Genomic DNA, 143399 nt, shown 5'->3' with positions numbered 1-143399 from the left:
AGAAAGGTAGGATGATACAATTACCGGATACGCCTCATCCTCACCAAGGAAGGCGTATTTCAAGTGTTCGGGGAGAGGTTTTAACTCCAAGCTGGGAGTCTTCTTCTCCACTCCTTCATCTTTCGGCTCTCCATTTCTCAAGTCCAAGAAACATGCCTCTCCTTGTGAAATTTTCTGCACAAAGTTCATTTCATTAGCCTCAATAAATAAGTTAGAAGCATTAAACTCATCATTATCAACAAAAGAGAATAGATGGTTTAGGAGGCAAGTGTCCATTGGATTGTTGTAGATGTGGTACTCCTCCATGTTGATGCAAGACTCTATCACTTGCATCATCTTGCATTCACCAACCCTCTTTTCTTCTTCCTCCTTGTACTTGAGAGCCTTGTGGATTGAAAATGTGAAGCTCTCTTCATTCACTCTAAGGGTGAGTTCGCCCTTAGCAACATCAATGAGGGCTCTCCCCGTTGCCAAGAAAGGGCGCCCCAGAATCAAAGGCACATCTTTGTCTTCCACCATGTCCAAAACAACAAAGTCCACCGGGAAAATGAAATTGTTGACTTTCACTAGGACATCTTCTACTATCCCCTTTGGATAAGAAACGGAACGATCTGCCATTTGAAGGGCAATTGTGGTTGGCTTGATGGTGCCAATCTCTAGCTTGTTGAAGATTGAGAGCGGCATCAAATTTATACTTGCTCCCAAATCACACAAAGCTTTCCCAAAACGATCATTCCCAATATCACAAGGGATTGTGAAGCTCCCGGGGTCCTTGATCTTGGTGGGGATTTTTCTTTGGAGAACGGCACTACATTCTTCGGTTAGATTGACCGTCTCATTCTCTCCCATCTTCCTCTTGTTTGATATGACCTCCTTTAGGAACTTTGCATAGGAGGGCATTTGTTTCAAAGCTTCAATAAGTGGAATGTTGATGTGCACCTTTCGAAAAATCTCAAGAAACTTGGAGAATTCATTCTCCACATTCTTCTTTTGATGTCTTTGAGGAAAAGGGATTGGTGGGCAATAAGGTGGTGGAGCCACGTACACCTCCTTCTTCTTTCCTCTATCTCCTTGTTCCTTTGAAGGGTTGCCATCTCCAACTTCAACCACAACACCACTTCTATCTTCTTCGTCGGGCATCTTGGGCTCTTCATATGTTGTCCCACTCCTTAGAGCAATGGCCTTGCAATGCTCCTTGGGATTCACGATTGTGTTGCTTGGGAATTGCCCTTGTTGGCGTTGATTGTTTATAGACTCGGCAATTTGTCCCACTTGTATCTCAAGCATTTTCAATTGCTTGGCTTGAGCCTCTAACTTCTCATCCGTTCTTGTCATGTGAGCTTGAGTCGTGGTCATGAACTTCATCAATATTTCTTCAAGGTTGAGCTTCTTCTCTTCCTTGATCATGCCATGGCTCACCGCAAATCCGGGCGGTGGTTGCAAGAAATTGTTTGGATTGCTATAGGAGAGGTTAGGGTGGCGGTTAGGTTGGAATCCTTGAGTGTATTGCCCTTGCCCTTGGTAGCCACCTTGTTGTTGGGGCCGGAAGTTCGCATAGCCTCGGTTGTTGTTGTTGTTGATGTAGTTCACATCCTCGAAGCTAGTTTGTTCTTCAACCACGGGCTCTACCCTTGACATTGATATAGCATCAATCTTGCTATTCATGGTGGTCAATTGAGCCGTCAAAAGAGCTATCGGATCCGAGCTTGTTGTAGCCGCCACCTTCTTCAAGATGATCCTCTCCGTTGGGAATTGATGGCAATTGGTGGCCAAGTTCTCTATGATGTGAGCGGCCTCCGCGTGGCTTTTCTCCAACAATGCTCCATTGGCCGATGCATTCATGTCTCTTTGCATCTCACCACTACACCCGGTGTAGAATACACAAATGATTGTGTTTTGATCTAAACCATGGTTAGGGCACTTCCTTAGCATCTCTTTGAATCTCTCCCAAGCTTCGTAGAAGGATTCTCCATCAAATTGGTGAAATTGGACTATGTCCTTCTTCATCTTCATGGTTCTACCCAGAGGGTAGAACTTGTTGAGAAACTTTTGAGCCATGTTCTCCCATGTAGTGATAGAACCACCCTCTAAAGATTGGTACCATGTCTTGGCCATGCCCCTTAGCGAAAAGGGGAAGAGTCGAAGTCGAATGGCATCCTCCGGGACTCCATTTATCTTGATGGTGCCGCATATCTCCAAGAAGTTTTCAAGATGTCCATTCGGGTCATCTTGGGAAAGACCGGTGAATTGGTTTTGTTGTACCATATTTATGAGGGCCGGCTTGAGCTCAAAATTGGTGGCGTTGATTCTCGGGGCATGCACTCCTCCTTGTTGGACAATGGGTTGGAACATATTGCTAATAGGTGGTGGTGGAGGTGCATTTCTTAGAGCTTCTTGCTCATTGATTTTCCCTTGCATGGCTTCTAATTGCATTTGAAGTTGACGGATTAAGTCGTGATTTTCCGCCATAGCTTCCTCCAACTCTCTATCTCTTCTTGTTCTTGCTTTGTTGTGTCGACAAAAAGCTTCAACCTCAAGGTTTATAGGTATAAGAGGTGCACCCTTAGATCTTGTGTTCATACACTACCTATCAACCAACAAGAACAAGAAGTCAAAACACAATCTTAAAATAGAAAACAAAAATTAAAGCAAGTAAAATGTCTAAAGTAGTTAAGCACAATGAAGCAAAATATCACAAGCAAAGAAACTAAACTAATCCCCGGCAACGGCGCCAAAAACTTGTTCGCTAATATTTTCACCACGCCGCAAGTATACGGGTAGTTGTAATATATGGAAGCAAGGTCGTATCCCACAAGGATTAGTAGTTCAATCTAGTGATTATCCTAAGTCATTATGCTATAGCTATTTAGACTAAACGATGGAGTGATTGGTTTGATTATCTACTAATTACTTAACAAGTGCAAAGACAAATAAAACCAAATAAGCAAGTGGATTAATAAGATGATTAAGGCGATTTAGGGACTAGGCATCGATGATTAAGTAAAAGACTTCAATTATAGCTCAATATTAATCTTGACAATCCTAATTATCTAGAGTGATCTCCCAACTAGTTCTAGCCCCCTCCCGGACGACTAGAGCGGTAGATTACGGGTCATAGTTGCCGTCCCCGGTCAACTTCTAACCTATAACTCCCAAAAGCACACAAAGATCGACATACTCTCACCCAACTCTCAACCTCCCGGTTATCGAATTGATATGTTTCAAACACCTTATCTATTGCAATTATCCTCTCCCGATTCAAAGTGCAAATTAGAAATGCATAGAATGTGGCCAACAATCCATACAAGAAATAAATCAAGGGTTTGAAAAGATAATGTGCAAATGAACAAACAAGATTTATATTGAGCATAAATAATCAATCCATTACAATAATCATCTAGCCTAATCCCCAAATCAAAGAGAAATTTAGCCTAACATGTTCAAACACAATAAATCAAAGTTAAAGGTGTACATAATGAAAGAGAGAGTAAGAAATGACAAATCCTATTTATGAGCTTCTTCTTCCTTCTCTTCTCTTCAATGGTCTTCAATGGTAGATGGGTGTGTTAAAGGAGGCTAGGGTTTAGTGTGTGGAGTGTTGGGGAAGATGAGTGATGGAGAAGAAGAATAATGAGAGAAAAAGGGGGAAAATGGGGTTTAAGGGCTGAAAAACGCGACTCCGCTCTTTTCCCGCGGTCATGGCCCGCGCCCGTGGTGCTCAAACGTGGGCAAAACTCAGGGAACCCGCGGTCCCGCCCCGCGGCCGCGGGTGGTGACCGTGGGGGGGACCCGCGGTCCCAGCCCGCGGCCGCGGGTGGTGACCGCGGTACACCCCTGGACTTGAGCACTTAGCCCGCGGTCCCACCCCGCGGCCGCGGGTGGTGACCGCGGGCGATACCTTCCCCACGACGCGTGACCGCGGCCGCGGCCTCTGTGCGCGGCTGACTTTGTCGGCCCCGTTCTCCCTCGTCCGAGCTCCGATTCGGGCGCCGTTCACGCTCATGGATTCCTCTCGAGACGTACTTCAATCCTATGCTCTCACAATTCTCCAATCAACTCTTGATTTGCCCTGAAAATACTCAAAAACTATACCAAGCAATCAAAACTTCATAAATACTCAAAATTGGGATACAAACACATATATGCAATCAATTCATGGGGAAAAATGACAACAATTCGTGTGATATTGAGGTATGAAATCCATGTTTGTCAACTGTAAGTGTTTGTTTTGCTATGACAATAAATAAAAGTTAGGGACAATCTCTTTCAAATGTAGGATTATACCTAACAAAACCAGTTTATAGTCATGGATAACTCTACGTGGCAATCTCAAGAGTCACTAGAAAAAGAGGTCTAAAGATTTTAGTATGTGATGAGAGTGGTCATACGCAAGACGCAATAACTAACTTGGTGTATGATGAAATTTTCGATAGATTATAAGGTAATTGTAAATTTAATAATTTATTCAATCTTTACAAGTTTAAGTCATTGATGATATTATTTTAATTATTATTATTATTATTATTATTATTATTATTTTTTAGTTACTGGTTCCAGCTACAGGCATCTAATATAGGTACGTTTCAAATAATTGTTGTAATTTCTAAGACATTTAATTTAGGTCGATTTCTTATAAATATTACATCTTTTTTACTTTAAAACAATTTCATTAAATGCTCTATTTTAGTTAAAAGAAATTCATGAAATATAAAATGTATTGAATAATTAGAAAAATTAAAATTATAATAGATTCCCGTCGAATTTAAATACAAATATATAAACGAAGTTTATAATCCACATATTGTATAATTGTCAAATCTATATTTAAAATTATTAATAAAATTTATATATTGATGAGGAGTGATATGTGCAGAGTAGAGAAATGATACAAATCAGAGGGATCATCTTCATCAGAGGAATCACACTGGTCAGAAGAATCATTCTTACCGGAGGGATTTTCATATATCAGAGACAACTCATCCGCCAGAGGAATGGCTCTTGCCAGAGGAATCGTATTCGTCAGAGAAGTCACCCTTACCAGAGGAGCCATCTTCGCCAGAGGAGTCATCCTCGCCAGAGAAGTCACCTTCGCCAGAGAGGTCACCTTCGCCAGAGAAGTCACCTTCGCCAGAGGAGCCACTTGCGTCAGAGAAGTCATCATCACCAGAGGAATCACCTCCTGCCAGAGAAATGCTAGAAGGCGCGGGAGGATCTCCCGCGTAAAGGCGAAGTTACTATTCTACCTTCCGACCACGCAAGGAGCATGCATGGGCAATGATTTTACCATTTTACCCTTCCTTGTACTCTATAAATAGACCTCAGCTCATGTATTACAATTACGCTATCATTTGTTTTTGAATACAACAGTTAGTTTGCTCTCGTGCTCAATTCTCCGATCGCTTTATTTCATTCGTTCCGATCATCTCTACTAGGTATAGTCCACACTTTACATCTAATAGTTTAAGTGTTGGTTCTTAATTCACCAACTGGCGCCGTCTGTGGGAATGCTACTGAATTAAGACGTGAGGTTACGGTCGCCGGCGTACGCAGATCTGTAAATCCAATCGGATTTGCGGGCGTCGGCACCGGTGGAGCCAATAATCCGGGCACCCAACTGTTTTTGATCGGTTAATTGTGTTTTTTAAGTTAATATGTTGCTAATCCTCCATGATCTGCGTTGATTTATGTTTTGGGTGCATGGGGAAAGGTGGTGACGGGCATAAATCATGAATCAGGGGAAATTTACATCTGTTTACTGTTTGTTCGGGTTGGTTGTCCGTGGATAAGGGGTTTCCTTATAAAATTGACGTTTTCGTCACCGATCTAATGTTTTGCATGAGGAAATTGTAATTTGGTGCTCTGTTTTGATTATGTCAGTCGTTTTCTTACGGATCCCCGATATCTTGGGTTTGTGCTGTTTGCGTATGAGTGTTTTACATGTCAACGTGATAATTGCGGAGTATCTTCGTATTTTCTACGATAATCTTAGAATCATACTAGTGATTTGTCGGATACTATCCTGTTTTTGGTAGGCGTGGGGTTTTTATTGTTAATTCATGGTTTTGCACCGATAGTACGTCGATTAGCATTTTGTTTCTGTTATGATTGGGCTTGTGTTGTGGATCTGTGGGTGTTCTTCGCTTGAAGATGATAATTACCGTTACTTCCCATGTCTTGGCAATTAATCCTCGTTCTGTATTGTTGAATCGGAGGGTGATAGTCTGTTGCAGGTGTTTTTCGTTTAAGGGAGGGTATTTATCAATGTTTGCCACATTTCTGTGGCTAATTTCCGATTTCGATCGGTGAATTGGGGAGTTATGCTTTGTTCCTGTTATATTGGGGTTTTTTGTTGCGGATCTATGGGTTTTGCATCGATAATGTGTTGATTATTACATTGTCACTGGTTATCCTGGTTTGTTGTCGTTGATGCAGGGGTTTTACCTCGATAGTATGATGATTAACACTTTGTCTCTGTTGTGGTGGGGTTCATGCTGTCGATCTGCGAATGATCTTCACTTGAGGGAAATAATTATTGATGTTCTTCATGTTTTCTTAAACTAATCTTCGTTTTGTGCTCTAATTGATGCATCATGTTGCTAATCTGGCTGATTGCCATGATAATTCTAATTGCTTGTAGGTTTTGCTATTGTTATAATGCGTGACCGCGTTAATTGTAGGTTATGATGTTCCTTTCCTTACGTGTCTCTTATTTATCTATCATTTCTAACGTATTACGCTAATAAGTTTGTTGGTGGTTACCCTGTTTTTGCCTATCTTTGGTTTTCCTATTTTAGTTCTCTGGGTACTCTGTTTTCTCTGCCGGACATTGGTGTGGGTTCACGGGGAAAACCGCCGTTATGCGGGCTCTGTTTTCTCAATCTATGCCCTGGGTTTATTTCCCGGTGTATAGAGTTACTGCGTGGGGAATTTTTTAACGGTCTCTGTACCGGTAGCCGGGATTTCTTATTGGATTTCTTATATCGGGACTCCAATCGGTAACGGAGGGTTTATTCTTTCGTCGTTGGGACTGTTTCTCACTTTGTTTATGTGTAGGTACCATGGGATCCTCTGATGCACACCGCAACCTAGAAAAGGAGTTCGACTCCGCTGCGCTCACCACTGAGGTGCCTACCTCATTGTTCAACAACTTGTAGGGCAACACAACCTTCGCTACGCCACCAGGATTCCCCGCTGTCTCGGCTACTCCGCTGGTGGGATTGAATGGTAACTTCCAGAGGTCTGCTCTGATGACACCAGGATCAGAGGTGCCGAGCTTGGCCCCCACATCTGGTGGGGGATCGATTAACTTTATGCTGGCAGAGCAGATGATGGCCTTGCTCAGTTACGCTAACATGCGCCAGGCAATGGGAACTCCGATGCTGTCTATCATTCCTACTGTAGCTCCCCCGGTTGGAGCAGCAAACCCACAGGGCATTGAGGCCCCACCTCCCGCTGCCCAAGAGGCAAACACTCTGGCAATCAACAAACAGGCGGCGATGCCTCTGGAAATGCAAGGGGACCCTGCTGACAGGGAAGTGGAAAGAAGACTAGAAGGAAGCCGTATCAGACTCAACAGTGTTGTTAGAAAGGAGAGGGTTGACGAGTCTGATAGTCAATCTGTCTCCCTTGTGTTCGAGGAAGAGAGACCAAAGGAAAAGGCACGGTTGAAAAACCAAGTGTCCCAGCTGAAACACCAACTCCAGGATATGGAGGAATCACTGAGGGAGAAATCCCGGGGGGAGGACAGGGAACAAAGGTCAGGAAAATCGCACCGGGTAGAGAAGTCCCATCGATCAGAAAAATCGCGCTACACAGAGAGATCAGAGGAACGGGAACCGGAGTATTCATCTGGCAGACCTGAGTATAGAATTCACAAACGCCATGCTCGTGACGCACCCAGGGACAGAAGGGAGCAGGGGAGGCATAAGGGGGACAAGAGGGCTAAGACTTCACGATTTCACCTCGTCAGCAACCGTAGTCCTTTCTCTGATGATATTCTGGCAGATACCCTACCCAGAAGCTACAAGCCCATCTCGCTGGATTATGATGGCACTACCGATCCGGAGGTGCACCTCAATCGGTTTGAAGGGTTGGTCACGTTGCATATGTATACCGAGGGCATTAAGTGCCGTATTTTCTCCACTACTCTCACAGGACCGGCTCAGTTATGGTTCGGGATGCTTCCCCCAAACTCTATTCATTCCTTTGAGGATCTACAAACTCGTTTTTTACGTCAGTTCGCGAGTTCACGGAGGGTAGGAAAGTCAGCTCTTTCGCTGATGGATATTAAGCAGGAGCAGGGGGAAACGCTGCGGGAATACACAGCGAGGTTTAATCTTGCTGCTCTGGAGGTGCCAGAGGCAGAATCGCAAATCAAAAATTGTGCTTACGTCAAAGGACTCAGGCCAGGGATCTTCTTTGATGAATTGCAAATCCGACCAGCAAAGGATTTTGATGACATTATGGCAAGGCTGCCAGGATACTTACAGTTAGAGGATGCCAAGATGGCAAGAAAAGTGGAAAATGACAAACATAAGGTCAAAAAAGCCGAGGAAGCACCCGAGAGACAGAGACATCAGGAAAGGGCCCCGTTCAGAGGGTTGCCTCCCAGGGTACTGCCACCACAGGGAGGAATGCCGTCCCATCAGCAGCGCACAGTGAATGAAGTTACGCGGTTTACCGAGTACACGCCCTTGAATAAACCACAAGAGGAAATTTTCCATTTGATAAAGGATCAGCCGTTCTTTCGGGCACCGGGAACCTACCGGACTGGGCCGCCACAGGAAGGGTCTAATAACAAGTTGTGTGAGTATCATAATTCTTTCGGACATTACACGAAATATTGTGGACATCTTAAGCACCAATTGGAGCTGCTGGTGCGTCAGGGATACCTCGACCAGTTCATCGACAGAGGAAATGAGGGCCAGAGGCGGAATGAGCAGAGAGATCAGAGGGATCAACGAGATCAGAGGGATCAGAGAAATAACCGTGATCAGCGACAAGAGCAGGGGAATAACAGAGATCGTAGACCCGATGACAATCGAGATAACCGTAGAGAAGGACCGGAAAGACAAGCTCCCCCCTTCCCATTTCAGAGGGAAGTTCATATGATTTGTGGAGAGAATGGGATGCCCACATCGAACAGGGCTAAGAAACAGGTGGTACGGGCAGTCAAATCGGGATATTATCCTAAGCGGGTCATGGAGATTACAAGCGCGGCGGAGGACCCAGCCATCACATTCGGGGCAGAGGATCTGCGCACGTTAATGTACCCGCACGATGATGCGCTGGTAATCACGGCAGACATTGCCGGCTGCATTATTCACCGTATCTTTGTAGACTCGGGCAGTGCTGTAAACATCTTGTACAAGGAATGCCTTCAAAACATGGGAATCGAAGTTCGTATTGAGCCAACAAATGCCCCTTTGTTTGGGTTCGGGGGAGAGATGGTCATGCCGTTAGATTATGTGGAGTTGCCAATAATTCTGGGTGCTAATGCTGCTAGCAGCAAGACAAGGATGGTACGGTTCTTAGTTGTGGACATGCCCAAACCTTCATACAATGTCATACTCGGTCGGCCTGCTTTAACGGCGTTCAATGCGATAATTTCTATGTTTCACTTGAAAATGAAGTTCCCCATTGGAGGGGGAAAAGTGGGAGAAGTTTGTGGGGATCAAACAGCGTCGAAAGCATGCCACGTACAAATGCTTACACAATCAACGGGCCAAAAGAGGGAAAGAATGTCAGAGAGATCAGATACACGGAAAAAAGGAAAGGTGGGCGAGGTGCATGCCCCAGCAGAGGAGCGCCAAGAGTTGGCGGATTTAATGAAAGACAAAGATTGTACAGAGAAAACTGCGCTAGTGTCCACTAGTGACGTCTGCAACATGATTGAATTATTCCCAGGGAAAGAGGGTTTCCAGACTAAAATCGGGTCTGCCATGAGTGATCAGGTCAGAGAAGAGCTCATTGGTTGTCTTCAGCGAAATGCGGATGTGTTCGCATTCAGCACCGCAGATCTAAAGGGAATTGATAGAGGGCTGGCGGAGCATTGTCTCAACGTGGATCCTAAGGTCAAGCCGGTGAAACAGCGGACAAGGAATTTTGGGGCTGAAAAGGACGCTGCAATCAGAGAGCAGGTCTATGAATTACTGAAAGCCGGGCATATTGTGGAGGTGCAATATCCAGAGTGGATCTCAAACGCGGTGATGGTACCCAAGAAAACAAACACTCGGAGGATGTGTGTGGATTTCAGAGATTTAAATGCTGCTTGCCCAAAAGACCACTATCCTCTGCCAAGGATTGACCAATTGGTGGACTCTACTTCGGGGTGTGCTTTGTTATCCATGATGGATGCATACCAGGGATATCATCAGGTAAAGATGAACAGGGGAGACATCGCCAAAACGGCCTTTGCCGTCTGTTGTGGGGTATATGGATGGAAAAGTATGCCGTTTGGTCTGAAGAATGCGGGAGCCACGTATCAGCGAATGATGGAAAAAATTTTCAAAGACCAACTTGCTAAAAATATCTCAGTATACGTGGATGACATGCTTGTTCGGAGTGTGAGGGCAGAGGATCATGTTTCTGATCTAGAGGAGATATTCACGGTGGTCAGAGACCATCGACTTATGTTGAATCCAGCAAAATGTACCTTTGGGGTCACAACAGGGAAGTTTTTGGGATATAAGGTCACACCTGCAGGGATTGAGGTTAATGCCGAAAAGGTCAGGGCTATCATGGAAATGACACCACCCAGAGGAATCAAGGAGGTGCAGACTCTGAACGGACGCATCACTGCTCTGAGCAGATTTATATCACGATCGGCAGAACGTTGTATGCCGTTTTTCAAAGTATTGCGGAAGGGAACTAAGTTTTTATGGACAGAGGAATGTCGAGCAGCATTTGAAGATCTTAAGGTATATCTGGCAAAGCTCCCGACTCTGACCAAGCCGGTCCCGGGAGAAACGTTGTATCTGTATATAGCGGTAGGGGAGGATGCGATCAGCTCTGTGCTTATCAGGGAGGAGGGGAGTCACCAGAAGCCCATCTATTTCGTCAGCCGAATTATTCAAGGTTCTGAATCAAATTATACAGAGATTGAGAAGGCTGCTCTGGCAGTCATGATCACGGCAAGAAAGTTGAGGCCTTATTTCCTTTCACACCGAGTGGTCGTGCCATCCGGGCCTTCCATGCTCCGCGCAGAGGTGGCACTTAATCGTAAGCCGCGAAAGTTGGTTACACCCCCCGGGTCTTCCATGCTCCGCGCAGAGGTTGTCCTTAACCGTAAGCCATGGAAGTTGGTCGCACCCCCCGGGTTTTCCATGCTCCGTGCAGGGTGTTCTTTCAATCGTAAGCCGCGAAAGTTGGTCGTGCCATCCGGGCCTTCCATGCTCCGCGCAGAGGTGGCACTTAATCGTAAGCCGCGAAAGTTGGTTACACCCCCCGGGTCTTCCATGCTCCGCGCAGAGGTTGTCCTTAGCCGTAAGCCACGAAAGTTGGTCGCACCCCCCGGGTTTTCCATGCTCCGTGCAGGGTGTTCTTTCAATCGTAAGCCGCGAAAGTTGGTCGTGCCATCCGGGCCTTCCATGCTCCGCGCAGAGGTTGCACATAATCGTAAGCCACGAAAGTTGGTTGCACCCCCCTGGGTCCTCCATGCTCCGTGCAGAGGTTGCACTTAACCGTAAGCCACGGAAGTTGGTCGCACCCCCCGGGGTTTTCCATGCTCCGTGCAGGGGGTTACTATTTAATCGTAAGCCGTAAAAGTTGGTCGTGCCACCCGGGCCTTCCATGCTCCACGCAGAGGGTTACTATTTAATCGTAAGCCGTGAAAGTTGGTCGTGCCACCCGGGCCTTCCATGCTCCACGCAGAGGGTTACTATTTAATCGTAAGCCGTGAAAGTTGGTCGTGCCACCCGGGCCTTCCATGCTCCACGCAGAGGGTTACTATTTAATCGTAAGCCGCGAAAGTTGGTTGCACCCCCCGGGTCCTCCATGCTCCGCGCAGAGGGTTACTATTTAATCGTAAGCCGCGAAAGTTAGTCGCACCCCCCCGGGTCCTCCATGCTCCGCGCAGAGTGCTCAAGCTTGGATGGGAAGCAGCTTGGATGGGAAGCGCGAAATCATTGACAAAGAAATTAACCAAGTCCTCGGAAGAGGGGGCGGTGAAATCCCTATCATAAAGGTTAACCAAATCCTCGTAAGAGGAGGCGGTGAAGCTTTTACCAAAAGTGTCAACAAAATCCTCGCCAGAGGATCCACCAAGATCCTTGCCAGAGAAGTCATCAGAATCCTCGTCAGAGGAGGCGGTAAAATCCTTTCCAGAGGAATCAACCAAATCCTCGTCAGAGGAGGCGGTAAAATCCTTTCCAGAGGAATAAACCAAATCCTCATCAGAGGAGGCGGTGAAATCCTTTCCAGAGGAATCAACCGAATCCTCGTCAGAGGAGGTGGTGAAATCCTTTCCAGAAGAGTCAACCGAAGCTCTTGTCAGAGGAGTCAACAGAACCCCCACAACAGAAATCAGAGAAATCTCGAAGGAGAAAATCAAAGAAACACCGACAACAAGCATGATGAGCTAAACCAAGCCAAGCACAGATTCAACATGAACGTGAAAGCAACAAAAAACACAAGTAATGAAAGGGAAAAAGTAGTGCAAGCAGGGAAGAAATTTCATATAAACACGCCGAGAAGGCAGAGTTGCACATCAAAAACGGGAAGTAAGTATTAAGTTTATACAGACCAAAAAATTACAAAAATTTTATTAACTCAGGCAGGAGGAGCGGAAGCATCTTGAGCAATAGCAGAAGGGGCAGGAGCAGAGGCAGATGAAACCGGGGGAGGAACACCACTCGCAGAGACTTGGCCAGAAACGGCTCCCTCTGTGAATACCGGCAGCATGCCTATTTCCTTCACCTCGGGGAGACGGACTCCCAAGTCCAGCAATTTCACAGCTTCTTGTACAAACGTTTTCTCATCTCGATACAGGGTAAAAAGCTGATCCATCGCAGAGGAGGAGGAAGCGGAATCTTCAGAAACGGAGGCCGCCAAATCAGAGGGCAGAGGAGGCACCACACCATATTGAGAAAATCTTCGAGTGCTTTTGTTGGTGGGATCCCGCAGCCGGTTTACAAAGCCCGCCAGGGAAGCAGAGAAAGCAGGCGCATACAATGGAGCGGAGGGCACTGAAGCAGACCCAACCCCAAAGGCGAAATAGGGAATGGCCCTCTCCAGCACTGGGTACCACCATTCTGGTTTCTTCGGAGAATTCGCAGGGATCCCCATCAGCTTATTTATTTCCTCATCTTTGAGGTTATCCATTAAGGCATGCAAGTCCAGGGTAGCAAGCTGTTCCGAGGTCGCCCCAGCCATCTCTAATGCCTTGGAAGCAGACTGCTGTATCACATAAGCGAAGAGGGGCCCGAAGTCCTCCAGGTACTCTTGAGTCCGCTTGTAGGCCGCCAAGGTGCCCTCCAGCATCAACCCTAGAAAGTGTTGACCCTGTGGAGACAAGAAATACTCCAGGCGTTGATCTCGCGCCCCCAAGACATAGGCACGATTCTGCGCTTCCACAAGCGTTTTCTTCCAACCCCGCCGGGTCTCCTTGTAGGCTTCTTCATATCCCGCCTTGAACCTGGCCAGGTTCTCATGGCTTTCCTTGGTTGTCCTGGTCAATTCAGAAACCAGGGAGGACTTCTCCACATCTGACTGGGCCAGCTGAGCCTTCAACTCAGCGATCTCCGCCTCAGCCTTGCTTAAACGCTCCACAACCCCAGCGACATCATCATCACGCTTGGCGATGTCCGCCTGCTCCTTCTCCCTTTCTTTCTCTGACATGTCATAGTCATGAATACACTTAACAGCTCCCCACATCCGAGCCTCTACCTGCAAGGAAGCAGAACAGGTTCCAACAATGCGATCAAGAGTTTAATAATTTTATTCTTCCTCTAATAAAGGTATAAGATGCAGGGTACCTGAAGAGCCAATTGGCACAGCTGAGTAGCTAAAGCCCCCCGCGTCAGCTGCTCCACTTTCTCCTGGTCCTTTGAGTGGACATGAGCTATCAAGGCATCAATCAACCCCTGCCCCGACAAACTCGAAATCGGTCCAGGAACGAGATCCTCTGATGCATCAGCAGGAGGTACAACAGCTTTCCCCTTGCCCTTTTCCCCCGGCGGAAGCGGGAACCTTAGAACCACCAGCAGACTTCTCAGAGAGGGCAATATCCGGGACCGAGTCGGGCGAGGGAATTTCATCAGTAATGTCCACAATCTGGACACCCTCCTCACCCACACCGGATACATCACCAGTGCTGGGACGCCTGCGCCTGTGAACAAGGCTGCTTGCATCAACCTCCTCTGCGTCAAATGTGTGGGAGGCCCCTATGTTTCCCTCTGGGACCTCGACTACTGGGAGAGAAGTGATCATTTCAAGCACGGCGGGTTGTTCAGAGGGGCCTGTTCTAGAGGTGGGGCCCCCCGAGTCATGTTGCCCACTGACAGCAGGAGAAGCAATAATGGGCAGATTGTCCCCGCACTTCTTTCTCCAAGACATGTCTGCAAATCAAAATTCTACATCTTTAAAATCAGGGTAACAAAAGTTAATGTATTTTCCAATTCATATGCTTTACCTATTGATTTCTTTGGATATAGGGGAAATAAGCCATTGTATGCCAGAGCCGAATTGTTCTCAGCAAGGTATCTACATTCTAAAGGCTTGGCTGCGTTCATAGCATTCAGATGGGCTATAACTCCCAGGTCAAAGTTCGAGGGAGGTTCTAAGGAGGCTGGCCTATAGGCAGTCCGGGAACTATGCCATTCTAGTTCTAAAACTTTGTAATCACGCCAATTGCCGACAAGGGTGCGCACATAGCAATACTTGTATAAAAAATCCTTATCAAAAGAATTTAGGGAGGAAAGAAAAGTGGTGGGATGTTTCGGATGAGCAGCAAAACTATACAGGGGACTGCCCTGCATACGGAGAGTCTGGGTTTGACAAAATAATTGACCGGTGTCACCAACGCCGTGAGCACGGCAGAGAATGTGGAAGGCATATAATCTCCGGATGGCGGAAGGGGTAACTTGGTAAAAGGGGATACGATAGTGGTTACAGACACTGACTAAGAGGGCAGGAGGAGGAAGCCTTAAACCAGCATTTATCTGAGCTTGCCAGATGGCCACGGTTTTATGATTACGAAGATTTTCAGGGGGCGTTGAATCTTTGGAAAAAGCAATGAATTTCAAACCTTCGGGACAACGACATTGGCGTTGCATCTTTTCCATCTCCGCAACACTCAGGCGGGATGGAGGAACACACTTAGGGGCTTGGGGTGTCTTCTTACCTTTTCTCTTCGGCGGAGAAGAACTGGGGACGGTCTGAGGATCGTAAGAGGCAGAGGGGGAAGGAAATTTCTCGAGATCCTGGAGTTGGGGTGAGAAAGATTAAGAGGCTCGGGAAGAAGGGGAAGACGACGGCGAGGGCTGAGGAGCGGAAGTAGAGGCCATTGTCAAAACACCTAAAACCTAGGGTTTCTAAGCACGCTCAATCAGAGCACCAACAAATTTCAAAACTACTTGTACCAAGCACAAAAACTGCAGGAGAAGAAGATGCGCGAATTACCTAGGCCAGAGAAAGATTGATGGTAAAACCTGGAGCGGAAGGGTCGCAGGAGAATACGCCGGAACAGGAAGAGAATCGCCGGAAAATGCAGGAAAAGGAGTTCGGAAACTTGGAGAAGAAGAATAGTGAAAAATGGAAGTTCGAATCGACTAAGTAAAAATGTACGCGGGCAACTACGAGCACGCGGGATGAATGACACGTGGCATATGGGAAATAATCAACGGATGAGAATTTCTACGGAAAGACGAAAGGACGCAAAGGCTAAAAAGTAACCTCGGGGTACGGGGAAAGCACTGTACATCGGGCAGGCATTTAATGTAGGTCACGTCACCTACGCGGGCGAGTCCTCTGCCTAGTTGCACTATTCCAGAGTGAACTAGCCATACCAGGGGGTGGGAGTAACAAAAACACCAGAGAGCAACTTACCGGGCTTACCTTTGTTTCCATATAATATTAGAAGTGTTTATATCTTCATGATTTGCAGGGATCGAGGAAAGCAACATAATTTCGATCTTCACAATACCCCACTGGTTGAACACGAAGAATACCCGGTTCAACCAGACTAGAGGGGGGAGTGGTTGATGAGGAGTGATATGTGCAGAGTAGAGAAAGGATACAAATCAGAGGGATCATCTTCATCAGAGGAATCACACTGGTCAGAAGAATCATTCTTACCGGAGGGATTTTCATATATCAGAGACAACTCATCCGCCAGAGGAATGGCTCTTGCCAGAGGAATCGTATTCGTCAGAGAAGTCACCCTTACCAGAGGAGCCATCTTCGCCAGAGGAGTCATCCTCGCCAGAGAAGTCACCTTCGCCAGAGAGGTCACCTTCGCCAGAGAAGTCACCTTCGCCAGAGGAGCCACTTGCGCCAGAGAAGTCATCATCACCAGAGGAATCACCTCCTGCCAGAGAAATGCTAGAAGGCACGGGAGGATCTCCCGCGTAAAGGCGAAGTTACTATTCTACCCTCCGACCACGCAAGGAGCATGCATGGGCAATGATTTTACCATTTTACCCTTCCTTGTACTCTATAAATAGACCTCAGCTCATGTATTACAATTACGTTATCATTTGTTTTTTAATACAACAGTTAGTTTGCTCTCGTGCTCAATTCTCCGATCGCTTTATTTCATTCGTTCCGATCATCTCTACTAGGTATAGTCCACACTTTACATCTAATAGTTTAAGTGTTGGTTCTTAATTCACCATATATAATAATTGATTTCGTCAAAATTCGACAGGTTACAATCTAGTTAATAATGAATCACAATAAACTATGGGACTCATCTGGCGCTAGCGGTGCAAACGATTCTATATCCACCTTATCATGATATTAAAGGGCAATAGAATGTTCCTTTCAAAAGAAAAATAAAGGGCAATAGAATGTTGTTCACAATATATCATGCCCCAATCACCACCATGGTTTTTAGTACTTGAGATTCTCTATCAACTTTAATGTACCACTATATATGTGTTTCACTATCGATTTTTAATTACTTTTTTTTAATCAATTTAAATATATTGCAATTTAGTTTAAATTTACAATTATTATCTAAGATTCGTCCATTCAATTAGAGCTTATAATTATTTTTTATATTTAATTTTTATTTTTATAGCTTAAAGATGATTATTTAGATTGATTATTCCAAAATTAGGGTATATATTAATTTTTTAAATTCTATTTTTTTGTAATAAATGTTAGTTAAGAATTCATAATATAATAATAACTATTAAAATAGTTAAATTAATAGTGAGACACGAATAATTGGATAGAGGATCTTATCGGAGTTTTTAGTAGTAAAGATCTGAAAAGTGAGATGAGAAAGACATAATAGATGAACGCGGTCGACACAAGGCCTGGAGGGGCTTAGCCTTGGACAAAGTTAGGCCTGAACCATGTTCCATATCGACAAATTCAGAGGCTTCCCTTTCCCAGTGGAAGCATTGTATCAAAGTGGCCAATGCCAAGCCCATGAGCCTCATAGCCATCGCGGCACCGGGGCACGCCCTTCTCCCCGCCCCAAACGGGACGAATCCAAAGCCGTCGCACCCCTCTTTGAACCTCTCAGGGCTAAACTTGTCTGCATTTTCCCACACATCGGGGTCCCTCTGGATAGCCCACGCGTTCACTAACAAGACTGTCCCTGCGGGAATGTGGAACCCTCCCACGTTGCAATCTTGTGACGAACAATGTGGGACGAGGAGCGGGCCCACAGGGTACAGCCTCATCGTCTCATTGATTATGCAGCGCAGGTAGGGCAGATTTTGAAGGTCCAAATCCTGGAGCTGCTTCCCGGGCGCCACCTGCTCGTCTATCTCCCTCCTCGCCTTCTCCAACTCGTCCGGGTGGTTCAGCAGCAGCGACATCGCCCACTCCATCGTTAGAGCTACGGTGTGTGTTCCAGCAGTCAACATTGGCTACAACGGATCATCAAACACCTCATTGTTTCATTGCTTTTTATGTAAATTTAAATAAATGCTTTAAGGGGATGTTTACTTTGGTGGATAAGCCTTGATTGATAAAAGTAGTAAGCTTAATCTTTTGTTTACTTTGATGGATTGCAATTTTGGGATATTCCAAGGCCCCTTGATTATTTTTATCCTCCAAGCTAGTTTTGCTTAATTCTTATCCCATCAAAAGGGTGGAATTGGAATAATCCTCCTCTTGAGGATAAAAATACTCAATCATCCATTTTATCAATCATGCAAAGTAAACGCCCCTAATTATATAAAATAACTTACCAGAATGAGTCCCTTGACGATTTCATCAGTGTAGTATTCTGGTTGGGATTGCTGCAACGACAACAATGCTTCAATATAACTCCCTTTAGCTTCAACAGAAACAGAATCTTGAGTCCTGCAACGAACTTCATCGATCAACCCCTGTAAAAATCTATCCCTTTTCCTATTCAAAGCTTCCATCTTCCTCTGAATTCCCAACAAATCAATCCATCTCAATAACGGAATATAATCACAGACATCAAGAATCTTGCTCGGCCCGAAAATGTCGTCCATCACGGGCCCCCGCTTCCCGGCGATCACCACCATAGCTACATTGTACACCAATTCAAAGAAGAGGCTCTTCATTTCCACTTTCCTCCATTCTTGATCATCAAATCCCTGCAACATTTTCCCAACCATGAACCGGATTTCTCCGCCACGCACCGCTGATGTCTGCTGGAGGCTGGCGAAGGAGAAGATTTGGGTGGCGGTGAGGCGGCGGAGATTCCTCCAGTGATCACCATAAGGAGCGAATCCGATGGTGGTGTTGTTGTATCCGAGGATTCTGCTGGCGGCGGAATCGGGCCGGTTGGCGAAGACGGCATCGTTTCTGGCGAGGCACTCCTCGGCTGCGGAGGGGGAGGAGACGACGACGACGGGGAGCCGGCCGAAGTAGAGCTGCATCACGGCGCCGTGCTTCTTGGAGAGAGCATGCAGAGCGCGGTGCGCCGCCGGTTTGAGGAGGTGGAGGTGGCCGCATATCGGCAGCGCCGCGGGGCCTGGCGGCGGTTTCCTGCGCTTGCGTGGGTTGAAATGCTTTGGAATCAAGAAAATGCAAATGCACGTAAACACGCAGCATAAGAAAATGAACATTTTTTTTCAAATGGAATGAGTTACTCCATTTCTGAACAGACAAATATAACAGACTCAATTATCCGAAATAACCCCAACAATGCTAAAAAAAACAAATGGTCATTTTTACAATTTTAATTTTATTATTATAATAATTCAAAATCTTGAATCTCCATTGTCATGAATTAAACTTATTTTTTCTATAATTTATAATCACGAGCTTCTTAATGCTTGAATTAACCATATTTTGTCTTTAATTCATAATTCCAGAGCTTTTTAATAGTCCTTTTTGCCTGCAATTAACAACCACAAAGTTTGGTAGTCATAATTTACCATATTTTGCCCACAAATCACTTAACATTTTAGTTTTAAGTTAAAGCTAATTCACCGTAATTAAGGGCAAAACAATAGTTTAACCCAAAAATGACTATTTTTTACCGAGTGTATTTTCTTATCTTAACAATAGCACAATAATCTAACCTATGTGACTAAGGTATCGTTTATTTTGCATGATTAATAAGATGCATGAGGATTTCTTTAATTTCACCCTTTTAATGGAATAAGAATAAAGTTAAATTAAATTAAATGATTTAAATAAGAGTAATTGGTGTATGATTACATGAACTTTACTCACTTTTTAGTATTTAACATAAACTTTAAATCCTAATTATAAATACATGAATTTAATCATTTTTTAGCATTTAACATAAAGTTTAAAACTTAGTTATAAATACATGAACTTTAAACTTATTCAATTTTTGACTCAATTTTTATTTTTCCTAAATTAAAGCTGACTTGAAATGCCTGAATCTTGATGTGGACAATTCGGCGACGAGATACGACGTCTTCATTTTTGGTTAAGAGAAAAATAATCCAAAATTAAAATATGAAAGTGAACGATAAAAATTTATCTACAAATTTCAAAAATTCATTCGTTTTTTTAGATTTGAAGATTTTAGAAAACCAAATTCAGAATTTCGTTCATTAAGATTTGGGGATTTCACAGCTAGGGGTGGAGCAAAATACCGAAAAATCGGTATACCGCACTTACCGTATCGAAAAAATATCGAAAATACCGAAATTTCGGTATACCGAAAATTTCGGTACGGTATTGTACCGTACCGAAAATTTTCGGTATGGCAACGGTATCATTTTCCTCATACCGCGGTATACCGATATATACCGATACCGTGGTATATGCCGAAAAATCGGTATATACCGTTGTTTCGGTATATACCATGCTACGATATATACCGTGATATCGGTATATACCGAAAAAACCCGTATACCGTCAGAATGAATTATATATATATATATATATATATATATATATATTTAATTAGTGGTAAATTATTAAAAAGTTTTTTTCATAATTACTAAAAAATTAATGACAACTTATAAAATATATATTTATTAATAATTACAAACATGTAAATAAATTGAATAAATATAAAATAAATTGCATCTATGTTATTTAACTAAAGGACTTTGAAAAATATACAAGTATATTATATAACTATACAAGTATGAGCTACATATATATCTATATTTATATGTCTACATACTATAATTCTAATTCTAGAATAACTATATCTCTAGAATAAGTTACATTCATGTTATATATTAAATTAACTAATAGATAATAATAAGTCATAAGTAAATTTTGAAAAGTAAATAAATTGAGTAAATATAAAACTCAAGCAATAATTACAAGATCTACTAGGTTATTGATTAAACTAGAATGTCAATATATAGTCAATTATAATATATAACTATATAAGTGTGAGCTATATAGTTATATTATATATGTAGACTATAACTATAATTTTAGAATAAGTTAATTTTATGGATGTAAAGTAAACAAATCGAATTGAAGCGAATATTATTGAATTTGATTCACATTCGTAAAAATAATTTCATATTCCAATGGTTACTCGAATATCTTTCAAATTTTATTTGCTATTCATATTCTATTCGTACACTGATTCGCGAATATTCGAATCGAATCAAATATCCGTTTCAATTGTTTACAAGTATATTTTAAACATTATAAATCGAAATAGTACTTCCTACTATTTCATTTGACTTCTTACTATTTAATTCAAAATATGAAATACTTTCGTATGAATTGAATTTGAAATCAATGTTTTTAATGCTTTGATTAATATTAATTTTTATTTAAGTAAATATTATTTTTTTTCTTTATTTTTCTTCATATCTATTTTATTCTTTATTTTTAAATACTTAATCGAGCATTATGATTTTTGAATCATATTTGATAACTAATCAAATCAAACAAAATATTCATATTTGTATTCGAGTTAATAACAAAATTTCGTATTTGAATATCAAAAATTTGAATTGAATACCAAACTGAACCAAAAATATTTGATTCATTTAATTAAGGGGAAAAATATAATTATGTCATTTTTCTAATATAAATAAAAGCAATTAATATCAAACAATGAAATACTTACTATATTTTCATTAAATTATTATTCAATACTCATTAAATCCTTGAATATAAATAAAAACAATATAATGCATTATTTAACAATATATCTCATAAAAAGATAAATAATAATATAACTATTTATTAAGTATTAGATACATAATATATATAATTTCATTGTTATCTAAGTTGATAATTTAACTTAATTATAGTGTACTAAAATAATTTTAAAAGTTATAGGGTTACGTATATATTATGTTATATATAATAAAAAACTATATATGTATTATATATTACATATATTGATATTAATACACCAATAATTTCGATATACCGTAAGGTACGGTATACCGACTTTCGGTATGGTATACCGCACTATCGGTACGACAACGGTATGGAAATTCTCATACCAAAATTTTCGGTATGCCGATCTTCGGTATACCGAAAAGTACGGTACGACAACGGTATGAAAATTCTCATACCGCAATTTACGGTATGGTATACGGTATGACGGAAAAATTTTGGCATACCGTACCGATCCACCCCTATTCACAGCCAACATTGATAAGTTCCTCATTGGGCGCTTCTGCAGGCTCGTCCCAATTGTTCACGTTAAGATTCAAACATTTCAAGTAAGCTTTAATTTGAGAAAAAAAAATGAAAAATGAGTCAAAAATTGAATAAATTTAAAATTCATGTATTTATAACTAGAATTTAAAGTTCATGTTTAATACAAAAAAGTGAGTAAAGTTCATGTATTTATATACTCTCGTCCACAAAGAGTGTGTGGTGGAGTGGAGGGCACGTGTTTTAATAAACAAGTTAAAAAATGTGATTTTAGTGTTAATGGTAGTATTGAACCCACCAAATTATAAAAGTAAATGGTAAGTATTTTGTAAATATTGAGTGTGAATGAGGTTTAAAGTATAAATGAAGTTTCTAAAAAAAGAAAACACACAATTTTTGTGGAATGAAGAAAATAGTAATACACACACAATTTTTGTGGACAGATACCCTTTAAATAATCAAGGGCCTTGAATATCCTAAATTTTAATCCATCAAAATAAACAATTGATTAGTATCATTATTTTTATCTATCAAGACTAATACTTCAACTCCCTAAAGAAACTATTTGTTGACATAAAAAGTCTCGTGCAAAAGTCTGACGCCATTGCTCAACTTATATTCCATCGCGCTCTTTGCACGATTAACATAAATTAATGCTTTTATTAGTGAAAAAGAGACCAACATAAATTAGGAAAAAAAGAAAGAAAGTATGAATGTTATTTGAGATATTATTAATTGTATGGGATATTTTTTAAGTTAAGTAGATAACTTGGGTTATTTTGATCAATAATTTAGCCAATTTAGAGTATCTAATATTATCGTTAACTGTGAGGTAAGCCCGCACGTAACTAACGTGATTTTTGTTTTTCTTGCTGGGATGAGTCTGAAAACTATGATACGCATCTTGTCAAAAAATATCACATTGGGCGGCGCAATGTTCTCTGCAAATTTATTTAGCTTTTTTCTTCTTCTTTTTTTATGATTTTATCAGAGTTCGAGCAAAAATTGGAATGGTTTTCCAGTGGAATCAAGGCTGGAATTTATGATTTGTGGATCTTGGCAGTGTACTGTGGCAGTCACAGAATCAAGGTAAAGATCTTAACTTGGGAAAACAGCAAACCGGAAAGGCTTACTTGAATTTCACATGGGCATTTTGTCGAACAGGTGGAGCGCAGACATATCAAATTAAGTGAAGAGGAAGGTAAAGCCCACCGCTGTCTGAAAATGGATCGAGGGTGACTCTCTACATTGGGTTTCCCTAAATTTATTAAAATCTCAAAAATCACAATCCCTCCATCCTTGAAATTGTGATCGTAACTATTACAAGTAATGGATCCGGGATTTTGAATTTGTAGTGAGATAAATAATTACATAATCATAAACGTAAAAAATATTTAATGTTATAAATAATATATCCCAAAACATTGTTAAATACACTTCAAAATAAAAAAGAGAAATATATAAATTTATAATTTATTTTTTGACGAGTCTTATATATTTGAAAGCGATTAACAACTTCGTCATTAAAAACTTGTAAAAATATACTCCCTCCGTCCCGCCCAAGATGCTACATATTCCTTTTTGGGCCGTCCCAACGAAGATGCTACATTTCTATATTTGGCAAAAATAAGGAATTTTAAACACTTAATTAACACTAATTAAGTATTTCTTTATTACATTCTCTCTCCTACTTTATCATTTTATTATCTTCTCTTTCTTACTTTATCACTTTCTCTCTCCTACTTTATCACTTTATTACATTCTCTTTCTTACTTTATCACTTTCTCTCTCCTATTTTATCACTTTATTATTACACACTTAAAACATTAATCTACAACTCCTTAAATCCCGTGCCGAAAGGTAAATGTAGCGTCTTGGCCGGGACGGAGGGAGTATCTTTCTCGACGAAAGTGACATACTTTATTTATTTTTTTTCAAGGTTGAAGGTTGGAAGTTGTTGTCTACTTTGTTTATTTTCTTATTCATTTGGTGATAGATTGTTTCTTTGAGTTGGAGTTTATGACTTTTTTCAAAGTTAGACTTATATTTTGCATTGGACTTATAATTCTATTGGGTACAAATAGTAAATATAAAATAATTTATATATAATTATTAATGTTTTTTTTTGGTTGCACATAGCTGGATCCGCCCGTGCTTATTAATATAGAATTTAATAAATAAATATAAGAATATTTTACTTAAAAAAACCAAAAAAAACCTTATTATGTTAAAAAAAATAAAAATGATTAATATTTTTATTTGAAATTGTAAAAAATGGATTATCATTTAAATAAAAATGATTAATATTTATTAATCATTTAAATATTTAGCAACTAGTATGAATTTATTTGTTATAAATAAAAAAATAAGAAGGACTAATATTGTATAATGATTTTTATTCAAACGTTATTTAAATAATATAAGTAAGATAAATTTTGTAATTTTTTTTATATGAGAAGTAATTTATAATAGATATTAGTATTATTTTTATTTAAAATTATTTAAATATTAAAAAATTATATTGCATATAAATATATAAAACCATTAAGAACTTTTTTTAAAACTTATGATAGTAATGAGAATTAAACACATAACCAATAAAAATATAGATGTAAACTATCATTATATATTTACATTACATTTTCATTGGTTAATTTTATATTTGTAGTGTTCCTAACCACACTTAGTAAAATTTCATTCAGGTGGTCTCCTGTAAAATCTATTTCATGGTGAAATCGGTTTCACAATGACACTACTTCAATATACAAATGACATTTTAAAATATTTCAATCAGGTGGTCTCCTGTAAAACCGGTTTCATGGTGAAACCGACTTCACAATATATGCTTCAACATACAAATGATACTTTAATATTTTAAAGTGTCATTTGTATGTTGATGTAGTGTCATTGTGAAACCAGTTTCACCATGAAATCGGTTTCACATGAGTTTTTGTGAATTTCAATTTAGAATTACTCATGCACACCTCGAACTCTAATTGCCCTATCCCTCATACCCACTCTCTCTTAGGCGTTGTCACCTTGCTGCCGATGCCTCCCTCTCGACGGACGGACAAATGAGAAGGACGAACCATCCTCTCAATCTTCACCCCTCTGCTCGATTACTTCGTCTCCTGTCCTCTGCCTCACCATTTAGTCGAAAATCGCGGCGCCGCCTGCTTTTGCTCGACTATTTCTCAGCCACTGTGCGCCCAACCGCCGCACCACCGCCACCGATCGTACGTCGCGGCTATTACAGCAGCCTTCAACCGGGCTCTCCCTTGGACCTGCTCTAACCCTAGCCGCCCTCTCCCTTGGACTTGCTCTAACCCTAGTCGATGTGGATGTGGGTCAAGGGTCAGAATGCGGGTCAAAATTTTGATACGGGTGCAACCACTACAAGAAAAATGCTAATAGACAACATGCGAAGCATGTCATCTATTTGAAAATCGCATGTCATCTATGTAGGTGTAGTCTATTAGGGGCGCTAATAGACAACGCGCATGCGCATGTCGTCTATCAGCTGATAGACAACACGCATGCGCATGTCGTCTATCAGTTAATAGACAACGCGAACATGCATGTTGTCTATTCGTTGAATTTTTTAATTTTTTATTTTAATTCTGCAGTTATACTTAAATTTCCTATTTTTTCAAATAAATATTTTATTAAATCCAAAAATTCATAATAAATAATTTAAAATATATACACGAATAATAAAAAGGTCATTCATTAATTTCAAATATTATTTATCATCCTACATTGAAAAAGTATCTATCATACAATCATCCTACATCAAATCCAATAAAATATTGTTGATCATAAAAATGCCTCTTCTCGTTTCCTTTTGGTTTCAGTCACTTTAGCTGCTTGTTTCTCTTGCTTCTCCTGCCACTTCTTTGTTTGATTCGTCTGATCACTTAAGAAATATTCTCCACTTTCCAGTAGCAAATCAACCTGACATTACTCAAATGGCAAAATTAATGAATGAAATCAATCTTGCAAACTTCCATGTGCCAAAAAAAAAAAAGGAATGCACATATACATATACATATACACGTGCAAGATCAAAAGACAAAATAATGATCATATCTCACAAACAATAATATTGCTGCAGTCCTAGCCTTAGAAGTCCAATCAACAGACATGTTAACATCATGACAACACATGATATATACTGAGATATATATCTCAATAGTTTAAGAGATGAAGTCAACAAAGGAATTGCTCAAAACAAGATAGAAAAATCCATTAACTCACCTGTATGTTCACAATAAAAAAGAACTCGGGACCCCCCTTAGCAGCATATTTCTGCACGGTAAAAATAGTTTCATTTTCATCTACACAAACCAATAGCAATAGTGATTCGAGGCAAATTCTGAAGAGGTGACTGAATGTCTATAATTTATATTTTATAAAAGGCAAAGTGCAAAAAGTAACACTGACCATTTCCATCAATGTGCCTTTTGCTTTAATCTGGGTAGACAAAACATATCAATGAATCGTACACAGATGGACAATTTCACCACTGCGGTATTCACAAATCAAAAAAGAAAAGCCAAAGCAAAAACAAAACATTTGGGCCTTGTTAGCACTAATAGTTTCAACATCAGCAACTGCAACTGCATTGTATCATGATTCATATTGCAATAATCCAATATGTCTCTAAAAAGAAAGGATAAAACTAAGCAATCACCATCAACCATCAAAATACAAAGAAAACAAAAAAGATGTAAACATCTACATCTTAACGCAATATTCCACCAATCATTATGATTTGCCATGTATAAGCAACTATTAATTATTGTCTGAGATATTAAAGTAATTTTATAAATTAAAATACCACTTACTGGAGCTAAAGTAAGGTAGTTATACTGTAAATTCAAATGCTAGAAAGGGAAACTACCTTTTTTCTGTCATCCAAATAAGTCTTTCCACGAATAAGATATGTTGATGGATCTGTTGCTGTCCAACTACATAGCAAATTACAGGTTGGATCCTTCGGAAGAGTGTATCCATATTTGCACGATAGACTGTCTTCCCTTGCCATAGACTGTCTTCCCTTTCATCACTCAGAAAATCAAGTGGTATTCTCTGTTCAGTATGAGTTCAGAAACAAAAGTACAGCATCAGAGGGTGGCTGCTTGTCGCGTAGTTAATATACACGACATGTGCTGTAGAGTTTGCTGTCGCAGATGATCCGCCTGTACGTCGAAAATCCACCACATTGGTATTCATTATACACTCTGCATTCGAAATTATAAAACAAAAAACACACCTGGTTTATGAAGCTCTCGAGAGACTCCAAGTTCTCGAGGGCAAAGGCGGTCTGGGAGCAGTAGTTTCCTGCTCCCGGAGGCAGGAAGGTGACGCTCTGCGCGAGGGTCTGCTGGAGCTTCTCCATCCCTTGCGACAGGGCGTCCTTAGCCTGCATACACGAGTGCTTCAAGTTATCAACATCGGCGGTTTGCTGGTCGGTGAGTGGCTGCAGCTGAGGCATAACCACCTGCCACCAAAAACATGTATTATTAAAAGTGCAAGAGGTTGGGTGTAAAGCATGTGTTAGAAACAAAAGTACAGTACTACGTTTAACACAATTCGCTTAATAACATCAATTGTCTGCCCTTGCATCGCCGCCATAAACCATCTTCTATCCTCCTCACTAAATCCAAAATTATACCAATTAAAGCACACATTTTGAATCAACCAACTAAGCATATGAATTCAACTGACAAACATTTGCTCACAACAAAATGAGAACCAAACTTTTTTTTTTTTTTTTTTTTTTTTTTTTTTTTTTTTTTTTTTTTTTTTTTGATCGGGCAAAGTCATGTTAGATGTTAGTAGTTAGTTCCCCATCCACTCCAAGAACCACCTTATCTCTCCCATTCACCAAATCCACCTTATATCTCCAATCTCCAATTCGCTCCCAAGAGGGATCGAACCCGGGTCACTTCACTTAAGTGAGGACCTGGTGGCCAGTGGGCTAAGCCCCCTGGTTAAATGAGAACCAAACTAAAATGGAAAAAATGAGCAATTGGATTAAGAAATTGGGGAAATAATAGCGAATGGCTGCCGAATCGGCAGTTGGGACCAACCTTTGTCGATGAGACAATCGGAAACAATAGCGAATGGCTGCCGAAACGGCAGGAGAAGAGGCGGCGTCGCGGCGGTTTGTGATGGGAGGACTGGGCACGACCCTTGCCTCCGTCGGGTGCGCGTGAGTGAGGATGTGAGATGTGGAGCAGGGGACGGCGCTGGCGTCGCCAATTTCAGAGACGGCGACAGCCGGCCTCGCCGGAGCTATTCGCAGCGGAGATCCACGGGGAAAGAGAGAAGGGCGAGCTCCATTCGCCAGCAGACGAGCTCTGTTGTGAACGGGAATTGAGAGAGAAAGACACTCCGGTGCACGGCGTCGACTTTGCCGGAGTTTCAGAGCCGCGTAGGGCGGCGATGCCGCCGGAAGTTGTAGCAGGGCGGCGACGATTTGGGCAGAGGAAGAGCTAGGGCACGATTCAGATGAAGGAGAAAAATTGGGGCTTTTCATCTTCGCCTTTTCCAGAGGATTTGAGGAAGAGCTAGGGCACGATTCAGATGAAAGAGATGGTCGACGGCTGCGGCGCCGGATTCCTCGCCGGAAACATATCGAGAGAGATGAGGAGCTCTCAGCGTAAGGAGAGAGAGATGTGTTTGGGGGTTTCAGCCGAGGAGTGAGAACGAGAGATGGGGAATTCTCTCTTATTTTTAATTAAAAGACACGACAAGCATAACCCACGTCGTCTATCACATTAAAGACGACATGCGAAGTATTATGTCGTGTATGAACATAATAGACGACGTGTTTGAAGCATGTTGTCTAAGACCGCAGTAAATAGACGACATACTTTAGCTATACGTCATCTATTTACATAATAGACTACGCGTTTCGAAGCATGTCGTCTATATTGTGTAGTCTATGACCATAATTCTTGTAGTGAACCCGATTGCACCCAAATTTTTGTGATATAATTGTTTATTGTTCAACTAATAGTTGGAGGCAAAAAAATCGGGCAACTAAGACCGAGGATGTGGTTAAATTATGTATTTTTATACTTTTGATCCAATATTTGGCTGAAACTTTTAACTTGTGTTAAAAATAATACATTAAAAATAAGTGTAAATTATATATATCATAATTATTATAAATTCGATCTAAAAAGTTAAGGAATAATCAAATTTCAAAAGTAACCTCAAAAACAAATAGGGAAAGGGGCCAAGAAAACAACAAGAAAGGATATAATATAAGTTTGGCTTATCGATGAGAAGAGAGGCATCATTACCGGCACGAACTGGTTAGTATGTGAAAGCAAGGAAGCTAAATAAGCCAATGGAATCAAACAGGGAATCTATAATCTGCCGGAGAGAGGGAGAGAGTTCCGTACTCGCCGCTTTAAATTTGTAGTCAAACGAAGAAAAGAGAAAAGCAGCTTTCAGCTTCTCGATGAAAAGCTCGAAATAATTTGTAACTCCTAAAGCTGATTAGGAGCAGCTTAATTGTTAATTAACATGCCCTCTCAAAAAAAAACATGCTTGTTTTTGCTGCCTGCCCACGCTAAATACGTGACAAATGGAGTGCCCAACCCAATCATTAGTAGTTCGTTAATCACTTTAACAAGATCATGATTTATTCACGCTAATTTATTTTATTCTCTTTCATTTAAATTTTGAATTTCTTTGGATTTAAGCTCAAATTTAAGTATTGTTTCTATAGAACAATTGAACGGAACATTTTTCACTTTGATGTGACATTCAATCTCATTTAATAACTAATTAGTCATATATACTTTGTACCTTAGACATCTTCTTTAATGTTTAAGATTCGAATCCTGGTATCTACAATTTACGTGTATCACATTCAATTAGAATTAGAATTAGAATTTTGTGTATATTATAATGTTAAAGTATTGAATATGTTAAGAAACGGTATTGATTTAAGTAAATATATACTATATGTTGTAAAATTTATCTATAGACAACGATTTAGTGTTGAATAGTTATTATCAATTATGTCGATCGTAAGTCAAAATGTATGGCCTCTTTCACTATTTATGTCGTAAGTCATAAAATGGGAGTACCGGTACCTTATAACACAATATTTTCACATTTAACAGCTGAAATAAATTAAAATGTTTCAAAATACTGAAGATTAAATTAGGAATGCAGAAGTCTCCAGCGTCACCATTGACCGCGCATGCACTTGTTTAAAGGAATAAAAATGTATTCTTATTCCTTTTAGTCTTTACACTTTACAAAATTTTCAAAAATTTAGGCAATAATGATGATAAATAGAAAGAAAAGTACTGTAAAAGTGGAAAGTTAGGGAGAAGAAGAAAGAATAGAAGAGACAAAAAGACAAAACTCAAAAAGACAAGAAACATGGAGCCAAGACACAAGATCGAGAAAAAGGCCATTAACTCTCTCCATTTTCTTCTCATTTATCCACATTTTAAGTACTCTTGTCCAATAAATTGTCTTCTATGTAATGTTATACACTTATACTAATCAAAAGTGGTAGATAAAATTTAAACAAATGAAAACTCATCAATAATCAACATCCAAGACGCTAGATATCAAGTTCTCTTGAGATATGTAGTGTGGTGGTGGAGCTAGTGAGTATTTTTTGGATTAATGGCACCAATTTAGAATCTCACAACATGTTATAGGTCGAGCATTTCACGTTTAATTTCTCATTTTATATGATTTGCGAACTTTCATTAAACGTGAAACTCATAAATAATGGCTAGTTGGCTACGTACAGATAGTCAGATACCTTCGTCGTTTGAAAAAAAATGCATGGAAATTTTTCTTCCCCTTTTTCCTATTTTTTGTCCAAATATGACCTCATTCACTTGGTCTTGCCACTCCAAAGTGACTGCATTTTTGGGTAAAAATTATAAAAAGTGATGGTGTAGATTTTCTTATTATATAAAGGAGGTTTGGCAAACAAAAAAAAATCTTAGGGGTTTCACACAACATTGTAATATGAATTTATGATACTACCATCAGTAGATTATAATCGAGAGCTGAGAGTTGGTTTTTACTACCCAAAAAAAAAAAACTAAAATTTGGGAAGAAAAAACAAAATAAAGAACACAATTTTCTGATAAATGTAAGGAAACAGCATCTTTATCACTTTCACACCGAAATTCTTAAAAGAAATTCACCCACTTCAAATGTGTAAGAAACAAACAAGAAATTGATAAAAGATAGAGAAAGCAAGACCAAAAAAGAAACAGAAAAAAAGGGCCAAAAATAAAGAAGTGACTTCAACACTCCTCAAAAAAAAGCATCACAATTTAATATTTTCTGAAATAGGAGTAGTATACATGAAAATGGAGAAACATTCATATACAAGGGTACACACACACACTATTCTTAATTCTCACACAAACATTTAAGAAGAAAAGGCAGTGATGATCTTCAGCGATTGTGAAGGGGATCCGATTCATTCGGAACTCGTCTTTTGCTGGAGAAAAACGCATCGACGCTTCGCGGCGGGCGGCTTTCAACCTGCAACTGTTGTGGCGGAGTTTCTGAGGAGGAAATGTCTCTGCTGCGGACAACCATTGTGTGTGTGGAAGAAGAGAGCAATAACGTTAGCAGAAACAAAATCTCCAAATTTTGAACTCTAAAATAGTGCATGGTGTTAGGAAAGGAGGATTTTGTCTGAGTGGAGGAACAAAAGGGGCTGTCTTTTTTAGTACAAGTGGTGTGTTTATATACATGTAAAAGGAAGAAGAAAGATTCAGATCTTGAGGGCCCTGTGTGTGAGAATAGGAGGGGGCTCTGCCTCTTTCTTTTTGAAATATATATCGTGGGTGTTAATCGATTGATTTTCAGAGGAGATGGGTTTCACCTAATTTATGTTAATGAGTTGAAGTGCAACACACACTCGCACCTATATATAGACTACCAATATGTCTGTTACCAACTTTCGTAAGCATGGCTCGCATCACCATTTTTCTTTTTAAGATGTTTTTATTTTGATATTTTATAATTATTATTGTGGTCACTAAATTAACAAATCATCATATTTTCATTTATCATTTTTAAATTTAGTGATTTAGATAACAATTTGATTATGAGGTATTGTTAAAACAAAAATATTTATTGTGGACCAAGTATCGATTGTGCTCACAAATAGTGACAACATTTCAATTATATGCTTGTCACATTAATAGTGAGCACATTATGCTTGTCTACGATGGATAGATAATCGATTCTAATATATATATATATAATAAAAGATGAATCTTGCATGTAATTTGGTGGGTATTATTTCACCTATATAGTAAGGTTAAAAATTCTATTTTCTATCTTCTTTTCGTTTAAATTTCATTTTAATTTTTGTATTGGGAATTGAAAATAAAAATATATAAACATTAGAAATTAGTTCAACTCGACTTGATTAATTTTATAAAAAAAATACTTTTATTACATACAATTACGAACGCATGTAATAATTAAACATATCAAGGATACAATTGTTAAATTATCATCAAGAGTTGGTCTCCGAGTGTATAAATGAGACCGGTTCTAACCCGACCCAATCAAGGGTGTGGGCGCGTAATTGAGAGCACGGGAGTTGGGGAAGGCGCGAGCGCGGCCAAGGCAGAGCGGGGGCACAGGTGCAAACGCGGGTGGTTGGCAAAGCTGCGAAGGTGCAAGCGTGGAGCAAAGAGCGTGACGGCAGTGTACTTATTTTGATCAAGTAATTATTGATATAAATAAATTTAATGTTTCAAAACCATTACTTTTTAACACAATAATAATTGCGTTGAATAATTCATACTCCCTCCGTATCTGAAATAACTTCCTATTTGGGGACGGCACGAGTTTTAAGGAAAAATTGTAAAGTGTATAGATAGTGGATAAAAAGTGTTATAATTATTATTGGAAGTTGTGAAAATGTGTTATAATTAGTATTGAGAGTAGTGAAAAGTGAAAAGTAAGAATAAATTAAGTATTATTAATGGTGAGGTAGTTGTTCAAAAATGGAAAGAAAGAAATAGGAAGTTATTTGGGGACGTCCCAAAAAGGAAAAAGATGAAGTTATTTATAGGACAGAGGGAGTATTTTCCAACCAGTAATGACTGACAGAGCAGCGAAGGGCGCGACAGTGGTATACTTATTTTAATTAAATAATAATTATTATTATAACAAAAAATAATTATTGATATAAATAAATGTAATGTTTCAAAATATTAGTATTTATTTTTCATTATAACAATAATTACTTTGAATTATTCGGCCCAAATTCATTCAGACGCGCGCCTGAACACAATCATATCCGTTTCATCCGTACAATCAAATATGACATGAGAATTTGTGAGTTATCAAAGGCAAGGCTGGGTAAATTTGAGTTCTATGTTAATTAATCCTAAATTACCTGAGTCTTTCAAGTTGATCGTTTTGAGTTATTCCGGCTTCAATCCAATATTCCAATTATACACGAGAACAATTAAAAAAATGATAATTTATTTTATTTCATGTACACGCCCCGCAAACATGGGACACGCTACACGATGGGGTTCTCAGCTTTAGCTTTATTGTTATATATTTATGTATATTATTTTTTGAGTGCATCACGAAAACTTTATATATAGCTTTAGATATATTTGTCAAGTTGTTAAAGAAAGAATTATGCGTGCATCTCTACAAATTTTTAAAGTGTTCACGATATCGTTTTTAATTTATGAACGATATTTTCATTTTGTAAATAATACAAGTTTTAAAAAAAATAGAGGATAGTAGTTGGTATTAGTTGGTATTGTTATGAGTGGAGTTTGGGTCTCATTATTGTTGTGAGTGAAGTTTGTGGCCCCTAATGCTATAAATAGAATTGAAGTGGAAATAATATTATGGATGAGACATATCAAAAATGGAAAAGTGAAAATATATCGTGGACAGAGGGAGTACAAATTCGTCGTAATAATTTTAGCTAAATATTTAATTTTTGGTAAAATTTAAATTGACATGACATTTTGAATGACAAAAATTAAATGAATTATCAACAATATGAAAAAAAAAATGAATGGCAAAATTGTACGGTATTCTTCTTTGGGACATTTAAGCGGACATATAAGCGTCCAACAATTTCATGTGTTTTGCTTGACGAACACTGAACTCAATTTCATAAAAAGTCCAGAAATTTAGCAATTTTCTTCTTAGTGGTAAAAGTTAATTTTTGCTTCTTTTTGTCTCCTTAAGCTTACATCTACTATAGACAAATTATTATCGTTAGTTTTATCTAGCTCTACATATTAATTCAAAATCAATCAAACTCTTAATTAGATACTAATTTGAGTGATATCGTATTATATTGTCAACACATATTGATCCCAGATGCCCCACACAAATCGTAGTGGATTCTTCACTCAAACTTCAATTCTACAGATTAAGGTCGGGATGAACAACAAGATTAAGGACACTAGATGAACCTCTCTTTTTGATGAGATGAACACTAAAATAAAGAACATTGTGTTTTAATTTTAAAAAATATGATTTATTTTATTTACCCTAATGAAAAGATGATGTTTTAATGCGCAAGTGTACGACGTCGTTTGTTAAATTGATCATTTGGGCCAGGTCGAATTTTCAAGATACCATATCAGTTTTAATTTGGACTCAATTTAAAATCGTGGTTAACTTGTTAGAATCATAATATTTGTATATTTTTTTACCATTTTTAAAATTAGTGGAAAAATTCATGAACTAAAAGTTCATATATTTATATAACAATAACCCTAAAAAAAACATGTATTGTTTGAGCATCGCTTTCATTCCCTAAAATATGGGTTTCATTTCTAGTTTCCATATATAGGAAATGATGCAAAAGAGATTGTAGGTTTGTAGCGTTTTTTATCTTTATGTATCTTGGAAACTAGTCCAACTTGTGTGACAGTGTGAAACAGAACTACTGTTGCACTCGTTTGTGACTACAAATATTTGCTCAGACAAATTAATCTGTCTCACCATTTCTCATGCATCTTTTATTTTGGAATGTTTCTTTTGCTTTTCATTCTCGCGTTCTTGATTTTATTCATTGAAATGGCAAACCTAGTTCATGATATACTATGTTCAATTCGATTCCATCTTACTTTGTCTAATTAAGATAGTAATATATGAATGGGAAGGGCTATCGTGAAAACACTTTTTAAAATAAAAATAAAAATATTTTTTAATGTACAAATTTTATGTAGAACACGTATGACTTCATCCAACAGGATTACGAATTGTGAAAAATAAAATTTTGCTACATTTGGAATTCGAACTCAGTGCCACAAATTCATCCAACAGGGTTACGAATCAACCGTAGATCTTGATGATCTAAGGGCTGAAAATTGTTTATATTTTATATTTTAAGAAGTGTTTTTATTTTAGCCCTCCCTTATGAATAATGAGTGCGTGTACTTTATATAAGTATATATATATATATATATATATATATATATATATATAGGTATGAATAATGAGTGCGTGTACTTTATATAAGTACATATAGGGTGTGGTTCTAGAGAGAACTATATTATTTGTGAGAATGGGAGAACCATCAAATCTAATGCATCCACTGTAAAAATTAATGTATTCGCTGTTAAAATTAATGCACTAAAAAAATAAAAAAAAAAATGCTCCCTTCAGGATTCGAACCCAGGATCTGCATTCATCCAATAAGATGATGCATCCACCGTAGATCTTGATGATCGAATGGCTGAAAATGGTTCTCCGGTCTTTTTTTATTTATGGTTCTTTCTTGAACCTCTCCCAGTATATATATATATATAGGGTTGGGTTCCGGTGGATCCCTATGCTTATAATAGATCCGTAGATCCAAATCTAGACCACACATTTATGACATGTGGCGCATCAAGATGGTGACACGTGGCAAGGCATTTCAAGGCAAAATCTGGAGAGGGGTAAAATTGGAATGTAATTTTCGAAATTCAAAAAAAAAAAAAATTATATTTTCTCAAAATAGGTATATTTTAGACGCATAAAGTTTCATACGAGAATGCATGAACTTTCATATAAAAATGCATAAAGTTTCATATAAATATGCATAAGATTTCACCCCACCCCAACCCCACCCCCCACACCCCAGAACCCCACCCCCACCCACCCCCTACCCCCCCACCCACCCCCCCCAAAAAAAAAAAAAATTATTTTTTTAAAAACTGATTTTCTGACCACTGACCCACCCCTACCCCCACCCCCACCCCCCACCCACCCACCCCCCATCCCAAAAAAAAAATTTTTTTTAATTTTTTTATTTTCTCAAAAACTGATTTTCTGACCACTGACCCCCCCACCCACCCACACCCCACCCCCCCCCCCAAAAAAATTTTTTTTTTTGAAAATCAGTTTTTAAAAAAATAAAAAAATAAAAAAAAAATTTGGGGGGGTGGGGGGGGTGGGGGTGGGTCGGTGGGGGGTGGGGGTGGGCCAGCAATTAGAAAATCAGTTTTTGAAAAAAAAAAATTTTTTTGGGGGGGGGGGGGGTGGGGGGTGGGGGGGTGGGTCGGTGGGGGTGGGGGTGGGGGTGGGCCAGCAATTAGAAAATCAGTTTTTGAAAAAAAAAAAAAAAAAATTTTGGGGGGGGGGGGGGGGGGTGGGGGGGGGGGGGGGGGGTGGGGAGGGAGGGGGCAGGGGCTGGGGGGGGGTGGCGAAACTACCAGATTTATTAAAATGAAATGCATTTTTTGTATAGTTTAATGCATTTTATGTGAAAACTTTATGCATTTTTGTTTGATTTTATATGCATGTGAAACATGCCTATTTTTGGGGGGTGGTAATGGGGAGGGTTGGGGGGTGGTGTGGGCTGGATTGGGGGGTGGTATGGGGTGGGGTGGTGAAAATACCAAAACTGGAAAAATTAAATGCATTTTTCTGTTCAAAGTTATGCATTTCATGTGAAAACTTTATGCATCTTTGTGTGAAACTATATGCATCTAAAATATATTTATTTTGAGGAAATCTAAAAAAATATATATATTTTTTAATTATTAAATCCGAAAATTACATTCCAATTTTACCCCTCCAGATTTTGCCTTGGAATCCTTGCCACGTGTCACCATCTTGATGCGCCACATGTCATAAATGTGTGGTCAAGATTTGGATCTAGGGATCTATTATAAGCATTGGGATCTATATGATCCCATTCCTATATATATATATAGGGAAGGGCTAAAATAAGAGCATTTCTTAAGATATAAAATAAGAATCATTTTTAGCCGTTAGATCATCAAGATCTACGGTTGATTCATAATTTTGTTGGATGGATTTATGGTCCTGAGTTCGAATCCCAAAGGTAGCAAAAATTTATTTTTCATAATTCATACTTTTATACAGCGAATTCATACGTGTTCTACATAAAATTCATACATTAAAAATTGCTCTTATTTCTTATTTTAAGATGTGCTCTCACAGTAGTCCACCCCTATATATATATATATATATATATATATATATATATATATATATATATAGGGGAGGGCTAAAATAAAAACACTTCTTAAAATATAAACTATAAATAATTTTCAGCCCTTAGATCATCAAGATCTACAGTTGATTCGCAACCATGTTGGATGAATTCATACGTGTTCTACATAAAATTCATACATTGAAAAAACGTTTTTATTTTTATTTTAAAAAGTATTTTCACGGTATATATATATATATATATATATATATATATATATATATATAATTTTATTTTTTTTTACTTCAAAGAGAGGGAGCGGTGGGATTTGAACCCTAAGTCTCATTATTCACGGACAGAAGTTCGCACCGTTTGGTGTCCTTTGTAGACATATATATTTGCTCTTTATAATTTTAATCATGGATTTGTCTAATTTGTTTATCCTAACCATGGGATCAACCTAATTGCTGGGAATACTAAATTTACTTTGGATTAATAGTATTGCGTTATTCACATGTATTGAAATAGTAGCTGATTTTGCCTAAAAAAAAAAGGGTTAATAAGCAAAAATACCCCTAACGTTACCACCCCAACTTCACTTAAGCCCCTAACCTAACGTTGATAGCAACTAACACCCCAAAGTTCATTAAGTACTACAATTAAACCCATAAACAAACAATTTTTTTCACAAAATTAAGAAATTCATTTTTTTAATTTATATAATATATAAAACGGGAGTTTTCTCCCTCCATTTTTTCCCACATTTTTTTCTCTCTCTTCTCCATCAATTTTTTTATATAAATAAATATTTTCATATAGAGACATAAATAAAAGAATTGTAAAATTTTAGCAAAGAGAAAGAAAATAGAATATTTTAAAATTTTAATAACTTATTTGTTTTAAATTTATTTTTAATAATTTTTATACCATATTAAATATTTTGTTACAAACTTAACCATAAGATGCTTATTAAATATTTCTTCATAAATTAAATTTGATATTATTTAGAAAAGTATTAAAATTGTAAAAGAAAAAAGAGATGAAAAATAATGAAAAAATTGATGGGATAAGAGAGAGAAAAAATGGTGGAAAAAAAAGGAGGGAGAAAACTCCTCTTTTATATATTATATAGATTAAAAAAATGAATTTCTTAATTTTGTGAAAGAAATTGTTTGTTTATGGGTATAATTGTAGTACTTAATGAACTTTGGGGTGTTAGTTGCTATCAACGTTAGGTTAGGGGCTTAAGTGTAGTTGGAGTGGTAACGTTATGGGTGTTTTTGCATATTAACCCAAAAAAAAAAAGTAGCTGATTTGATTAGTGCGTTGTTGGATTGTGTTAACGCATAAACTATACTTAAATTTAGACACTCTTTTTAATTTATTGATTTTAATTTATAATTTAGTTTTAATTACATTGAAGATATGGCCGATTTTGTTGATAATTAAATCTTGTTGAAGTGATAGATGGTGATTGATCTGTGCACAAAAAAGAAATGACTGGTGACACTAAACGGCTTAAACATTGCTTGCTTTTCTATGGAAGTCCTCCAGTTTTTTTGAAGTCCCCAAATACTACCTCCTTTCATGAAAATTTAGATCGACACGGATTTTAAAAAAAAGTGTGATAGTTGTGTTTACGTAGAATGAGTCTCACACCTTTTTATAAATAGCGGGAGAAAAAATTTGTGGAGTCATTTTCAAATAAGGAAATACCACAATTTTTAGGGATGCCCCAATATAGTAATAAAAGCATAATTTTTAGGAACGGGAGAATAATTAAATTCTAAAGCATATATTCAATTTTGTACCACCGTTTTAACAAAAATATCTCATTTTAAAGATAAGTGCATCTATGGGCTCCAACAGGGTAATGGGTCCAGCCACATCTAAGTTTGTATCTTTCTGCCTCCATGAAATTGCCAAACCTGACTGTGGCTATACGTGGACGAACAAGCGGAAGGATGAACCTATTTTTGAACGACTTGATAGGTTTCTTGGAAATGCAACATGGAATACAACTTACACCAATTCCGCTTATCAGGCCTTGGACTTTTTTGGGTCCGACCATCGCCCAATTATTTGCCGTTTTGAGTCGACAGATCGTAATATCACCAACTTTGGCAAAGGGCGTTTTCATTTCGAGGATAAATGGTTCTTTGATAAAAAATTTACCCCAGATTTTCTTTGTGAATGGTCCTCTAACCATTATATTTCAGACCTTCCTGGCAGACTTAACAAATGTAAAGAATTCTTGGAACAATGGGCGAAGGAGAGATTTCAGAAGATGGATAAGAAAGTTGCGAAATTGCGTAAAGAGAGGCAGTTGCTCATGCGAAATCTGGGAGGAAAGTCCACACCCCAGCAGATTTTGGAGATCTCAAATCAAATTGAAAAGTTGGTGGAAGCTCAAACATGCCATTGGAAACAACGTGCATGGGTTAATTGGCTTGCTTATGGGGACAGAAACTCGGGTGCCTTCCATTCCCAAGCATCGAAGAGGAGGAAGAAAAACGCCATTGAGAGGCTGCATGATGAGCATGGGCAGGTCAAGGAAGAAGAGAAAGATAAGGCGTTGATCATCACAGATTACTTCCAGAAACTTTCAGTTCAAGCAGGCCTAATATGGAGGATATTTTTGAAGTTGTTAGCAAGATTGAGGAAAGACTCACTTGCGATGAAGTGGCTGCACTCGAGAAGCCTTATGAGAGGGACGAAATTAGACGGGCCGTTTTTGATATGCATCCTACAAAAGCGACGGGACCGGATGAATTTAATGCCCGTTTCTTCCAACGTTTTTGGCCGGCGGTGGGCGACCATGTGACTCAAAGTGTCATGGCTGTTCTTAATGGGCGAGATGATGTGGAGGAATGGAACCATACACTTATTTGCCTTATCCCGAAGATTGACAAACCGGAGAAGGTGGCTGACTTCCGACCATTGAGTTTGTGCAAGACTACGTACAAGATTGTGTCTAAGGTGTTGGTGAATCGCATGCGGCCTATTTTGGGAAGGGTGATTGATGAAGCTCAAAGTGCGTTTATTAAAGGGAGACTGATAACGGATAATATTTTGATTAGCTTCGAGTGTCAACATTGGATACGAAGCAAAAAGAAAGGTAGGAAGGGGTATGCTGCGCTCAAGCTCGACATGAGTAAGGCGTACGACAGAATTGAATGGGACTACCTTGAAGCGATTCTGAGGAAGCTGGGATTTCCAGACAGACTTTGCACACTTATCATGAGGTGTGTACGAACTGTTTCGTTTTCTTTCCTGCTGAACCGTACTGTTTATGGGGTTTTCAAACCATCGAGAGGTTTGAGGCAGGGTGATCCGCTCTCACCTTTCCTCTTCGTGATCTGTGCTCAAGGCTTTTCCTCACTCCTCAAGCACTATGAGAGGAGAAACATGATTAGCGGAGTTCCGATCATCCCAAGGCAACTTAACATTACTCACCTTTTCTTTGCGGACGATAGTCTGTTATTTTTTCGAGCAGTTCGTGGGGAGGCTGAAACGGTTAAGAAGATCTTTTATAGCTATCAAAGGGCATCAGGTCAACTTATCAATCTTCAAAAATCATCTCTATCTTTCAGCCCGAACACCTCAGCTGGCTTTAAGAGAGAGGTTATGGATGTATTGGCGGTGAAATCAGGAGAGGGTATCCAACGCTACCTTGGGTTGCCTTCGTTTTCTCTAAGGAATAAACGCCTCCAATTTGGCTACTTGCTTGACCGTGTTGAGAATAAGCTTGCCGGATGGAGCCAACGGGATTTCTCAGCTGGGGGAAATGAGGTTCTGATTAAAGCCGTTGTTCAAGCGGTTCCGACATATGCGATGCAATATTTTCGAATACCTGATGCAATTTGTGACGGAATTCATAGGCTTTGTGCGGGTTTCTGGTGGGGTGATAAGGAGGATAAAAGAAGGATGCATTGGGCTCGATGGGAAAGACTCTGCCGACCCAAAGACAAAGGCGGAATGGGGTTTAGAAACCTTAAAAACTTCAACAAGGCGTTGTTGGCAAAACAAATCTGGCGTATGATTAATAATCCTTCTTCGCTTATCGCGAGGGTTTTTAAGGCTAGATATTTCAGTGATCGAACAATCATGCAGGTTAAGGTTCCTTCCAACTCTTCCTTTATCTGGCGGTCGCTTGCGTGGAGCCGGTCTGTTGTGGACGCAGGTTGTATCTGGAAGGTCGGGAATGGCATGAATATTAGTGTGATGAATGATATTTGGGTGAAGGACCTTCATGGTGCTAGAATCAAAGGCAGAGATGAAGATAGCTTGAATGGAATGATGGTTGCTGATTTCATTAATGATGAGAATGACTGGAAGGTGGAAATGCTGGAAAAACACTTACAGCCGAATGAGATTGAAGGTGTCTTGCGAACCCCAATTCTGGAACATGGAGAAGATGATCGGATCAGCTGGAAGTTTGACCATCATGGGAGGTTTTCTGTCAAGTCGGCATATTTGCTTGATATGGATTACTATACCCCTCACCCTTACTCAAGTGGGGAAGATAAGAACATATGGAGTAGACTTATTTGGAGCAACTCCTTACCACCGAAGGTTAAGGTTTTTATTTGGAGAGCCTTCTCGAACTTGATACCTACAGAAGCAAATCTTCGAGCACACCATGTGCCTTCTGATGGCATTTGCTGCATTTGTGTGGATAGATGGGGATCCACTGAGCATGCTTTGATTTTCTGCCTGATGGTGCGGGAAAGCTGGAAACACTCTCGATTCTGGAATACTCTTTGCCGAGCGAAAGGGCTGACTTTGCTTGATGTCGCGGAGGCAATCTGGGGAGAGTTGGAAAAAGATGACTACGAATTATGGTGTGTCATGCTTTGGAGTTTTTGGACCTTTATTTGTAAAACCAGACATGGCAATGGAGAGAAAACTGAGAAGCCAACGGAGCATTCTTGTGTGGCGTTGCTGGAGGCTTTCAAAGATGCTCAACCTTCCTATATTGTTGATAGATTCGTGGGAGTTAAGATTGGGAAAAAGAAATGGGAAAGACCGCAGAGAGGTCGGTTTCGAGTTGATGTTGATGCGCTTTTTGATAGCCATTGTAATGTTTATGGAGCTGGAGTTATTGTCCGAAATGCTGATGGAAAAATTGTTGTTGCTGCTATGAAGAAGTTGAGGGTGATGTCTTCGGTTATGATGGGGGAATTGATGGCAGTTGTCCAAGGAATTATTGTTTGTGTGGAGCAGGATTTAACACCCTTTGAGATTTACACGGATTCAATTCTTGCAGCGAGGGTGATGGCGAACGAAGGAGAAGAGAAGCAATTTCTTCCCGATGACCTTTGTGAAATTTTGCAGGTTGCAAGGGAGAATAGTTTGATTAGTGTGTGAATCATGTGTATAGAGAAGCTAATATGGCTGCTCATAGACTCGCTCAATTGGCTCGTGAATGTCCGTCCTCTTTTTGTTGGACATCGGGGTTTCCTGCTTGGCTCAGGGAGTGTGTTTCGTTTGATGTCTCTTGATATATAACACGTCTTCTTTCTCAAAAAAAAGTTTGTATCTTTCTTTTTGTTTTTGGGTAAAAAGTTTGTATCTAATATATGAGCTTTGTAACATTTGTTCTTCCAATTTATGATTATGAGTTACGTTGTCAGAAATTACGCATCTTTGTATCCAATAAATTAATTCCCAACAGCACACAAAGAATAGCATTCTATAGCTTCACCTATCGCATTCAAGACTCAAACTGAACAACTAGACATGCAAACTATTTTTTTTTTGATCAGTGAAAGAGAAATTTTATTGACAATGAAAAGAGAGAACCCAAGGTACCAGGGATACCAAGAGTATTACAAAAAAAAAAGTTTGTGTTCACAAGAACACCAAAAGGAGAAGGGAACATTGACATCCACAAATTGGTAAATCTTGTTCTAACTCCAAACTCTACCCTTAAACTCCAAAACAAGCTTCTTAGCATCCCACACCCTACCCTCAAACCTGCTCTCGTTTCTATATTTCCAAATCAACCACACAATCCCAACCCAAAGAGCAAGAAGCAGTTTTCTCCCTTTCTTCCTTCTAGCACCAAAGACAAAGGACTTAAAGTGTTGAAGAATACCTTTAGGCTTTGCTGTTTTAATGTCCAAACTATTGTCCAGATAATTCACAAGAGATCAAACACCGGGAATCATGAATCACAAGCTGGAGGGAATATTGATATCAATAAATTAAGCACACATATTCAATCAATTATGTACAAACCCTAGGTTCAAATTAAGGAACTAGCCAGACATAGCAAAAGAAATCATAAACATAATAAATAAGAACACAATAATAAAAACTGAATTATATAAAATTCGGAATGAATGTTGAATGACAGCTTGAATCTTGCAGGAAAATAAAGTTAATCTATGAAAACAATAAAATTCTAAGTCTAAAACTGAAAAGATGGAAAAAAGAGGTGAAGAGATGTATCTAATAGGTCAAATAAAGGACCTATATATAGGCACAGGGGAAAAATATAGTTCAGAGCTCGAAAAACACTGAAAAACGCATAAAAAAAAGGTTTCCCGGACGCGCGGTGGCCTCCCTGGCGATCGCCGCGCTCCAACATTCCGACAACCTTCCAGGCGGTCGCCGCCCACCGTGCAAAATTCCTTCTTCACCCGGCACTCGCCGCCGGGTCGCCACTACTGCGCGCGACTTTCTTGTTTCAATCATATCTCTCTCGTCTAAACTCTAATTTGCAATCTGTTTGTGCTCACGAACTCGTATCGAGACGAACTATAACTTCTATTTCAGACCGTTTTTCCAAATTCGAACTCAATATTCCTGTAAATTCCTTCAAAGTACGAGCAAGGAATATATTTCACAATATAAAGCAATATAAGCACAAAACAACTATCCAACACTCAATTTCCTATAAAATTGACATCATATGAACACTAAAAACCATGAAAACATGAGTGTTATCAACCCGCAAGTCCAACTCTTCCCCTCACGCCCTCGTTCAATCCCCCAAGCTCGGCAACATTAAGTGGCTCACTGGTGCGCGGCTCGAGCTCGCCCAACGAGCCCAATTGGAGATGCTCTTTTTTAAGGTTAATTATGTTCAAAGATTTTATATCCAGAAATGATACCTTGGAAGAATCGGTTGGGTCTTCCAATATCAATAGGTTGATTGTTTCGCTCCTGTATCTTTCAAAAGGAAAAAAGATCTCTGAGAGTTGATGAGATTTTTTTTGATATGGTTCTTTCAAAATACAAAAACCAAAACCATATTAATTATCATCATTTGATATGGTTTCTTTCTATCTTTAAAAACAAAAGATGTAGTTCTTCCAAAATACTACAAAACAAAAATTATATTCTCTCCGTTCCATTACAAATGTCCCATTTTTTATAATGGGATGTCTCATTACAAATGTCTCATTCCTTTTATGGCAATTTATTCACTTTCTATACCTACTATTTAAATAATTTTTCAACAACCCAATTTATCTAATTTCTACACGTTTCTTAATTTTTGTGCTCAAAAGTAATGAAACATTTGTAATGGGACGGAGAGAATATTATATCGAAAAAAAAAATATATTACCATCAGATATGAAAGAATGACTAATCCATAAAACATGTGGTGATTAGGTGTGATGTAAGCCAATGTGAGTACGAAAGATGATACAATATCACATAATGTATCATGCAACAAGAAAGAACAATACATAAAGAATGATAACCCAATTCGGTTAAACAAGTCTCGCCCAGGGCAAATTATCTAATATATGAAGTCAAGATATACAAGGACTTACACGATAAGACTTCATCTTACTCAGCCTCAATATCTTCTCAAAACCTCACCAACGTGAACAATTGAAAGTTAGACAACGATTAACTTCCTAGGCGCACCTAATCCCTTGAGAAACAAGAACCAAATAAAGAAGAGTTTATCACTCTTTTACAATGTACGTTCAAGTGTATTTCTCACAAAGACTCTTCAGCTAGAACGAAAAAAAGGTATTGTATCACGAATTGTACCACAGTCCGGGGGGACACTTAGCAGGAACATAATAATTCTCGACTACATGGTAAATCAGTTTTAAACGAAATTCTCCAAACTATCTTGAACGAAATATGGCCTCCTTATATAGTCTTCACGCCCTCAATCTTACCTTGTAGCCCAAGTTAATCCTTTCCTCATCGTAAAAGAAAATTGAGAGTTTTAGCTCGATGAGGACTCATAAGACAAAGATGAAGTCTATCTGTAATTGCTAACCAATAATGTTGGGAAATATACACAAATAATTCCGCCCATTATCAAATCGAAAGCAATATCAAAGATATAAATTATCTAAGACGGGAAAAATAATGACACCGATATTTAACGTGGTTCGGCCAAACTGCCTACGTCCACGGACCCACCCCAATATATTAGAGAATCTCACAAAAGGAGGAGTACAACAATACCACACTGTATTTTGTATCTGCCTACGCAGAGGCTATCTCTCAACTCACTTTTATCACTCGTGTATAACTTCCACACTGAAGTTTTCTCTCACAAGATTTTCTCTCTATCTCTCTATCTCTCTAGCTATCTGCTTTGATAGTTGTGTTTGGTGTGTCTTTGCAATGTTGTGGAAGAAGGTATTTATAGGCAAATTCATGGTGGTAGGTGGCACTCATGGTGGTAGGTGGCAAATGGTGGAGGTGGTAGGTGGCTACCTACCTCCATTTTTTTACTAACAATCTCCCACTTGAAGACTGATTTCAATCTGTCTTCACACCTTGATCAACGCAGCAGCCTTTCTGTCTTTGTTATTCTAGCAAACCAATTGAAGCTGAGCACAACTTCAATTTATCAATGGTTACTGCCTTTGTAAACATATCGGCTGAGTTCTTGCTTCCCTGGATCTTCTCAAGTTGTAAGATCTTCATCTCCAGCAGGTGACGGATGTAGTGATACTTCAACTCAATGTGCTTTGTCCTTGAGTGAAACGCTGGATTCTTAGCCAAGAAAATAGCACTTTGACTGTCACTAAAGAGTGTACTATTCTCATGCTTCTTCCCAAGTTCTCCTAAGAAATTCTGCAACCATACCATCTCCTTGCTTGCTTCCGTCACGGCTACATACTCAGCTTCCGTAGTAGACAACGTGACAATCTTCTGTAACTTAGAAGACCAAGAAATAGCAGTACCACCAAAAGTAAATACATACCCGGTTGTACTCTTCCGACCTTCCAGGTCATTTGATGCCAAATCTGCATCAACATAGCCAACCAACTTGGCACTCTTGCCATCAAAACATAAAGCCTTGTCCGTGGTACCTCTTAAGTAACGAAAAATCCACTTGACTGCTTCCCAATGTTGCTTGCCCGGATCACCCATGAATCGGCTTACTACTCCCACTGCATGTGCAATATCTGGCCTTGTACACACCATGGCGTACATTATGCTGCCTATTGCCGATGCATAAGGAACTTTTATCATCTCGGCACGTTCCTCCTTTGTACATGGCGACTCCTTCTTCGACAGCTTGAAGTGACAACCCAACGGGATGTTCACCGGCTTCGAATTCTGCATGTTAAATCTTTTCAATACCTTCTAAATGTAGTTGGCTTGTGAAAGATACAACTTTCCTGCCGCCTTGTCTCTTTTGATCCTCATGCCAAGAATCTGATTGGCCTCTCCAAGATCTTTCATGGAGAATCGTTCAGACAATTGCTTCTTCAACTTATCCATTTCCTTTGCATCAGCTCCTGCGATCAACATATCGTCAACGTATAGCAAAAGGATAAGATAACTTTTGTCGAACCTCTTGTAGTAGCAACAATGATCAGCGTGGCATCTCGCGTAGCCAATCTCCAACATAAAACTGTCAAACTTCTTATACCATTGCTTCGGAGCTTGCTTCAGGCCATACAAGCTCTTTTTCAACTTGCACACAAGATTTTCTTTTCCTTTCACCACGAATCCCTCGGGTTGTGTCATGTACAAGTTTTCCTCCAAATCACCATGAAGGAACGCTGTCTTTACATCCATCTGATGTAACAACAAGTTTTCTGCAACTACCATGCTCAACACTAAACGAATAGTGGTCAGTTTCACATAGGGGTGGAGCAAAATACCGAAAAATCGGTATACCGCACTTACCGTATCGAAAAAATATCGAAAATACCGAAATTTCGGTATACCGAAAATTTCGGTACGGTATTGTACCGTACCGAAAATTTTCGGTATGGCAACGGTATCATTTTCCTCATACCGCGGTATACCGATATATACCGATACCGCGGTATATGCCGAAAAATCGGTATATACCGTTGTTTCGGTATATACCATGCTACGATATATACCGTGATATCGGTATATACCGAAAAAACCCGTATACCGTCAGAATGAATTATATATATATATATATATATATATATATATATATTTAATTAGTGGTAAATTATTAAAAAGTTTTTTTCATAATTACTAAAAAATTAATGACAACTTATAAAATATATATTTATTAATAATTACAAACATGTAAATAAATTGAATAAATATAAAATAAATTGCATCTATGTTATTTAACTAAAGGACTTTGAAAAATATACAAGTATATTATATAACTATACAAGTATGAGCTACATATATATCTATATTTATATGTCTACATACTATAATTCTAATTCTAGAATAACTATATCTCTAGAATAAGTTACATTCATGTTATATATTAAATTAACTAATAGATAATAATAAGTCATAAGTAAATTTTGAAAAGTAAATAAATTGAGTAAATATAAAACTCAAGCAATAATTACAAGATCTACTAGGTTATTGATTAAACTAGAATGTCAATATATAGTCAATTATAATATATAACTATATAAGTGTGAGCTATATAGTTATATTATATATGTAGACTATAACTATAATTTTAGAATAAGTTAATTTTATGGATGTAAAGTAAACAAATCGAATTGAAGCGAATATTATTGAATTTGATTCACATTCGTAAAAATAATTTCATATTCCAATGGTTACTCGAATATCTTTCAAATTTTATTTGCTATTCATATTCTATTCGTACACTGATTCGCGAATATTCGAATCGAATCAAATATCCGTTTCAATTGTTTACAAGTATATTTTAAACATTATAAATCGAAATAGTACTTCCTACTATTTCATTTGACTTCTTACTATTTAATTCAAAATATGAAATACTTTCGTATGAATTGAATTTGAAATCAATGTTTTTAATGCTTTGATTAATATTAATTTTTATTTAAGTAAATATTATTTTTTTTCTTTATTTTTCTTCATATCTATTTTATTCTTTATTTTTAAATACTTAATCGAGCATTATGATTTTTGAATCATATTTGATAACTAATCAAATCAAACAAAATATTCATATTTGTATTCGAGTTAATAACAAAATTTCGTATTTGAATATCAAAAATTTGAATTGAATACCAAACTGAACCAAAAATATTTGATTCATTTAATTAAGGGGAAAAATATAATTATGTCATTTTTCTAATATAAATAAAAGCAATTAATATCAAACAATGAAATACTTACTATATTTTCATTAAATTATTATTCAATACTCATTAAATCCTTGAATATAAATAAAAACAATATAATGCATTATTTAACAATATATCTCATAAAAAGATAAATAATAATATAACTATTTATTAAGTATTAGATACATAATATATATAATTTCATTGTTATCTAAGTTGATAATTTAACTTAATTATAGTGTACTAAAATAATTTTAAAAGTTATAGGGTTACGTATATATTATGTTATATATAATAAAAAACTATATATGTATTATATATTACATATATTGATATTAATACACCAATAATTTCGATATACCGTAAGGTACGGTATACCGACTTTCGGTATGGTATACCGCACTATCGGTACGACAACGGTATGGAAATTCTCATACCAAAATTTTCGGTATGCCGATCTTCGGTATACCGAAAAGTACGGTACGACAACGGTATGAAAATTCTCATACCGCAATTTACGGTATGGTATACGGTATGACGGAAAAATTTTGGCATACCGTACCGATCCACCCCTAGTTTCACAACAGGAGTAAACACATCGGTATAATCAATACCGTATCGTTGCTCAAACCCTTTGACAACCAGCCTTGCCTTGTAGCGTTTGCTACCATCAGCTTCAATCTTGATTCGATAGATCCACTTGCAATGCAATGCCTTCTTCCCCTTCGGGAGCTCTACAAGTTCCCAAGTGCCGTTTAGGATAAGAGATGCAATCTCATCATCCATAGCAACTCTCCACATCCGCTTATTACTACCAGTATCTGCCTCTGCATAGCATTCAGGCTCACCACCATCAGTAAGTAGTAAATAAAAGTTAGAGGGCGAGTACCTATCAGGTGCACGTCGCTCTCTAACCGGTCTTGGCAGCGGATTGTTTGGTGGTGGGGTTCTTGGCTCCTCATCTGGAACCTCTTCAAATTTCTGGCTCTCCTTGCTCCCACTCGAGTTTGAGATGTCTAACTCGACTACTTGGGAATCAGAATTGCCAGGGCTAGATGCTTTCACTCTTTCCTTGTACAACACCTGTTCATTGAAAAACACATCTCTACTTCGAATAACCTTTCGGTTCTGCTCATCCCAGAGCCTATAACCGAACTCGTCTCCACCATAACCAATGAACGTACACTTAAGAGATTTAGCATCTAACTTGCTTCTATTAACATGATCAATATGAGCATAAGCAACACATCCAAAGATGCGTAGAAAAGATAGGTTTACCTCTTTTCCTGTCCATTCTTCCTCAGGTATCCGAAACTCCAATGGAACTGATGGACCTCTATTGATTAGGTATGCAGCTGTGTTAACTGCATCTGCCCAAAACATCTTAGGCAACCCACTTTTCAGCCTCATGCATCTTGCTCGCTCATTTAGTGTTCTGTTCATCCGTTCTGCTACACCATTCTGCTGGGGAGTTCCTCTCACGGTTTTCTCCATGCGAATCCCATTCTCAGCATAGTAGTCTTTGAACTCCTTAAGTTCATATTCTCCTCCATTGTCGGATCGTAGACACTTTACTTTCAGCCCTGTTTCAGTTTCTACAAGGGCTTTCCACTTCCTGAAAGTATCAAATGCATCGGATTTATTTTTAAGAAAATAAACCCATACCTTTCGAGTGGAATCATCAATGAAGGTTATGTAGTATTCCGAGCCACCAAGGGATTTTACAGGCGCCGGTCCCCATAGATCACTATGGACCAGCTCCAGCTTCTGCGTCTTCAAAGTTCTGCCGCCTCTCGAGAAGCTTACCCTTTTCTGCTTTCCGAACACGCAATCCTCGCACAGGCCAACTTCAACAGTTTCCAGGCCAGGCAGCCTACCCTTCGAACACATTATCTTCATCCCCTTTTCGCTCATGTGGCCAAGCCGACAATGCCACAAATCTGCATTGTTCACTCCTCCTGCAAGATCAATGCAATCTTTGGAGTTAGTTGTCATATACAACGTGCCCTCCTTCTTTCCACGAGCTATAATCATAGCTCCCTTGATTATCTTCCAATTACTGCAGCCAAATGTCACTGTGTAGCCCTCTGCATCAAGCTGCCCAATTGAAAGTAAGTTCCTTTTCAGTCCAGGAATATGTCTGACTTGATTCAGCTTCAACTCGGATCCGTTGGATGTCACAACTCGCACATTTCCCTTTCCCACGATTTTCAGGGGCTCATCATCAGCAAGATACACCTGTCCAAAATCGCCAGAGACATAATTTTCAATTATATCTTCATTACTGCATGAATGGAAAGACGCTCCAGAATCCAGCACCCACGACTCCATCGGACTGGTCACGCTCAGGACCAACGCCTCGCCTACATCTTCTGTTGTGGCTGCGTTCGCTGTCTTTTTGTGATCCTTTTTCTTCGGTGGCGCTTTACACTGATTCTTAAAGTGCCCGAACTCTTCACAGTTCCAGCACTGGATTGAACCCTTATCCGTCCTGGATTGGCTCTTTCCTCTGGACTTTGACCTTCCCCTGTTCTGCCTTCCTTTCGATCTTCCTCGATATTCCGTGTTCAGTGCAGTCCCTGACCCTGAAGTAGATGGAGATTCTTTCCTGCGAATCTCCTCGCTGATCATCAGATCTCTTACTTCGTCAAAGCGCAACTTTGCCTTTGCCGATGAAGCGCTAACTGTTGTCACTGTTCCGGCCCAACTTTCTGGCAAAGAAGATAGCAATATTAGGGCACGAACTTCATCATCAAACTCGATCTCCACCGAGCTCAGCTGTGTGGTGATCATATTGAACTCGTTCAAATGATTCTGCACTGGTGTGCTCTCGGACATTTTTAGATTGAACAATCGTCTCATTGATAACACTCATGTTTCCATGGTTTTAGTGTTCATATGATGTCAATTTTATAGGAAACTAAGTGTTGGATGATTGTTTTGTGCTTAATTTGCTTTATCTTTTGAAACATGATTCTTACTCGAACTTTGAAGGAAATTTCAGGTTTATTGAGTTCGAATTTGGAAAACTGTGCTGAAATATAAGTTGTAGATCGTCTCGATACGAGTTCGTGAGCGCAAACGGATCGAAAATCCGAGTTCGGACGAGAAAGTTATGGCCGAAACGAAAACATCGCGCGCAGCAGTTAGAATCCGGCGGTCAAACACCGTTGACCACCGCCCGAAGAAGGATTTCCGGCGACCTGACCGGCGACCGCCGCCTGGGTCGCCGGATCTTCTGGAACGTTGGAAAAGACGCGGCGATCGCCGCCAGATGAAGGATTTTTGTGCTTGGGCCGGCGACCGCCGGATGGGTCGCCGGACAGGTCGCCGGCTACCCGGATTTTTCAGTTTTGCGCGTTTTTGGAGTTCTTCTGGGTTTCAAACACTGTATTTTACCTTGACACTATAAATAGGTCTTCTTTTGACCTATCTAGGGTTCCTCTTCAGTCCCCAGCTTTACTTTTTCAGTTCCAAACTTTTATTTTTCAATTTCATAGCTTTAGAATTTATTTCTTTCCAGTTTTTACTGCTTGGATTGGATTTCCACAAGATTGAAGATTCAAGTCGCTACAATAGTTTTCATTCAGTTTTTATTTAATTTAGTTTTTACAATTGCGTTCAATTTAATTATGTTTATGCTTTCTTTTATTATGTCTGGCTAGTTTCGTTTAACTGATTCTAGGGTTTGTAAATAGTTGATTGAATTTATGTGATTTATTTGTTAATACTTTTGTGCCTTCCAGTTTATGATTCATAATTCCTGGTGCTTAATTTCTTGTGAATTATCTGATCAATAGTTTACATGTTTAGCTATTAGGTTTGAGACCTAGCGGAGATAACTGTTTAGCGGATTCAGGAATGTATGATATGATTTTAACCTTGAGACCTAGCGGAGATAGGTGGATCATAGGGAGCTATTCTTAGGAGCTATTGGGAGTTAGTAGATTTTCTTGAGACCTAACGGAGATAGATAATTTACTAATCTACGATCGTTGCTGCTCTAGCGAGAGTAATTGATTAATTTAGTGATCTCTCATCATAACTGGATTAAACTGGTACATAGGATTAATAGATTAATTGCATAGATTTAGTTAATGAATTTACTACCCTAGGATCAGTTGCTTTTTAATATTCGAATTTTCCTACGTGCTTTTAATTATTGCTAGTTGCGTTTTAGTATAAGTATTTAAATCTCTTTCAATTTCGTTTTACTTGCATACTGTGAGAGTCTGTGTAGGAAATAGATAGAGTCATTTCGTTTTACAGTCCCTGTGGATACGATATTCGATTGCTGTTTATACTACGATTACACCGTGTTAGTTGCGGTATTTTTGTTGCTAATAAAATAGTGATCAACTTTTTGGCGCCGTTGCCGGGGACTGTTTAGATTTTGCTTTAATATTTCCAATAGGACTTAATAGTACTGCAAGTTTTTATTTGTTTTTATTTTTATTTTCTGATCTTTTTGCTGTTTCAGTAGGTTGCATATGAACACACGATCTCACGGGACTCCTCTCTTTGAGTTAAACCCTGAAATCAACAAGACCTTGCGCAATCTAAAGAAGCAGAACGATCAAGTTGAGACAGATACAATGGACACTCCAGAGCAAATCCAAATTCGAGCTCTACAAGAGCAGTTGAAGAAGCTGCTTGATGCACAGGAGACGAGAGAGGCTCAAAAGCAACCAGCCATAAATGAAGCGTTCATACCACAATATGTGTACCAGGAGCCCCCACCACTAAAGGTCAACAACTTTGAGCTGAAAACGGGATTGATCACAATGGTCCAACAGAGCCAATATGGTGGACAAGCGATCGAAGATCCTAATGCGCATCTGGCACATTTCCTGGAGTTGTGTAGCACGGTGAAGATGAATGGTGTCCCTGATGACATTATCTGTCTTCGTCTTTTTCCCTTCTCACTGCGGGATAAGGCGAAGTCGTGGTATCATACGCTGCAGCTGGGAGAAAACATCATGTGGGAGGATTTAGCTCATGCGTTCCTGCGAAAATTTCATCCGCCTGGCCTTACGTTGAAATTGAAGATGGACATCGTGCAGTTTCAACAGTTCGAGGGAGAGAAGCTAGCGGAGACGTGGGAGCGATACCAGGAGAAGCTCAGAAAGTGCCCAGGTCATGGTTTTGATGAAGGTACGCTAGTGATCATGTTCTACAATGCCTGCGGGGAGCGTACAAGGATGCATATGGATACAGCTGCAGGTGGCTCTCTACTCCAGAAAAGCAGCTCTGATGCATGGAGCATTATTGATAGTATGGCTTCTACGAGCTACCAATGGCCATCTGAGCGTATGCAATTGAAGAAGGTTGCAGCTGCGTCCACTTCTGATCCTATGGCAGCTATGGTTACTCAACAGGCAGCGATGGCTACACAGCTGGCAGAGCTGACTGCAAAAATTGGTGAATTGAATGCTGGACGTCATGAGCAAGCTGTGATAGACCCATCAGGCTTGGGAAACGTCAATTATATCAATGACAGAAATTATGGGAATTTTCAGCAAGGACAGCCAGGGATGTATAACAGAGGTCAGCCATATCAGCAGGGTCAGCAGCAGTTTCAGCCAGGAGCACGTCCGCATCCGAATCTTTCTTACGGCAATCCGAACAATGCTTTGCAGCCTCCACCTGGATTTTTTGTTTCTAATGGAGGAGTCATCAATGAGCCAAAGAAGGATTCGATGGAGGACATGATGAAGCAGATGCTCACAAAGATGACTGGAATAGAGGTGAATGTTGGAAATAAAATCTCTAACATGGAGAATAACTTCTCAGCACTTTCTAAGCAGGTACAGATGTTAGAGAATCAAGTTGGTCAGATGGCTAACCAAGCAGCTGCACAGCACAAGCCGGGCCAATTTCCTAGCAACACTCAGTTCAATCCGAAGGGCCAACATCAACAACCTCAGCAAAATCAGCAATGTCATTCCATCCGGGTGGTTGATAATTCAGTTGAGGATGAAGAGCAGCAGAATGACAAGGGAAAAGGCAAAGTAGTGGAGGAAGACGATGATGATTTGGAGAAGCTAGCAGCGAAACAGACGCCTCCCCCTAAGAAGGATTCGAGCTCTTCTGCTGTTAAAGGGCCTATTCCTACTCCTACGTTTCCCAGGCCAGAGTACAAGCCTGTAGCACCCTTCCCGAATAGCCTGGCAAAGCCGAAGATGGATGAGAAGTTTTTGGAGACATTTAAGAAGTTGGCTGTGAATATTCCTTCCGTGGAGATCTTGAGAAACAAGCCAAATGAGGTACAAATTGTGAAGGCTGTGATGGAAAAGAAGAGAGCATTCAATGAATTTGAGGAGGTGCTCGCAGTGAAGGAGTATCAGTTGGCTCCAAAGAGAGAAGATCCAGGCAGCTTCAATATTCCTGTGAAGATTGGAAAGTCACTGTTTGAGAAAGTGATGTGTGACACCGGAGCAAGCATAAATGTCATGCCTCTCAAAGTGTATAGGAAGTTGCAACTGGGGGATTTGAAGCCAACTAACAAGACAATTCAGCTTATTGATAAGTCTTGCTCTAAACCTCTAGGAGTAGCGGAAGATGTGCTTGTGAAAGTGAGTGATTTTTTCTTCCCAGTCGACTTTGTAGTGTTGGATATTCCGGAGGATCCAAAGATGCCTATGTTGTTAGGAAGACCTTTCCTTGCCACATGTGGAGCAAAGCTAGATATGCAAAGGGGGACGATGACATTGGGAGCCTATGGGGAAACTGTGATTTTCAAGAAACCTCCACCAAAGGAAGTTCCCCATAATGAAGTGATAAATTTGGCTGACAGTTTTCTAGAAAATTCGGAGGATGAAGAGGTTGAGAAGAATGAGCTGCCCAAGTATGAAGCCAAGAAAAAAACTCCAAAACCAAAAGAAGTTCTGACTTTTGAGATGTGTTTGTTTTTGGAGCATGATGGGGGGTCTTTGAAAACCCATACCCCCAAGAAGAAGAAAGTGAAATTCCGGATTTTTCGGAACAAGAATGAGAAGGGGGCAATGCTTGTGGAGGATGTCCGAGCCAAGAGAAGTGTTTTGGTGGAGAGGGCACCAAAGAGTAGAAAGGCTTTCCAATGGTTAGAGTGCTGTTTCCGACCTCCATGAGTTTTTGAGGTATCGTCGAGCTCTAGACGTTAAATTAAGCACTTGTTGGGAGGTAACCCAACCGTTTTCTTTGTTTTGTTTTCCTTTCGTTTAGTTTCTTTTTGGTTCTTTGTTTTCTTTGTTTTCTTTGTTTTCTTTGTTTTGGGGTTTTTAGTGCAGCGTTGAGCTTGGAAGATGCAGGAACTCGCGCTTGGTTCATACCACCACCATGGAGCATGTTTTTTCTGTGAGTAGTGACACACATATCATCATCCCTCCAAACTTATTTTCGAACTTATGTTCTGTAATAAGTTTGGGGGAGGGGGGTGAGAGTAGATATGTGTATCACTTTTATCTTTTTGTTAGCTTTATTGTTTTATCCTGCTTGGTTGGTGGTGTGTGATTGTTTTTTAGATGATTATTGCTCCATTAGATTTCTGGTGAGATGCCAATGATGATTTCTGGTGGAAACACTCATGTTTCCATGGTTTTAGTGTTCATATGATGTCAATTTTATAGGAAACTAAGTGTTGGATGATTGTTTTGTGCTTAATTTGCTTTATCTTTTGAAACATGATTCTTACTCGAACTTTGAAGGAAATTTCAGGTTTATTGAGTTCGAATTTGGAAAACTGTGCTGAAATACAAGTTGTAGATCGTCTCGATACGAGTTCGTGAGCGCAAACGGATCGAAAATCCGAGTTCGGACGAGAAAGTTATGGCCGAAACGAAAACATCGCGCGCAGCAGTCAGAATCCGGCGGTCAAACACCGTTGACCACTGCCCGAAGAAGGATTTCCGGCGACCTGACCGGCGACCGCCACCTGGGTCGCCGGATCTTCTGGAACGTTGGAAAAGACGCGGCGATCGCCGCCAGATGAAGGATTTTTGTGCTTGGGCCGGCGACCGCCGGATGGGTCGCCGGGCAGGTCGCCGGCTACCCGGATTTTTCAGTTTTGCGCGTTTTTGGAGTTCTTCTGGGTTTCAAACACTGTATTTTACCTTGACACTATAAATAGGTCTTCTTTTGACCTATTTTGGGTTCCTTTTTCAGTTCCCAACTTTATTTTCTCAGTTTCATAGCTTTAGATTATTATTGCTTTCCAGTTTTTACAGCTTGGATTGGATTTCCACAAGATTGAAGATTCAAGCCGCTACAATTGTTTTATTCAGAGTTTTATTTAATTCAGTTCTTTCAATTGCTTTCTTATTAATTATGTTTATGTTTTATTTTATTATGTCTGGCTAGTTTCCTTTAGCTGATTCTAGGGTTTGTAAATAGTTGATTGAATTTATGTGATTTATTTGTTAATACCTTTGTGCCTTCCAGTTTATGATTCATAATTCCTGGTGCTTAATTTCTTGTGAATTATCTGATCAATAGTTTACATGTTTAGCTATTAGGTTTGAGACCTAGCGGAGATAACTGTTTAGCGGATTCAGGAATGTATGATATGATTTTAACCTTGAGACCTAGCGGAGATAGGTGGATCATAGGGAGCTATTCTTAGGAGCTATTGGGAGTTAGTAGATTTTCTTGAGACCTAACGGAGATAGATAATTTACTAATCTACGATCGTTGCTGCTCTAGCGAGAGTAATTGATTAATTTAGTGATCTCTCATCATAACTGGATTAAACTGGTACATAGGATTAATAGATTAATTGCATAGATTTAGTTAATGAATTTACTACCCTAGGATCAGTTGCTTTTTAATATTCGAATTTTCCTACGTGCTTTTAATTATTGCTAGTTGCGTTTTAGTATAAGTATTTAAATCTCTTTCAATTTCGTTTTACTTGCATACTGTGAGAGTCTGTGTAGGAAATAGATAGAGTCATTTCGTTTTACAGTCCCTGTGGATACGATATCCGATTGCTGTTTATACTACGATTACACCGTGTTAGTTGCGGTATTTTTGTTGCTAATAAAATAGTGATCAACTTTTTGGCGCCGTTGCCGGGGATTGTTTAGATTTTACTTTAATATTTCCAATAGGACTTAATAGTACTGCAAGATTTATTTGTTTTTATTTTTATTTTCTGGCTTTCATAAGTTGTGTTTCTGTAGGTTGCATATGAACACACGATCTCACGAGACTCCTCTCTTTGAGTTGAATCCTGAAATCAACAAGACCTTGCGCAATCTAAAGAAGCAAAACGATCAAGTTGAGGATAATACGATGGCTACTCCAGAGCAAATCCAAATTCGAGCTCTGCAAGAGCAGTTGAAGAAGCTGCTTGACGCACAGGAGACGAGAGAGGCTCCGAAACAACCAGCCATCAATGAAGCGTTCATACCACAGTATGTATACCAGGAGCCCCCACGTGTGAACGCTACCAACTTTGAGCTGAAAACGGGTCTGATCACGATGGTTCAACAGAGCCAATATGGTGGACAGGCGACCGAAGACCCTAATGCGCACCTGGCGCATTTCCTGAAGATGAATGGTGGCCCTGATGACATTATCCATCTTCGTCTTTTTCCCTTTTCACTGCGGGATAAGGCAAAGTCGTGGTATCATACGCTGCAGCTGGGAAATAATGTCGTGTGGGAGGACTTGGCTCATGCATTCCTACGCAAGTTCCATCCGCCTGGCCTTACATTGAAGTTGAAGATGGACATCGTGCAGTTTCAACAGTACGATGGAGAAAAGCTAGCGGAGACTTGGGAGCGGTATCAGGAGAAGCTCAGAAAGTGCCCAAGCCATGGATTTGATGAAGGCACGCTAGTGATAATGTTCTACAATGCCTGCGGGGAGCGTACGAGGATGCACTTGGATACAGCTGCAGGCGGCTCTCTACTCCAGAAAAGCAGCTCTGATGCATGGAACATTATTGATAGTATGGCTTCTACGAGCTACCAATGGCCATCTGAGCGTATGCAATTGAAGAAGGTTTCAGCTGCGTCCACTTCTGATCCTATGGCAGCTATGGTTACTCAACAGGCAGCGATGGCTACACAGCTGGCAGAGCTGACTGCAAAAATTGGTGAATTGAATGCTGGACGTCATGAGCAAGCTGTGATAGACCCATCAGGCTTGGGAAACGTCAATTATATCAATGACAGAAATTATGGGAATTTTCAGCAAGGACAGCCAGGGATGTATAACAGAGGTCAGCCATATCAGCAGGGTCAGCAGCAGTTTCAGCCAGGAGCACGTCCGCACCCAAATCTTTCCTATGGAAACCCAAACAATGCTGTGCAACCTCCACCAGGATTTTCTGTTTCTAGTGGGGGAGTCATCAATGAGCCAAAGAAGGATTCGATGGAGGACATGATGAAGCAGATGCTCATGAAGATGACTGGGATGGAGGTGAATGTTGGAAATAAAATCTCTAACATGGAGAATAATTTCTCAGCATTATCTAAGCAGGTACAGATGTTAGAGAATCAAGTTGGTCAGATTGCCAACCAAGCGGCGGCGCAGCACAAGCCGGGCCAATTCCCGAGCAACACTACTGTCAATCCAAAGGGCCAATGCAATGCTATTTTCGATGGCACTCTATCTCCAAAAGATAGGAGAATGAGCAAGGAGAACGAACAACCAAGTGAGGAACCATACAAAGCTCCTATTCCACTTAGGGAATACATCCCAAAGGCTCCATTCCCCCGTAGGCTGATGAAGAGGGAGGTGCTTGAAGAGCAATGTGCTGTGAAGCCGAGCAAAAAGGTGGATGCCAAGGAAATCAAGCTGGAGATCTCCCATTGCAAGAATGAGAAAAAAATTGCCAATCCCGAGGAGACAGAGCATAGACGTGTATAGTGGATGAGCTAGAGAGACTACTTGAAGAATCGGACCGGCATGCACAGCCTCAAACTCTCTCAAAATTGCAGGATTCCAAGGAAAAAGAAGAAAATATAGTTGTTCACACCAAGAAGATGGGTGATGAAGATAAGAAAATTCCGCAGGCGACAGCTGTGGGCACTGAGCTGCCAATGAAGCTACTATCGAAGAAGAAAGATCCGGGTAGCTTCACCATTGAGTGCGAGATTGGAGGAGAGCTCTTTCCCAAGGCTCTTTGTGATCTAGGGGCAAGTGTCAATGTGATGCCCATCTCTGTTTTCAAGCGGTTGGGAATTGGAGATCTCAAGCCGACCTCGATGGAGATTCAAATGGCGGATAGATCAAGAGTGAAGCCGAGAGGAAAACTTGAAGACATCTTTGTGAGGGTTGACAAGCTCGTCTTCCCTACGGATTTCTTGGTCCTCGATATTCCTGAAGATACAAATCCGCCATTGATTCTTGGTCGATCATTCTTAGCTACGGGGAGGGCTGTGATAGATGTGCCCAATGGAAGCGTCGTCTTTCACGCAGCTGATGCACATGAGTCCTCTGTCTCTGTTCGTGTTAGGCGATCTGTCACGCCTGCTGCGTTTGATGTTCATTGAGACCATGAGGTATCGTCGAGCTCTAGACGTTAAATTAAGCACTTGTTGGGAGGTAACCCAACTGTTTTTCTTTGTTTTGTTTTTTTTCGTTCTTTTAGTTTAGTTTTGTTTCTTTTTGTTTCGTTGTTTTGTTTGGGGTTTTTAGTGCAGTGTTGAGCTTGGAAGATGCGGGAACTCGCGCCTTGTTCATACCACCACCATGGAGCATGTTTTTCTGTGAGTAGTGACACACATATCATCATCCCTCCAAACTTATTTTCGAACTTATGTTCTGTAATAAGTTTGGGGGAGGGGGGTGAGAGTAGATATGTGTATCACTTTTATCTTTTTGTTAGCTTTATTGTTTTATCCTGCTTGGTTGGTGGTGTGTGATTGTTTTTGAGATGTTTATTGCTCCATTAGATTTCTGGTAAGATGCCAATGATGATTTCTGTGAAAAAAAAAAAAAAAATTTGAATTTGATTTTCTTTGATGATTTAAGCATAATTGGAACTAATTTGCATAATTCTAGAGTGATTTTGACCTTGAATTTTGGACGTTGAATAAACCTGTGAGGATTTGAGCCATAACTGTTTATCATACACAGTTTATTCTTTGTTGTGAGTTTTGTCATTGCATGTGGTGATCTTCTAGAACTTGCCATGGTTTCTGTGTCGAGGTTGCTGTTGTGCCCAGGATTATGAGATGATTTTAGGCCATCTTTTGTTAGCCACAATTTTTCCCAAACACTGTCCTTGAAAATTTTATCCTTTGTTATCCACTTTGAGCCTATTTAGCTTTTATTCTTTAGCCGGATGATAGGGGGTGATGAAGTATATGGGAATCTTTGTGTGGTGAATATTCATAGTGGGTTGTGAAAAAGAAGGGATGATATTGTATTACTATTTACTCTTATGAGCTCTAGAAAAGTTGTGGAAAGAAAAGAAAAAAAAAAAAAATTTGAAAAAAAAAAGAAGAAGAAAAAAAAGAAAAAGAAAAAGAAAAAGAAAAAAAAGTGTGAAGTCGAGTGTATATAGAGAAATTTGTTAGAAAATCGACTTTGTTTGTTGGAAATAAGTGAAGAGCATAAAAGAGTGTTTAGTTATGTTTTGTGATGACTAAATCCCTTGAATTGTGTTGTTTATGGTGATATAGTTGGGAGGAAGATGGAATTTATTCCATACTTGATTTGTGAAGCTATAAGGTTGGTGTTCTTGATCTATTTGAGTCACTTAGCCTATATTTCCCTACCTTAACCAATGTCCCTACATTATAACCCAAAAATAAAGACCTATTTGATCTTAGTCCTGGCACACTTTTAGCGATGGAGATTGTAGACGATTGGCAAGCTTATGGTAAGTGATCTGCATTGCATTGAATTCGATGAGAGCATACACGTCCTATATATTCCATCAAATTGAGAGTTGAGTGATACACATACCTTGTGAGATTCAATTGTTTGGAATGTCAAGGTTGATTTTTCTATAAGTTGTGTTTATTGGTGAATTTTGTGCTTAATTATTGAGGATTTGAGAATTCTATTATCCTTTATTATTCGGAGGCATCGATGAACTAGATTTCTTACCCATTCGTGTTATTGATTTTATTCTTCCCATTATTCGAGGACGAACAATGGCTTAAGTTTGGGGGAGTTGATAACACTCATGTTTCCATGGTTTTAGTGTTCATATGATGTCAATTTTATAGGAAACTAAGTGTTGGATGATTGTTTTGTGCTTAATTTGCTTTATCTTTTGAAACATGATTCTTACTCGAACTTTGAAGGAAATTTCAGGTTTATTGAGTTCGAATTTGGAAAACTGTGCTGAATTACAAGTTGTAGATCGTCTCGATACGAGTTCGTGAGCGCAAACGGATCGAAAATCCGAGTTCGGACGAGAAAGTTATGGCCGAAACGAAAACATCGCGCGCAGCAGTCAGAATCCGGCGGTCAAACACCGTTGACCACTGCCCGAAGAAGGATTTCCGGCGACCTGACCGGCGACCGCCACCTGGGTCGCCGGATCTTCTGGAACGTTGGAAAAGACGCGGCGATCGCCGCCAGATGAAGGATTTTTGTGCTTGGGCCGGCGACCGCCGGATGGGTCGCCGGGCAGGTCGCCGGCTACCCGGATTTTTCAGTTTTGCGCGTTTTTGGAGTTCTTCTGGGTTTCAAACACTGTATTTTACCTTGACACTATAAATAGGTCTTCTTTTGACCTATTTTGGGTTCCTTTTTCAGTTCCCAACTTTATTTTCTCAGTTTCATAGCTTTAGATTATTATTGCTTTCCAGTTTTTACAGCTTGGATTGGATTTCCACAAGATTGAAGATTCAAGCCGCTACAATTGTTTTATTCAGAGTTTTATTTAATTCAGTTCTTTCAATTGCTTTCTTATTAATTATGTTTATGTTTTATTTTATTATGTCTGGCTAGTTTCCTTTAGCTGATTCTAGGGTTTGTAAATAGTTGATTGAATTTATGTGATTTATTTGTTAATACCTTTGTGCCTTCCAGTTTATGATTCATAATTCCTGGTGCTTAATTTCTTGTGAATTATCTGATCAATAGTTTACATGTTTAGCTATTAGGTTTGAGACCTAGCGGAGATAACTGTTTAGCGGATTCAGGAATGTATGATATGATTTTAACCTTGAGACCTAGCGGAGATAGGTGGATCATAGGGAGCTATTCTTAGGAGCTATTGGGAGTTAGTAGATTTTCTTGAGACCTAACGGAGATAGATAATTTACTAATCTACGATCGTTGCTGCTCTAGCGAGAGTAATTGATTAATTTAGTGATCTCTCATCATAACTGGATTAAACTGGTACATAGGATTAATAGATTAATTGCATAGATTTAGTTAATGAATTTACTACCCTAGGATCAGTTGCTTTTTAATATTCGAATTTTCCTACGTGCTTTTAATTATTGCTAGTTGCGTTTTAGTATAAGTATTTAAATCTCTTTCAATTTCGTTTTACTTGCATACTGTGAGAGTCTGTGTAGGAAATAGATAGAGTCATTTCGTTTTACAGTCCCTGTGGATACGATATCCGATTGCTGTTTATACTACGATTACACCGTGTTAGTTGCGGTATTTTTGTTGCTAATAAAATAGTGATCAACCTATAGTGATTTCTGGTGAGATGCCAATGATGATTTCTGTGATTATTGCTCCATTAGATTTCTGGTGAGATGCCAATGATGATTTCTGGTGAGAGTAGATATGTGTATCACTTTTATCTTTTTGTTAGCTTTATTGTTTTATCCTGCTTGGTTGGTGGTGTGTGATTGTTTTTTAGATGATTATTGCTCCATTAGATTTCTGGTGAGATGCCAATGATGATTTCTGTGAAAAAAAAATTTTGGAGTTTGATTTTCTTTGATGATTTAAGTATAATTGGAACTAATTTGCATAATTCTAGAGTGATTTTAACCTTGACTTTTGGACGTTGAATAAACCTGTGAGGATTTGAGCCATAACTGTTTATCATACACAGTTTATTCTTTGTTGTGAGTTTTGTCATTGCATGTGGTGATCTTCTAGAACTTGCCATGGTTTCTGTGTCGAGGTTGCTGTTGTGCCCAGGATTATGAGATGATTTTAGGCCATCTTTTGTTAGCCACAATTTTTCCCAAACACTGTCCTTGAAAATTTTATCCTTTGTTATCCACTTTGAGCCTATTTAGCTTTTATTCTTTAGCCGGATGATAGGGGGTGATGAAGTATATGGGAATCTTTGTGTGGTGAATATTCATAGTGGGTTGTGAAAAAGAAGGGATGATATTGTATTACTATTTACTCTTATGAGCTCTAGAAAAGTTGTGGAAAGAAAAGAAAAAAAAAATTTGTTGAAAAAAAAAAGAAGAAGAAAAAAAAGAAAAAGAAAAAGAAAAAGAAAAAAAGTGTGAAGTCGAGTGTATATAGAGAAATTTGTTAGAAAATCGACTTTGTTTGTTGGAAATAAATGGAGAGCATAAAAGAGTGTTTAGTTCTGTTTTGTGATGATTAAATCCCTTGAGTTTTGTTGATTATGATGATATAGTTGGGAGGAAGATGGAATTTATTCCATGCTTGATTGTGAAGCTATAAGGTTGGTGTTCTTGATCTATTTGAGTCACTTAGCCTATATTTCCCTACCTTAACCAATGTCCCTGCATTATAACCAAAAAATAAAGACCTATTTGATCTTAGTCTTGGCACACTTTTAGCGATGGAGATTGTAGACGATTGGCAAGCTTATGGTAAGTGATCTATATTGCATTGAATTCGATGAGAGCATACACGTCCTATATATTCCATCAAATTGAGAGTTGAGTGATACACATACCTTGTGAGATTCAATTGTTTGGAATGTCAAGGTTGATTTTGCTATAGGTTGTGTTTATTGGTGAATTTTGTGCTTGATTATTGAAGATTTGAGAATTCCATTATTCTTTATTTTTCGGAGACATCTATGAGCTAGAGTTCTTACCCATTCGTGTTATTGTTTGTGTTCTTCTCATTATTCGAGGACGAACAATGGCTTAAGTTTGGGGGAGTTGATAACACTCATGTTTCCATGGTTTTAGTGTTCATATGATGTCAATTTTATAGGAAACTAAGTGTTGGATGATTGTTTTGTGCTTAATTTGCTTTATCTTTTGAAACATGATTCTTACTCGAACTTTGAAGGAAATTTCAGGTTTATTGAGTTCGAATTTGGAAAACTGTGCTGCAATACAAGTTGTAGATCGTCTCGATACGAGTTCGTGAGCGCAAACGGATCGAAAATCCGAGTTCGGACGAGAAAGTTATGGCCGAAACGAAAACATCGCGCGCAGCAGTCAGAATCCGGCGGTCAAACACCGTTGACCACCGCCCGAAGAAGGATTTCCGGCGACCTGACCGGCGACCGCCGCCTGGGTCGCCGGATCTTCTGGAACGTTGGAAAAGACGCGGCGATCGCCGCCAGATGAAGGATTTTTGTGCTTAGGCCGGCGACCGCCGGATGGGTCGCCGGACAGGTCGCCGGCTACCCGGATTTTTCAGTTTTGCGCGTTTTTGGAGTTCTTCTGGGTTTCAAACACTGTATTTTACCTTGACACTATAAATAGGTCTTCTTTTGACCTATCTAGGGTTCCTCTTCAGTCCCCAGCTTTACTTTTTCAGTTCCAAACTTTTATTTTTCAATTTCATAGCTTTAGAATTTATTTCTTTCCAGTTTTTACTGCTTGGATTGGATTTCCACAAGATTGAAGATTCAAGTCGCTACAATAGTTTTCATTCAGTTTTTATTTAATTTAGTTTTTACAATTGCGTTCAATTTAATTATGTTTATGCTTTCTTTTATTATGTCTGGCTAGTTTCGTTTAACTGATTCTAGGGTTTGTAAATAGTTGATTGAATTTATGTGATTTATTTGTTAATACTTTTGTGCCTTCCAGTTTATGATTCATAATTCCTGGTGCTTAATTTCTTGTGAATTATCTGATCAATAGTTTACATGTTTAGCTATTAGGTTTGAGACCTAGCGGAGATAACTGTTTAGCGGATTCAGGAATGTATGATATGATTTTAACCTTGAGACCTAGCGGAGATAGGTGGATCATAGGGAGCTATTCTTAGGAGCTATTGGGAGTTAGTAGATTTTCTTGAGACCTAACGGAGATAGATAATTTACTAATCTACGATCGTTGCTGCTCTAGCGAGAGTAATTGATTAATTTAGTGATCTCTCATCATAACTGGATTAAACTGGTACATAGGATTAATAGATTAATTGCATAGATTTAGTTAATGAATTTACTACCCTAGGATCAGTTGCTTTTTAATATTCGAATTTTCCTACGTGCTTTTAATTATTGCTAGTTGCGTTTTAGTATAAGTATTTAAATCTCTTTCAATTTCGTTTTACTTGCATACTGTGAGAGTCTGTGTAGGAAATAGATAGAGTCATTTCGTTTTACAGTCCCTGTGGATACGATATCCGATTGCTGTTTATACTACGATTACACCGTGTTAGTTGCGGTATTTTTGTTGCTAATAAAATAGTGATCACTCATCAAATGTACTTTGTTTGCAGTTGATGGTTTCTGGTACATCTCCGCCAGAATCGCCAACATCTCCTTTGTTGACTTTGCTCCAGTCGTGTGGTAGGCAACGTTCCTGGACAGCGATAAACGTATTGCACTCATCGCCTTTCTGTCCAGCAGTTCCCACTCGTCCGGATCCATCTTATCTGGTTTTTCTTTGAGGGGCTGATGTAGATCTTTTCCATAAAGATAATCCTCGATCTGCATCTTCCAGAAACCGAAATCCGTACCATCGAACTTCTCAATCGTAATCTTTCCGTCGCCCATCGTAACTGCTCCCAATTGATAAACAAGATAATTTTCTCAAAGTAATTCTTTTCTGATGTGGAGGTTCAGTAATTACTGCAACCACAGAGCATACTAAGAATTACAAAAGAACAATCACTGTTCACAACGAAATTACTATTCATGATGAATAGTAACAGCACAAGAAAATTATCAGACCGCCACAAACGTGGCTCTGATACCAGTTGTTGGGAAATATACACAAATAATTCCGCCCATTATCAAATCGAAAGCAATATCAAAGATATAAATTATCTAAGACGGGAAAAATAATGACACCGATATTTAACGTGGTTCGGCCAAACTGCCTACGTCCACGGACCCACCCCAATATATTAGAGAATCTCACAAAAGGAGGAGTACAACAATACCACACTGTATTTTGTATCTGCCTACGCAGAGGCTATCTCTCAACTCACTTTTATCACTCGTGTATAACTTCCACACTGAAGTTTTCTCTCACAAGATTTTCTCTCTATCTCTCTATCTCTCTAGCTATCTGCTTTGATAGTTGTGTTTGGTGTGTCTTTGCAATGTTGTGGAAGAAGGTATTTATAGGCAAATTCATGGTGGTAGGTGGCAAATGGTGGAGGTGGTAGGTGGCTACCTACCTCCATTTTTTTACTAACAAATAATACTCCATAAAATCTGTAGATTCGAAGTCATGTTTATCCATAAAACATGCATAAGATAACTTCAAGATATCTACTAAAATGCAAGTTTGAAGGCTCTTGAATGTCTCAATTGTCACTTAGTACTATGAAAGATATTGTACTAACTATGTGAAATACATATGCGAATACTATCATTTGTCTACATAATGACAACATAATAGAGTAATAATTTACTCTAGCTAACAAGATACATGTAAATATATATGAATGTTAAATATAACTTGTAAAAAAATACTAGTATAATTTTTTTTTTTGAGTTAATATTACTTTTTTTAGGGGGGAGACCTAATATACTTTTGTTTTCAACATTTGAGACTTATTTTATTCATATCTCAACTTTCAAAAATTATCAATTTATCCTAATCTTTTCAATATGTATCAATTATATTATCGTAATAATATAGTGAGTTAGAGATTTTTGAAACTCAAAATTACTTAAAGACTTTTAAAGTTATTGGTTTGAGATATCCGCTTATGTTTTAAGTTATTATTGTTGGACGTCTGTTTTATGAATTTTCCACCTTAACTACGTTGTAAATATATGATCCGACAATCTAGACCATGAACTTTATAAATCATCAATTAATTTTGGTTTTAAAAAAAGTATCTACATTGTCCCAAGGATACAATTGATACACATTAAAATGATTAAGGTAAAATTGATATTATGATAAAATTGAGAAAATTGTCAAAAATTAGGACAAACGCAATATTAACCGTTGAAATTATTAGGGTAAAATTGATATGGTAGCGCAATTAAGTTCTTGTCTTAAAAAGGTAACTTTCAATTTGAAATTAATTTCAAAATTGAGTAACAATTTCAAAAAGGTAACCCACTAAAAATAGCTCGTTTTTCATTTAGGGTTGTCTCATTAAAGATATATGGCTCATTTTTATATAGGCAAAATTTAACTCATGAAAAGTTGTGTGCCCTATAATCTGTGTGCCGACAAAAAGTGAAACTTGTTTAGTAGGACGAAAGGAGTAATATAATTGAAGGTTTATTTATGAATTATATTTTTTCTTTTTATTTTCCTGTTAGAGTCAATGTTGACTCCGACAATGTTGGGACAAATGTTGATAACATTCGTGCTTTCAATGTTGGGTGGAATGTTGATAACATTCATGGTGTCAACATTTCTGGGTTTCAACCAACATTCCGGAGTCTGCCTTGACTCCATACTTTGACTCTCCATTGGTAATTGTATATATTTAATCTTTACCTTCCTTTCACGTTTTATTATTCTTTGGTTGTGGAATAAAGGTTTTATGCTTGTTGACCACGTTTTTAATAAGTGGAAAGGTGGTTTATCATGGTCCAAAGTGGTGGGCTGTTAGTTCCTACTTTTCAGGACCCATGATCTCTCAACCAACATTCCAGACTGGTCGACTGGCAGTTTTCGGAGGTGGATTGCAGCGGTTATTGGAAGCTTCTGGAAGTGGGAAGTGGAGGAAACTAACCACGACATGAAGGTCTATAAAAGCAGCAAGAAGCCTCATTCATCCTTACGTTTTGGGAGTGCGTTTTCACCGACCTAACATTCGTTCACAATCAACTCGTCACTTTTGTCTTGCTGCAAACATGACACCAGTTCTTCAAACCTTGCTTTGACGGAGGAGTCTTAGGCAGCCAATCTGTAAAGGCTTACTCTGTATTGACGGGAGGTCAAGGGCAAGAGTCGAAGTGCGAGGACATTGGAGCGTAGCAGACTGCTTTGTTCGAGTAACATTTGTTATTCGACTGTTTTGGTTTTCTGTGTTGATTCAACACTTTAGTGCAGATTCTAGATAAGTAGATTTATCTTAGGCAACCAATCTGTAAAGATAAATTACCAGAGAGATCTAAATTTGTACTTTGTATTGTTGATGATCATAGTGAATTTAGCCATGAGGCACTCACGGGTTATTTATAATCCGTGAAAAAAGTATTTCTGTGTGTTATTACTTTCCGCTGCATGTTGGTTACAATGTTATTAACATTCTGTTGATAACATTGCATCCAACATTACTCTTTTCTTTACACAGTTTTACTTTGTTGGTAATTTGGGGCACTAAATTCTTTCAATTTTTATCTTCTTCTTTTTTTGTTTTTTGTTTTTTGTTTTTTGTTTTTTATTTTTATTTCTAAAACAATGAAATTCGTCTAATTATAAAATATGTAATATGCATACCAAATTAAAGATCACAATAAGAGTTATATTTATTTAAAGATTAAAACTTAACGAAATTCTTTTCCTCTCATATTTTTTTAATAGATAGTATATTTTTTTTATTCTTTTTTATTTTTAATTTCATTTTTATTTTTTTCTTGTAACTTGTTTTATTTTCTATTTTTTTTTTGCTTTTTCATAATGTTTTTATTATTGTGAATTATTATTATTTATATTAAACTCAATTATATTCAGTTAAAATTATATATTTTATTATATTTATAAATATGATAATTGAGTTAAATCGATTTTATATGTAAATATAAAAATCATTTCGTGCATTACACGAATACGCTAGTAACATCTAAAACATGACAAGCAACCAATTATTTTTCGTGTCCTATTTCATCTAAAATTTCTCTTGATTTCGACTAAGGGGGTGTACTGGTTTGGGATTTTGTTGGATTGTTTTGGACTTTAAAAAGTTCATGGATTTTCGTGGATTTTGTTTTGGACTTTAAAAAGTTCATGGATTTTCGTGGATTTAGGAAATTCATAAATTCTATACAGAGTTTGGCTGACTTTTTTTATTTTTTTTATTTTCATGCAATTTCATCGACTTGATAGAAATTAGGAAGGCAGTATATCAGCGCCGGCTGGAGCCCAGCTACCGTTGGAACCAGAGCAACCCAGCGATCGCTGGAACCTAAGCAATTGTTTTCCTTGATTTCTTCTTGATTAATATAATTATTTCCCTCAAAATAAAATAAATAACATAACATATTTTAAAAATATATTTTCCTTCAAGCTCAATATGTGTCTATAACACGAAAACATATATAGTAAATCAAATCCTAAATAAAAAGATGAGACTGCTGACAAAAAATTTCAAAAATTGGAGTACAACATAACCATATTTTGCCACCTTAAAGTCTTACATGCTTCAGCAGGGTAATGAATGGCTATTTTGAATCACAATTCACAGGGGAGGCCAAATACCAATCTAGATTCGGCTTCAGCATGCTATTCCAAGAAATTCTTTGGCTATTCCCTCCAGCATATACCCACATATAAGTAAAAAGAGTCTCCCAGAGGTTACTACGAGCACTCCCAGCAGAAATCCCAAAATTATGCTCTTATATTCTTTCCTAAAGCTTCCCTATTTAATTTTAGGGTAAATATCATATTAAACCTTAAACTATTTCCATTTTATCAAAAATACCCTGAAAGTTTTAAAATGCTCTCTAAACCCTCAAAGTATTAAAGTTTTATCAAATATATCCCGCATTTATTTTCCGGTCACCAGAAATATGACGTGGCTCGTCGTATGACACCGTGTAATTTAAATTTTATTTTTTTTAATCCATGTCATTTTTTTAAATCCATGTCATCCACTCAGTCTCTCTCTCAACGTTTCCTCTCCTCCTCTCTACCGTCTCTCTCTCTCTTTGTTCTTAGTAATATCCTTCTTCCACAAACACACACATACACACGCAGTCAAACACAACAACATACACACACACTTGCCGACACAGACTGGCGGCAGCGCCTCCTCACTCCCCGGTGAAGGTTGCCGCCTCTCCGGCCACCCACGACTCTCACCTCTCACCCTTTATCTATCTCCATCTTCCCTTTTTCACCCTACACACGCACAGCCACCGCCTTCTCAAACGTCCGGCTGACAGCAGCGGCTGGCCGCCGCTGTTGCCTCGCCCTCAATTCTCGGCGACTGCAGCGGCCGGCGAGCCCTAATTTCAGTCGTCGCCGCTTGTATATCAAGCAGCAGCGCCGCCTGAAACCCTAGGCCCCAAATTGTGGCCACGATTCTCTCCCTCGACTCTACCTCCTTTGACTTCCGGCGAGCAGCAGCGAACCCCTGCCGTCGTCTGCAACCTTTCGGAGACCGACGGGCACGGCGACTCAGCGTGCTGCAGCGCCTCCGACGATGAGAGCGAGTTCGACTGGGAGTCGAGATCGTCGACCGAGGTCTCGGCGCCGGTGGACGCATGGGCAAAGCGGGCATCGGCGACCTGGATCTCGATCTTGGGCGGATTGTTGGGGAAATTGAACTTGGCGTTGCCCAGATCTCCGCCGAAGGCACGCGCCGCCTTCTCCGCCATGGTCAATCGGCGGCGGCGACCTGGATCTCGGCAGTAGAGGGCGGCGGCGACCTGGATCTCGGCAGTAGTTGGGAGAAATGGTGGCTTCTGATTTTGTGATTTTCAGTTGGACCTTTGATTGGATGTGTTTGATTGCAGTGGAATTTTGAAGGTAAGAAGAGAGAGAGAGCTTTGGACAGGGAGAGACAGATACGGTAGAGAAAGGGGGAGAAAACGCAGAGAGTGAGATGGAGAGCAGGATGACATGGCTTAAAAAATAGAATATAAAATGATATGGATTAAAAAAAATAGAATTTAAATTACACGGTGTCATCCGGCGAGCCACGTCATATTTCTGGTGATCGAAAAATAAATGCGGGATATATTTGATAAAACTTTAATACTTTGAGGGTTTAGAGAGCATTTTAAAACTTTCAGGGTATTTTTGATAAAATGGAAATAGTTCAAGGTTTAATATGATATTTACCCTTAATTTTAGGATCTCGATTTTATAAATATATACACCAGATCTCCTATATTCTACATAAAAATAATAATTATGTGTGGGCCCTACTAATTATAAGCTTAAAATAAATTTAGGGTGGGTGTAAATTTAAGATTGAATTTAGGTGGGTGTAAAATTTTTTGTGGGCCCCATCCAATTTAGGGGATCTGCTGGATGCATTTTTTATCTCATTTTCAATTGTTTTAGCCTAAATTTAGAGTTAGTGATGCATTTAGGTGATCTGCTGGGAGTGCTCTAACCGGTGCCGCTTTATATTTTTCTTCAAATATAAGCTATTTTCAATAAAGAATCCACATAAATCTCGTGTGATGAGGTGAGATTTCTCTCTTTGTATTTTTAAGAAGAATCCATAAAAATCTATAGAGTTTTAAAATTCACATACTTTTGGATACCTAAGAATTTTTTAAGACTTTCTAAAATCCATATTGAATACCTCTATATTTTTAAAGACTTTTAAAAATCTTTAAAAATCTGGATTAAATACCTCCAAACTTTCAAAGTCCAAAAAAATCCTAGAGACTCTACAACCAATACACCCCCCAAGATTTAAATCTAATAATAATCTAAGTGGGCAGATCCAAATCTTCACTTCATTTGAATTTCTCACTCTGTATTGTCCCGAAAACTAATCAAAACAAGTAGCGTCACAATTAGTTTTTTCTTTTATATTTTGATACAGACTACAATTTGGGTATAATCTGCATAATAAACCACAATCCGGAATTTGTTATGTTAATGAAATGAATCCAACAGTAACTAATGGAGACAATAATTTTTTTGAGAATTTTCATTCACGAACATAAAAGTAGTCGAACGGTGAGCAACAAAATCAATTAAGTTCGTCTTTTTCTCAAACAAAAAACATTCAAAGCTTTTCCCCAATCGATCCTAAACACAATTTAAGGTTTCGACACCTATGTCAATTCATTACTAGTTGCAATTATTTTATTTATGAAGAACGTCATCAATTACATATACAACAGGAAAAATAGAGATTGAATAAAAAGCACGTCACTCACGACTTAAAAGTACAACTAAAAATTACACATCTTGAAAAAAAAACACATACACACAGAGAGACAACTCTGAAGGATCTAACAGTTGTTATTACTTTAGTTAGAATCCAACACAGATTGGAACATATACGAAGCTGTGTTTCTCAATCAAAATCATAAAATAAAATACAAAAAACTAACGCGCAGCTAAAATTCAAAAAAACTTAAAAAAGGAGATTAGAATAACAAAGTTGGCAGGATTAATATATGATCACGTGCCACAGTCACGTGACCACACCGAAACTGTAACAACTAATCTGTAAGTCAGACTCACAACATGATAGTCAAAGAAACATCACATGATCCAACATGCATATGATTCCAACAAGATCTTAAGCACACACACACACACATATATGTATATATCAATGGACTGGATGAGCTCAATCACACTTCTAAATTTCACTACAAAAGCTAAACTCCATCACTATCGTGTCTACCCGAACAAACAAACACTGCTCACCATCAAAGTAGAGCACAGCATCAGTTATGAAGTCCAATCTGAGTGTGGCGGCGGCCTCGTTGCTTCTTGCGTTGGTGTTGATTCTGCATTCCAACGTGCAGGGAGCTCGAGCCGGGAGATCCCTTTTGGAGAGAGCACGTGCATCCACCTCGACCGTGGAGCTGCCTTCACAGTCTTTAAAGGGTTTGGATGTAAAACAGAGGAATCCATACAAGAAGGAGAAGTCGAGCTTCAGAAGAGTACCTCCGAGCAGATCGAATCCCACGCAGAATAAGTAAACCTCCTAACTCCCAAAAAAGTTGAAGGCCTTTTCCTCCATACACTCAGATGTGTTGTTCTTGTGCTAGGTCCAATCCTCCATAGGATGAGTGTCGAAAGCAACGGGCAGAGTGGAGAAGATAGTACCTGTCTTTGGCAGATTAGAATTCGCTGTTTTCTTCTAGAACAGGATCCCTTTGTTGCAACTTAGATTGCAACCAATTTTGCTGTAGCTGCAATTTGCTTTTCTAATGTAATCCATAGCTTACACATGTGAATACAAGAGCTTTTGATCCAGTCTGATTCCATTTCTTCAATGTGCCAAAAAACAAGTACAAAATGCGACAAAAATAAAACAAAACCGTGAGAACTATCCATATCTGTCAAGAGTAGAGTAGCTTTAAGTTAATCATTGATCCCAGCCTTCAGCTTCTTGTTCAAAGATTCTGATGAGCCCTCTTTCCTGCGCCGTTTCTTCTCATTCTTAGGAGCTGATGTCTTCCCACCAGGGAGAGTTTCTCCATCTTTTGATGTTTTATGCTTTTTGCTCTTGCTTTTGGAGAAATCATCATTGTCTTTGGGGAAACCTCGGGCTTTCGACTTCTGATCCCCTGATTTTTTCACTTTAGTCGATCCCTGGTAAGCCAGGAATGGAGTGCCGGATTTGGAAACAAAACCAGAAGAAAGGCCATCATCTATCTCTTTCCTTATGCCCTTGAACTTTTCCGCTTGAGTGATTTTGTGAGAATCCGAAAGGAAGTTGTCACTTCGAGAAGATTTAGCATCCTTTTGTCCAAAGGCTTCGTAGAATTCGTTGAAGACAGATTGTTTGGAAGTTAGCCTAGATCTCCATTGCTCTGGTCGTCTTGCAAATCTGTTACCAAAGCATAATAATAAGGTTCGTTAATATCACCAAAGTAAACAATATGTAATGTGTTCGTAAAATTCAAAAGATATAAAACATATATAGCAAACAATAAAACTAGCTGTTACAATATAGCATGTAATTCACATCCAGTGAGTCAAGGAAGCAGGAAAAAGTTAGGAAGACGAGAGCACAATCAAGAAAAGTAAACGTATATATTTACCCCTCAACGTCAAGTTTCTTCAAGAGATACGGGCCTTGTTTACTTTTAGACAGCTCTGCTTGGAAAGGTAATAGTTCCGACACAATTGTTTCCTTCATAGACATGTTACTGACATTGAAGCATTTTTCGATGGTAAATGCGCCCGATGGAATCACAGCGAGCTCTCCGAAATGTCCTCGAAGTCTTCAATTATCAAGCAGAAAACTCATGATTTTATATCAAATACGAAATAAAAATGACTAAGCACTGTGAGGATTGTGTGTTGAATAAAAACAGTATAAACAGGAGAGGTTACGGTAAGGAAATAAATAGGGCAGCTTCTTGTCATACTTGGCAACTATCTTGTACTTTTGCTTAGCAGAGATACTCGAAAGGAGAAAAGCCTCGATAACACGGGCGCCAGCAGGATCTTTTGACGCTTCAAGAACATATTTATCCTCTAACGATGTGATGCTGGTGAGATATGCTTTTATGAATTCCTGTAATACAGAAAACAATCAATGGTATTACCTTTTAAAAATTAAAATCATCGAAAATCGAGCAAGTAGAGCTAGGTGTCAATTTGTGGGCCAATGAATATAGAAAACATAGTAGCTCTTTATTCATTAATCTGTCTTGATGCCACTTATTAGTCATGCTATAAGTTTTATCTCATCAGGAAGTTATAGAAATTGGTTAGGCTTGTTTATACAAGTTAAAGATCATAGCTTTTAATTCAAAGCAGAAAATATAATTAGAGAAAAGCCACTTACACTAGGGTATTTGAAAATTGACTGCAGCATTAAAGAGCCCAAAACATGCATTTTAAAACCACTTGGCCAACTCCAGTTTTCTTTATCTACAGAATAGAGGTAATTGTCAAGAAATAATAGCCGCGGAATAATGCATGCAGAAGACTCATCTCTCGAACAAACAGCATCAGCAAGGGCTTGGCAACACTGTCAGAAACAACAATAGAACCAAAGTTAACAGATAAAAAGTGAACAACAGGAAGAGCAAATGTCTACGATGGAAGAATACCTCGCGCTGATTGCCCTGAAGTCTTTGACTGGCAGCAACAAGAGCTGCCACAACTCCAGCCCTTCCCAACTCAAGAAGCTCTCTAAATTTCGGACCCAGTTCCTCAAATATCAACTTTATCTGGACCCCAAAAGCATTCATTTAGATTACACTACTAACAAAACTAAAAGTTTCCGAGCAGAACTAAGATAGAAAAGTTGCTTGCTTTTTTGAAGTCGAACAAAATCTGCTAAGGATGCTGAGATTCGACAGACATAGTGACATTTAGAACATAATATGGTCAAATCAATGAAATGCTAAATATAGAGATGGTTTCCATATAAAGACTTAAGTATGACATTGTCAATAATTTTGCCAATTTTAGAGTATCCGTTTTTTTCTATTTTATTTATCTCAAAGAGTTTTGTATGACATTGTTTAAAAGTATTTGTCAATCAAGATGCCATAGTAACAAAGTTTACAATGAAATGACTGTCACATAAATCAGGTTAGGATGATATGGTAACTACACTTGTTGATATAGAACTTCACGGAATCTAAAACTGTTATTAAAGCTTCTAGTGTCACTCAACTTACATGTTCTTGACTTCTTGCATGAGATATCAATGCTTGTATGACAAAGTTCCCACAGAAATGCGACGACAGTCTAAATAAAGAATTCTTGAAGACTTTTGTGAATATCTCGTTGTAAATTGCATCAGGGGCCACTGCCAAGATGACCTGCAAAAATGGGTAATAAAATTTTTAGGAGGAGAGGTCGTTAGTACAGAGCAAAATGACATGTCCCAAAAGTGAATTGTGTTAAGTCTTACCTCCATCAAATGACTGTATGCATTTTCTTCCACTAAACGTCGAACTTTTTTAGCTGTCTTAACTTCTATGAGGTTTTCTTCTGATGCAGCTTCGGTAGGGCAGCCAAGGAGAATGGGAATTAAACGGATCAGATCCTCCTCTTGTCCAGCTAATAGTTTCAACGCAGTCTGCCATTTAAAAATTTGTATTTCATCAGATTTAAGAGAATCACTAACAAGTTGATATGAAAACTAGTGAACAAAAATCACACATAGTAGCAATGGATAATGGCGGTGGTGCATATCAAACAAAGTGATTGCACGAAAAGGTCAAATCATTAACATGCCAACACCAATCCTGTGCAATAAAATGGAAACATAGCAAAAACATGCCTGCAGAACCAAACTGCTATATTGATTAGCTTGTAGGACTGCCATGTCTGCCCTTGAAGGATCAACCATCTCCGATATGAGAAATTTTAATTGATCCGGGAATGGCTGGTTCTGTAGTGTTTTATGGCCGTCCACATGAGATGATCGCAGATTCAAACGTTCTGCCAGCACGACAGACGGGTTTGTGCTATGAAATTCCAACGAGTCCATGGGAACTCCTTTACAGAGACAAAGAAGTCTCCGCAGGACATGAGATCCATAACAATTGCACATTATTTCAACAGGATCCGCCACAATTGCCTGGTAAGAAGAAATATAAAGAGAAACCATTTAAATACTCGATATGAATGTTGCAGATGCTATCAACTAGCTCTAAAGTTCACCAGGAAATGTATCTGCGTTGGTTGCAAGACGATTATTACTTCGTATTAACAATAAGTGACTCCAAGAGTAGCAATACCTCGCATAAAACGGATAATGTCTCTGTGATGAGAGAGTGGCTCTCGTCATCCTCAAGGTGCCTGGCCAAAGACTTGAGGGCCGTTTCAGCTACATGGGAACCAGACCTGTCCATACAAATCTGGGAAAATTCGTCTGCGGAGCTTCGAAGAAAAGAACATAGGCGGTCCAAAGAGCAGCCTTCAAGAAGAGTTTGCATAGTGTGGCTAATAATATAATCAGTTGCAAGTTCCACTTCTTTGCCTCTGGCTTCTTCCAATGCAGTACCGCATATAACGGATCGCTCCTCCACATCCACCTCGGTGCCTTCTATTACATTTGTAATCTCCGAGAAGTACTTAGCCGTCTCTGGATCGACCTGCTTTCTACAATAAAAACAATTTACAACAATGCATCTACACTAAGGCACATTCACAATGAAAAAGGTACACACAACTAAATCCCCAAGCGAGAAAAGGAACCTGACAAATGACGCCTGAGATACTGATCCTCCCTTGTCCTGTGAAAAACTCTGAGCTCTTCCTGTAGCACCTGATGCACCACCGGATTCATTCTTGTTTGAATCATTCCGATGAAATCCACTTTCTTTCTTGCTTCCTTTCCTGCCCATTTTCCTCCGTTTACCAACATCATCATACGAAGTTTTACCTTCGCCCATCATCAAGCCGTCCTGAGATAAATTGTGTGATTTATGGTTTCTCAATGCCAATGCTCTCAAACCAATAGACACCATACCAGCCTCTCCAACACACTGAGCCCTATACCGTGCACAAAAACTGTGATTAGCTAACTAAATCCTCAACAGTTTACGGTTCAAACAATAGGGGTGACTTAAGATAGTTAAGAGTGTGTTTGGCTGAGCTAGTAAGTTGTTTAGGAGCTTATAAGCTCTTGAAAATTGTTTGGCAAAAAAAGCTCCTAAACATCTTATAAGATGTAAAAATAAGCTCCAACCAATGCTGTGAAAATCGCTGGAGGCGGCCGCCTTGAGACGCGCCTCAAGGCAAGGCGACGCTGAAGCGCACCAACATGTGCACCTCTGTAAGAATTTGTGTATGCGAGCCTCGTCGGCGAAAGGCGGCCGCCTGGACGCACGGAGGCTATGCGAGAATGTAGGGAATCGGGAGATGCGGGCATATTTAAATAAACGTGATTTCGGCAACAATTTCAAAATTTCAGACGTGATTTCAGCAATTTTACGCATAAACATGGATTTCAGTAATCACACCAACAAAATTCATTCAATATCTGAGGTAAAATCATCTTCCATAAGTACCTTTTCTTGAATCTGCTGCTGCGTCCCCAAACTCTGGAATTGAAGATGCAGACGAGGGAGAAGGGGAATTAGGGCTCAAGAAGGATAAAAGAAGGAGAAGGGGAATTAGGGCTCAACAAGCATAAGAGTGAGAAGGGGAATTAGGGCTCAATTAAATTATGATTAATTTCAAAACTGACCTAAAATTAAAGTCACATAAGTATAAAACACTAATACGCATACAGTGCACGGGAATATTACATGTATTATAAATTTAATATTGGGAAAATTGCACCTAAATACACAAACTTTGCCAAAAATCCAAATTTAACGCAAACTTAGGATTTTACATTTTAATACACCAATTTAAGAAGTTGTTCAATTTTGACACAATTTTGAATTTCGGCAACCGGAATATTGACGTGGCAGCCGGAATCGCCACGTCATCGCCACGTCACACACACACACACACTCCACCCTCTCTCTCTCACACCCCACTCTCTCTCTCTCCACACGTCAGCTCCCCCACCCCACCCCACCCCCCCGCGGTCGGACCCTCCTCCTCCCCCAGAACCGCGTCGCACCTCCCGCCGTCAGCCACTTCCCCCTCACCAACAGAAAGCCCCTTCAGCTTCATCTTCAAGACTGGAATCGGGCATTACGGGTCGCCGATCCGAAGCCCTCTCACCATGAGCGCCGAGTTCAACGTCATCGGCTGCGAAAACCCTAGCTTCTTCATCAGGTTCAAGTCCGATTTGGGCGATTTCTCGGTCAAGAAACTAATCTCTTCCGCCATCGTCAGGAAATTGGGGGGGGAAATCGAACCCCGGCGCCGCCGACGAGGGGAATTTCGTCAAAAATGTCGCCGCCCTTTTCCCGGCTGTTGAATCGAAGGCGGCGGCGGGCTGGCTGGTGAACGGGATAGTCAGAGGCACGGACCTGACCGCCACGACGGCCCTCCCGTTGCGAGATTGCGTGATGATTAATTTCCGGTGGGGGCTTAGGGTTCCGCGGAGTGGTGATTACGACGCGTTGGGGGTGCGGCGGCGGACTGGACTGATCGGGCGGGAGGGAGGGTTTGCGGCTGGGGTGGGGGGTGGGGTGGGGGAGCTGACGTGTGGAGAGAGAGAGAGAGTGGGGTGTAAGAGAGAGGGGGTGGAGTGTGTGTGTGTGTGTGTGTGTGACGTGGCGATTCCGGCTGCCACGTCAATATTCCGGTTGCCGGAATTCAAAATTGTGTCAAAATTGAACAACTTCTTAAATTGGTGTATTAAAATGTAAAATCCTAAGTTTGCGTTAAATTTGGATTTTTGGCAAAGTTTGTGTATTTAGGTGCAATTTTCCCTTTAATATTCTTAAACCTATTACTTTTTTTTTCCCTCAAAAAAAAAAAATACTAATATGCATACACTGCGACACACGAGAGTATACATGCATTGGTTGCATATGGAGTATTTTTTTTTTTAAGCTTTATATTTTAATCTTGACAAACTTTCTCGTCAGAGATAATTATGTGGTTGGATCAAATTCGCACTCGCGTTGGACTCGACCCTCCCCTCCCTTTCCCATTTTTACCCTTTTCGCCCCGGTCAATCAGACAAAATATCATATTATGTTATTAAAAGTGTTACTTACATATATAAAATTATCATTTGTAATGTATCATTATTTTTTATACAAATAATCATTTACTTTTAGGGTCAGTTTTGGGCCTATCGTTTGAGCGTTTTCTCAAAAATATCCTACCATAAACATAATTACAAAACAATACTCATCGTTTCATTTTTTCTTATTTATGGCCCGCAAAATTTTTTCGACGACCGGTATTTGACGTGTTTTAGCCAAGTGCCATGTCATTAGTACACATCAGTATTAAAAAAATAAAAGAAAAAAACTTAACATCAGTCTTCGGCCCATCGTTTGAGCGTTTTCTCAAATATATCTCACCCTAATCATATTTACAAAACAATACTCACCGTTTCATTTTTTCTTATTTGTCCGACGACCGGTATTTGACGTGTTCCATCATTTGACGGTATTTGACCTAGATCATTTATAAACATTGTACTCCACATCTCAACAACAAATAAAATTTGTAACAATTAAGAAAAATGAATGATAGAACAATACATGAATCTCTCACCCCAAGACAAATCTGTCAAAGTAGCAGGTAAAACTGGGGGCTCAAGACCGGGTAAAACATACAGCTTAAGCTTTTAGAAGTCATGAAATGATGATGGCAGGTCGCTTAAACTCTAGGAAAATATCACAAACACACATATTATATTCCACAGAGTGATACAAGCACAATAACAACAATATCGATGATTCTTATATATATTAGTGCATATATTACTAATGAAACGTCAAATGGTGGAACACGTCAAATACCGATCGCCGGATTATTTTTGCGGGTCACAAATAAGAAAAAAATGAAACGATGGGTATTGTTTTGTAAATATGATTAGGGTGGGATATATTTTAGAAAACGCCCAAACGATGGGCCAAAAACTGATATTAAGTTTTTTTCTTTTATTTTTTTAATACCGATGTGTACTAATAACATGGCACTTGGCCGGAACACGTCAAATACCGGTTGTCGGAAAAATTTTGCGGGCCATAAATAAGAAAATAATGAAACGATCGGTATTATTTTATAATTATGCTTAGGGTGGGATATTTTTAAAAAACAACTCAAACGATGGGTCAAAAACTGATATTTAACCTTAATTACTTGTATAAAGAAATATCATTTGCATTAAAGAAAAATATCAACTTTTTTGTTATTAATAATGTCATGTGTAGTGTATCTTCTATTTTATATAAAGTATAATTTGTTTTTATAAAAAAATTGCACAAGGATTACCATGATAACTCACACAATATATATGTTGTGTCCAAAAATTCGCTTCTAATAGAAAGTAGTAAAAAAACGCGAGAATCATGTAGAACTTAGGAATTTCGTATTGAATATTGAGTAATATTGATAAATCTCGGATGATGATTTTATAGTGAGGTTTACATGTATTTATAGGCAAAATTTTTAAGAATTTTAGTAGGAATATAACTCATTTTAGACTTATAATAAGACGTACTATAATTTTTCATATTTATCTCTTTCTTCATGATAATCTCATTTTTTATCGGATATATGATGATATTTAGGATAGCTCCAAATTCTGAAAAATGAGAACTTTTAGGCTATAAACAATGTTGTTATCGGTGAAATTCAGTTGGAATTGCTTTAATTTTCTGGTCTTTATCCAAAAAGTTTAGTGAGAGAAATCTAGATAGTTTTGAAATATCAATATCACAATTTAATATCTGTCAAGATTGTTCTGGTATAAAAAAACATGTTATATAAAACAAAAATATTTTATTTAACAAAAATAATTATGAACAAATTATTGATGAATTAGAATAGTTAATTATAAACTAAATCATGAATTTATACTTATTTTGCAAATTCGACTTGAATTTTAAACATTTGCAAATAAAAATCAAATTCGTATAATTTTTCCAATTAAGATTTCCTAGTACAAAATTTAAAAATAATACTATAATATTATCAGTTTTGTGCTTAATTGTACATTAAACGATGTCGACTATATTTTCTCTACTATCGGATCTTGGTCAATGGTGGTATTCGCATCATCTTTTTGACCGTCGAAAAAATCGAAGAAGTGTTAATTCCAAAATTTAGGAAGATTCGATATATATTTTAAAATGTTTAAAAGTGAGATAGAAATTAAAAAATAGGTGTAAATTTAAGATTTAATTTGTATTTTTTCCTTTTTAGAACAACATATTCTAATCGCTTCTCAAAAAAGAACAATTAACTCTCATTTTAATTTTCAAAACCTTATGTTTTTACTTGTGCATAATATTCTCTAGTTGTCTTTTAATTTCATTAACTTTCAACATATTTAGAAAGTTTAACTAAATAATTAATCGCTAATTTCTCTATTTTGGTTAGTTAACTCCACGTAACTTATTCGCTGCTAGATTTTAATTTATAATTAGTTTAATATTATTTAATTTTAATAAATAATTAATGAATTAAAAAATAGATAGAATATTATTATTATTTGAAGAACGTTTACAAACATATTTTTGTAATGTGATCATTTTGCAATTTTCTTCATAAAATACACTATAATTTAATACAAGTGGGTAAGTGGAGTATGTTGGGACACAAAAAGATATCCAACTAGTTTTGATGATACCAAAATCATTAGAATGTTTCGCTTGTCTTTATTTCTATTGCAGGTCCAAGTGTTCCAGTCCACACAGGCCCTGACTGAAGCTGCAAAGACTTTAGTTCAGTGGGATTAGGAACAAAAGACTGAAGACTAAAGATAGCACAATTGAAGCACAGTTCACTGAACAAACACAAGGACGCATCTCGACTGGAAGTCATCAGTCATCGGTCGAAGAAGTTCACACATTCAACATCAACCTTAAACTGAAGACGAAGTCAAGTATTAGTCAACATTCTACATCTGACTGAAGAGAAGAGTACCGGACACACTGCATTAAATGCTCAAGTACTACAACATTAAATGCCGAAGATTTGGATATCATCCGTATGTGTGCCAGAGCTCCCCTTTGCGTGTAAAGATGCAGAAGCACCATACTCTGAGGACAAGACAAATTAAGACTCGGTCAAATGGAGTATCCGAAAATTGCCACCTCAGCCCAAGAAGTGACATCCTCTTACAACGGCAGAAACCTTGAAGACCATCTCTCCAACGATCTATTAAAGACTTCGCCTATAAATAGAGCTCGCGGAACAACTGCAATCTTAATCGATTCGAAGACATGCATTGACTTTAATAAATTGTGGGTCCCTTTCTCCACTCAACTAATAAAAATACACTTTTTCTTAAAACCCGTGTTTTGCCTCCTAGGCCAACAATTAGTAGACGGAGAGAATATTTAATATTACTAAAATTATTACGATTAAAAATAATTATAAAGTTATGTTATGGTTGGATGGTTGGGGTGGTCATTGATAAATCAACAAAAATAGAGGTTATTGGATTGAGATGAATATTAGTGATATGAAAAAGAGATAAATTAATTAAATCTTAAAGATGGTTGGATGGTTGGATTATGGTTGATTGTTGGTTGCTGATAAACATAGTCTAAAACAAATTGATGAAGTTGAGGGTACTTATGTCTTTTTCACACATCCGGTTTCTCCTAAATCTATAGTCGGAAAAAACCCAGTTCGAAATAGCAGCAGCATTCTTCCCCTCCGCTCCCCCAAATCCCTCTCTCTCACACCCAAATTCACAGATAAGAGAGAGAAAGTCGTACATGCAGGGGATTCTCGACAATGATTGCAATTACCTCCGCCGAGTTGAACTACCTCATCTTCCGTTATCTTAACGAATCTGGTAACTCTCTCTCTCTCCCTGCGTGCGGCTCCATTCTTGAATTGCAAACTGGGTTTCCAGAATCATCATTGAAATTAATTTTTGGTGCAAATCAATCAACATACAGGATATCACTATTGTTAATATTGGAGTAAGCTTTCGTTTCTCTTCCAACCTGTTTTTTTGGGCGGGGGGTGATGGGTTGCTGGAGTGATTACATATGGTGGCACAATTAGGTGCTTGTCTTGAATTCAGATTTTTTTGCAGCCCAATTAACTTCTTATTTAGATTTTTGGGTGGGTTTGTGCTCGTCATGGACCATCTCAGAGGAGTGGAGCTTGATGTGAAGGTTTAGGAAACATGGTTTTTGGTTAGGGACGTAGCAATTGTCATTTTTAGGCTTGAAATACCGTTTTGAATTGAAGATATCAGAAGTTATAGTCATGAAAATTGTAGGAAGAAATAATGAAGTCTGTGTAAGTCTAAATAGAGAAAATGATTCCTTATGCTGAGATGGTAAGAGAAATATACTTATTTGTAGGGGAACTGTACGAATTGAGCCTTTAGAAAGAAGTTAAAGTTGCCAGTTCAACAAAGCATGCCTTTCTTATTATTTGAATACCGAAACCAGTCATACAAAGGTTCATCTTGTTATTGATATTGCAAGTAAAGGTCAGTTTTCTCTTATCCGGAAAGGCATTCTTGCAAGTAAAAGTGAGTTTTCTGTTATCCGGGAAGGCATTCTTGCATGCTCAATGGCTTGATCGGTTGATTTTGTGGAAGTCTCTATTGTCCAGTGTCTAGTGTGGTTGTGCATATCTGTAGAGCATACATATCATTTTCTATGCATTATGTCTTGGACTGACCTTTCTGTCTTCATTAATCTTGCCTTTATTATATTGACAGTCTGTATCAAGCAATAATCCTGTGTTGTAGTAGTATTAATTATGTATAGTTCGTTGGAGAATGAACACTTTGTAACTGAAATTTCTTGGCATCATTAACTTTTATTTGGATAATTGTTTTCAGGATTCACACATTCTGCATTCGCTTTAGGATATGAGGCTGGGATTAATAAAAGTAACATTGATGGCAACCTTGTTCCACCTGGGGCTCTCGTTACATTTGTTCAGAAAGGAATTCAGTATCTTGAACTAGAAGCAAACTTGACTAGCGTAAGAATGCCATACTGTTGAATCTCTGTATCTAGAGTTATATGTTTCCCTTGTCTCTGAATTCTGTGCTGATTCTTTGACATACCCAGGATGATTTGGAAACAGATGATGATTTCCAGTTCCTACATCCTTTGGATCTAATAACAAAAGATGTGGATGAACTTCAAAGGATTATAAAAGAGAAAAAAGAAAATATTCAGAAGGATAAATCTAAGGGAAAAGAGAAAGAAAATGTTGAAAATGGCCGGGAACATGATCGCAGACTTGCAATAGAAAAAGAAAAGGAAATTGCAAAAGAAAAGGAGAACGAAAAACAACAAAGAGAAAAAGAAAAAGAACGAGATAGGGAGAGAATGGAGAAAGAGAAGGAGAAAGAGAAGGAGAAAGAGAAGGAGAAGGAGAAGGAGAAGGAGAAGGAGAAAGAGAAGGAGAAGGAGAAGGAGAAAGATAAAGAGAAAGGCAAAGAAAAGGAAAAGCCCTTTGAGGATGCCAGTGATGTTAATCATATGGGCGATGAGATTAATGGTAAACTTGAGGAGAATGGAAATGATGGAGGTAAGATCCATTTCAGCTTTTTTAACATACATGCACTTGCCCTGTGATGGTGTAACTTAAAAATCATTCTTGAGTGATTGGATCTTCAGTTTCTTGTTGACTTAATGTGCACGGTCTTGCAATTCGTATCTTTTCAAGAAATGTAACTTATTTTGTACTTATCTCTAGGGCCAGAACCAATGGATATCTGCCCTAGTTTACCTTCCCTGCCTTGTGAATTCCCAAATAGTGATGTAACAGTTTTGCAAGGTCACACTTCTGAGGTTTGGTCATATTATTACGAAATTCATAATCTCTATTTCTGATAGTCAAGAGGAACTATGATGGAAATATTGTATAACTATGGAGCACGCCTTGCTAATGCTTCTTTACATTCACAGGTTTTTGCATGTGCGTGGAATCCTACCGGTTCACTTCTGGCTTCAGGGTTAGCTTAAACTCCAAATATTACTTATTTCTAGAATGACTATGTTCACTTTCTTGGTTTTTTGCATTTTATACCTCTCTATTTTCCCCCTTATATGTCAGACATTCCTAGTCTTCTTCAAATATTTGAGATGTTGCTCTTTTATTTGAACAATCTATGTATTGGGTCTAAACCTAGCCTTCGTTTATGGATTCCTGCCTGGCCGTGCATTGAAGAATTGTTTACGATTGTTTCTGGCAATGAGCTATGGCTTACCTAGTTGTTGGCTTGCTATAAGACTGGTGATAACGCTATCAGTTTTCTGGTATTATGACCAATAGCTAGTAAGACTAGGCCGAGACTATGTTCTTCTATGAACAACTTAAGTGGGGTTTAAATCTCATCTGGCACAACAAATAATGAATTGTTTGAAGCAATAATAATTGAGCCTATATCTGAAGATAAAAAAAGAAAAACTACAAACTGGAGAAAACATGTGGTTGGTAATTTAGAAAGGGAAGAGTCTGCTGTCCTGCTGGTGCATTTTGTTGTTTTATATTTAAGAATTTATCAGTATATCTTTTCAAGAGATATCTCCAGCTTCCATTTTCCCTAGAAAATGACCTTATATCACATTCACACTTGACCAATCACTGTCCTCCCAGGCTCATCCCTTATGTGTTGTTTGCTCTTTCTTTGTCATTGGCCGCCAACAAGAAGAATTGAGGTTTCTTAGTGGTCTATATACTGTACCTGGTTATTCAGGTATCCTCACAAACCTTGTGTAGGAACTGCACAAAAGGGAATGAAACACTATGGCATACTTAGATATAACCAAGGAATCTGATGAAACCAGAGCTGACATATGATCTCTGGAGCTTTCTTGCATGTGTAAAACTGTGTCTTGTCTAATGGATTCTTGAATGTTTAGAACTTTTAAGCGCATGATGAGTAGCCCCACAATCCGACATGTAATGCACTTGGCTTTCAACTTTCTTGTTAGGAGCACTTAGTGCATGACAGCTTTCTCCGAAGTCGTCATGCATGTTAGAGCTTCATGTTTCTTTGACATCTATGCAAACAATACTTTAACATTGGCTTTTCCTCTTTAGTACTTGAATCTTCATACTCTTGGCATTTGATAGCGCTTGTTGAGTTGACTGAATTAAGGTGATGGCTGGTATGCAGGAATGGAATGGATTTTGGAATGGAATGATAATGGGAATGAAATGGAATGAAATATAGTATTCCTATGGTTGGTATTTACAAGGAATGAATTGATAGGAATGAAATAAAATTAACACAATATTATTATTATTATTATTACTACTACTACTTTTATTTATTATTGTTATTATTTATAATAATATTATTTATTTATATATTTTTTATTATTTATTATCATTGTTTTAGTATTATTATCATTTACTCCCTTCGTCCCTGAAATAAGTTCCTTTTTTTTTCTTTCTATTTTTGGACAACTACCCCACCACTAATAATATTTTATTTATTCTTACTTTTCACTTTTTCACCACTCCCAATACTAATTATAATACTTTTTCACATTTTCACTATTGCCAATACTAATTATAACACATTTTTCTCCACTATCAATACACTTTACCACTTTTCCTTAAAACTCGTGCCGTCCCCAAAGAGGAATTTATTTCAGGGACGGAGGGAGTATTATTTTACTATTAATATTATTTATTATTATTATTATTATTATTATTATTATTATTATTATTATTATTATTAATTTTACTATATTATATAATTACTAAAGTTGTTTTATTATTGTTATTAAAATTATTTTATTATTTTTACTATTATTATTATTATTTATTATTATTATTATTATTAATTATTTAATTAAACAAATAAACTTTTATTATATAGTAATCTCATATCCGTGGGAATACATAATACCATGGGAGAGGGGAGGAATGGCTAATCCCATATGCATGAGAATAGGCATTCCATCGGGAATGGTGATTCCCATTACAAAATCAGTACCAGCCACAGGATTGGGAATGGACGCAGGAATCACCATTCCATTCCCATTCCATTCCTGCATACCAACCATGTCCTAAGGTGTTTATATTGTCTCTTCCACAATGTTCTTGTGGAGATCATGACTTAGGTTGATAGTAATGTTCTAATATTAATATCTTATATGTGTTGTATCATGCATGGATTCTTTTCCTTTTATCATGTTAATAGAAGCCCTATGATCATTATGGCTATTGCTTGATAGGTCTGGAGATTCGACTGCTAGAATTTGGACTATTGATGGGCCATCTAGTTCCAATACAGAGAATGGGCCTTTCAATGTCGTACTTAGGCATTTCAAGGGTAGAACAAATGAGAAAAGCAAAGATGTGACAACGCTCGATTGGAACGTGAGTGTTTTATATGCAATTTGGTGTTTATTATTCAATTTCTTCATTCATTTCTCTCTCCGTGCTGGATTTGGTCAATCTGATGCATAAAAAGAAACATGAACTATCTGTAGATTGACGGAACGCTGCTTGCTACTGGTTCTTATGATGGACAAGCAAGGATATGGAGTAAAGATGGTTAGACTTCCTCATAATGTTATTTGTTCAAACTCATGCCTCTTTGAAGCTTGATCTGCCGTGTTAATTTTGAATTGTGACCAAAACTGTGTTACTTCAGCATATGATATCTTTGATAAAGGTTGATTTCATGAACCTATTCATTGCCTTCTAGTTGATATTTTTGTGCTTGAATTTCCTTTTCTGCTTCAGACTTCTTTGCCTGTTTTTGTTGATTTATGTAGTATCAGGAAAAAATAAGATTGTCTTGTGCATATCTCTTAGCTTTGCACATGGAAGGCACTCTGTCTTGATGTTTCAAGCATAAAATGTCCAAATCTCTTGAGGAGGTCTAGTATTAGTTAAAATTGTTAATTAAAAAAAAATAAACACAAATAAAGTGGAGGCTGGAAGTTGTGTTTGATACTTTAAGAAGAAATATTGTTAAATCAGGGAGTGGAAACCATTGAAGAGAAAAGTTTTAGCTTAGTGCTTTACTTGCACATTTGGTGCGATTGGCAACCAACAATGGATCTACTGTTATAGTGAGGATCACACCTCAGAAGAGAGTGAGTATGAATTCTGGCCCTTTCTCTGGGTGAAAATCTGCTCAGACAGGATTGGTTCCATAAAGTTGGAGTTGCGAAGATTTACTTATTTTCAAGAAAGTGTTCCATCTTACTATGTTTGAAAATATAATTTTTAAAGGTTGCCACACTTAAAATGGTTTTTTAATCAAGTTATAGAATGAACAAGATAATGACATTCAGATGGACTAATTGCAAATTCATTATAGTGAAATTTTGGAAAACATTTGTCCTTTATTACAATAGATTGGAGACCTTGTTCACATATCTGGAGAACATAATGTTGATCTTGTAATGATGCCATACAGTTAAAGGTTGCATGCACGCACTTAGGTGTCTAAGCAGTAAAGTTGTGAGTAGAATAGTTCTTTTAGTATCTTAAAAATGTGTATATTTATTGTACAATGTTAAAAATGCTGCAGTTTTGCATATTCTAGAGTTCTATATTTTGAGCTCTAATGATTATTGAGATACACTCTCATCTCACATGTGCATAATGTGTGTGCTCTCTTTTCTTCCAGGGGAATTGATCAGTACACTAAATAAACATAAGGGACCTATCTTCTCCTTGAAGTGGAACAAGAAAGGAGATTTTCTTCTTAGTGGAAGTGTCGATAAAACTGCTATTGTGTGGGATGTTAAGACAGGCGAATGGAGACAACAATTCGAATTTCACTCAGGTGCTTTGGTATCCTTTTATCCACTGTTCTGCTTGAGTTTGTTCTCTTACATGTTTCTGCAGATGAAAGCAATTTCGGGAAACATTTGGTTCCTATTCCTAACTTGTATGATCTTTTCACTATATATTTGCTTGCAGCTCCTGCCCTGGATGTTGATTGGAGAAACAATTTTTCCTTTGCTACATGCTCGACCGACAGCATGATATATGTTTGTAAAGTTGGAGAGAACCGGCCAATCAAAACTTTCTCAGGGCATCAGGTTCCTTTCAATTATTACGTTTATCACCACTTTTTACCTGTACTTGACATGTTCCATCATTTGGAAGAGATAAGGTTACATTGACATACAATTCCTTGTACTGTGTGGCCATCTAGAAGGAGCAGTCCCTTATTTGAGGACATAAATTGTTGGTAGCTTAAACAGCATAGTCATATCGACCCCCTTGATAAATGTCTAAACGGGTAGGATAATAGACTAGTTTTGAAATCGTAATTACATAAATAATCTTTTTGGAAAAAGTGCAGCCAAAAATCTTGAGAAGGGAGGAAACGGTAGGGCATGTTTGAAGGAGTTTTCTTAATGAAGACATCTTGAAAATTAAACTCTCTACACCCAACCTCAGTAACTTTGAGTTCCTGCATGTCCTTTTATTGTCTCTCCTATCTCGTACATTTCCTGAGGGCTTTAATGCTGAGCTCTCTTCCATAATTACATTGTTAATGACTCCTACCAGACGATTCACTCATTAGTACTTTAGTTTTACTTTCTACAACTTCATTTGCATTAACACTTGAATGTGCTTCTTCAGGGTGAAGTCAATGCTATCAAGTGGGATCCCACAGGCACACTTCTGGCCTCATGCTCTGATGATTCAACAGCAAAGGTTACACGATTTTGACACGCAATTTTTTATCAGCTAGAAAAATCAAATGTTAACAATTGTAACCCAATGACTTGTTTTTATCTGAATTCTTTTTTTTTTTTTTAAGTCAACCCATTTTTATCTGAGTTCTAGCTTGGTATGTTACTAGTCTTTTTGTATCTTAACCTTTGTGTAACTGAAAAAGAAGAAGAAAATAGGTATATTTTTCAAGTCTTGTCTTCATTATTTTAGTCATCGCATAGTGAATAATTGGTCCTATGTTATGTTTGATTGTAATGCAGATATGGAGTATGAAACAGGACGCATGCTTGATTGATTTAAAGGAACATTCCAAAGTATGGCAATCTTTTTCTTTCTTTTTTCTTTGTGTTTTTCCCTTTGTCTGTGGATTTGAGTTGCTAGTGCATGGATCCTATTCTTCAGGAGATATACACTGTCAGGTGGAGTCCGACAGGGCCTGGGACCAACAACCCAAATCAGCAACTGGTGCTGGCAAGGTGATTATTCTGCACATCTATTCAGTGATTGTGTACTGATTTAATTTCAGGTGTTTTCATTTTAAGCTGGATGCCTGCTTTACTTTCTTGTTCCTTATCATATATGCAGAGTCCTAAGAACATAAAAATAAAATAAGGGGATCAAATTACAAGCAAAAATATTGAGTGAACTGGAGGTCTAATTTCTAGAGAGAGAGAGAGATTTGAGAATGTGGCGATTGTATGTAGGAAAAGGCCAAGATGGCAATTTAGGATACACCATGCTGCCTGTATTCTGTGTTTGAGAATACGATTGCCTTTACCCTAAATCGCAGTGTTCTTTCTTTTTTCTATGCCTTTCTCAAGTTAGTTTGTTTTCACATTCACTGCTTCTCTGCAGTGCCTCGTTTGACTCAACTATAAAGCTGTGGGATGTGGAAGCTGGACATCTTTTGCACAGCTTAGATGGCCACAGGTATGCGATGAGAACATTAAGCCCTTATTGATCATATAAGATGATATTAGGCTTTTACAGATTATTCTCTTAATTTATTGTTAGCAACAGATATATATACCTCATCGCCATGGTTCCATGATTTTAACAACCCCTCCCCCCCCTATATATATATAGTGTGTAACACTTAGTGATTTTCATCAATGATCAATCCAGGGATCCTGTTTATTCCGTTGCATTTAGCCCAAATGGCGAGTATTTGGCAAGTGGATCACTAGATAAATGCATGCATGTGTGGTCAGTGAAAGAAGCAAGGATTGTGAAAACATTCAGCGGAAACGGTGGGATATTCGAGGTTTGCTGGAACAAAGAAGGTGATAAGATAGCTGCTTGTTTCGCAAACAATGTTGTGTGCGTGTTGGACTTCCGAATGTAGAGACAGATAGTTCTACAGCATTCTTTGTGCATTCATGTCCTAAAGCCTTACTTTAGATGCTGACTTAGTGTAGGCCTCAATCTTTTATGGATGTCGCTATTATATAACCTTAGAATTTCAGAAAACCACCAGGCCAATGTAGAATGCTGTGTGGTTCTTGTGCACAGGTTTTTTTTTTAAATGTATATTAGCATTAATGCCTCCTAATACGCTGTCGTCTAGTGGGATATGGGATTTGATTGACTTGGTAGAAATTCTTAATTGAGGACTATGGTTTGCATGATCTTGACTTAATTGATTTTTCTCTTGATCTTGTCGACTGCTAATTTCTTTTTGGAGTTTCTTACTTTGCGGTCGATTCATATTGTAAACAATAAATAATTGAACTTGTTAAGTGTAGTTATAATTTTTTGAGATGGTATATACTCCCTCCATCCATGTAAGAATTTTCTAGGAGAGAGTGACACGGGTTCTAAGAAAAAATATTGTTGAGTGTATTGAGAGTGGATAAAAGGTAGTTGAGTGTATTGGGAGTGGTGAAAATGTGTTATAATTAATATTGAGAGTTGTGAAAAATGAAAAGTAAGAGGATTATAATTGGTGGGGTATAGTCCAAAAATAGGTAGTAAGTTCTTTTATGGACGTCCCAAAAATGAAAGATAAGAAGTTTTTTTGTGAACGGATGGAGTATATCCAAATTCATGATCAGTGACATTGGTATTATTGTTTGTTTGTGTTTTGGATTTGGTTATGAATTTTGTAATATATATCTTGTTTCACGTGCGATTTAACAAATGTTTTTCCCTTTGTTTAACTATTATATAGAAGCTACATGCTTTAGAATTATTTTCATTGGAAAATGCAAAAACATGCTCGTACGATACAAAAGAAAATTCAACCAAATAGAAAAAGGTTAAGCCCACGTTTGATTGGATGTTTTTAGAGGTTGGAAAGTGATTCAATTAATTGAATTCATTACTTGTTGTTTGGTTTGGGAATGAGTTAACCATTACCCTTACTTGAGAGTAACACAATCACCCAATTTGTTACCCCTCAAAACAGAGGGGAAATAAAAGAAAAAGAATTTTTTATTAATGATTCATTTTCATTGTTAAACCAAACACTCAATAAAAATAATGGTTATTGTTATCATTCCACTCCTTTATTTGATTTCATTCGCTTTCCATTCCTCTACTTGAACCAAACGAGGACCAAGAAGGTAAAAAAATAAACTCAAATTGAAAATGTTAATCAGGAATGGAATCTCGTAGGCTACCTTGACCTCTAAATCGAACGAAATAATTTCTGTTTTGTTTTTGGTCATTTAAGCATTTTCCAAGTTATATAATTTCGATTTATAGTTAAATACGTGTATTAAATTAATAAACAAAAATGATACTATGCCTTTTAGGTAAGTTAATAATTGTAATATGTGTATGATACTCTGGCAGATATGGAAAGACCGAAATGCTGTGGTCTGGAAAGCCATTTATCCGACACCGACGCGGTCGGTGGCCTTGGCTGCGAACTGCCGCGCTGAGTGGCGCTTTTCCCGGAGTTCCAGAATTTCGGACGGGGTTTCTCCTTCTTCAGCTGCTGTCTGCATGGGTTGGCATCAGATTCAAGCAGGCTCGATTCTTTGTGGAGTAGATGCGGCCTTCTTTAGGGAGGATGATGCCATGGGGTTGGGGTTAGTTATTCGAAACCATGCAGGGGACTTTATGATTGGGAAATCTATGAAAGTGGCTGGTGTTCGCAGCGTGGATGAGGGAGAGCTAATGGGCATCAAGGAGGCTCTCTCTTGGATCAAGGAACAAGGCCATGTGCAAGGCATTGTGGAGAGTGATAGCAAGCGAGCCATTGACGTTATAAGATCGAGGGCAAGAAACTTATCGGAGATTGGGTCATTGCAAACTCTTGTCGAGAAGAACTCATAACGCTCCCTGGTTTTATTATTCGCCATGTTAAACGTGACCGTAATGTTATCGCGCACCATTTCGTGAGAGCTGCGAGAGATATTGATTCACATCATGTTTGGAATGAACCTCCGGCCTTTGTGGTGGGTCATCTCCATCATCCATGTTCTTGTGATTAATAAAACTATCTCTTGTCTTCAAAAAAAAAAAATTGAAATATTTTAATATATAATTAGTTGAATACGCAGTTTAAATTAGTAAAAGCCAAGTTTATCAATTTTTCTTTGGTTGGTGTATATCTAGTGGATATAAATTCAGACATGGAAATGGTGCAATTAAATGACTTTTAATTCATCATTAAGATATGTATTCTGTATTCATTAGATTAATCATATTGAATGTGTCAAATATAAAATGTAGTAAACTTGATTGGATTTATTTATCAAATTATAAATATAAATCCTTAATCGAAGTGATGTTTTTCCAAACTGAAACGCTGTGTGCTCCCAAAGACATTAGTAAAAAAGATTTTGAGTATATTAATGGATAATTCAGTGTCCAATATTTCTCTTTCAAGTTTTAGGATTTTAGTATGCAAGTTTTTTTTAATTATTATTATCAATAATAGTTTCCTATTTTTCCCTATCGTAATTTGAATCTCCGACCTAATAATTGGAAGAAAAACATCTTATCAATTAAATGTATTTCATTGTTATTTTAGGATGTAAGTGTAGCATCTAATGGTTTCTAGCATCTAGAATGTGTGATACACATACAATTATAAACATTAGGTATATTTTTGCACCTTAAGAAGCATAATTTATCAAATTGTCAACAACAACAACAACAACAACAACAACAACAACATAATAATAATAATAATAATAATAATAATAATAATAATAATAATAATAATAATAATAATAATAATAATAATAAAAATAAAAAGAAAAAAAAGAGCAGCACATAATGAAAGAGCATGTAAAGAATCTTATTGCCATCAAGGAAAACTTTCAGTAATGTTACAAATGTCAATCATTCTAAGATGGTAATTATTGTAAGCTTGAATGAAAATCCACATTTCATCGACAATGCAACTAAAAACTGCTATCAATCTAAACAGCAGTTATATGTACGTACAACTCAAACCCTAAACTTCATCTTCGAACAAGGATTCTGGTACTTCCAAAGGCGGAGACAGAGTTGACACACATTTGAACTGTTGCAAACACAATAATTTCAAATGTTGGTTTAGCAATCTGTATTCAACAACTAAAACAAATCATGAAGTAGAGGATGTATATATACATACCTTGTGTTGCTTGTATTTCTCCCGGATAGCAACTAGTGTGCTTCCTCTCCTCTTCGACTGCAAGTCAAGAAGGATGCCTACACATTCTTTTAAATCGGATGCTTTGTATTTTGAATATTGCTGCAGAGCTGAGTTCTGTAGGAATCAAAACATTTAGTTAAGTACGTACGACAAAACAAACAAGGTTCAACTCATTCTATAATCCATCTCAAACGTGTAAAACATGTACGTACCCAGGGATGTAGCTTAGGATGGAGAGTGAATCTTGAGAGTAATATGACCGAGGCAGCCACCAATGAAGGCAAAAACTTCAAACATTCGTAATCGAGCAAACTCAACTCAGCTAGGTAGCAACCTAGGAACTCCAACTCCAAGTTGTAGCTCTGTAAAAGACAACATAACAATCAGAACAACATATTACCAATATGATAGACAACAAAAACAAGTGTGTTCAAATTTTCACACATAAGCTCACCTCATCATCTCCTTGAGCAATCCTAGTGAATCGACTGCAATTCAAACAAGAAACCAGCAACCCTTCAAACTAAAGTGACAATGCAACAAGTGATAACAAAACATGAAAAAAATCTTTACCGGAGAAATGTCTTTGTAGTAGGACTTCCCATTTCAAACTTGAGAGATGTGAGCACATCGGACTCCATCTTCATCACCTCTTCTCTAGTATACGTGTTATCAGTGATGTAACAGAAGTCTTCCACGTGTGCAGGATTGATCTCCTCATATTTGCTGCAAATCACAAACAAACACAAAAGCATCTCATCACAACACATTTTCTCAATGAAAAGATGCAATGCAATCCATCTAGTCCTCACCAGGCAATGAGCATTGAAGAAACTCCAAGAAGCTGAAGCCTTTGCCTGGTAATAACATTCGCAGATAAGAATCTGTCAATATATGACACTGTTAGATACAACGTATCCGATTGAAGTCTGTACTCCTCCGCAACCTCCACTAACCAATCCACCAAAATCCCTCTCATGTTTGCACTCACATCTCTCTGAACTTTCTCGATGTAATCTAAAGACGGCCTTCTACTCGGCTCCTTCTGCACCATCAACTCACACTTATTACTAAGTTAAACAACCAAAAATCAAAACAACACACTCCATTATTAAAGCACTAAATCAACTCATTTCAGAAAATCCGCATTTCTTGCTGCTATATTGATTATTAAAACCGTCCAATAACAAATGGAAAGTAAACAAAGTAAAGATGCAAAAATAGTACTCCCTCCGTCCTAAACGAAATGTCCCATTTCTTTTCGGCACGGAGATTAAGAAATGTGTATAAATAGATAAAGTGGATTGGTGGAAATTATTTAAATATTAAGTATAGAGAGGGAATGTATTGCCAAAAAATAAAACATGACATTTCGTTTGGGACAGCCCAAAAAAGAAAACAGGACATTTCGTTTGGAACGGAGGGAGTAGTAAAAAATATGTCATCACGTCCTTCGAAATCGTAACTAAAATCCCCAATCAATTCAAGAAACAAACCATGGAAATAAGCTTCTATAAGATCTAATTTCTTTATCCTTCCATTCAATTATATAAAGAATGCAACTCAAATCAAATTGAAACTCACCTCCATTTTGTGAAGATATTGATATATATCGGAAGCATAGGTTGCACACATCTGCGGGTCATCAGATTTTTCTTCCACATTGGAGTCAAAAGCCTTTTCCCCTTTCCTGACATTCCTCTTGGTCTTGGGCTTCGTTTTCTTCTTATCAACCCCATTCGACTTTCCATCCAAACCTAGAACGTTCTGAATCTCACCCAATACCACTCTCTTGTTCGTGCTCCGCTGCAGCGTCTCCTCCGCAGCTCTCTTCCTCGCCGCCAAGCGGGTGACTCTAACGCAGTTTTCTTGTTCCGCCATTGTTAGTTGCAAGCAATGTCAGAGTCGAAGAAAGCTAGCCCCAGCTAGAGAGAGAGAAAGAGGTTGATGCAGTTGTGATGAGAGTGGCGTGTGGAGAAGAAGGGGTTGCAGCAAATAGGAGATGGAAATGAGATTATAAGCGAATAATGCCGCCATTGTTGTGTTTTCAAAAAAATTGAGGGCGCCACGAAATCTTGAAATTGAAAATGAAGAGGGGTTTTGGGTTTAATTTTTGGTAATCAAAATCAAGAGCGATAAATTTTGACCGATTTTGAAATTTAGGGATTTTGGGATTGGAGGGCCATGAGTTTCCCGGTTCTTTAAGTTTTGGGTTTGTTGCCTTTGTTTATTATTTGGTGATTTATTTAATTTTAATTCTCAACCTTACGAGTTTTAATAAAAATAATTGAATAGATTGTAAATGAAGAAAGAGTTTCATTTAAAATATTGTGTTAATAATAATAATTGATTATTCTTTTTCTTCACGATTTTTTTATTGTACTTATATTGTTATTCGGACTAAATTAAATCTCGTGATCATAAGGGAAAACCTCAATGCTTATAACTGAGCGTGCTCCTGCCTTGACAACTTTGATAATCTCCTTCCGTGCACGGTTAGATGACTCATTTAAGAGCATCCGCAGCGGTGGGTGCGATGGCCGGATCGAACCCGGCCTATCGCACCCACTGCCGTTGCCGCTCCCGGGTGTGAGGGGGGGCGTTCGTTCGCACTCGAGGCTTGTGGGAGCGAAGGCGGGGGCGTGTAAACACGCGCCCCTTTCCGAAATTAAAAAAATAATAATAATTTTAACGGTCATTTGGCCGTTGCCTTCAACGGTCTTCGGCCGAATTTTTTTTTTTTTTTTCCTTTTTCACCTATATATATCCCCTTCAATCACAAACACTACATCCACCAATTCTCTTCAACTCCTAAAAAATGTCTTCATTCACCAATTCTTCCAACAATAATTCTTCCTCAAATTCTTCATCCGACGAAGAAGTTCATGTTGATCCCGCACAACTTCCTCCTCTTCCCGATCCTACTCAAGCCCCCGATTTATTTTTTATGAGATGTGCTGTGAATTTTATGCAAGTGGCAAGTTCATATCGGTTCGATCCACCTCCACCACGCCCGACGAAAAAGCGGGCAGTGGTTCGTCATGACCGTGAAGGTGGAGCCGAGCGCCTCCATCGCGATTATTTCGCCGTCGAGCCTGTTTATGGGCCACAATTCTTTCGCCGTCGATTTCGCATGAGCCGGGAGTTGTTTCTACGCATTGTCAATGCGCTAGAAGTCGATCCTTACTTCCAACAACGTCCGGATGCTGTTGGCCGGGTGGGCTTCTCCCCGATCCAGAAGTGCACTGCCGCTATTCGACAATTGGCATACGGAAATTCTGCTGATTGTTGTGATGAATATCTCCGTATAGGAGAGTCGACGGCGTTGGAATGCTTGAAGAAATTCTGCAAGGCCGTCGTTCGTATCTTTGGCGGCACGTATTTGAGGCGGCCAACAACTGCCGATGTGCAACGCATCACTACAATGCACGAAGCCCGCCATGGGTTTCCGGGAATGTTGGGGAGCCTAGACTGCATGCATTGGGGATGGAAGAATTGCCCCGTTGCTTGGCACGGCGCCTACACTCGAGGGGATCAAGGCGAGCCAACAATTATATTAGAGGCCGTTGCTTCACAAGATTTATGGATCTGGCATGCATTCTTTGGAGTCGCTGGGTCCAACAACGACATCAACGTGCTCCACCAGTCCACGCTATTCAACGATGTTTTAGCGGGGCATGCAGCGGCTGTGCACTTCCTCGCCAACAATTCTCACCACACTCGAGGATACTACTTAACAGACGGCATCTATCCGGACTGGCCGGTGTTCGTGAAGAGCTTCCAGTTTCCGAACGATGAGAAGAAGCGGAGGTTCAAGGCGATGCAAGAAGCTGCAAGGAAGGATGTGGGACGAGCTTTCGGTGTTCTTCAGGCTCGGTGGGGTATAATTAAGGGACCGTCGCGTTTGTGGAAGTCGGAGCAAATGAGTTCGATCATGTTTGCATGCATCATATTGCACAACATGATCATTGAGGAAGAAGGTGGAAATGCAAGTAATTTTGACGGTGACGACGGCGAGGGACCAAGTTCTACTCCTCAAACACAATTCAATTCCGGAGCACCACCGGAGTTCGCCGCCTATTTGGCACGGAATGCAAGCTTGAAGGATGCACGATTGCATGCTCGCCTCCGCGACGATTTGGTTGAGCATATATGGGCACGCTTTGGTCCAGTTGACCCGTAGTTCGACGGCTTTAAATCTTTCAAAAATTGGATGTTTTAAATATTTGTTGTTTTTTTAATTTTATTTGTAATGTTTGGATTTTTAGTTGAATGAATTTTATGTTGTTAAAATTGAAGTTGTTTAATTTAAATTGAAAAAAGAATAAAAGTAAAGAGAAAATGAAATTAAAATCTATTGCACCCGGGTGGATGCAATACCATTGTTGGAGTGGGTGCAATAGAAGTGGGACTCATTCTATTGCACTCACTATGGGTGCAAGCATTGTGGATGCTCTAACAAACCTCTCACAATTATTCTCACCTCCCGCCTCCCGATTCTTTTAGTTTAGCTTTGAATTTTGGTTTGTTGCTTTTGTTTATTATCTGATTATTTATTTGATTTAATTCTCGACGATACGAATAGTATATTAATCGACAAATAGTTTTATATGAAAGATAATACATTAATAATGATAATTAATTACTTTTTTATTCACAATAAAGAATTTTATTATGTATTGGATACCCATTTTAATAAAATTATAAAAATTATTCTAAGTGAAATACAAGTACAATTTGTAAAGGTGAAATAAAGGAGTCGCGAGCTACTCAAGATTCCCCTCTAACAAAGCTTTGTTCAAACTCGTTTGTTTAATGAACTAGCTGAGCCTGACAAGTGTTTCGAACTGAGCTTGCGAAATTTTATGTCTCCCCTTCTTGTCGCATCATAAAATAGAAATAAAGGCCAAGTAAAAAGTTAGTATTACTAAAGATTGAAGCTTAAAAAAATTATAACTATTGATTGAATAATCAACCCATAAGTTATTAACAAAAAATTGAAAATAAAATGCTAAAAGATACTCCCTCCGTCCCATTTGTATTGGCCGTCCCATTTTGAACTGTCCCAATTGTATTGGCCTCTTTCTTAAAATAGCAAAAATAAGGGCTCTTAAATGGGCAAAGTAAGGGTGCCTCCAACAATGATCCCAGTTTCTAGTTTCTAAATTGCCACATCAGCTTTAGAAACTCACCTACTTTTTTCTCTCACATCTCCTCCAACAATAAACCAGTTTCTTACTTTTTCAGGGTCCCACCATAATACACACTCCCTCTATATATCTATATATATATTTCTCAATTAATTTTATTTGTATTATTATTTATATACTTTAATTATATTTTAAATTAAAATTCTATATTTTAATTATCTAATTTAATAAAATAAATTAAATTTAAAATTCTAAATTACAATTAAAATTACATTAATAAAATTCATATTACATTGCAAAAATTAAATTACATTAATTGAAACTACATAAACATAATAATTCAAACTAATATTACTTAATTCTAGCTGTGAAAACAAATGAAAACAAAGAAATAAAAAGCTGTGACCGAAAATATTAAATCAATGAAAAGAAAAAATAATCAACAAATGTGTTCAACTCCAATCAGCCGCAAAATAAAATGGAAAAAGAAAATAAAAAGGCAAAAGATGAAGGGGGGCCCGCAATTTGTCAGAGTGAAGCTGGGTGCAATTTTGCACCTAGTTTCTTGGCTTCCAAATTGAAACTGGTTTCTTCACACTCCAACGGTGGTTCCCAAAAGTGGAAACTGGAAATTACCACCGTTGGAGGCACCCTAAAGCACTCATAAATAAAGGTTTTCTTAATCTCTGTGCCCAAAAGTAAATGGCCAATACAAATGGAAAGGAGGAAGTAATTATAAACTATAGTTGGATATAATGTATCTTAAATTCTAGTAAAATTAAGATAAACCACAAATATTGAAGTGAATAAAAGAATTGAAAAGGTTAAAAAGTTAATGGAGATGAAAGTAACACTAAAAAGCAGATAGAGGATCTTCAGCGAAGAGGCACATGAATATTCTATCCAAAACGAATTGCGCCATTTCACATCAATGTGAAACCATCAAAATCCACAACTTGAAATAACATGATAAACTCTTTTTTCTTTTCTTTTTTTCCACAATGTTAGGAATCCAATACGAAATTGAAATATAACGAGATAGAAAATCTTGAAAAAAAAAGGTGAAATGGAAGGAAACATGAAATTGTTTGAACTGCATTATGTAACATCTATAAAGAAAAGTTATACAACAAATGTAGCAGTAACTAAGAGAGTGAGAAGAGATCTTATTAGGATTGTTTGAATATTAATGTAGGAATCTCATCAAATATGATCTTGATTGACTGGTGTAAGCTGTGATAGATACAGTTCAAGAAGAGCTCGTTCTCTCGGCTGCGCCGTCGGAAAAGGATCATTTCCTGTCAAAATCAGGACACATGAAATAAACACACACACGAATCAAAAATTTGGTCCACACTCTCTACACCCAATAATACATAAGTCAACTAGAAACAAAGTGAATGATTTGAAACTTGCCATATAGGAACAACAAATCCACCCTAATTAAGTTTTGGGTCAATTGCCGTAAAATACTGAACTTTCATCAAATTTGATTTTGCATATAAACTTTGAAAGGCAATGTGGTAATTACTTAATTTTTATTAAAAATTCTGATTTTACAAATAGACTGAAAAAGTAGCATGATAATTACTAAACTTCCATAAAATTATGATTTTGCATACAAACCTTAAAATGTAGCATGATTATTGTCGAACTATTGATTTAATACTATGATTTTGCTACCAATCAAGATTTCGGCTTGCTGATATTGCTAGTTGAGTAATTGACGTGACATAATCGACAAAGGAATAAAACGACGAATGGAAAATCGCTATCACTATTCGAAATTATTCTAAATCATATTATTCGGCTAGCTATGTCAGTGGTAAATTTAGTCAGAATCTCGTTTAGAAGCATAATCAGATTAAATCAATAATTCGGTAGTTATTGTGCTACTTTTTAAAGTTTGTATGCAAAATTAGAATTTGGCGAAAGTTCACTAATTACCCCCACTGCATTTTAAAGTTTGTATCCAAAACTATAACTTGATGAAAGTTTAGTATTTAATTCTTAAGTTTTTGCCTATGTGATAAAAGCAGCAATGCCCAAAGTTGATCAAGCCATGGACAAACCTGTAGGGTACAATTCAGCCCACGGGGACAGGTTAACATCAATAGCCGGTCCGAATTCAGACCTCTGCACGTCGTCTTCGATGCTCCTGCTCGGGCTCAAGTGGTTGTAAACGTGCACGCTTGGAGCATGCACGAGAGTCAGCGACTGCGGGAGGATGCTCTCCATCCGTTGAGGCTGATCCCTACACACGAATCATCACACTATCAAGCAAGCTTAGAATTATTCAATCCATCAAATTAAGCCTATACTATCGAACATATCACACAAAGTAAACGACCCCCGACTGATTAATGTATAAATTGAGAGTAAGAACCTCATAGGGAGTAAGCCATTGGAGTCCAAGAAATTGAGGATTTGAACTTGTGGATCCCTCTGTGGAAGCCAATCCAATACATTGTCTGGATTTCTTGCACCCAAAACATTCATATCTGTAGTGTGTGAGGCATAACTCATCACCTAAAACAAAATGCAGATACATGAGACAACATAATATGTTTGAACTCACTCAATTAGAATATCAAATATGAAAATAACTATTTGCACAAGTTCAAGAAACCTGTGAAGTTTGGGCGCCAGGGGAGCTGTGCTGGTCCTGCAGAACATGCTGTTGAGAAGAACACAAACTCAGTCTAATGCACAAAACAAGATGTGAGACGACGATGAAGAAGACGAACAAAAAACATGCCTTTCGCAGCCTAATGTGCTTCAGATTTTCTTCAAGAACTTGTTCTCTATACTCAGCCTCACCCAATGTCGAAATCTCGCCTTCATAAATCCTACACGAATTCACATTTTTTTTTTCTTTCAAACTTTACACCCCAATTCACAAAATAGGAGGAAACAAGATTTTTGAGCAACCAATCACCTCAATTTTTTCTCTGCATCTTCAAGCTGGCACCTGTATCTGATTAATTCTTGCTGCATTTCCTGCAATTCAATCACACCTCGCAGATCAATTCTTGATCAAAAAATTTCACAAAAGCGATCATGGGAAAATAAAATATGCAATTTTGCAGACAAAAAAGAAACCAAACTCACCTCAACCTGAGTATGAATAATGCTATTGCTAGCTGGGCTGCATCACAAAAACAGAGGATTGTTAGGTTTATTAATCATAATTTCCCAAAAAAAAATAGAATTCTACCTTGTAGCAGCTTGATTGTATGTCCGATCCGCTTCAGATTTCAACTTTCCGAGGGCCCTTTCTAGGTACTGCAAATAATTTCATTAACTAAAAAATTAGTTTAGCCTAACTATCATTATCATACATCCAAATAATATAAAAAAAATAATCACGAAAACACAAATCTTGTATGTATTACTATAAATAGATTACATAAACAGGAAACATGTTACCTCCTGGTTATGTAGCCTGCATGGAGAAAAAAAAAAAGGAAGAAACGGAAAAGTTACCACATGAAACAAAATATGATAAGTCCACGATTAAATTAATGTAATAAAAACCCAATCTTGAAACTCCAATTGATTCTAATTTATCATACCTTCCTCTCTCATGCTCGGGAAGATTAACAAATCGCGCCATGACCTCTTCGATGCTGCAACAAAACAAACAAACTTCATCCTTAATGTATCTGTGTGTGTGAGAGAGAGAGAGAGAGAGAGAGAGAGAACCTTCTGTTTCCGGAGAAGATGCTAACTCTGCCAGAAGGGGAGAACATGATGAGAGCAACATCGACATCGCAAAGAACAGAAAGCTCATAAGCTTTCTTGATGAGTCCATTTCTTCTCTTGGAGAAAGTGACCTGCCTGTTTGTTGTGTTCTCGATTTTCTTGATCTGGAGTTTCACTCTTCCCATTAGGAATTAAATTAATATTACCACTATCTCTGAGTTGTATATATATACACACAAGAAATGAGAGATATCCGTGTCTGTGTGAAAGAAGCAAGAAATTGCATATGAAAAATGAATGATGAAGAGGGAAAGAGAAAGGGGGTGAGAATGAGAAGATTATGCAATGGGTTTTGGCGCTGTCAGGCCATCTGCAGAAAGGTGACGGGAGAGAGGGAGAGAGAAAGAAATCATATATATGGCGGTGTGTGTATTGGGTGATGAGAGAGAAAGCGCGCAGTTGGTTAGGGAAGAAGCAATTTTCAGCCACGTACCAATTGGGCTGTTAAATTTGCTGCTCATACATACCACCGTTGCAGTAATAATGCACTCCAACCTTTAAACAATTCAACTTTTATATCCATTATTATCTCTATTCCAAAATTTTATTTTACTTTATAGAATAGAGACGAGGCTTCTCATATATTTTTATGTTTTCTTTTTTGAATTGTCACTCCTACGAAGAAGAGGAATGCCAATATGAGTTACAATCATCACTTCATATTCATAATTATTTGGTTGTTAAAACAAAGTGATGTTTCTAGTATAAATTGATGGCAAAATCTCCTTCTCTTTTGTATATCTTTTTCAAGTGTAATTTTGATCGATGTTCTCAATGAAGAGTTAAGCGGTATTTGTAAATAGAATTCAGTATGGAATTCTTACATTAAAATATTCCATTCAAAAGCTGTATACATCATGCATCAAAATTTCTTATTTGCATCCGGAGTGCATGTATTTAATTTTAATTAGAGTACCAGGATGGTACTAGTACAAGTGTGTGATACACGTAAAAATATTAAATTTGACCATTTGAGTAATAAATATATATGTGCTAAAATTATATGAATTCTACCACAAATTTTTAAAAAAATATATTAAAAGATTTATTATCTTATAGCAAATACTCCCCACACATATTAAGTAAGGATATTATATATTCATGTGTAGTCAAAATTTGTTAGAATCGACAATTATATAATAACAATAGATAAATATGATTTTTCACATGACACTGTTAATCTTAAATTAAATATTTACTCCGTCCCATAAATATATATAGATGCTTTTAATATGATTTTTAATGAAAAATTATTTAGAGTATTAATATATAGCGGAGAAGGAGTTATATATTATGGGTATTGTTAAATAATTACAAGGATAAAATTGTGAAAAATATTTATATGATATAGTCCAAAAGTAGAACGTTCATAAGTTTGGGAGACGTACCAAAAACTCCCTTCGTCCACGATATGGTTTCTACTTTTGCAATTATGGTCCCTCTACAATATCATTTCCATTTTCATTTATGGGTCCACAAACTCCACTCACAAAATAGTATGACCCAAACTTCACTCACAATAATACCCTTTACTATTGATTACTTCCTCCGTCCCAATAAGCTTGTCCCATTTCTTTTGGGCACGATTATTAAGGAGAGTTAAATTAGTGTAGTAAAGTGTGTAAAGGAGTGAGGTCATATTGTTTGTAGTGTAAAATCATTACAAAAAATAGAAACATGACAATATTATTGGGATGATCCAAAAAGAAAAACGTGACAAGATTAATAGGACGGATGGAGTATTGTCTCATTTTCGATGGGATGGAGGGAGTATATAATATTAATTGTAACGAGGTAAAAGATATAAATGATTTTGAAAAAAAAAATATACTCCTTTTGTCTCATAAAAATATGGATATTTGTAAGTGATACGGATTTTGACAAATGTTTGATAAAAGTGTATTGTGAATGATACAAATGTTTTATTTTATAAATAAATAAAGATAAAAAGTAAAGAGATTGTAATGAAATAGTGTATAAAAATAAAAATATGTATAGTTTTGTGAGACGATCTAAAATGATAAAATGTTTCTATTTTTGTGAGGAGGAAGAAATAAAAATATGTATAATTTTGTGAGACGGTCTAAAATGATAAAATGTTCCTATTTTTGTGAGGAGGAAGTAAATGGTTTGGAATTTTGGATAAAAGAAATCCATCCAATTTGGTAAATAGATAAAACCTCATGGAAATCAGTGCCTCCATGATACTCGTCGATGCATTCGAATTCGAAGAATTGTATTGTACTATTTTGGTTGGAGATTTGCACGTACCAACTTAATGTTTTTAATCAATAAACAATTAAATTTAAGGGTTAATTGCATGTAATATCATGAACTTAACGCGAAATCCAAATTTAGCACGAATTTAAAAAGTTCCAATTAATATCACTACCTATGCCCCGTGTCCAATTTTAGCACCGTTTTTTGACGTGGCTTGTCGGCACATGCTTCGATCCTACGTGGCTTGCCGGTACAAGCTTCCGACCGGCGAGCCAAGCTCTCTCTCTCTCTCTTTCTCTCTCTCTCTCTCTTCCGCCGCCTTCACCCTCACCTCCTCCTCTTCCACAGCCCACGCCTCTCACCTCCTCCTCGCGATTCCGGCGATGAGTGCCGCCGCCTCCACCCTCACCTCCTCCTCTTCCACCGCCCACGCCTCTCACCTCCTCCTCGCGATTCCGGCAACGAGTGCCGTCGCCTCCACCCTCACCTCCCCCTCTTCCACCGCCCATGCCTCTCACCTCCTCCTCGCGATTCCGGCGACGAGTGCCGCCGCCTCCACCTCTCACCTCCTCCTCGCGATTCCGGCGACGTGTGCCGCCAATTCCAGAATTTTCAGAATTTTCAAACCCTACCCCCAATTCCAGAATTTTCAGTCGCGCCGCCACCGCCCTCTGCGCGATTCCCCTTCGCGCGATTCCCCTTCTCGGCGACTCCCCTCCTCGCGCCGCCGCCACCCTTATCATTCTGGTAGGCTGAGGTGGGGGGAGGGGGGGAGGGGTCGGGGTCGTCGCGCCGCCCTCTGCAAACCCGCCGATTTTAGCCCCCTCTCTCTCTCTCTTCGGAGTACGTGGCAATGACGTGTCTACCGGAAGACACGTCATTGCCACGTGGTTCTGTCGGAAAACAAAACGGTGCTAAAATTGGACACGGGGCATAGGTAGTGATATTAATTGGAACTTTTTAAATTCGTGCTAAATTTGGATTTCGCGTTAAGTTCATGATATTACATGCAATTAACCCTAAATTTAAAGACCATCACATGATAAATTTAAAATCTAAATTTTTTGATTTTAAGTATCTTCTTTCTCAGGCATTAATCATACTAAATTTGAATTCAAAAGTTGCTGTTTCAACCATTTTTAATTTCAGACATCATATTGAAAAAATATGCACAATAATTTAAAAAATCAAGAAAAAACACATGAGAAATTTGATTGTTCAGTTCATCCTATTTCTTCAATTCAAGAAAGCGCCACACACGGATAGAGCTTCATTAATATCAAATATTTCTTTTTACCGAAAAATAGCTGGCGCCGTTATTAAATTTGCGTTCGGAGTAAAACTTTGCTTCTATATAATAGTTTAATTAATGACAAATCATATTAAAATATTCATGATTGATAGATTCATCGACGCGTGTTAAGACTTATTCGGCTCAGTTTCTAGCTATATGCAGTATATATTCTTCTACATTATTATAGTCACAGAAAAATGTAATAAAATAATACTCCCTTCCACGAAAATCCTTTCTAGTAGAGAGTAACGCATGTTTTAAGAAAAAAATTATTATGTATACTAAAAATGGAGAAAAATAAATATACATTGTTGGGGATAGGTCCAACAACTATAGATAAGGATATCGAAATCGTCCTAGACGATGGGCACTAGCAATCTGAAACCACAAATACGTTGCCCTTCTAGGAGCACTAATGGGGTATCGATGAAGGGTCTCCAACGCTCAAGTCAGTAATAATATAAGAAATTGTATTGAAAAGAAGTGAAATATATTAAATAAATAGTTAGATCGGATTGGTCTGGTTGGCGGAGTAGAAAGTTCGTTCAGCAATCAGCCAAGGTCGCTGGGAAGTCATGGATAATCTGGTTGTCGGGATCCCTTAGATTGAGAACGTGGAGACGGATTAGTGCGAGTGAGGAGAAAAGGTGGAGAGAACATGCTAGAACGTGAATGATTGGATGACCCGAATGACTTAGTTGGTTTTGTTTTATACTATGGTATCCTGGCAGCTAAGGTTTTACTGACACGTCCCTTAAAACCCTAGTCGTTCCGATATTCATGGGATCGTCTCCTTGACCCGGTTCCTGCCTTCTTCCCCAAGTCATTGTCCTTTCTAGGGTTTGAGTCGATGGGCCTTAATAATTTAGCGCATGGGCTAACTTAATTGAAATTAATTTGATTTTCGGATTTGCACTACAAAAAAATCGTTGATTACCGACGGCGAAATGCCGTCGGTAACAAAAGACGGCCGCCGGTAAATAGTGTTACCGGCGGCGTTACCGGCGGCAACTCGCCGTCGCTAAACGGTTCGTCGGCAACGCCATTACCGACGGCGATCGGCCGCCGCCGGCAATTAACGGCGGCGAAGCCGCCGGCATTTCCGCCGTTAAATACCGCCGTTGAACGGCGGAGACTTGCCGGAAAATTACCGACGGCGTTTGCCGTCGGTAATTAGCGGCGGCGATATCACCGTCGGTAATTTCCACCGGACGGTGGTGGCGCACACGCCGGAGTTGTTCACGATATTACCGAGGGCAAAATGCCGTCGGTAATTACCGACGGCATTACCGACGGCATTTGCCCTCGGTAATATTTTTTAATTTATTTTTTTTATTTTTTTTATTTTTTTATTTATTTATTTATTTATTTTATTGTATATCCACAATTTATTTCGGTATTTATACAGTATTGCATAATTTAGACGAACTTCCCAGTCGGTCACCCATCTTAGTTGTGCTCTAAGTCAAGCACGCTTAACCTTGAAGTTCTTTTCGAATGGTCACCAGTACAGAACACTCGTATTATTGATATATATAGTATCTATTAATTCATTTAAAGTCTACTTCAATATACAATATCATATATATTCATAACCTTAGAATATGTCGAGATGATATACAAAAAATGTTGTTAATTACGGATTGGGCTCGTTTCCGTTCTTATTTTTATGTCGGAAAAATATTTATTAATTAATTTATTATTAATTTTTGATTTTTTTTTTTATCAATCTAGTTTATACACCATTCATAACCTTAGTGTTGATTGATGAGTGAATCACTAATCAAATTAACATTCTTAAGTTATAATTATAAGTTACTTACTAAGAATCTTGAATTCTTAGTAATAATATTAGATTAGTGATGATTGATGAGTGAATCACTAATCAAATTAACATTCTTAAGTTATAATTATAAGATTCTTACTAAGAATCTTGAATTCTTAGTAATAATCTTGGATTAGTGATGATTGATGAGTGAATCACTAATCAAATTAACATTCTTAAGTTATAATTATAAGAATCTTTAATTCTTAGTAATAATCTTGGATTAGTGATGATTGATGAGTAAATCACTAATCAAATTAACATTCTTAAGTTATAATTATAAGATTCTTACTAATTAAAAATCTTGAATTCTTAGTAATAATCTTGGATTAGTGATGATTGATGAGTGAATCACTAATCAAATTAACATTCTTAAGTTATAATTATAAGATTCTTACTAAGAATCTTGAATTCTTAGTAATAATCTTGGATCAGTGATGATTGATGAGTGAATCACTAATCAAATTAACATTCTTAAGTTATAATTATAAGATTCTTACTAAGAATCTTGAATTATTAGTAATAATCTTGGATTAGTGATGATTGATGAGTGAATCACTAATCAAATTAACATTCTTAAGTTATAATTATAAGAATCTTTAATTCTTAGTAATAATCTTGGATTAGTGATGATTAATGAGTAAATCACTAATCAAATTAACATTCTTAAGTTATAATTATAAGATTCTTACTAATTAAAAATCTTGAATTCTTAGTAATAATCTTGGATTAGTGATGATTGATGAGTGAATCACTAATCAAATTAACATTCTTAAGTTATAATTATAAGATTCTTACTAAGAATCTTGAATTCTTAGTAATAATCTTGGATCAGTGATGATTGATGAGTGAATCACTAATCAAATTAACATTCTTAAGTTATAATTATAAGATTCTTACTAAGAATCTTGAATTATTAGTAATAATCTTGGATTAGTGATGATTGATGAGTGAATCACTAATCAAATTAACATTCTTAAGTTATAATTATAAGAATCTTGAATTCTTAGTAATAATCTTGGATTAGTGATGATTGATGAGTGAATCACTAATCAAATTAACATTCTTAAGTTATAATTATAAGATTCTTACTAAGAATCTTGAATTCTTAGTAATAATCTTGGATTAGTGATGATTGATGAGTAAATCACTAATCAAATTAACATTCTTAAGTTATAATTATAAGATTCTTACTAATTAAGAATCTTGAATTCTTAGTAATAATCTTGGATTAGTGATGATTGATGAGTGAATCACTAATCAAATTAACATTCTTAAGTTATAATTATAAGATTCTTACTAAGAATCTTGAATTCTTAGTAATAATCTTGGATTAGTGATGATTGATGAGTGAATCACTAATCAAATTAACATTCTTAAGTTATAATTATAAGATTCTTACTAAGAATCTTGAATTCTTAGTAATAATCTTGGATCAGTGATGATTGATGAGTGAATCACTAATCAAATTAACATTCTTAAGTTATAATTATAAGATTCTTACTAAGAATCTTGAATTCTTAGTAATAATCTTGGATTAGTGATGATTGATGAGTGAATCACTAATCAAATTAACATTCTTAAGTTATAATTATAAGATTCTTACTAAGAATCTTGAATTCTTAGTAATAATCTTGGATTAGTAATCAAAAAAAAAAAGTAATAATCTTGGATTAGTGATGATTGATGAGTGAATCACTAATCAAATTAACATTCTTAAATTATAATTATAAGATTCTTACTAAGAATCTTGAATTCTTAGTAATAATCTTGGATTAGTGATGATTGATGAGTGAATCACTAATCAAATTAACATTCTTAAGTTATAATTATAAGATTCTTACTAAGAATCTTGAATTCTTAGTAATAATATTGGATTAGTAATCAAAAAAAAAAAAAAAAGTAATAATCTTGGATTAGTGATGATTGATGAGTGAATCACTAATCAAATTAACATTCTTAAATTATAATTATAAGATTCTTACTAAGAATCTTGAATTCTTAGTAATAATCTTGGATTAGTGATGATTGATGAGTGAATCACTAATCAAATTAACATTCTTAAGTTATAATTATAAGATTCTTACTAAGAATCTTGAATTCTTAGTAATAATATTAGATTAGTAATAATCAATGTTTAAATTTTCACTTGTATTTCAATATATATTTGATTTCAATGTTTTTGTATTTTTATCTTTGATCAATTTATTAGATGATAAATGAAAAAAAAAATAAAAAAAAATTAAAAAATAAAAAAAAATTAAAAAAAAAATAAAAAAAATAAAATTAATTACCGACGGCAAATGCCGTCGGTAATTAGCATTTGCCGTCGGTAATTAGCGGCGGAAAAATGCCGTCGGTAACGTTGGCCGGACGGCGGTTGTGCTATCGCCGAATGTCACCGGCGGTGGCGATTAGCGGCGGCCGATTGCCGCCGGTAAATACCGACGGCAAATGCCGTCGGTAATAAATAATATATATGTATATTAATATATATTTAAATTAGCGACGGCGTAACCGCCGCTAATTAGCGGCGGCCGTTTTGCCGTCGGTAATTCGCCGGTAATAGTCAAAAGGCGGGTCGCCGTTTTTGCCGCCGCCGTGCCGTCGGTATTTGCCGGCGGCGGCGCCGCCGTCGGTAGTTTTCGTCGCTATTTGCGCGTTTTTTTGTAGTGTTGGGCTAAGTATTTGGGTTGCGATTATCAACTTAAATGGGTTATACAAATTTTGCCCATTATATATATATATATATATATATATATATAGAGAGAGAGAGAGAGAGAGAGAGAGAGAGAGAGAGAGAAGAAGAAAATGTTATTGAGTATAATAGAAATGGCGAAAAGGTGAAAAATAAAAGCAAATAAAATATTTATAAATGATGGGATATAATCTAAAAAGAAATGTCTTTTATGGACATTCCAAAAAGAAAAAATAGAAAGTTTTTTAACACAAAATCTCCCGTACCCAAATCCTAACCCACATGCTAATCCAAACTTGCATCCCGACCCAAATCGTGTAAATTACACTATTCAGTTATATAAATGACACTAATTATAATTGACACTATTCAATTATATAAATGACACAGTAACATTTTAAAATGTTATAGTGTCATTTTCAATCTTATAGTGTTATTTAAAGTATTATAGTGTCATTTACAATCTTATAGTGTCAATTACGAGAAATGTCATTTATATTTTTAAATAGTGTCAATTATACACAGTGTCATTTACAATGTCATAGTATCATTTGTATAACAGAATAATGTCAATTACAGACAGTGTCATTTGTATAACCAAATAGTGTCATTTATAATATTTTAGTTAGAATGCATGTTTAGATTAGGATGCGAGTCAAGATCTGGGTACACTACACTTGAATGTACCCAAGATGGATAAGTCATTTTTCGTAGTGTTACGGAGTGAATCTAGATCCACGCTTCGTCAAATGAGATGATGCCAAGTTTTTAAACATCTGATACAACAACATAAAAAAATGTCAATAAGCTTAATAAGTGTTCCAAGTCATTCAACGTACATTTTTTTATGTACGGATGCTTCGTTCGTCTCTTAATAAGTGTTATTTAAAAATGAATTTCATCCACGAATAAATGTGACATTCTAGATATCATGATATGTTAAAGTTTTAAATTTTCATTTTACGCTTACCATCAATATAAAATTTATATGATTTTCAATTTTCTTACAAGAATGAGAGATAGAAAATGTAAAATTATCCACACGCATTAACTTGTGTGTTTAGAGGTGGGAACAATTACTTGGAATGAATGTAATATTTATTTATCAATTAATTATTAATTATTTATTTCGTCAATTATACGTATTTAAAAAATTTACTTAATCCGAAACCTCGAAGATCTCGGATGATCGTAGTACGAACAAGGAGAAAGGTCAATATGGTTAGAGCAAAACTCATGGTTGCTACACTATCGTCAGAATAGACCTTGTATACCATATTTGCCAAAATTGAATACCAAGTTATTATGACCAAAAAGAAAAATCAAACTAGAGAATAAACAATATGTATAAGAATATAACAATATTTCCCCCAAGTCAAAAAAAAAAAAAAAGAATATAACAATATTTAAATACTAGTTTAGATGAGGTGATCGATACGGCCGACTACCGATGGCCTTGACTCAGCGCCAAGAATGGAACATTCAGATATTTGATGTTTTAATTTGCATAATAATCATGAATGATGTCTAATTCAAGTGACAAAGTTGAGACACTTAAGAATTCTTCTTTTAGATTTAATTATGCTTATATATGGTATAATTTTTTTATTTTTATGTGGATAGAGATCCCACCTATTATTTTTCTATCTTTATATGGTGTAGAATCTTTCCAAAAGTGATATAGAGGTTTCATTTGCATTTAAATGATTTATTTAATTACATAATAGATATTTCTTGTAATTTTTTTTTAAAAAAATGCACAATAATCCATCAAATAGTTATGTTTTTATTTTTTAATTGAAGTTGTGTTTTTCTATTTCAATTCTACATAACTTATTAATTTGAGTCAAAATCCCCCAAAAACTCCAAAAACTATTGATTTATTTTACCTTGAATTTTTGTTTGTGCATAACCAAAAAAAAAAAAAAGAGGACTTGACGTGTCGAGATGAATAAAGCAATAAGTGTAACTAACAAAGTAGGAGCTGATCTGGAATTTGGTTGGGTCCAATGCGTGAGTTTTGGAAATATTATTTGCACAGCCGTCGATGTGACCCATTATTTTTCGATATAGGAAACTTTTATTATCTCGATAAAGAAAAGTTAATTACACCCTCATAAATATATACTCATAACAAAAGTGCATGATAAAATACACTCGTTATTTTTTTCTACAATATCAACCAGTGGTTCGGATGTCCTAATTTTTATATTATTAATTTACATCAAACAATAATATTTATTATCCGAGTATTAAATGAGAAAACGAGGAAAAGGTAGCCGCAGTATCTTTTGGAAGGGAAAAAGGCTTATTTTCATCTGAGTTGAAGGAACAAAGTTGGCGAAAGTTGGGAGTTTTAGTTTGCAAGATTATCCTCGTTTTCTGCGAACTCACACTGAAACTCCGCTGCAACTCACACGATTCCTCCACACGTGGCGCTCTCTCATTTCACATCGTACGACTCCGCCGCCCACAGTTTTATCTATACTTCCCGCCCTATTTTTCCTTTATCTCCTTTTCTCTTTCCTGCTTTTTCCAGCAGATTTGTGAATTATGATCAAATGAAATGATCTGCTTCACCTCCTGTAATTTTCATTTTATTAATAGTGTAGTGGCGGAGACATTTAGTTCGAGAGAGTACTAAACTTCGTATATTTAGATATTTTTTTATTAAAACATAAACATAATAATAATAATAATAAATAATATTTTCATAAATTATATAGTTTCAGTACATTATAAACTAAAATCAATAGTAAGAAAAGACAAGCATAATAGTAATAATAACGAATAATTTTTTTTGGACATTTCATACATTTTAGGCATTTATTATTAAATAAACAAGTATAATAGTAATAATAACAAACAACATTTTTATAGATTATATAGTTTCAATACATTACAAACTAGTTTCAATACATTACAATTTTTTTGGGGCATTCCATATATTTTTGGTATTTTTTATTAAAAGACAAGCACAATAATAATAATAATGAATACTAATATTTTCATAGATTATATAGTTATATAGTTTTAAATAACATAATTAATCTTAAATTAAGTGTATATGAAGGCATATAATAAGCAAATCAACTTTTATAAAACAAGATTCTTTTATAATACTCCCATTAAAATATTTATAGTTTGAGACGACGCGAATTTTAAAAAATTCTATAAAATATAGTATGAATGGAGAAAGTGTCTCACGTTGACTGTGATGTTTAGTGAGAGAATTATTGCTATAAATAAACTATGCATATTTTTATGAAACGAAAAAATTATACTATATATTTTTATGGGACGTATATATAAAGTAGGTATAAACACATGTACATATTTTTTAAAAAAAAAAAAAAAAAAAAAAAAACTAAAAATTTGGGAGGCTCCCCCGACTCCGCTCTACTGCTAGTATTTGAGAAGGTCTACATATTTCTTTATACTATAGCTTCTATCGGCCTTCACCCTTTACTATTCATCAATATCTATATCTCTACTATTTAGATATGTATGCATGGATTCTCTGTTCAGCTGTTCCAGTTCTAGATGTGCACAGCACCACCTCGATGCACAAAATAAATTATTTAACCTTCAGATAATGTAAAATGACGTTGTTTTTCATTAATGGATTTTTAGAAATACTATTATTTAATTACCTTTATAAATTAAAAAGAAATATCCAAGTTTCGGAACCCATATTCCCTACCCCAATTCAAACCAAAAGATATATTCGAAATAAAAGAATAGGCCCAAGCACCACGTTAACCTCGCAGGGCAGAGCGTGGGCCCAAGCACCACGTTAGCCTCGCACGGCAGAGCGTGGGCTTCTCAAAGAGCCCATTTTCTATATGGCCCATAGAAAATCTATCAATAAATCAATGGGGATAGAAACTTAAACGAGATATAGAGAGAAAGATATCAAAGAAGGTTTAACTATAACTAGCCATTTCCAACAGTCTATCTCACGCAACAAGCTCTGCATTATTCGTGATTATCTATGTTGGCGAACCTCTAATTTTTCTAGTTGTCTAAAGAATATTAATTGGTTTAAATTAAAACTAGTCATTTCCAACAATCGATCTATTTCATTTTAATTACTTAAGAAAACTCTATCATTCCTCCCTTTATTTGATTTCGTTCTCTTTCCATTTCCATTCATGTACTTGAACCAAACAAGCACTTATATTTCATTCTCTCGTTGTTCAGTTTCATCATACCAAGCATATGTCGTAAGGGGGAAGGACAAACAAATGATGAGGGAGTGGCGAGAGTAGAGGGAAGATAAAGATGACAAAGGGGATGGGTGAGGATGAAAATTCTTAAGGTAAATGATGATAATATGGATATATAAAGCTGTAAAGAGCCAATCTAGTTGGATTTCGATTCAATGAGCACGTTTAGTGAATTTCGTTAATTAAACAAGTCAAACTTTAGATTGACCACTCAATTCACTAGACATACTTTACTAAGAAAATCACACTTTTTGAAATCAAAGGTTTAATTTTCGAGTCTATTGTAACGCAATCTTTAAAATGATTTATTCATCGACAAAAAAAATCATATTGTATACTTTAATAAAAATTCACACAATTTTCAGTACAAATATTATTTTTTAAGTCCATTGTTTGTAGAAAACAGAGTTTAAAATTATTTCAGGCCATTATCTTAGGGCGATTTGCAAAAGTAGGCCATTATTTTTCGCACTTGCAAAAATAGGCCAATTATTTTAGTTTTTGGTATTTTTAGGCCACATGTGTACCCAATCAGGCTATTTTGGGCCACATTTTGACTCCAAAAAGTGGCCTATAAATGCTGAATTGAGCTCAAATGTGGCCTAAAAATGCCAAAAACTAAAATAATTGGCTTATTTTTGCAAGTCCGTAAAATAGTGGCCTATTTTTGCAAATTGCCCTAAGATAATGGCCTTCAATAATTTTAAACTCTAGAAAACATGATTGATGAACCTTTCTAATAGTATAAGATCTGATCCATATATAATGTAATTTGGTAGTTTAATTAAATTGGTTGATTATTTCGAAGTGTCGTATCGAAACAAATAAGGGTGTGTTTACTTTGATTGAAAATGTTAGAAAAAGTATATTTTCCATCATTTTCACATGTTTCCTATGATGGATAGTTTTCTCCGGTCAGGTTGGATAATTTATTCGGGCAACCCCTTTTCACTCTTTTTCTCACAAATGTTGGATAATATTATCCTATTGGGAAGGTGTGAAAATATTTTCCAACATTTCAATTTTTTTAACTTTCCAATTTTACCCTCTGAAAATGTAGGGTTTGGCGATTCTCTCATTCTCTCCTGCAAACATTAGAAATCCCAAAAATCTTCTCTGATCGGCGCCGCTTTGCTCGGCCCCGGTGGCCGCTCCACCCAGCTCCGCCGTCAGCCTCGCCACTTGCTTGATTATCGGTCAGTCGCTCTCTCTCTCTCGTTGTCTCTATTTCCCATCGTCTCTCTCTCAATTTGGGAACCCTACAGAGTGCTCGCGAGTGGTCTCTCTCCCGCTGTCTCAGCCTCGACCGTCGCTCCGCCGTCTGCCTCCCATCGCCATTGCTGAATATCACCGGCGGGGTTAGATAAATTCTGCCTTTCCATAAATCTAATCGAGAAATTGGAAGATAAATTCAAGGTTAGATATAATGTTTGATTAGCTTTTGTTTTATGTGATATTCTATTTTAATTTATGTTATCACTAGAAGTAAATAATTAATGGGTTCGGGTAAAAATCATCCCAATTTACTGTTTTATGTGTTTCTGTTCTTGAATTTGGGAGGTTATTAGGAGGTTTGGGGTTGTAATTTGTGTGCAGAATTGATTAAGATGCCAAAATTATGTTTATGGTTCGTGTATTTTGAGTGGGAAATTGGTGAAGCTACATTTCTTTGCTTTTATTGGACTTTAGTATTAGAATTAGTCTTGATTGCTGTTCAATTGTTGCTAATTTTTTAGGGTATATATATATATATATATATATATATATATATATATATATTAATTTCAAAGTTTGTAAATAAAATTAAAAGTTATAGTATAAATTTGGAACAATTAATTTCAACCGTAATTAATTATATTATTGTTGTTTAATTTGAAACTTAATGATAGATGAAAAGTAAAATTATTTGATAAAAATAATTTTATGTCATAATTGAATAGAATTGAAACTGAAAAAAAAAGGATACCAAAAAAATATTGAGCTACAACTAATCTCAAGAGGTTTAATCTTGGTAATTAATCATGAGTTATAATTGAGGGCAATTTGGTAAAATTACTAATTTATCTATTCATTTCCAACAAAGTAAACAAGTGTATAGGATAAGTGTAGTATAATTTATCCATCTATTTCTAACAAAGTAGTAAACACATGATAAAAAATGAGAAAAATATAATATTATCTCACATTTTCTTATCCATCATTTTCAAATGAAAACCTTACTAACAAAGTAAACACACCCCAATATATGGACAAACTTTAGTAATAATTTTGGTTGGTTGGTTTGTAAGAAACTAGATTTACAATGGGTCTTGAACCATGATTACTTGCTATTTTTTTTTAAAAAAAAATCGTAAAATTAACTGGCAAACTAGAATTTGGGAGTTATATATATTCGTTAGTTATAATCCGCGACATGTCTATAGTCATTTTAGTGTCTGGCGTTCTGAGCCCATCAAATATTTATACACTACCATTGTATTCACGATGATATATAATTATAAAGTACGTGTGCTATGAAAGTGGTGTTAACCTAGAAAACTAAGTTGACAAGAACTCACGGAGCACATGCCAATGATGCATTTTTCTAGTGGAAAAGTTGAGGCACCCAAAGACTCTCATTTGTGAGAGCTCTTGGGTTCAATCCCGTTTGTGTGCGGTGATGTTTTCCCACTTTATGTGGTATTGTATTTTTGTTTGCGTGCGGTGTTGTATTGTTTGATGTTGAGGTCCCACATGCAGGACATTTTTCGCCTGCATGCGGGTGATGTTTTCCTACCGTAAACGGGTGGTGATGAGGTCCCGTCCTGTAACACCCCGCCTATTTATATCAAATTTAGAATTTTTTTTTTAAAACTTAGATATTAAGTTGATTCACGCCGGATAAAAGAAAATTTATTTATTTTTAATTCCAACAAAAATGATTTACAAAAATATTTGTAAATTTAGTTATTGAATTTATATGCATTGCATATTTATTTAATTTAGCATTCAAGTATTCTTCACGAAATATTTATTTAGCAAACCCTGAAGTATTTATTACAGTCCCGATATATTATTTATGTTCCTAATAGCCACCCTATATCATGATTATTTTTAGCATACATGTATTTATGCAGACTAATAAAATCCTCCCATATCTCATCCTCAATCCACTACTCATCAATGGTGCTACACTACTCACCAATTCATTACTTCCACCACCAACGTTAACATCACTACCCACTCACACTTTCCACTCTCCCCACTCACACTTCACACCATACTTTGCCCCCCACCAAAATAAACTTTAGCCATAATACTCATTCCCTTCCACTCACCATTTCTCCTACATACCAAGGAACAAGTGCAGAGGTAAGAACTGCAATCATAATTTCATAATTTAATTCTTACAACCTTCAGCAACTTCCAAGCTCTCTCTCTCTAAAAAAAAAACGCCACTGCCCATGTAAGTTTGGAACTTTGAAATTCTTTCATTTTTTTTTTTTTCTCCTTGTCTCTCTTGCAAATTTTTGAATAAAGCAACATCTGAAATTCTTGTACAACTCCATTCACAGAACTCCATTCACAGAAGCTTAGTAAACAACAACAAATACAACAACAAACACCAGCCGAAACCTCATCAAAAGGTTATAATTCTAACTCAATTAGTTTACTTCCTGTGCTAATTGAGCCTAAAGCAGAGAAACAAATCCATATTCATCATCTCACAGATATATGCATATATTTATATATATATATACATTCATGTATGTGCATAAGCAAGTACTAAATAGTTTTCAAGTCTGTTAATAAACGAAAGAAAGAAAAGAGGAGTCTTGATCTTGATTTAGCTTGCTTTCGAGTTTGAGGCGTCGAATCGGTTGGTTGTTGTTGCTGCTTGTATGAGTCGAGTCAGGGGTGGGAAGAGGTTGGCTGTGCGTCGACGGCGCAGTGACGAGCTGTTGCTGCTGTCGCCGAGAGAGAGACCGAGGGAGGCGGCGGCGCTCGTCGTCGCCAAGGTGGAAAGAGAGAGTTGGGGGTTAGGACGCTGGTGGTGGTGGCGTGAAGCCGCTGCCGTCGTCCGCTGGATTTTCAGAAGGAGGCGACGGCGGATCTGCTGCGAGGACGCCGGAGGCGGCGGAGCTCCGCGGCGGTTGCGCCTGCTGCGTGAGGGAGATGAGAGAAGGGAGAGCCGAGAGTATTCGCCGTTGCTCCGGCGAGCTTCCGAGGCGGCGGAGTTTCTGGCGGAACCGAGGGAGAGAGGGCTGAACGGGGCTGTTGGCGACGTTGGGTGGGTGCGTGCGTCTGTGTGTGAGACGAGAGATGGGGGAGAAGGGAGTCAGGGGACGGCGGTCGGGCGGCGGAGGCGGCGCTGCTACCTCTGCCGGAAAAGAAGAGGGTGTTGCTGTATGCGTGTGTGTGCGTTTGTGTTTGTGAGGTGTGCGTCTGATATGAGAAGGGGGAAGAAGATATGGGTTTGAGTTGGGCTAGGGCTTAGTTAGAGTGTTGGGCTTTGGGGTTGGGTTTGAAGTTGGGGAGTGGGCTTGAGTGTTGGGCCGGGTATTAATTAGTTTTGGGCTGCGATTTTTTTATTTTGCTTGGGCCGATTTTAATTAGTAGTGGGCTCGAGTCATGGGCCGATTTTTATGAGTATTTGGGCCGAGATTTTATTTATTTTTGTTTCAGTTGGGCTTTTAATTAATAAATTTGTTGGGCCTTATTTTATTTAAGGACTTTGGACTGCCTTCAATTAATTAAATTGGGCTTTCTTATTTTTAATTAATTGAACTATTATTAGTTTGATTAATTTATCTAAAGGATAATTTTCATAATAATATTATATTATTATTATGTGCATATTTTAAGTAATTACTTATTATATGCTAAGCATGACATAATTTGCATTATATTTTGCAATAAGAATATTTATGATTTAATTGGTTTTATTATAATTCCAATTATTAAAGAAATATGAGTAAGAATATTGTTGGTGTTCTTAACTCAAGAGAAATGTTTTTAATTATTTATTCATTAAATTTTGAAAACCCGGCTAAGTGAATCATAGAATATTAAGCACTTCACTATGACTTAAGATTAGATTCAGGAGACCTATTAAGATTATAGATTTCTTGTAGGCTTTGTGGATCGTGAGGACTAGCACTGCTATACCAATTCAGAGTTAAGAATAAACGACAGGCTTTGCCTATTCAGGTGGGCTTATTTTCCAAATGTATGATTTAGCTATTGAGCTTAAATATTTCAATGAAATGAAAACTGTTTATCCAATAAATATTTTTGTGCACTCTGCTCTGTTTAAGGCTCGCATAAGTTAATCGATCGAGGTTCTCTTATGACCTAACACGTTGTTTGAGAATTGTGTACACCTATTAGCTGACTCGGTGGGTTGATCTCCATCGGGCACTAATCATGTATGAGGCGTTATAAGGGTGCTCGACGGGATGTGTTCCGGAGCATTGGGTCCCAAATGGGAGCTTGGCTGGGTTACGCCCTCAGTCCAAGTAAAGCAGGAGTAATGGATCCGTCGGTGGCTAAAAGGTCCGGGATCACAGCGAGTAACGGAAAGGGAGTGTGACAATTGCGCGCAATATAATAAAATGTTTTAACATGCTTAGAAGTTATTTTTGTTTTAAAACCTTCTAAGTCATGTAAAGTATAATTGGATAAACTGCTCTTATGATTATGAAATATTTATAAAAATGCTAGCCCACTAAGTACATTAGTACTTAGCCCAAAATTTCTTTCAAATGTTTTCAGGTTGATTGGTCGGTGCTGACGGGGCAGAACTGAGGCTAGGGTTCAACTCCGTATTTTGTCTTCCGCTGTTGCACTAGCTCTTATTTGTCTTTTATTTCTCCAACTTAAGACTTTTATGTTAAATTCTGAATTATGTTTCTTATCGAGCTTAAACTCTCAACTTCTAGCTCTATGTTATTAACGTTGGTTATCGGAAGCATGAAACCGAACTTGTGATCCTAAGGCTTAGAATGTTGTTGATTGATTAATATCACTTGATTTTTGTCTTTCTTCACTCAAAGGGCGTTCCCCGACTTTTTAACCTATTATTTGAATCCCACAAGGTTCTTTCCTTGTTTATTTCTATGATTTTAGTCGCACCTCGATTATAGTTTATTCCTTCAAGAATTGGGGTGTGACAGAATGGTATCAGAGCATAAGTTTTCTTTCATGTTTCTGATAACCATAAGCTTTTCAATGACGAGTCTAGAATAGTATCTCTAGACTTCTAAGAAAATTTGTTGACCCTCAGCTCGCCGTCACACTGCCGCAACAAAAGGTACGACTTAAAAATTTCAATGATTTTAAATGCTTTCAAAGTTTTTAAGAAGTGCGCGCTTTCAATGTATGATGTTATATGAATTGCTTATCGCTTTCATATTGTTATTTTGAGCCTTTAACTCATATAACCAATGTATGTATGTATGTCGTGTTTGGGATTACCCGAGCCCTTAACGAATCAATGAATTTATGGTCGAGTTAGATTTCATTAATCTTTCCGGATTAAGAAAATTTTTATGAAAGGGGCATTTATTGTCCATATGTTTAAAGGTTTCAAAAGAAACAAATGATTAAATGAATGAAAAGTTTTATGTTATCGTGTTAGGTCCACTGCCTGTACGATATGAATGATGAGTCTCTTACAAATCGTTTGAGTACTACCCAAGGATACTTTAGAAATGTTAGTCGTGAAAGCTCCGCTTGATCGATTTAAGTAAGGAATGATAAGATAGCAACGTTTAACATAGATATGTTACAACGTAGAAGAAATGTCATGAGATTAAGGTTTCACTTAAGTTATTCCACTTAAGTTTAGATTAGTTTCCACGTAGAACTAGTCTTTCACATGGTTACACTATAGAAGCGATATATCTCGTGTATATCTATATATGTATGTATGTATGTATGTATGCCGAATGAGTCTCTTTGTCTGCTGATTCTCGTCCGTCAATCAGAATGGAAGGTGCACCAAGAGGACGTGGTAGAGGGCGCGGACGTGGCCGTGGGCGCGGTAGGGGATTTGTACCCGAAGAGCCTATTCCACAAGTAGCACCAAATCGCACAGCCGAGGAAAAGTTTCGCAAGGAAAAACCCCCAACGTTTGATGGATTGGGCGAACCTGCGGATGCCGAGAAATGGGTTAGGGCAATAGAACGGATCTTCAACTACATCCGTTGTGACGATGAGGATAAAGTGGCATGCGCAACTTATCAGTTGGTGGACGAAGCTGACTTTTGGTGGGAGTCAGTGAGGCGGACTATGACTGACGAACAGTGGGAGAATTTCACATGGGAAGAATTCAAGGCTGAATTGTATGAGAAGTATATACCAGGATGTTACCGACAAAAGAAACAGAACGAGTTTTGGAATTTGAGACAGAAAACGGGAACTGTGACCGAGTATGATAGAGCCTTCAATCAGCTATCAAGATATGCTCCGACGTTGGTGGACAGCGATGAGAAACGCGCAGAGAAGTTCAGAAACGGACTGCGTCACGAGATAGCGATTTCCCTAGCAAGTCAAGGCGGTCTCACCTACGCGCAGACATTGAGCAGAGCCCTCACTATTGAGTCATTGTTGCCAAGGGAGAAAGGAAAATCCCCCGAACAGTTTGGATTTGTACCATCTCAAGATGGTAGTAAGGGAAAGAGAAAATGGAATGAAGGGACTGGTGGAAACATTGGAAATGGGAAGAAACCATGGACGGCAAATCAAAATCAGAATCAACATCAGAACCCACAACCTCAAGCAATAGTTCAAACTCCTTGCCCAAAATGTCAAAAACTCCATCCGGGAGAATGTCTGAAAGGAATGAACGTCTGCTATAACTGCGGAGAGGCCGGGCATTATGTCTCGACATGCCCAAAGAAGGGAGGAGGAGCACCCCAACAACAAAATCCTGGAAACCAACAACGACAAAACCAAGGTCCTAGAGGAAATCAGAACCAACCACGATACGCTAGGGCCTATGCCCTTAACCAACACCGAGCAGCAGGAGATCACGGAAACCTGGCAGGTACGATTAATGTTTTCGACATGTCGATTATAGCTCTATTCAATATTGGAGTATCCTATTCTTCCATTTCATATGTTGCTTGTAAGAAATTAGAATTTACGCTATAATCGTCCGTAACAACGATAAAAGTTAGTACAACTGACGATGAAAGACTGCTACTAAGGACGTCACCGCGAACTCAGAACTCGATATAGGCGCCGAAACATTTTGACATACTTACATGTTATTCTTATGATAGAAATTGACGCAATCCTCGAATTGGTTGACTTACTCAAGTCAGCGCCACGATACTTTTAACAAGAGAAAGATCCCTCTTCAATCTTCAGGAGAGGACGAGACAAGTTTCCACGACATAACGACGTACCAGAGTTTGAGGAAAATTTTCTAGTTTGCTAAACGATGTCGCGCTGTTAGGGAATTAAGTACGTATATGATTTAGTGCCGCACAAGAGTTGAGTGGAATGAAAGTCTAGTATCCAAACTAGATGACCCAGATATGCAATTTCGAGGACGAAATTTTTATAAGGAGGGAGGAATGTAACACCCCGCCTATTTATATCAAATTTAGAATTTTTTTTTTAAAACTTAGATATTAAGTTGATTCACGCCGGATAAAAGAAAATTTATTTATTTTTAATTCCAACAAAAATGATTTACAAAAATATTTGTAAATTTAGTTATTGAATTTATATGCATTGCATATTTATTTAATTTAGCATTCAAGTATTCTTCACGAAATATTTATTTAGCAAACCCTGAAGTATTTATTACAGTCCCGATATATTATTTATGTTCCTAATAGCCACCCTATATCATGATTATTTTTAGCATACATGTATTTATGCAGACTAATAAAATCCTCCCATATCTCATCCTCAATCCACTACTCATCAATGGTGCTACACTACTCACCAATTCATTACTTCCACCACCAACGTTAACATCACTACCCACTCACACTTTCCACTCTCCCCACTCACACTTCACACCATACTTTGCCCCCCACCAAAATAAACTTTAGCCATAATACTCATTCCCTTCCACTCACCATTTCTCCTACATACCAAGGAACAAGTGCAGAGGTAAGAACTGCAATCATAATTTCATAATTTAATTCTTACAACCTTCAGCAACTTCCAAGCTCTCTCTCTCTAAAAAAAAAACGCCACTGCCCATGTAAGTTTGGAACTTTGAAATTCTTTCATTTTTTTTTTTTTTTTCTCCTTGTCTCTCTTGCAAATTTTTGAATAAAGCAACATCTGAAATTCTTGTACAACTCCATTCACAGAACTCCATTCACAGAAGCTTAGTAAACAACAACAAATACAACAACAAACACCAGCCGAAACCTCATCAAAAGGTTATAATTCTAACTCAATTAGTTTACTTCCTGTGCTAATTGAGCCTAAAGCAGAGAAACAAATCCATATTCATCATCTCACAGATATATGCATATATTTATATATATATATACATTCATGTATGTGCATAAGCAAGTACTAAATAGTTTTCAAGTCTGTTAATAAACGAAAGAAAGAAAAGAGGAGTCTTGATCTTGATTTAGCTTGCTTTCGAGTTTGAGGCGTCGAATCGGTTGGTTGTTGTTGCTGCTTGTATGAGTCGAGTCAGGGGTGGGAAGAGGTTGGCTGTGCGTCGACGGCGCAGTGACGAGCTGTTGCTGCTGTCGCCGAGAGAGAGACCGAGGGAGGCGGCGGCGCTCGTCGTCGCCAAGGTGGAAAGAGAGAGTTGGGGGTTAGGACGCTGGTGGTGGTGGCGTGAAGCCGCTGCCGTCGTCCGCTGGATTTTCAGAAGGAGGCGACGGCGGATCTGCTGCGAGGACGCCGGAGGCGGCGGAGCTCCGCGGCGGTTGCGCCTGCTGCGTGAGGGAGATGAGAGAAGGGAGAGCCGAGAGTATTCGCCGTTGCTCCGGCGAGCTTCCGAGGCGGCGGAGTTTCTGGCGGAACCGAGGGAGAGAGGGCTGAACGGGGCTGTTGGCGACGTTGGGTGGGTGCGTGCGTCTGTGTGTGAGACGAGAGATGGGGGAGAAGGGAGTCAGGGGACGGCGGTCGGGCGGCGGAGGCGGCGCTGCTACCTCTGCCGGAAAAGAAGAGGGTGTTGCTGTATGCGTGTGTGTGCGTTTGTGTTTGTGAGGTGTGCGTCTGATATGAGAAGGGGGAAGAAGATATGGGTTTGAGTTGGGCTAGGGCTTAGTTAGAGTGTTGGGCTTTGGGGTTGGGTTTGAAGTTGGGGAGTGGGCTTGAGTGTTGGGCCGGGTATTAATTAGTTTTGGGCTGCGATTTTTTTATTTTGCTTGGGCCGATTTTAATTAGTAGTGGGCTCGAGTCATGGGCCGATTTTTATGAGTATTTGGGCCGAGATTTTATTTATTTTTGTTTCAGTTGGGCTTTTAATTAATAAATTTGTTGGGCCTTATTTTATTTAAGGACTTTGGACTGCCTTCAATTAATTAAATTGGGCTTTCTTATTTTTAATTAATTGAACTATTATTAGTTTGATTAATTTATCTAAAGGATAATTTTCATAATAATATTATATTATTATTATGTGCATATTTTAAGTAATTACTTATTATATGCTAAGCATGACATAATTTGCATTATATTTTGCAATAAGAATATTTATGATTTAATTGGTTTTATTATAATTCCAATTATTAAAGAAATATGAGTAAGAATATTGTTGGTGTTCTTAACTCAAGAGAAATGTTTTTAATTATTTATTCATTAAATTTTGAAAACCCGGCTAAGTGAATCATAGAATATTAAGCACTTCACTATGACTTAAGATTAGATTCAGGAGACCTATTAAGATTATAGATTTCTTGTAGGCTTTGTGGATCGTGAGGACTAGCACTGCTATACCAATTCAGAGTTAAGAATAAACGACAGGCTTTGCCTATTCAGGTGGGCTTATTTTCCAAATGTATGATTTAGCTATTGAGCTTAAATATTTCAATGAAATGAAAACTGTTTATCCAATAAATATTTTTGTGCACTCTGCTCTGTTTAAGGCTCGCATAAGTTAATCGATCGAGGTTCTCTTATGACCTAACACGTTGTTTGAGAATTGTGTACACCTATTAGCTGACTCGGTGGGTTGATCTCCATCGGGCACTAATCATGTATGAGGCGTTATAAGGGTGCTCGACGGGATGTGTTCCGGAGCATTGGGTCCCAAATGGGAGCTTGGCTGGGTTACGCCCTCAGTCCAAGTAAAGCAGGAGTAATGGATCCGTCGGTGGCTAAAAGGTCCGGGATCACAGCGAGTAACGGAAAGGGAGTGTGACAATTGCGCGCAATATAATAAAATGTTTTAACATGCTTAGAAGTTATTTTTGTTTTAAAACCTTCTAAGTCATGTAAAGTATAATTGGATAAACTGCTCTTATGATTATGAAATATTTATAAAAATGCTAGCCCACTAAGTACATTAGTACTTAGCCCAAAATTTCTTTCAAATGTTTTCAGGTTGATTGGTCGGTGCTGACGGGGCAGAGCTGAGGCTAGGGTTCAACTCCGTATTTTGTCTTCCGCTGTTGCACTAGCTCTTATTTGTCTTTTATTTCTCCAACTTAAGACTTTTATGTTAAATTCTGAATTATGTTTCTTATCGAGCTTAAACTCTCAACTTCTAGCTCTATGTTATTAACGTTGGTTATCGGAAGCATGAAACCGAACTTGTGATCCTAAGGCTTAGAATGTTGTTGATTGATTAATATCACTTGATTTTTGTCTTTCTTCACTCAAAGGGCGTTCCCCGACTTTTTAACCTATTATTTGAATCCCACAAGGTTCTTTCCTTGTTTATTTCTATGATTTTAGTCGCACCTCGATTATAGTTTATTCCTTCAAGAATTGGGGTGTGACACGTCCGCATGCGGGTTGCATAATTGATTATATTCAAATACCTCTTGGAATTTCAAAAAAAGAACTCACAGAGCACATCTTAATTGATAATTATTTCTTCTCCAATTATTATGTTAAGTTTGAATCACCACTAAAGATAAATAAGGAACTATTATTAATCATTCTTTAAAAATGATTAACTAGTAAACTAAGCTATAGTAAATCATAAAAAACATCGTAATAAATTGTTTAGTGCATAAAAGCACAAGTTGATGCTCAATTGTGTATTAAAATTTAGTGGTATATATTGACTAATGTGTGAGGAATGTATAATAGTAAAATTAAATTCTATCAAGTTTAATTAGTATATAGAATAGAAAAATATTTTGAAAGTTTAAATATTCCAAATTTGAATTCAATAGGATTAGTTATTATATGAATGTTGACCTCAAAAAAAATATTAATTGAATGCTCTTGAAAAATCAATCAAAGTAAATACTTGCCTGTATGTGCAGATTAATATATACCAATGGTGAATTTTTCAATTTTTTTTTGAAACCATGATTTTTTCAATTATAGTTAGACTACATTAATGAGATATCAAGTGTATGGAAGAGACGGGTAAGATTGAGGCTGGACACGGGTCAGGTCCAGTGATCCAATCAAGAAAAGACATAATCAAAGAGAGAGTATAAATGACAAATCTTATTCAATCTTATTATCTTCAATATTTAATCTACTTTTCCTCTTCTCTCTTATTCAATACCCTTCAATCTTGGGTAGGTGGGTGTAGTAATGGAGGTTAGGGTTTAGAGTGGAGTTGGGCGAGTGTTGAATAATGTAAAGTATGATATTTTTTTTTTCCAAATTTAAAGGTTTTAGGAGTGTAAAAGCTGAAAATCGTGAATGGGGCCTACAATTAGCCAAACTCTGTCTTTTTCCTGAGGTCACGGTCGTGATCGCGACTGAGGAACATGGACAAGCATGAGGGGCCTACGGCCGCGGCCTGGACCGCGAGGGTTCCCTGGAAAGATTTGGACATTGGCCACAGTCGTGTGGCCTGGTGTAACAGACTTTCTCGACTCTATTCTCCCTCGTCTGAGTTTCGATTCGATCTTTGTTTGTGCTTACGAATTCCTCTTGAACTTTATTTCAACACCATGCTTTTACATTCTCCAAAATTTCTTTGACTTTTCCTGAAATCACACCAAAACTACAACTAAGCATCAAATCTTCATAAATTTCAACACTATGACACAAACACGTATTCATAAGGAAAATACGAAGGTAAATGACAACAAATCATATAAAATTAAGATACATAAATCATGTTTGTCGGTGTCACACGTGTAACATTTAGTGAATACACTACAAGAAAACACGCGTTTAACGACCAAAATTTTCGGTCGTTAATTTTGCGGCCTTAACGACCGATTTACGACCGTTTCATGACCGATTTTATTTTTTAACGACCGAAAATTCGGTCACTAATTATTTTTTTAATATTTTAATATTTTATTTTTCTTAACGATCGAATTTTCGATCGTAAATTTTTTTTTTATAATTTTAACGACCGACAATTCAGTCGTTAATATATATTTTTTATTTTTTTTTAAAACAATTTTTCTTTTAAACAAATTTTTAAAAAAAAAAATTATTTTTTTAACGACCGAATTATTCGGTCGTTCATATCATTTTTTATTTTTTTAATATTTTTTAAATAAAAAAATATTTTTTTAATTATTTTTTTCAAAGACCGAATTTTTCGGTCGTTAAAATTATTTTTCTTTATTATTTATTTATTTATTTATTTATTTTAATTAATTTATTTATTTTATTAACGACCGAATAATCGGTCGTTAATATTATTTTTTCAATTTTTAAAATTTTTAAATTTCCTTTTTATTTTTATTTTTTGATTAGATATATATATATATATATATATATATAAATATTTAATTATTGTTTATTAATTTTCTATTTAATTACTATTTTCAAATTATAGAGAATATTTTAAAAATGATTGTTATTTTCATAATATTATTCTAAAAAAATAGATAATATTGATTATTAATAAAAATGTGATATTATTTTCAAATAATAATAAATTATTAGACTTATATTTTCTAAATTATTAGATTCATTATTTTCAAAATATTAATAATTTTATTATTTTAAAATAATAAAATTATTTTTCAAATATTAATTTTATTAATATTGATTATTTGATTTAATATTGATTTTGTTGTATATTTGATTGTTATTTTTCATACTCATATTTTCTTTTCTTTTTTTAATTACGATAATATTAATTTTTTATTATTTTAATTTCGATCGTATATTTACCGTCAATGTTTCACCGGCACCACAAATCTTAATTATTATCTCGACATATTATAAGGTTATGAATGATTAATGATATTTTATATTGAATTAGAGTTTAAATGAATTAATAGGTACTATATATATCAATAATACGAGTGTTCTGTACTGATGACTACTCAAAAGGAACTTCAAGGTTAAGCGCTATTGACTTAGAGCACAAGTAAGATGGGTGACCTACTGGGAAGTTCGTCAAATGGTATGCAATTAAGGTCAAAATACATTAGAAATACACTAAAAATACTTGTGGGATATAAAGATAAAAAATATATATATATTTTTTTTTTCGAAAACAAAATATTTTTTTTATTAATTTTTAACGACCGAATTTTCAGTCGTTAAAAATAAAATTTCAGTTGTAATTTAAAAAAAATAATTTTTTTAATTTATATTTTTTTATTTTTTTTCTCTTTTTAACGACCGAAATTTCGGTCGTTAAAAATAAAAAATATGTCGTTAAATTTAACGACCAAAAAAACGGTCGTTAAAACTCGGACGACGATGCAAACAACGACTGGAAAAAATGGTCGTTAAATCGGTCGTTAAAAATATTAACGACCGATTTTTGGGTTTTAACGACCGAAATTTCGGTCGTTAGAGCCACATTTCCTTGTAGTGATATCTTTTCTATTTAATTTATATTTTTTTAAATTAATATAACGTGAACTCAAATTTAAGACTTTTTGCTTCAAATATTGAAAACTCTATTACTATGTTAACATGCACATACACTTTTAGTCGGTATAATATTAGAATATGTAACTTTAGTACTATGCTAACATGCGCACACATTTAGGGATCGGCAGGGGCGGATCCAGGATTTAACGTTAGGGGGGGCTGACTTTGTTGAATTACAACATTTGAAAATATTTACACACGGTTCGAGGACGGGTGCCCCCGAAGAATTTTCTTTTTTGAGTATTTCGTACACTTCCTTTTCATACATTTTTTTTAATAGTGGATTGAAAGCACATAAAGACATACTTTTTATGCATTTTTTTAAAAAAAATGTTTCATTTTCTAAACAAATGAACTAATTTTCATTATTAATAATTCGTAATTTTACTTTTAACTTGAAAATTGACTCAAATTCAACATTAAAAATTATTAAGAAAGAAAAATAGGATAAAAATAACATAAATGTAGCAAATCAATATATAATATTAAGCAGTTACTATGAATAGTTTGATACTATATTTTTTCTTGTATTTCTTATTTATAATTCACATCGCATGGGTGAACGTACTAGTTACAATTTAAATAGAAGTGTTTTAAATAAATAATTAAAAATTATTCTACTCTATTTCAATCTTTAATATTATCAAATTAAATTCAACAAAAATGAGATTAATTATGATATTAATTCTAAGTTGGGATTTTAAACTACATACCGTGATTTGCTTGTTGAGATGATGGAAAATTATTAAATTCAAATTGATCAAGACTTTGGAGTCAGAGACAAGAACTATGATTTTTTTTAGGGGACGAGAACTACCACTTTACTATTGCTGATTTTGTGCAATGCCTATTTTCTTAATAGTTTGCTAACTGTCAGTTTTATTTATATGTTGAGATTATGTAGAAGTCTTGTTTTTTAGGTTGGGCTGGGCTGTGGGCTAGAATTTGGGCCGGGTTATGTAGATAGGAAGAATATATATTAGAAAAAATATTGGGCTTGCACTGGGCTGGAGCCCAGTGCAGCCATACTGTAGATCCGCCCCTGGGGATCGGGACGTTTATTTTGAAAAATTAATTTTAATAGATAGAAGTAATAAGGTTAATTTCTTGTTTATTTTGATGGATTGAAATTTTGAAATATTTCAAAGTTTTTGATTATTTCTATTACTCAAGCTAGTTTTACTTGATTCTTATCTATGAAAAAAGTGAGAATAGATAAAGTCTACTTTTAAAAATAAAAATTCTCAATCAAGTAAATTGTATCAATTTTATTAAAATAAGGAACATGACATGCCCTTTACAACATAACGTGCACGACTATGTGTGGCATATATATAAAAAATCCAATTCTCTCTCAACTTACATAGATGTGGGGCCCTGATTGGGTCGATGTCATATAATTTTCATCGATTAAAATTGGCTTATTAATAAGGTACTATAGTAGTAACAAATCGTATCTTGTTCACAAAGACAAGCTCTGCTATAAGCATTAATGGAATTCTCAGTCTCACACTTCCTCTTCATTTCCTGGCTTCTCTTTGTTTTGTATCTACTATTCCGCCCATTTCTCCTCACGAAAACCTTAAATTACCCTCCAAGCCCGCCGCTCTCACTCCCAATTCTCGGCCACCTCTATCTCTTCAAAAAACCCTTGCATCAAACCCTAGCCAAAATCTCCCAAAAATATGGCCCCATCCTGCTGCTCCAGTTCGGCTCCCGCCCCGTGCTCGTCGTCTCCTCCCCCGCCGCGACGGAGGAATGCTTCACCAAGAACGACGTCGTCTTCGCCAATCGCCCGAGGCTGCTGGCCGGAAAACACCTCGGCTACGGCTATACCTCCCTCGTCTGGGCCTCCTACGGCGACCACTGGCGCAACCTCCGCCGCATCGCCACCGTCGAGATGCTCTCAGCCCACCGCGTCCAGACGTTCGCCGGCGTGCGGCGGGACGATGTCCGCCGCCTCGTGCGCCGCCTTCTCAGCGGCGGCAGAGAGAGCGAGGACGGATACCGAGTAGTTGAGATGAAATCCGCCTTCTTCGAGATGACGCTGAACGTGATGATGATGATGATCGGCGGGAAGCGATACTACGACGACGTTCCGGGGAATTCGGATGAGAGGTTGAGGTTCAAGGAGATCGTGACGGAGACTTTCCAAGTCAGCGGCGCCACCAATATCGGCGATTTCGTGCCGATTTTGCGGTGGTTTGGGATGGATAAGATTGAAAGCAAGCTCAAGGCGTTGCAAGAGAAGAGGGATAATTTCATGCAGGATTTGATCGAGGAGCACAGAAATATCAATTCGGAGAAACAGAGGACTACGACGTTGATCGATGTGCTTTTGTCGTTACAAGAGAATGATCCTCAAAATTACAAAGATGAGATCATTAGAGGCATGATGCAGGTATGTATGCAACTACAATTTATACAAATTGATAAATTAATTTTCGATTGGTTTGAATTGTGTGTTATATTTTTGATCAGGTGATGTTGTCGGCTGGCACGGACACATCATCATCAACAATGGAATGGGCAATGTCGCTCCTACTCAACAATCCGGACGCACTAATAAAGGCACGAGCCGAGATTGACCGTCAGGTCGGTCATTCTCGACTCGTCGATGATTCTGACCTCCCTCACCTGCCCTATCTACAAAGTGTAATAAAAGAGACATTTCGTGTGTGCCCGGTGGGGCCGATGCTCGTGCCACACGAGTCATCGGCGGCATGCACGGTCGGGGGGTACCGGGTGCCACGTGGGACAATGTTGTTGGTGAATACATGGGCCATACAAAGAGATCCCAAGGTGTGGGATCATCCAATGGAGTTTAAGCCCGAGAGATTCATTGGTATCGAAGAGAAAAAGGAAGGGTCGTTTGCGTTGATGCCGTTTGGATATGGGAGGAGAGGGTGCCCCGGTGAGAACATGGCGTTACGTGTCATAGGCCTAGCCCTCGCATCACTCATTCAGTGCTTTGAATGGGCGCGCCTTGATAAGGAGATGGTCGATATGGCCGGATCGCCGGGGCTTACTATGCCCAAGACTCAGCCGCTTGTGGCGAGATGTAGGCCACGGTTGGCCGTGGCGGAATTGCTTAAACATATTTGAACTAGTACAAGTATTTTCGATATTATATGGAGTAATTTGTTTATACCACTAAAATGTTTAGGGGTTGTCAAATTAAACAAGGCTATGCGCTTAGACTCAACAAATTCTCGACTGATCCAAATTTGACAGCTCTATACCTTTATAATAGTGTAAATGGAGATGATCTACTTTTGTATAAATAATCAATCTGAGGATTTAGTGTATAGCTTAAATTAAAATGTTAGATGAGGTTTTGTGTTATTCAACAAGTATACGATTCAAAAATAAAATCTGATTTCTGGTCAATAAATTAATCTCTAGTTATACTATGATTAAACTGGCCTTGTAATTGATCGATGGCTGAGTAACCAATCTCCCAAGTCCATTTAATCTCTCTTGTTCGAGTTGTAGCTTTCCCAAAGCATATTGACCGGAAGGCATTTCCATTATTAGATGACTACTTATGAATTTAAGAAATATTAGTTCAAATTTTTCAGTCGATTTGCTCAATTATTATATGTAAACCACAATTTCGAAGGATCCTAGCTACAAACTTTAAACACGAAATAATTATCTGATGCTTTCTCAATACTAACCACTTTTATATAAGCTTCAAGCACATATTCACCAGAGATTTTAAGAGGGTGTTTGGCTGAGCTTATAAGCTGTTTAGAAGCTTATAAGCTTCTTCAAAATGTTTGGCAAAATAAGCTCCTAAACAGCTTAATTATAAGCTCCCCAAAAAATAAGTTCTTCTACCCCAACTTATTTTTTTATAATATCATATGAAACAATCATTTTACAAATATTTTTCAACTATAATTTATTATTTTCATCATATATCATTTAAGTTCATTTTTCTTCGATTTTCTCTCTCTAAAAAATATTTTCTCTCTCTAGCAAAAAAATTCACTCTCTAGCTTATAAGCTCAATTATCTAAACACTTTGACAACTTATAAGCTCTTGAAATATCTTATAAGCTCCAAGAGCTTATAAGCTCTTTAAAATAAACTTAGCCAAACAACCTCTAAGTCCAGCTCGAGTAATAATTCACAAGCTTCACAATGATTATGAAGACTTATAATTTGAGGAAGAGAGAGATGTTTGTCGGCCGTCAATTTTATCGGACTAATAAAGTCTGATGTTCCCATCTAGTGATGCCCGGTTCACCTAATCGACCCGTGAAGAGATTGAGAAAGACCGAACCGTTGATTGTCCTATTTTTTTTTTTAACGTTTTATGTACTGTGTATATTTTTTTTATTAAATTATGTTATTTAATCCATTACATATGTAACAAAATTGTTTAAAAAACTATAAATGAAATAAAATTATAACACATTAACACCCAAAATGTAATAAAATTCGTATTTTTATTAAATTTAAAGTAAAAAATTAATTTACTTGTACAAATAAATTATAATTTTCCAATTATAAAATTGAACAAGTAAACTAAATTTATTAAACAATTTTATTAGTACTACACTAATAACTAGTCTCAAATTTGAATTAAATAAAAAATTAAAAATAATCGAAAATCGTCAATTTTAGGCGGTTAACCGGTGGTTTTCGGTTCACACTTCGGAGGTCCGTAACCGGATTGGGACTCTAGCGGTTCCAATTCCGGCCTGTGGTCAACAGTCTGAGCTTGAATCGTTGACTTAGGGTCGATTCTGGGCCAGTTCAGGGTCGACCTGGGCATCACTAGTTCCATCCTCTCAAAAAGAAAAAAAAAAGAAGTATGTTGCTCCATAAAAAAAGTAAAGTGTGATGGATTTGCAATCCCTCTTTGCGTCCTAACGTTTTGGGATATATTATTATTTTTTCTTTCTATCATTTATACTTGTTGTCTCTTTCATCTGTTGCACATACACCTTGTACGTAGCTTAATAAATTTTACTTAGAAAAAAAAAAAAAAGAGTAAAGTGTGATGTTTAATTATGAGAGGCCCTGGTGTGACCTGAAATGAAATGGAAACAAACAACTCGTAAAGAGTAAAGTGAAAGTGTGATGTTTGTTTTGGTTTGTTTTCTTTGTCTTCTGGATGCAGTCATTCTTGAGCTACATTTTTTTATGTTTCTGGTTTGTTTACTTTCGGCTTTTCCTTGTTGATTTTATTGGACGTTGTTACTTTTAGGCACCATCGTGTATGTGATACGGGTTGATGGTTTATCTATAGGTTGTGGGTCTGCCTAACCCCTCATCCTGTGAGTGATTAAAAAAAAAAAACTCGTAAAAAGGGGGAAAAGATCATTTTATTGTGTAAAACGTATTGCGATATTGTCATTTTTTATTTTATTTTTCAAATTTAACTTCAACATAATTATTGTGGGAATTTGAGGCCAATCAAAATAAAATTATCATAATTTTCTTTGAGTTAACTTTAAAAGTTTGGGAGTGTGCGTGTATTAACATAACGGTAGGAGGTTAATGTCTTGAGTTCGAAACCTTCGTCGCCCTATCTTTAAAAAATTCTTTATATACTTATATAATTTATCAAAAAAAAATTAAAAATTTGGGTCGGAAGCTTTTGTTCCAACATGATTTTCTGTGTCCCGCTATTAAATTTATTATTTTAATATTATTTATCATAAATTTTAATTTTTTTATTATATATATAGTGAATCATAGTTAATATGTATTTCTAAAAATTTCATTGGAAGAAAATTATATATTCCAATTACTGATTTAATTATCAACTTGAACAATTAATTAGTAATTAGTAACATTAAAATTAAGTGCTAAAAAAATAACGATAATACCCAAATGGTATATAATGACACATCAGAAAATAAGATAGTGGATCCAAATGACGACTTGTGTGTAATTTATTCAGTTATTCTCAAAGTCTGAATGAGCATTGACCATAAATTTCCTCGTCAGTGGAACTATATAGGGCCACATTTATTAAGTGGAAGGGAAAGTAATTTCTTGCATCAGTAACCAATTGTCAAGCAAGGTCTACCATAGAAAGATAAATAAACAAGGCTGGACGTATTAAGAAAGTTGACTCATGTTTGTTCGAAATTGATTTACGTGGATTCGAATTTTGAATTTGACGAAAATTTTATTAATTAATTAAATATTATTATTTAGTCATTATAAGTAATTTATGCAATATTAGTATATACTGACTTATTAATTATTTTTATTTTTCACGAAAAATATCATTCTTACTATGATTTAACCATATATATAATATTGAGATATAAGATATATCATTGGAACACTCCCCATATATATATATATATATATATATATATATATATATGGGAGGGCTAAAATAAAAACACTTTTTAAAATATAAAATATAAACAATTTTCAGCCCTTAGATCATCAACTTTCAGCCCTTAAAATATAAACACTTCCTATTATATGTATATAATATTGAGATACTTATAAGAGATATATATATATATATATATATATATATATATATGGGAGGGCTAAAATAAAAAAACTTCTTAAAATATAAAATATAAACAATTTTCAGCCCTTAGATCATCAAAATCTACGGTTGATTCGTAACCCTTTTGGATGCATTCGTGGTCCTGGGTTCGAATCCCAAAGGTAGCAAAAATTTATTTTTCACAATTCGTAATCCTGTTGGATGAATTCGTAACTACGTTGGATAAAATTCGTACATTAAAAACATTTATATTTATATTTTAAGAAGTGTTTTCACTGTAGACCTCCCATATTATATATATATATATATATATATATATATATATATATATATATATATATATATATTTAGGGTTGGGTTCCGGTGGATCCCTATGCTTATAATAGATCCATAGATCCAAATCTAGACCACACATTTATGACATGTGGCGCATCAAGATGGTGACACGTGGTAAGGCATTTGAAGGCAAAATCTGGAGAGGGGTAAAATTGAAATGTAATTTTCGAAATTAAAAAAAAAAAATAGATTTTCTCAAAATAGGTATATTTTAGATGTATAAAGTTTCATACGAGAATGCATAAACTTTCATATAAAAATGCATAAAGTTTTATATAAAAATGCATAAGATTTCACCCCACCCCCCACACCCCTGAACCCCACCCCACCCCAGAACCCCACCCCCACCCACCCCCTACCCCCCCATCCCCCCACCCCACCCCAAAAAAAAAAAAAATTATTTTTTTAAAAACTGATTTTCTGACCACTGACCCACCCCTACCCCCCCCACCAAAATTTTTTTTTTATTTTTTTATTTTCTCAAAAACTGATTTTCTGACCACCCACCCCACCCCCCCAATTTTTTTTTTTGAAAATCAGTTTTTAAAAAAATACAAATTTTTTTTTTTGGGGGGTGGGGGTGGGGGTAGACCAGCAATCAGAAAATCAGTTTTTGAAAAAAAATAAAATTTGGGGGTGGGGGGGTGGGTGGGGCAGGGGTGGGGTGGCGAAACTACCAGATTTATTAAAATGAAATGCATTTTTTGTATAATTTAATGCATTTTTATGTGAAAACTTTATGCATTTTGTTTGATTTTATATGCATGTGAAACATGCCTATTTTTGGGGGGTGGTAATGGGGAGGGTTGGGGGGTGGTGTGGGCTGGATTGGGGGTGGTATGGGGTGGGGTGGTGAAAATACCAAAACTCGAAAAATTAAATGCATTTTTCTGTTCAAAGTTATGCATTTCATGTGAAAACTTTATGCATCTTTGTGTGAAACTATATGCATCTAAAATATATCTATTTTGAGAAAATCTAAAAAAAAATATTTTTTTTAATTATTAAATCCGAAAATTACATTCCAATTTTACCCCTCCAGATTTTGCCTTGGAATCCTTGCCACGTGTCACCATCTTGATGCGCCACATGTCATAAATGTGTGGTCAAGATTTGGATCTAGGGATCTATTATAAGCATTGGGATCTATATGATCCCATTCCTATATATATATATATATATATATATATATTATGATATTAAATATATATTACAATGAATTATTTAATTTTCTCACAAATGAACAATCAAATTAGTATAAATTAAATCAAATAACCAAACAAATGAAAATAACCCTCCGGTATATAATAGGATGTTCTTTTCTATTGAGTGATCTTTTCATAATGGTATATTTTCTTTGGTATAGATAAATTAAAACTATTCTAAATATATTTGATAATATTGATTAACCATTAATATAACATTGTAGAATCAAACTATGACTACTGTTATTTAGATTGTGCTCGGCCCTTAGTATTTTCCACTTAATTTTCGGTGGAAAGATTTTGATGAGACTCGACCCTTAATTAGTATATTTATACTATTAATGGGTTGTTAGACTTTTTTTCTTTTCTTTTCTCTCAATAAAATTTCAATATATCATTGTTATTTAGATTGTTTATCAATCGAAATTTATTTCAAGTGCAAGTGTTTTTTATATACTTAGCTATTTTCACATATTTTAACATTACAAAAATGTATTTAATGTTATACCTATACATAAAAAATTGACAAATTAATCTGTATATATGAAGCTTGATAAAGATATTTAATTTATTACAATCATTTTATAAATTTTACTTTAAAATATGGTATCCGCTGCATCGTATGTACCAACTTATCATTTTATTAATTTGATTTAAATTATAATATCCGCTGCATCGCACAGAATGAATGGTCTTTCAAGAAAATCAAAACACAATGGGTTGGAAAAATGTGACCTTACTTACCCCTCTATGCAAGGCAAAAAAAAAGTAAAGCTAGATGAATAAAAGTCGCAGCCATCTTTGTTGACGAAGCAAAAGACAAAGACTGGTGTCTTACGTTTGTTTGAAAATTAATAATGTCTTGCGTTTGATCGTTTTTAAGTTGTTTATATATTATATGTTCCAACTTCATGTTTATCTGGTAACCAATAATCTATATATATTTACTGCAAATGGTATATGCATGGTGTCATATACGCCATTGTAGTTAATTAGTGAAATATAAAACGTAATGCGTGACATATATGGAGATATAGGTTCACACAATTATATTAATACAATCGCATTTTTATATTTAAGGTGACAAAAGAAAGTATGGCGCACGTATAGATGGTGGTAGGTCTGGACCGAATCCTGCTTGGTTCATATTCAAATTCAAATTTTCTTTGTCTAGGTCGGATCTAGTTCAAAATTATTGGATAAAAATAAAAATGAGATCTAGGTCCAGATTTATAAGATACGCAGAGTCTCGAGTTCAGACTCGAATTCATTTTTTTCTCTTTTAAAATAAATTTATAAATTTTAAATTAATTAAAAATAAAATCATAATTATTGTCCAGAGTTTCAATAATTATTCAAAAATAAATAATTATATCATAATCCATAAAAAGTATTACAAATAATAATAATAATAATAATAATCAAGTAGTATTAAATAACATGTTAGTAGTAGAATAATGGGATACATGTAACACACTTATTTCAATTGTATATGTATTATATGGATGAAAATTAATTATCATATAATTAAAATCAATTTTGTCTCTATCTTGATCACAATATTCTGTAACAGTGGAACAATGTGTCTTCTATTTTACATTAAAGAAAGAAAAATAATAGACTTCATCCGCCCACAAAGAGTGTATGGTGGAGTGGAGGCACGAGTTTTAATAAAATATTGAAAGATGTGATTTTAGTGTTAAAGGGTAGTATTGAGCTCACCAAATTGTAAAAGTAGATGGTAGGTATTTTGTAAATATTGAGTGTTAAAGGGGGTTTCTAAAAAGGGAAAACACACAATCTTTGCAGACAGACCGAAATATTAATAAACACAACAATCTTTATGAATGGAGGGGGTATTATCAATTCAGATAAAAGATACAACAATAATAAGGGAAGAACAACAAATAGTCCCATATCATATAACCCCTAACATATTTACATCTCCATCTTTTGATTTTGGGTTGTCAGCCCCTCAACTCTCATAAGAGCATCCGTAGTAGAGAGTCAAGGTGGGCTTTTAAGAGTGATCCCCACCATTTAAGAGCCAACCCTTCATAGAGGGAGAGCCTCCACTTTGGCTCTTAAAAAATCAATTGAAAAGTAGTAATTATTTATTTATTTATTTAAAGAGTCGTGCAATGCACGCGCTCTTCACAGGGTGCGCACCAACCTTCGCACCCCCCACTATGGATGCTCTAAGGAGTGCCAAATTCCCCCTAATCTTAACGGACACCTAACTCTTCTAAGAGTTTTCATTTTTTTAAGTGGGTCCCACTTTACGAATATAAACTGTCAATTGAGGGATAAGAAGAGCAAAATACACATTTTTAAAGTTTCAATTGAGGGATAATATTCTTAATGGCAACCATTACATAAGTAAAACATTTTATAGATCAGCATTGAATTTACGAAATAACACACATGAATTTTAGAAATATCAACTGCTCAAATTATTAACATCCATATTTTTTTAACATTATTTCCACCATCAATGTAAGTCCGTTCATGTACACTTTAACATTACTTGTTTAATTTATTTCTACATGCATTTGATTAATATGGATGCTAATAATTTGAGTCGTTGATATTTTCAATATTTATGTGTGTTATTTCATAGATTCAATCCTGAGTTATAAAATATTTTGCTTATATTATGGATGCTAATAAAAATATAAGTACTCGATTGAAGTAGGGATCTTATGTGTATTTCACTCTTTTTATCCCTCAATTGGTAGTTTATATCCGTAGAGTGGAACTCGCTTAATATATATATATATATATATATATATATATATATATATATATATATATGGAATATAGGAGATTTTGCACTTCTTATGAGATGTTGAGAGGCTGACAGTCCAAAATCAAAAGATGGAGAGGTAAATATATATGTTAGGAGGTTATAGATAGGGGGCTATTTGCTATTTCTCTCTAATAATAATACTCCCTCCGTCTCATTACAAATGTCTCAATCTCATTCCTTTTTTGGCAAATAATTAAGAAATTAATTAACTAATGGGTTCACCACCTACACTCTCTCTCTATACATAATTTTACAAATCTCAATTTATTTATCTCTTTCCATCAACTCACTTTATCTCCTAATTACACATTCCTTAATTACCGTGCTCAAAAGTAATGGAACATTTGTAAT

At 37.0% G+C, this 143399-nt stretch overlaps 9 protein-coding genes, 1 long non-coding RNA gene, 1 other non-coding gene and 1 pseudogene across 20 annotated transcripts; 5 read left to right on the top strand and 7 right to left on the bottom strand.

Annotated features, from left to right (window-relative positions):
- The first annotated feature begins 1903 nt into the window (after positions 1-1903).
- On the top strand, positions 1904-2010 carry LOC131013719 (small nucleolar RNA R71). The gene has a single exon (XR_009097806.1). It is a non-coding gene; the product is annotated as a small nucleolar RNA R71 (small nucleolar RNA).
- Positions 2011-17341: 15331 nt separating this feature from the next.
- On the bottom strand, positions 17342-19238 carry LOC131010769 (cytochrome P450 81Q32-like). The gene is made up of 2 exons (XM_057938435.1): positions 18366-19238; positions 17342-18041 (listed from the first exon to the last, which is right to left on the bottom strand). Exons 1-2 carry the CDS (start codon positions 19215-19217, stop codon positions 17415-17417), a joined length of 1479 nt encoding a protein of 492 aa, XP_057794418.1. The 5' UTR covers positions 19218-19238; the 3' UTR covers positions 17342-17414.
- Positions 19239-25926: 6688 nt separating this feature from the next.
- LOC131010767 (uncharacterized) lies at positions 25927-26653 on the bottom strand. Its single transcript, XR_009096654.1, has 2 exons — positions 26473-26653; positions 25927-26169 (listed from the first exon to the last, which is right to left on the bottom strand). It is a non-coding gene; the product is annotated as an uncharacterized LOC131010767 (long non-coding RNA).
- Positions 26654-27341: 688 nt separating this feature from the next.
- On the bottom strand, positions 27342-28905 carry LOC131009823 (transcription factor TGA4-like). Its single transcript, XM_057937229.1, has 3 exons — positions 28311-28905; positions 27491-27718; positions 27342-27416 (listed from the first exon to the last, which is right to left on the bottom strand). Exons 2-3 carry the CDS (start codon positions 27710-27712, stop codon positions 27342-27344), a joined length of 297 nt encoding a protein of 98 aa, XP_057793212.1. The 5' UTR covers positions 27713-27718; positions 28311-28905.
- A 42257-nt stretch (positions 28906-71162) lies between these two features.
- Positions 71163-72410, bottom strand: LOC131010766 (uncharacterized; annotated as a pseudogene).
- Positions 72411-73678: 1268 nt separating this feature from the next.
- LOC131010765 (pumilio homolog 23) lies at positions 73679-79420 on the bottom strand. Of its 4 annotated transcripts, none has more exons than XR_009096652.1 (12): positions 79250-79414; positions 78435-78731; positions 77975-78338; positions 77515-77814; positions 77143-77310; positions 76907-77050; positions 76331-76450; positions 76063-76248; positions 75641-75789; positions 75311-75493; positions 74208-75096; positions 73679-74138 (listed from the first exon to the last, which is right to left on the bottom strand). XR_009096652.1 is itself a non-coding variant. In XM_057938431.1 (11 exons), the coding sequence occupies exons 2-11, from the start codon at positions 78704-78706 to the stop codon at positions 74628-74630; spliced, it is 2355 nt and encodes a 784-aa protein (XP_057794414.1). In that variant the 5' UTR covers positions 78707-78731; positions 79250-79420; the 3' UTR covers positions 73679-74627. The 4 variants fall into 4 exon arrangements, 2 of the variants coding, with proteins under 2 accessions (XP_057794414.1, XP_057794415.1); XR_009096653.1 differs by having other exon boundaries at positions 78435-78643; XM_057938431.1 differs by having other exon boundaries at positions 73679-75096; positions 79250-79420.
- A 5012-nt stretch (positions 79421-84432) lies between these two features.
- LOC131010763 (WD40 repeat-containing protein HOS15-like) lies at positions 84433-93100 on the top strand. Of its 2 annotated transcripts, none has more exons than XM_057938429.1 (14): positions 84433-84630; positions 85639-85784; positions 85874-86339; positions 86508-86602; positions 86720-86766; positions 89003-89147; positions 89261-89324; positions 90412-90570; positions 90708-90829; positions 91380-91454; positions 91736-91789; positions 91878-91951; positions 92331-92405; positions 92601-93100. In XM_057938429.1, exons 1-14 carry the CDS (start codon positions 84570-84572, stop codon positions 92818-92820), a joined length of 1803 nt encoding a protein of 600 aa, XP_057794412.1. In that variant the 5' UTR covers positions 84433-84569; the 3' UTR covers positions 92821-93100. The 2 variants fall into 2 exon arrangements, with proteins under 2 accessions (XP_057794412.1, XP_057794413.1); XM_057938430.1 differs by lacking the exon at positions 84433-84630 and adding an exon at positions 85150-85281.
- A 2606-nt stretch (positions 93101-95706) lies between these two features.
- LOC131010761 (putative cyclin-A3-1) lies at positions 95707-98288 on the bottom strand. Its single transcript, XM_057938427.1, has 7 exons — positions 97654-98288; positions 96882-97114; positions 96643-96795; positions 96524-96557; positions 96282-96431; positions 96049-96183; positions 95707-95955 (listed from the first exon to the last, which is right to left on the bottom strand). Exons 1-7 carry the CDS (start codon positions 97948-97950, stop codon positions 95887-95889), a joined length of 1071 nt encoding a protein of 356 aa, XP_057794410.1. The 5' UTR covers positions 97951-98288; the 3' UTR covers positions 95707-95886.
- A 749-nt stretch (positions 98289-99037) lies between these two features.
- On the top strand, positions 99038-100252 carry LOC131009822 (uncharacterized). Its single transcript, XM_057937228.1, has 2 exons — positions 99038-99950; positions 100050-100252. The coding sequence occupies exons 1-2, from the start codon at positions 99038-99040 to the stop codon at positions 100250-100252; spliced, it is 1116 nt and encodes a 371-aa protein (XP_057793211.1).
- Positions 100253-102286: 2034 nt separating this feature from the next.
- Positions 102287-105313, bottom strand: LOC131010762 (agamous-like MADS-box protein AGL104). Its single transcript, XM_057938428.1, has 11 exons — positions 104925-105313; positions 104795-104848; positions 104649-104664; positions 104437-104504; positions 104331-104367; positions 104158-104219; positions 103978-104068; positions 103849-103896; positions 103606-103748; positions 103292-103473; positions 102287-102517 (listed from the first exon to the last, which is right to left on the bottom strand). Exons 1-11 carry the CDS (start codon positions 105107-105109, stop codon positions 102423-102425), a joined length of 981 nt encoding a protein of 326 aa, XP_057794411.1. The 5' UTR covers positions 105110-105313; the 3' UTR covers positions 102287-102422.
- Positions 105314-120193: 14880 nt separating this feature from the next.
- On the top strand, positions 120194-129041 carry LOC131010760 (uncharacterized). Of its 6 annotated transcripts, XR_009096649.1 has the most exons (6): positions 120194-120601; positions 120805-120876; positions 122365-122440; positions 124219-125279; positions 128128-128203; positions 128768-129041. XR_009096649.1 is itself a non-coding variant. In XM_057938426.1 (5 exons), the coding sequence occupies exons 4-5, from the start codon at positions 124220-124222 to the stop codon at positions 128770-128772; spliced, it is 1065 nt and encodes a 354-aa protein (XP_057794409.1). In that variant the 5' UTR covers positions 120194-120601; positions 120805-120876; positions 122365-122440; position 124219; the 3' UTR covers positions 128773-129041. The 6 variants fall into 6 exon arrangements, 3 of the variants coding, with proteins under 3 accessions (XP_057794409.1, XP_057794407.1, XP_057794408.1); XM_057938426.1 differs by lacking the exon at positions 128128-128203; XM_057938424.1 differs by having other exon boundaries at positions 128128-129041.
- A 4592-nt stretch (positions 129042-133633) lies between these two features.
- Positions 133634-135533, top strand: LOC131010759 (cytochrome P450 81Q32-like). Its single transcript, XM_057938423.1, has 2 exons — positions 133634-134606; positions 134687-135533. Exons 1-2 carry the CDS (start codon positions 133698-133700, stop codon positions 135308-135310), a joined length of 1533 nt encoding a protein of 510 aa, XP_057794406.1. The 5' UTR covers positions 133634-133697; the 3' UTR covers positions 135311-135533.
- Positions 135534-143399: the final 7866 nt, after the last annotated feature.

This window comes from Salvia miltiorrhiza, chromosome 2 (assembly GCF_028751815.1).
Source record: "Salvia miltiorrhiza cultivar Shanhuang (shh) chromosome 2, IMPLAD_Smil_shh, whole genome shotgun sequence".
Lineage (NCBI taxonomy): Eukaryota > Viridiplantae > Streptophyta > Magnoliopsida > Lamiales > Lamiaceae > Salvia > Salvia miltiorrhiza.
Note: the sequence above shows the minus strand (reverse complement) of the source record. Positions and strands in the feature narration are given on the sequence as shown.

Excerpts from the sequence above, each read along its gene's own strand:
- LOC131010761 (XM_057938427.1), bottom strand. The coding sequence starts at position 97,950 with ATGGCGGAACAAGAAAACTGCGTTAGAGTCACCCGCTTGGCGGCGAGG. Across the intron at positions 97,115-97,653 it reads AATATCTTCACAAAATGGAG|AAGGAGCCGAGTAGAAGGCC; the intron begins GTGAGTTTCAAT and ends TTGATGGTGCAG. Across the intron at positions 96,558-96,642 it reads ACTACAAAGACATTTCTCCG|TCGATTCACTAGGATTGCTC; the intron begins GTAAAGATTTTT and ends TTTGAATTGCAG.
- LOC131010759 (XM_057938423.1), top strand. The coding sequence starts at position 133,698 with ATGGAATTCTCAGTCTCACACTTCCTCTTCATTTCCTGGCTTCTCTTT. Across the intron at positions 134,607-134,686 it reads TCATTAGAGGCATGATGCAG|GTGATGTTGTCGGCTGGCAC; the intron begins GTATGTATGCAA and ends ATTTTTGATCAG.
- LOC131010763 (XM_057938429.1), top strand. The coding sequence starts at position 84,570 with ATGATTGCAATTACCTCCGCCGAGTTGAACTACCTCATCTTCCGTTAT. Across the intron at positions 91,790-91,877 it reads ATTTAAAGGAACATTCCAAA|GAGATATACACTGTCAGGTG; the intron begins GTATGGCAATCT and ends CCTATTCTTCAG. Across the intron at positions 91,952-92,330 it reads CAGCAACTGGTGCTGGCAAG|TGCCTCGTTTGACTCAACTA; the intron begins GTGATTATTCTG and ends GCTTCTCTGCAG.
- LOC131009822 (XM_057937228.1), top strand. The coding sequence starts at position 99,038 with ATGCAAGTGGCAAGTTCATATCGGTTCGATCCACCTCCACCACGCCCG. Across the intron at positions 99,951-100,049 it reads TGTTCTTCAGGCTCGGTGGG|GTGGAAATGCAAGTAATTTT; the intron begins GTATAATTAAGG and ends TTGAGGAAGAAG.
- LOC131010765 (XM_057938431.1), bottom strand. The coding sequence starts at position 78,706 with ATGGTGTCTATTGGTTTGAGAGCATTGGCATTGAGAAACCATAAATCA. Across the intron at positions 77,051-77,142 it reads CATACAGTCATTTGATGGAG|GTCATCTTGGCAGTGGCCCC; the intron begins GTAAGACTTAAC and ends CCATTTTTGCAG. Across the intron at positions 75,494-75,640 it reads AAGTACAAGATAGTTGCCAA|ACTTCGAGGACATTTCGGAG; the intron begins GTATGACAAGAA and ends TGATAATTGAAG.
- LOC131009823 (XM_057937229.1), bottom strand. The coding sequence starts at position 27,712 with ATGCCTCAGCTGCAGCCACTCACCGACCAGCAAACCGCCGATGTTGAT. Across the intron at positions 27,417-27,490 it reads TCGAGAGCTTCATAAACCAG|GCGGATCATCTGCGACAGCA; the intron begins GTGTGTTTTTTG and ends TTCGACGTACAG.
- LOC131010760 (XM_057938424.1), top strand. The coding sequence starts at position 124,220 with ATGGAAGGTGCACCAAGAGGACGTGGTAGAGGGCGCGGACGTGGCCGT. Across the intron at positions 125,280-128,127 it reads AGATCACGGAAACCTGGCAG|GCTTTGTGGATCGTGAGGAC; the intron begins GTACGATTAATG and ends GATTTCTTGTAG.
- LOC131010762 (XM_057938428.1), bottom strand. The coding sequence starts at position 105,109 with ATGGGAAGAGTGAAACTCCAGATCAAGAAAATCGAGAACACAACAAAC. Across the intron at positions 104,849-104,924 it reads ATCTTCTCCGGAAACAGAAG|CATCGAAGAGGTCATGGCGC; the intron begins GTTCTCTCTCTC and ends GTTTTGTTGCAG. Across the intron at positions 104,220-104,330 it reads TTATTCATACTCAGGTTGAG|GAAATGCAGCAAGAATTAAT; the intron begins GTGAGTTTGGTT and ends ATTGAATTGCAG.
- LOC131010769 (XM_057938435.1), bottom strand. The coding sequence starts at position 19,217 with ATGTTCATTTTCTTATGCTGCGTGTTTACGTGCATTTGCATTTTCTTG. Across the intron at positions 18,042-18,365 it reads TCGTCAAGGGACTCATTCTG|CCAATGTTGACTGCTGGAAC; the intron begins GTAAGTTATTTT and ends GATCCGTTGTAG.